General features: G+C 40.7%; 4 protein-coding genes and 1 pseudogene across 9 annotated transcripts in view; 4 read left to right on the top strand and 1 right to left on the bottom strand.

The window, feature by feature from the left end:
• Positions 1 to 714, top strand: part of LOC102099449 (acrosin-like) — a 2,487-nt gene extending 1,773 nt beyond the window's left edge. The window contains exons 5-6 of the mRNA XM_088052352.1: positions 295 to 489; positions 562 to 714. Coding sequence (XP_087908478.1) covers positions 295 to 489; positions 562 to 714 — 348 coding nt within the window. The remainder of the gene's footprint in view (positions 1 to 294; positions 490 to 561) is intronic.
• Positions 715 to 56,967: 56,253 nt separating this feature from the next.
• MARK1 (microtubule affinity regulating kinase 1) lies at positions 56,968 to 113,375 on the top strand. Of its 6 annotated transcripts, none has more exons than XM_088053857.1 (18): positions 56,969 to 57,115; positions 79,443 to 79,646; positions 80,255 to 80,308; positions 86,545 to 86,593; positions 87,713 to 87,778; positions 88,711 to 88,781; positions 89,790 to 89,846; positions 93,558 to 93,794; positions 93,885 to 94,004; positions 98,050 to 98,149; positions 98,667 to 98,779; positions 100,025 to 100,178; positions 101,257 to 101,450; positions 104,046 to 104,146; positions 106,294 to 106,452; positions 107,720 to 107,929; positions 110,618 to 110,662; positions 112,731 to 113,375. In XM_088053857.1, exons 1-18 carry the CDS (start codon positions 57,065 to 57,067, stop codon positions 113,083 to 113,085), a joined length of 2,340 nt encoding a protein of 779 aa, XP_087909983.1. In that variant the 5' UTR covers positions 56,969 to 57,064; the 3' UTR covers positions 113,086 to 113,375. The 6 variants fall into 6 exon arrangements, with proteins under 6 accessions (XP_014108348.1, XP_087909983.1, XP_014108347.1 ...); XM_014252872.2 differs by having other exon boundaries at positions 107,675 to 107,929; XM_005523315.3 differs by having other exon boundaries at positions 56,971 to 57,115; positions 107,678 to 107,929.
• Positions 113,376 to 117,289: 3,914 nt separating this feature from the next.
• C3H1orf115 (chromosome 3 C1orf115 homolog) lies at positions 117,290 to 121,639 on the top strand. Its single transcript, XM_014252842.2, has 2 exons — positions 117,290 to 117,816; positions 120,117 to 121,639. Exons 1-2 carry the CDS (start codon positions 117,511 to 117,513, stop codon positions 120,234 to 120,236), a joined length of 426 nt encoding a protein of 141 aa, XP_014108317.2. The 5' UTR covers positions 117,290 to 117,510; the 3' UTR covers positions 120,237 to 121,639.
• Positions 121,640 to 129,208: 7,569 nt separating this feature from the next.
• Positions 129,209 to 129,563, bottom strand: LOC106628191 (profilin-3-like; annotated as a pseudogene).
• Positions 129,564 to 130,910: 1,347 nt separating this feature from the next.
• LOC102099267 (mitochondrial amidoxime reducing component 2) lies at positions 130,911 to 140,151 on the top strand. Its single transcript, XM_005523415.3, has 7 exons — positions 130,911 to 131,158; positions 131,309 to 131,482; positions 134,534 to 134,696; positions 136,118 to 136,258; positions 136,917 to 136,978; positions 137,061 to 137,132; positions 137,658 to 140,151. The coding sequence occupies exons 1-7, from the start codon at positions 130,911 to 130,913 to the stop codon at positions 137,785 to 137,787; spliced, it is 990 nt and encodes a 329-aa protein (XP_005523472.2). The 3' UTR covers positions 137,788 to 140,151.
• Positions 140,152 to 144,179: the final 4,028 nt, after the last annotated feature.

Below are 144,179 nucleotides of genomic sequence, written 5' to 3'. Positions count from 1 at the left end.
CCCTTGTGCCTGAAAGCCCAGAAAGCCCAGCTAGTGCTCCTGGCAGCCCAGAGGTGCAGGTGCCAAATGTCCATCCTCTGCACCTGCAGGAGCCCTGTGCAGAGAGGACAGAGAGAGCCCTACCCTACAGGACCCCAAGCCATTCACAGCCAAGCCTCTGGAGGCTCCAGCTCCTGAGCAGAGCTTTCCTCTGCTGGGAATACAGCTCTGGCAGGGGCTGTGAGAGAGGAGGAGACAGCCCCAATGCTGGCAGGGGCCACCAACAGCACCTTAATCCTCTCTGCTCTGCTGCAGGGTGACAGTGGTGGTCCTCTCATGTGTCAAGAGAAAAACAGTGACTACTGGTGGGTCATTGGAGTGACCAGTTGGGGAAAAGGCTGTGCCAGAGCAAGGCGGCCTGGAGTCTACACATCCACTCTGTACTTCTCTGACTGGATCCTATTCCAGATGCGCCTGAGCCCAGATGGAAGTCCCTCTCCAACATCACGGGCATGTAGTCATTTTTTGACCACTTCGCATTCCTGGATTCATTATATTACCACCCCACAACCCCCTCGGAAGCCATGGCCAAGAGCAACCCCCTCTCCAAAACCAATGCCAGTACCAACAATGGGCAAAGTTAACTCCTGCCCATTTCCCATCAAGATTCTGGCGGAATTCTTTATTAGAGTGAAAGAACTCCTCCAACAAATCTTTGGGCAAAACACATCTTGAGCAGCAGGATGCCCACAGTCCAGGGAACATTGCAGTGCACAGCAACCATTTAGTCCTGGGGCAATGCCTGCTGGTCCAAAGACAGCCTCAGTGTCAAAAACCTGCTCTGTCCTGCTCACATTCCTCTGTTCAGGCAGACACTGCAGTTGACTTACATGAAGTAAAGTTGCCTATGGTCACAGGAAACCATCTTTTCGGTCCAATTTCTACTCCTGGGCAGGGCAAGGATTGCCATGATCAGCACCTGCATCTGTGGAATGAGCCTGAGGGCAGACCTGCCAAACACAAAGGGACAGAGTGGATCCAAAGAGCCCCAAAGTCCCTGGTCAGAGAGAAGAGTGCTCTGAACCACCAAGGGTTGGAGGAATCTGGTCCATCAAACCCAGGAAGGGAATAGGAAAAAAGCAGACACTTTTGGGGTGGTGCTCAAAGGCCCATGGGCTGCTCATTAGGGCTTGGTGTGAGCCTGGGCTAAGGGAACAGATCTGGAAAAGTCCCAAGCATGACAAGGGAAACTCCTGGCTCCTGACTGGAGTGCCAGTGCCCCAAGGCAGAGCCAGATTTCACTGGTACTAAGCAGGGATTGATGTACCAGGAGGTCACACTTCCCAGATACTCAAAGGAAGAGCTGGGGTCATTCTGGGGAGAGGAACCTGGCAGGAACAGTAGGAGAGCACACCATGGGAGGCCAAGCTGAGTGGGCCAAGAGCAGCTGCAACACCAAGGCTGTTCACAGGCAGGGCCAGCCTGGGAGGCAGGGGGAAAAGATTCCTGGGCTTGGCTCTGTATTTGGGAGGAGGTGAGGGCAGAGAGAGGGAGGAGCTGAGGAAGATGAGAGGGCTGTATAAGCCTGGCAAATGGAGAGATGGAGCAATCAAAGAGCCAGCTGCACATACACAAAACGAATCTTGCTGTGCTCATTTGCTTGAGTGCTGCACATAATCACCACAGGATGCAGAAAAAACTCTTTTGTCCTTAATTTCCCACGGCTGAATAGCATGGACAACAGCAGGTGGCTTAGAGCAGGGGCATCTTCCTCTGTCTACAGCATTCAATTGCTGTATGTCACTGGCTAAACTGGCATGAGTGCGCCACAAGCTCCTTCATTATTTAGAGCTCAGAACTTCAATAGAACTCTCCCGCAGCAAGGGCATGGAGCCTGCCAGAGGGCATTTCTTTGGCTGATGTGGCCAGCACAGAATGTGCTAAACCTACATTTCACTGCATCTTCTGCAGGAAGGGTGGTGCAGTTTGGGCAGTTCACTGCTCATCCACTGTGGCTGTGACTGGATTGGCTCCTGACCCAAGCACACATGTGCTTCCTGCAGGAGCCCTGTTCCAGAGTGATTCTGTTTTGGGAAGAATCTTGTAGAGAAAAGGCTGCAGAGAGCAGGATACTGGTGAAATTCCTCAGGGCCAGTGCAGCCTCATCCTGCAAGAAGAGTGGCCCAAAGAAAGCTGCCAAGAGCCTTCTTACAAGGGCAGGTCCTGATAGGACGAGGGGCAATGCCTTTACAGTGACAGAGGGTAGCTTTAGATGCCATCATAGGAAGGAATTCTTGATTGTGACAGGGGCTGAGGCACTGGCATGTGTTGGAGTCTGAGACACAGAGTGTGTGGCCTTGTCTCTGATGCCTGGCTCTGAGATCCAGGAGAACACTGAATTTCATATAACATGAAATTTATGGGCATGTTTTCATGGTGATACATGAAAACAACGGTTGAAGTTAGAAAAGCTAAAAGTGTGAGTGTGTAGATTAGAGACTTTTCTTAAGTCACTGAGTGAAAAAGTTAGTTTAGGGTATAAACTAGTTTAGAAAACAGAAGACAAGATGGAGGATTTAGGGTGTTGTCTCTTTTCCTTCTTTCTTCTTCATTTTCTTCTTCTATAGGTTTTTGGGTAATAGTAGGTGATTGGATAGAAAATGCCACAGTGACACAGGTGATGGGTTATTGGGTCATTAAGAAAAATAATATACGTGTCTATTGTGAATTGGATAAAGGTAAGTATAAAGTTAAAAAGGCTGCTCCATTCAAGGCCATTTTGTGCCATCAGAGCCAAAATGTGCCAGGTTGTAGTGATTTGAACTTGTGCAGAAAGTCTGGAGAGACCTGCCAAGTTTTGTGATAACATACTAATAAACATGAGAAACAAGATCCTAACGAGCTTTGGAGTTTTCTTCCTGACCCGGAGAACTGAGATAAACAGAACTTCCTGTGGGGGAGTATTCTGAAGGAGCTCGGCTCAGAAGAGACTGAGAAATCCAGATGTAAGAAATGCAAGCAGAATCAGAAAAACAGATTAAAAAGTTACAGCATGAGTTCCCCAGAGTAGCTGTGGATGCCCCATCCCTGGAAGAATTCAATGACAGGTTTGAGCCAGGCTCTGAGTAACTGGGTCTAGAGCAAGGTGTTCCTGCCCATAAGAACTAGATGATCCTTAAGATGCCTTCCAATCCAAACCATCCTATGATTCTAATATCTGTGGAGTACATTGAGTAAAACTCTGCCTTCTTCAGCAGCACTGTTGATCTCCAGTTGTCATTCATTAATTAGCATAAATGAGTGTCAATATACTGTCATATGCAGAATTCCACATTTGGTCTTTGATAATAAATGAAAATGAATCCAGCAATTTAGTAATAGTTACAACAGATACATCTATACCATAATATCAAATTGATACAAACAATCACTTTATTAAATACATGCATTAGTGCCTTCTAAATAATGTGGCTAGTACTCATGGGGAGAGAGCAAGTACTGTATACAAAGTATAAATATATATCTGAAAATATAAAAATATAAAAACGGCTGTCATAAAGTATTCTGTCTTGGAGTATCTGTGACAGACAGCTGGCAAGGCATTGAACTCTTTGTTGTGAGCTCTTCACTTCTTGCATATAGAAGAAGAATTCTAAGCCTTTCTTTTGGAGAAAAAAACAACATACTGTAGAAATTCCTTCCATTTTGTACCTAGACTGGGTGTTCTGACTCACAGCAAAGGCAGGATTGGGTGAAGATGGAATAGACCAGACAGCATGCCTCATTTGATCATTCTGAGTTGGATTGAGTCAGGATTTAAGCAACCTTTTCTCCTCTCTACATAGGGCTACTTCAGGCATCTCCAGCTGAAATTAATCTACAGCAGCCTGTAAGGCTTAACAAAATTCTGGCTGTGTCTTGTTCCAAATTTATTCTTTGCAACTTGAGGTAATGTGGAAGGCATGAAGACTACTGTCTCAATCTGATTATTCTTGAGATTTTTACAAAGCCTACTGGAGTGTTTACTATCCTGGCCTTCAATTACAAGAATATTTTGACCCAATCTCTAGCTAACCTGAATCTTAAAGTCATCTTACAGGTTTATGTTTTTGAAGTAATAAGATTTTTAAGGTAACCTGGATCTTTTTAAAACATTGACTATTTGTTATTAATACTGTACACTCAGAGCCCTACCATTTGCATTTCTTGATTTTCACCCAAGGATGTGATGCAAACAGAGTTTTAACAGAGAGACAAGGTACATTCCCACATACACATACTTATAGAAGATGGTAAAAGACAGCATTTTTACTTCCCACAGTTTTGTCTGCATTTTTGGAAGTCTGTCTGGGGAGAGATCTACACCATAAATCACTCATATCTATCTTGAAAGTGCCAGACCTCCTGTTTTGAGATTGCAACACTTAGTCCCCCAAATTCTGTGCAATAAAGCTCCCCACATTCCTCCTTGGTACATTTCAGGCTTATGTGAAGTTGTCAGTATTGGGATTTGAGTAATTGTAAACCATGCCTAATGCTTCATAAAGGAATGGTTTAGGTCACCCATACACGCATCCAGAACATACCGGAGTTGTGCGTATTTGATTCCTTTCATGTGCTGAGACAGGATTTTTTATTTGAAAAGCCATTTCTGGTAATGAAAGCAAACCCTGCCCCTCTGACATTTCTGCCAGTGTGTAGCAGTAGGATGTGCAGCACTAAAGCCCAGAGGGAGACAATCTGTCTTGTTCCTGTTTTTTCTCACCTTGATAGATCAGAATTCCAGGCTGGCATCCCTGCCTGCCTTTATCCCTGCACACAGAGGGGAGCTGTTGCTAAGCAGCTGTGGACCATGCACCACAGCCTGGTTTGAAAATGAAGAATTAACTAGATTAGTTTTGATGAAGACAAGGTACAGCTGAAGAACAGGCAGGAGAAAGGAAAAAAGTATAATAAAAGGCAGCTAGTTGTGATTTGCACCAGAGAAAAGTAAGTGTTCAAACAGAAGAGGGAATTTTGGAAGCAAAGAGAAAATTATGTGTGTGGCCTACATGGAAGAAATACATAGAGGATGAGGTGTTCTTCAGGGCAAGTACTATCTCCATGCTTATATATCATCTAATACTGCAAAGCTCCAATTCAGAGGTCTTCAAGGAAAATTTCATAATAGAAACAAGTGAACAAAAAGTGCTGCCACAAAACTGTTCTCTTCAGCTTCTTACTGCTCCCGACTTAAACACAGCCTCACGGCCACCTTTAGTGGGAGATAAAGAACATGGAAGGAAAAGGACTGGAAATTAATAGTTAAATTTTTTGTCCTGGGAAATTTTTACCTCCATTAATTCCTCAAGCCATGCTGATTTGAGGGACATCAAGGTTGCAGCCACTCAGGTGACTGTGTAGTGACTGGGGAATATTTTTTGTTACTCTAACAATGTCACTCAGCATTCATGCATAGCTCATAGAGAATTTTTCTTCCAATAAGACCTTCTGTGCTAATTAAGCATGGCCAAATCCCACTCTTTTGTATTGCCTGAATTCCCAGGCTTGAGAATCTGAATCATAGCATTCCATGACAAAGCACGTTGGCTATTTGGCTTGATATCTTACATTATTATTCTAGAGATATGAAGGCCAAGCAAAAGCTATGCAAGTTTTTCTGAGCATATTATTTTTTTTGTCCTCAGTTCATTGCAATAGTATTTATTCCCATCTATGTTCACTTTTCATTAATATTTCATAAACCTGTTTCACAGGCTGAAGCAGTCTCAGTAAAAAAAAACATGCAAATATTGAAGAACATTGTCCAAAAAATGCCCTGCAATATAAATGGGATTCTACTAGTTATGGCCCCACCAGTCATGTAGCATATGTGTACCCCACTGAACTTTTGGTCTAGTTATCACAAATCAATATAAATGAGAATTCAAATATCGTATATTTAGACTGGAAAATGTACAGGCCAAGAACTGTTTGTTGCAATTAAAATGTGAGTGAATCTGAACAAACATATCACTGTCTCCTGTTGTTCATTGCAGTGAAACAAAAGCTGAGAGAAATAAGTAAGGGTGATTGCTTTGCAATAGTGCAGCTTTGCTTGTAGTGGGTATCAGTCAATCATTTGTTCTGTTTTTTCCCTGCTTTTAGAGGCCTGCAATAGATTTCTAGAAATCTTAATTCACCTTCAGAATATACCTTCAGACAACTCTCAGATACTAACTAGAGTGTTAAATAATGCAAAGTATATAAATCTCATAGGCTTATTTGGTGACAGTCAAACTGGATGATTTCTTTCATAACTCATATCTCTGAAGTACTTTTTTGAAAAATAAGTGTTTGTTTCAATAAATATGGATTTTCAGCATGTAAGCTAGACCTCTCTAGAGAGGTGCTTAAAATTTAGGGTCCTCTCTTTTGGTTTTGCTTAGGAATGAAGTTGACATATCCATGGATGCAGTATCACTCCTGCTTTGCTACCATGCTACCAATCAGGCAAAATAATACTAATTTTCTGTATTTGAAGTTCATCTTTTCAAATTCTTTATTCATTTCAGTAAGACTTTGATGTCCCAGATCTGAGAGAAATATCAGGGAGAGTTATGGAAAAGAAAGGATGCCTGATCTTCATGATCCTTAATGAGAGAAAACCTAATTGTCAGCAGAGCAAATCTGCTATCTCAGAGAATGAGTTCAGACTGCCATCTGGGGGATTAGGGCTGAAAAAATCAGCATATATAGTGGATCTAATGGGATACCTTCCAGTAGTCAAAGCATTCCCTGCAAAAAAATCTTATCCAGTTAAATTTTTATTTAGTTGTTCAGTTAACAAATTATTTGCAAACCTGGCCTCATTTCTGAGTACTTGCAGAATTGTTTGTATGAATAATTTTTGACCTAGTATTTTTCTTCTAACATCTCTTCAATCTCTTCTGATCTGTGACTAGTTACTTAACATGGGAGTTTTGCTCAGTTTTGATTGGGTGGGGTTTTTCCCCTTGGCTTCTTTTTAAAGAGGGAAGTAATACTGCATAATAAAGAGTGGTTAATTAACAAAAATGCAGTCATAGTTAATATGGTCATATAGGTCATATCACCTGTCTGTGATGGTCACCACAAAAAAAGAGGACCAGTCTCTACCCAATCTCTACCCAGACATTCAGAAGTTGGGGAAATGCTTCCCTAAAGTTTGTGTGTACAATATCAGCTTTGTGCAAAAGTTTTATGACCAATGTAACAAAAAACATCTAATGTAACAGCTGGCTAGAGTGAGAATTTCCACCCACAAAGGCTTGCAGGGAAATCTACACTCGAGTGCAAAGCAGCAAGGGGGCCAGAGCTGCCAAACCACAGTTTGACATGTCTGGTTTTCTGTGGCCATGAAAAAAAAATGGAATTCCCTGTCAACTATTAGCCTAAAAGGTGACTCTAGTTAAAGACCTGTAAGAGCTGAATATAGTTATTTTCTGCAGTAACTTTCACATAAACTGAACAGTATATGAAAATACTTGTGATTGCAGATCCACTCTTACAGAGGTAAGTAGCTTGTGACAGAGTAAAAAGCAGATCCTGCTCAAATACTTTTATATAGTGCCTTTTCACATTTTTGGCTGAAATAAATTTTCAGCAGTCATTGGACAAGTTTTTGTACGCACAGAGAGAAATCCCCATTTCATCTGTGCTGCACAGCCAGGCATTCTCTTTGGTTTTTGTCCATAGCTTAAGAACAGAAGACCTCAGCACTGCCCCTCAGCAGGGCACCTTGGTGGTTTTTTGAGAACCATGAAATTTGTTGTTTGCAAGCCATGCTGCCCTTTCCAGCTGAGGAAAGTGGTAGTACCTGAAACCTTTGTACAAAACTACAGCTTGTGAACTACTATTCTTTCCTTGGCACATTCAATTTATTATTTCACACATTGAGGAGCAGGAAAGGAGAGGAGGTCAGAAGTAAAACTAAGAGAAGTAAATCCTAGAGATAGACACGGATACAGAGGGTTGTCTGTAATTTGTCTTTCATGTTTCTGCGTCAATCTCTAAATTATTTCATTTTTTTCATATGAAGGAAAAAAACCCATAGAAGGAAACAACTCATTTTCTCAGAGTCAGAAGAGGTTTTATTCCTAACAGTTATTCAGGTAGCAAGAAGCTTATCCACACATGCAGAGAAAGTTACAAATCTGGAGCTCCTGGAAAATTATGAAGGATTTCATGGAAGGAAATGAAATATCAAAAATTGAAATGGAATTAAATGAACTCTCAAGATTTCATTTCCTTTCATGAAGTGATGGATATTTTAGAAAGGAAAAGGTTTTCCTAGTCCTCTTGGCTCTATAATCCATGGCAGTGATTATTCATGGCCAGAGCAGAAATGCAATTGGCACTACCTATTATTTTAAATATTGTGGATGTGGTCAGTGTGACTGGACTTGTAAACTGGATTAAGCTTTCAGGCATAATATTTCTCCTAAAGTGCTTTCTCTATCACCTTCACACCTAACCATGGTAATGAATCATATCAAAATCAGAGTGCCATTTATTAAGGTGTACTTAAAGATCTGTGAATGTGTGTTTTTCTCAAATGCTGAGCAAATAGTAATTTCTCTTTTAGATCCCAAATTATAATAATGGAGAATTAATGTCAGTTAAGATATTACTCATCTGTACATTTCTGCAGGATTTTACTAACTTTTATTATTTCTATGTATAACTCCAGCGAAGCAGAGACCAGAGTCATTCTCTCATTGTTAGAAGACATAAGAAAAGGGAACATCCATAAATGCCTCTGAGATGATGCCCTGCATGCACAAAGCAAGCAGCTGTGTACTGCTGAGGTGGATGACATGGTTAGGGGTCCAGATCTCAGCTATAACTGTGAAAATGGCATGATTTTTTCTCCTGAGAGGAATAAACAATGTCTAGATAAAGAAGGAGGACAGAGCAGCTGCTAGCTTTAAGCTCTATGTAATTTATTTACCTTCATAGTGCCATGGGCTCATTAGATTGGCCAGTGTCACAATCACCAAGTGTGCCAGTGGGCTAACAGTTAATCCCATTAGCGTTAGCTGCTTAGTTTCTAAAACTGGAACCAAAATACTGGATGACAGTCTTGCTCAGCTTCATTATTTTAGCTAGACTTCTCCTTCAGATTTGGAGAACTACACAGCATGAAAAATAAATTCTCAAAAGAAATTAGGTTGGCAGGGAAAGAGTTTCTCTTCACCCTTTCAAACTGCCTGCACAGAACAGCACATGTTTACCATGAAGAACAAGAGTGCAATTACAGTACTTACATAAATGGCTTTCAAATTGGCGTTTTAAACAAACATTTCAAGAGTGTCCTGCTTGGATACACCTGTTATATTAGTTTCAAACCATAAAAAAATACTAACCCCCTTTTTATGCTACTGTATTTGTATAAGTTTCAGGAAGAAAACTTTGTTTCCTCTGTTTCTGTTTATGCTCCCGCCCTTTCAAGAGTCAATCCGAGTATTGCAATCATAAAGTGGAAGAAAAATGAGTAGCTAACACATCCCCCTCTTCACAAGCTCATCACAGAAATGGTATAAATTCTTTTCATACATCGTTCACAGGGTTCTAGGGAGAAGCTATCCTGAGTTCTGTAGCACAGACATCAGCTACAGCTGATGTACAGCTACCTTAGCCTCTACACTGTTTTTTTCACAGCTTCAGGAAGATAACATGCCTTTGAATTTTAGTTTGGAGGGATTTTTTTTTAACAAATGCAACTACAAATCACTCAGTAGCAGTCAGGCTTCACGCGCAGGAGCCAGAGCTACTGAGGGAGGGGGTATAAAAAGCCAATCCAGAAGACCCTTTGCTCTCTGCAATGGCTGGTTTTGGTTTAAAATGTGGTGTTGGGGAGAAGACTCCATGCTGTGCATCTACATATAGTCCTTTTATCTTCCTGAGGGCTGATTAAAATCAGAGGAGTATGTGTGGCAGGCAAAAGCCATGTACAGGTTGTCACTAAAGCTGTAGTGAAACAGAGGCAGCACACACTTCTGCAGGTACAGGGCACAGGATGGGGTGCAGATCAGAGCAGGAGCTGGTCCTGTGTTTTCCAGTTCACTAGCAAAAACAATTTGTGATTCCTATATTTTGCTGTTAGAGGGCAGCAGATATCCTAAGTTAGGTCTGCAGACATCATGACCTAGTTCTGCCAGGGTTCTGTGGCACCTGCAATGGCCAAGAGATGTTGCCAACACTCCTTTCAATCTCTGGGCCTGGCCAGCTCAGAACATTCGAAGTTCTCATTTTTCAGGTTAGTATTTTCCATGCCCTGTCTTTCTCAACTAAGGCTTTTGTCAGAATTCGAACGGTTTTACAACCATTCACAATTAATCTAAAATGTATCACTCTGCTAATGTCAGCAATAGTCCTAGCAAGCATGTCTTCAGACCACCTGATGTTTCTAACACTTGGAAGTGAGATTTTTAGAAAAATGTAGTGCTGGACTCTAGACCTATTTTAATTTTTGGAAACATACTGAATTCACAGAATCACAGAATCCTTAGGGTTGGAAGGGACTTCTGGAGATCGCCCAGTCCAATCCCCATCTCGAGGCAGGGGGGCAAACCACCTGGAGGAGATGGCACAGAAATGGAGTCTGAATGTCCCCAGAGAGGGAGACTCCACAATCCCCTCAGGCAGCCTGTTTCAGTGCTCTGCCACTATCAATGTAAAGAAGTTCTACCTTCATGCTGAGGTAGGACTTCTTGTGCTTTAGGTTATGACCACTGCTCCTTGTCCTGTCACTGGGCATCACTGAATTCTATGACAAAATTCTGATAAAACTACTTAAGCTTACTGAATATGTGTTTTTAAAACTTGCAGTATTCCATCAATACTGTGCTTTTTCTCTCTTTAGCAGGATACCACCATGACCTTCTCCTCCTTCAGCTCTCATCATACATCCATTACCTTAGGAGTGGAGAGAAAGGGAGAAAACAAGAAAAAAAATAGGCTAAGGTTTCTGGAAACCTTTTAAATTTCAACTCTTTCAATGGTGGTAATTTAACAGTTAATAGAAATATTAATCAAACCTGCATACCCTGACCTAGGATCCCATGGCAGCTAAGTCCTGCAGATTCAGTTCTACAGTATAGGAAATTTATCTTCAATTTAATTTTTGTCCATTTGACTATGGTGATTTCCAAAGGAAAACTGTCTGTATGCTTAACTCTGATACCTATAAATATTGCTCTAGAAAAATAGCATTTAATTGGTTCCTCTGGATTTTTAGTATAAGCAGCAGAAAGTTAAGACCCAAGTCTTCAAAACAGAAACTCTCTGGGGAAGTGTAAGCTCTCCCTCTAAAGGTGGCATGCAAAAAAAAGGGAACAGCTTAATTGTATACTGACTGCTTGAACTCAACAGCCCAAGAAATCTAATAAATGAATCTAAGAGTCACTGCTGTCATTCAACACCAGCATCATAGGGGCAAATGTGCTTTCAAAAAATTATGCAGGCAACAGCATCAAGATCAATCTGAGTTTATTTGTTATTACTTTATCTAAATAGCCAGACATGAGATACCTGGAAATTACACAATTAAGATCATAGCCAAGACCTGCAAGCACATTTCTCCCCATAGCTCATGACTGATCCTCTGCCAACCAACCTTTATGTGTGAGGTAAGAAAGATTCTATAGAAACCAGGTAATCCCAAACACATTTCTGCCATATTCTCCATCTGTCCTGTACATCTCTGGAGAAAGCAGAACATCAGTCTATAGGCCATATTGCAATGCACACATGTAAAGGAGAATGGAAGCTGTGTGTAGAGCTTTAATTTTGACATTTCTGAATCCAGTTGTTTAACTTTTAAAGTGCTGGAGTTTTACATTGCTTTGAAAAGTACATCACTTCACCTTGTTGAACCTGAATCAGGACCTCATAGGTCCTGATTCCTTTTCAATAGACTTCAGAAATTCCCACTGATTTGAGGAGAAGCAGGACCAAGCCTGGTATAAAGATATCAGAGATACAAAGAAAACAGACATAAAGATAACAGAGATAAAGATAACAGAGTGCCTGGGCCACTTTGGAAGGAGCTTCTCAAAGCTGGTGGGGAAGTCACAGTCCCCATAGATTCTCCTTTGGCCACAGCAGTACTTTGATGGCAAGGCCAGCAGCATCTCCCTTGTCTTAAAAAATGGAAAGCATTACTGGTATTGCAGCCAAAATCATGCATATAAAAACCACAGATGTTTTATTCCCTTCTGGCTTCTTGTCCTCTAGAAAGTATCACTAAACAGCTTACAGTGAGAGTTTAAACAAGTCTGAGTTGTATTAAAAACTCAAGGGATTTGTTACTGCACAATAACTTCTTAGTGGTGAACACTCAACATAAAATAGCAGAAAAGTCAAGCTCTAACTTGCTATTTTAATAAATTAATTTTTTTTCATCCAGACAATGAAGACAAAAGCCCTTTTAGCAATGCAGAGATGTAAAAGTTTAGGTCTCATTAAAATTTTGAAAGACATGCATAAATAAATCTAACCAAGTTGATTGATGAAATAAAATGTCTTGCTTCAGTGTAGTTCCTTTAGAAATTTCAGTTTTCAGCTAAAGGAGAACATTTCTCATCAGAAGGACTTTACCTACCACCCCTCATTATCCATTGCTGGATTTATTTATATAAATAAATTAGTACCTCTTGTGGGATATGGGGCATCTGGCTGATGAAAAAGTTATATAAAAGGGGTGCGTTGGACTACTTTTCCTTGTTTTTGTGAAGAGAAAGAAAATTCAGCAACGAACTGATAAAAAACTTTGCTTTATTCAGGCCATGTTTTAGTTTGGAGAAAGCAGATGCAAATCCTTTGAAAATCTGTGCCCAGCAGGATTGATTAGGCAAAGCAACTATGGCAAAGGAGTAACCCATTTTGGTACAGGTGGGTATTTGGTAACCTCACCTGGGCACTTGCCACCTGAGGCCAAGGGGAGTAGTTCCAGCACCTCAGCTGATCTTGCTGCGCCCCACAGGTTATTCCTGCTCAGGGGCTTTCACACAAAAGGTATTGAGGAGAGAGCTTCTGCTGATCTGCACAGCCAGGCCAGTGTAAAGAACTAAGATAAGGTAATGAACGCCTTCATTATTCCATATGTAGCCCTTTAAGTTCAGAATGTTACCTCATCAGATTTTAGGGGTATTTATATTTGTCTTATTAATGCAAACACTGCCTACAAGTTGAGCATCATCATTAAATATCCAATAGAATTGTGCGTGTTCAGGAGTAATTTCTTCTTACTCCTCTTTCCTGGTGAGTATATTTTGAACACAGGTATTGCTTCTTTCTGTGATTTTGCACTTCATAGATTGCTATTGCTTTGGAGGAACTATTCAGAAGCTTTATGCTATACAAATAATTAGTGATCTGCCCAAAAAAGAAACCTTCTACAGTTGCCTTGTTTTGGACTGCTTCTCTTGGAAATCCTGCCCAAACATATCAGCCTGATTAAACATACTGAATATAAATGTTTCCTTATAAATAAATAAAGAAAATGAAGAAAGTCAGAGGTGCAACATCCACACACAAATCCAATATTTAATAAAATCCTCTCACGAGGGATGTTACTGAAGTGTAGTCAGCAGAGAGGACTGACTATCCCTTGAGAAATTTTTCATTTGGACTATGAGTGGGGGCCCTTCTTGCAGGCTCAGCTTAAGTAAAAATGAGGTTTGGGCTTGAGGGAAAGAGAGAGCCTGGAGAGCTGCAGCTGCAATGGGGCTGGAAGTGTGGAGAGACATGGGTTATAAAAGCCTTGTTCCTTGGTAATGACTAGTTGCCATTACCATTGCCATGTGTGGAAGGATAATCCTCAGATTATGGTTATTTTTAGTGGTAGGATTCAGGTTTGGGTTGAGTGTAAGCCTACAGCTGCCGTTGGAGTGGGTCTGCAAAGGGGCTGCCAAAGGCTGTAAAGAGAACAGGCTGGGAGAAGTTATCTAATGGAAAAAGTAACATGGGTGAACATCGGCCAGGACAGTGAAATTGTCTGCTCTCCTGCTGAATGAAGATAATGCTTAGGCTCAGTGAATAGTAACCTAGCACTGTCCTCATTCCTTTTCTGACATTTCTCTAGATGGTTAATAAGAATATCATATCATATGGTTAAATATGCCAACATCCTGAAGACCCAGGCCCTTGTACCAGTTTTATTCTAACCAGTTAAAAGAATTATTGATTACTTCACTAAGTATCTTACTTTTCTCTTAAGTATTTCTGCCTGACCTGCTAATTCAAGAACTCATTCCATTTTCCTAGTCTCCTATTTTTCAAGTCCTTTCCTAATCCACTTTTTTTTTTTCCTGATGCACAGGTGTTACACCAAGGTCAGTGACAGCAACAACTGAGCTGTATTTTTGGTATGTATAGAGTGTTATTAAAGAAATTAGTTCAAAACTGCAGAAACAACATTTTTACTAATAGCAGGAGTAATTTGTTTCATCTGCAAGCAGAAGAGAAAATGTCAGTGTGCTGACTGGTTTGGATTTTGGGTTTTGTTTGTTTGATTGGTTTGTTTTGGCTTTGTTTAAACTGTAAGAACCAGGTAGTTCTAGAAAAGAAACAAAAAGGTTTCTTTAAACCAGTTTCTCTTTAGAGTCTGAGATTGTCCTGGAATAATTCTATAGTACCAGCCAGCAGGTGGGGAATTAACAGCGATGCTTTCTCAAATAAAAGCTTCAACTTGTGATACAGATATAAATACCCTTGGATTTTCATAGTGCATAGAGCTACACCTAGATGTGAATATCACTGTTGGTACTTACCTCCTGTGAAAATAAAGCTTAAATCTGAATACAGTAGATAGCAATAATTTACTTTCATGCTTTTTAGGCAGTGGACACACAAACAGAAAGCTTTGGAGACATGTGCAGGTGCCTGTGGCCATTTGTAGAACACAGCAGACCTTCAGGAAGCAGAATCATACAAAGCAGCAGCACGGGCACTTCATTTTCAGAATGATAGGAATTAAAGAATAATATGAAATAAACAGAAAAGAAAGAAACATCCGTTGCTTTGTGACAGATCCTCCTCCAGAGGAGTCCTTTCTCCATGCAGTCTAAGCTTCCACACACCTGCTGTTGCCAGCATAAGGGGCTGCAGCAGACACAGGGCTGATTCTTCCCTGGGCAAAACTTACTGTGAAGTGTTTTAGGCTTGGTTGTGCGTCGCAGATAGCATAGAATGAAAGCCTGGAACATGCAACTGCTCTTGGGGTATGCAGGGACACATTGGTTCAGAAGGAGTGGGTCCTGGCCTGAGGCTGCTCCCCGGAGGTGTCCACCTACACCTCTCACCATAAAAAATGTGCTCAAGTAATTTCTGAAAAGTGGATGCAGTGAGGATAAATGAGCAGTTCATCATGACTTTTAGAAGGTATTTTTATTGTTTGGATACCCTGACCTAGCTGAATGCCGAAATATAATTTGAGCAGACAGCCAAAATAACCGCTAATTAACTTTAACTTCCTCCAGTGTCACCCTAGGAGCAGGCTGTAGCTGGAGATAATTAGTTACAGGAGACCTCTAAAACTTCAGTTTCATTTTGTAACTACTTTGCCCTAGTTGACTACAGTCTGGAGCCGAGGGAATGAGCCTGTTTGCACTTAGCTGCTAACACTGGCCTGCCAGGAAAAGCCTTCTACAGCTGCAGATGGGAGGAATGTGACTCAAATGTCAAGTCATTACACCAGATTAAAATGAGAGACACGGAGTTTTACAGACCACCAGCAGAATAAAAGCCTACAGCACACAAATGTAAACCAGTAGATGAAGAACATTCCCTCAACCCAGGGAGCAGACGCTGAACCCCTGCAAGCAAAAGCTGGAAAACACTTTTCATCTGGAGTCAGAAAAGGAGCAGAGATGGCAATGCTCTTTCACCTCTGTACAAGGCTGTTCCACGTACCCCATAATCCCTCCAGAAATCAAGGACAGTTTTACTAATGAACCTTAGAGGTGGCAAGCTGGGCTTTTATTTTCACAAGGGGAAGATTAAAAGATTCAATACAGGTGTTCTAAGATCACACAGCTGCACTTATTCTCCTTCCCAGGGACACAGGAGCTCCCCAGACTGCCAGCTCCTACAGGGGACATTTCCTTTCTCTGTTTCTTTTGGTGGCTGAACAAAAGGGAAAAGAAACCCAGGGCAAATAGACTAACTTAGGTAAACCAGAGGTGTCCTGGCCAAGCAGGGAAGTAAACTTGCACCAGTATTCCAATTGAGAAGAGTGTCATTCTTCAGAGTCCAGACCATGTCCATTGAACTAACTGCACTTTTCTTATGATTTGGGGCTTTTAATTGTTCTAAATGTCTAATTCTGCACATTCTCCATACACTCACATAGCCCATGTCCCAGCTACCTGCAAAGACTGCAAACATATGAGTTTTCTAGAGCTGTCAATGCCTCCCATGCCTCTTAACAATCGAGCTGCTGCCAACAGGCACTTCAACCACAAGGGAACGTGGCACATAACTGTGCAACCCCCTTAGCTTTGGACATGTTTTACTGTTTCTCTTACTGCCACATGGAAGAAAGTCCTGCTCAAGCAACTCCTAAATGCATAAGATATTTTTCATTTTACTAGCCTGTATATGCATTTCTCTTCATGAAGCAAACTCCTCAGCATGGTTATAGTGTTTTACACTGTCCTGGCTCCAGATCAGGTCACTGTGCAAAGGGACTGGGCAGCTGGCTCAGCAGGCCTTGGACTGACAAACATGTCTCTACTGTTTTCTAAACATTAATTTTCAGTCCACCTGAACTTGTTTGAACCATAAACCTCACCTCCCCTGTAGAGGAGACAGCCCTTATCCTTTCTTTCTTACCACCTCTACAACTGCACTGCCCTCCTAAAGAGGAGGCAAGCCTCAAGTGTTGTTCTTTTATTACCTAAACCACATCCCTATCCCTCCCAAAAGCACAGCTTCCCTCTTCCAAAGAGAATTCCCTTCTTGATTGTAACGTTTTCCACTCCCACTTTCAAGCCCCCACCTTTCTCTCAGGTGGGTGTAATTTAGATTTAACACCAGCTTTGTTTGATTTCTTTTGGGTTTAGGTGAGATTTTCTTTGAACTTTGAGTCTCCATTATTCAAAAGTAAATTAGTAGGCAAGGCATTGCTGTAAAACCCTCCTCCGTGAAAAGTAGGTTTTATTTCATTTTCACTACAAAGCTGACAGTTGTGTTGCCTTTCCTCTTCTTTAATTAAGTCTAGAGTCTTCCTGAACTTTATTTAATTATATCATAACAACACTATAGGATGTGATATTTTTTTTTTATAATTTAGAGTGACCTCTCTTGAAATTATCTTCAATATGTTTTGAAATTCTCCCTTGAAATAAAGTTAAACAGTGCCACTGTATCCAAATCTACTCCATACAGAGTTCATTGTCTGTTTAATAGAAGTTATGTCATGGAAACAGGTTTTTCCTCAAACTGGGGAAACACTTCAGCTCCACGGGGCCTTTCTCAGCCCTGGCAGAAGGGGCTGCAGCAGACAGCTTTGCTTCACCTCTCTTCACTTTTGGAGAAGAACCTTCATTAGCTCTCCCCTCCTCTGCACTGCACAAGAAACCTAAGGTCTACTCACGTCCTCTGCACTGTACCCACAGGATTCTGGTTCCCACAAACTCATGCCAAACCGTTGTTGTACTCTCCAATGTTGCACATCAAAATAAATCCAGAAGTCCTTCAGCAGTGGTGTTCCACCATCAACAAACATGAAAACTCCCACAGAAGCCCTCCACCACCAACAAACTCCTACAAGAAAAATGCCACAACAGAATTACCCCATCAGCAAATTCTACTTGAAGATTTCCACAGGAATACTCCACCATCAGCAAGGTCCTACATGAGAACATTTATGTTACCACTAAGATTTCCATGAGATACTATCAAGAAATTATTCTGTAGCACCCCAAGTACAAGAGTGCCACCTTGCTCAGACTGCCAGGAGGTGCTGAGAGTCCTCTCCTGCTCTCAGGGAGCAGGGTCTGGAGAGCTCAAGTCCCCTCACTTGTGAGAAGAAAGTAGCTTTCACCTTCCTTACATCACCTCAAGCAGCCACCTGGTAGATCAGGGGTATGAAAACCAAAAGAAAAGCACCTTAAAACAGTTTTTTCCCCCCAGGCTAAGGAAATGAAACTGGCTGCAACCTGCCATGGCCAGCCCTGTGAGCCACACCAGTTCTGTGCCCAGTGAAGGCAGGAGCTGTCCCATCCTGCTGGGGGAATGTCCTGCAGAAGTGTGAGCATGCCACACACTGTGGTTACTGATGCTGAAAATTGTTTAAGGCACAGAGGGCAGCGACAGAATAATTTCTGGAGTGAACTGTCAGTGCTCACATGGCTGTTTTGCTTGCCCAGTGGATTAATAGGAGGGGGTAGGATTCAATCTCAGCTGTTAATCCTTTCAATGTCACAGGAAGCAAACATATCTATTTTCTATTAAGACTGGTTGTAAGGTCGTGTGGGCCTACCCTTTTTCAAATTATACATAATACCCTGTTCCCAAAGTACCCTGGGACAAGCATTGATCCCAGGAGGAGCAGAGAGGCATCGCTGCCCCACAGAAAAGGTGCATTCCTATTCTCAGAGAAAAGATCCTCTTCCCTTATTGCACAATTGCAGGCTCAGGCAGTTGATGGATATGAAGCAGCATTACAGAAATGTGTTGTCTAAGCCAATACTATGTCTTTATTGTCATTTATAAAGGCAAATGTTGCTGCTCTGTAGCACTATACAAAAAAAAAAAAAATAAAATTTCAGTAATCCTGCATTTAAAAGTCAAGACTTCACTCATCAGATTTCCAGATAGGTGACGGTGAGAGAAATTCTCTCTTCAAAAACATGCTCAAAGCATTCAGAGGCATTTCTGTCAATGATTGACTAATGAAGTACCTTTCTCTAACATTTTTGCAAATAAAATAATTACTTTTAATTACTTTTTTCTTCTTTCTACTTTTTTTCACTTACGTTATCCATCACTATTACATTTTAATTCATAGTTTAAGCATTTTTTCCTGAGTATGAATTTATTTGGTTGCCATGTATAAATCAATAAAGCCACAATCTGCTCTCTTAGCCCAAAACAGTTCATTGTTTTTGTCCATGCTGAATTTTGATAATATTTCCTTATTTTTCCATGCACATCAATGTATTCCATTGCTGTAATTTGTGGTACTTTATTACTGACAGATTGAAATTCCATTTGACAAATACCAAAACTAAACAACCCACCCATCAACTTACACATTAAGTCCATTTATTGATGTGCATCAAGTTTGACATATTACCTATGATTCACTAAGCTGCAGTTAGGAGGACAAATCTGCTATTTATTCTGTAATCCCTTCAGCTGGAGATCAGACATCTGTTTGTTAAGCAATTTTTTACAGAAGCATGGAGAAGCCTTCCTGGCACCCATGTGGTTAAAATATATTCCCAGCTAAATTTTCCTTTTTCTGGTAAAGTAATTTATCCCCTTGCTCTGTGACTTAAAATACTTTGCAGTGGTCACTGACAACAAATCATGCGTCACACGTGTCATATTTCAGAGCTCTGCTTTGCCTGATTTATTGTGAAAGGCAAGGAAGGAATTATTGTAGCTATGGGCTTGAATAAAGTGCAGCCTTGTCTCACTTAAATAGCTAGTGAACTGAGGGCTCAAGTAAATATCAACTATATCTAAGATTCAATAGCTATTAACTTTGTTTTATAAAAAAAAAAAAGTTTTGTGCATTTATCTTTGGTCAACAATTTGGCTTATCTCAATTTTTAATTTTTTTGTTTTGAAGAATCAGCTGCAGAAGACAAGTGCCAACATTGCTGAGATGAACCTTGAGAACTTTGTGTGTTTGGATCCTGCTTGAAAGGGCTGTTACAATAAAACATTACCCTAGACCTGAATTATCAAACCTCCAGGTGGCTTTTTAGGTATCTAACCAGTATCTACCAGTGCCATGACAGGAACAGAAGTCACAGTGAGTTCTTAAGCAGGCTCCCTGACCCCCATGTTCCCAGGCTCTGGGGACAGCATCCTCTGCACCCCTGAATGGGGTCTGAGAGGGGAGAAGGACACTGTTAGCAGTAGCTGACTATAAACTGTTTTAATTCCCTTGGAAATTGGTGTCCTGGTTTTTGGAGGAAGAGCACACCAAGGAGTGAAGCAACTGACTGCAGGGACAGTCCCTGTGGCCAGGGGTTAATGTGAGCAGGGAGTTTTTATAAGAAAAAACTTGATCTTCATCATTTTAATTCAAGGCATGATCATGACATTCTGATTAACTAGTAATTACAGAACTGAAGAATGTACTATATCCTTTTGCCTTCGTGGTTTATGGGTTTTGGGGATTTTTTTGTTGGTTGTTTTCTTCTTGTTGTTCTTGTTTGTTTGGGTTTTTGCATTTGTTTGGGGATTTTTTATTGGTTGTTAGTTTTTTTGGGTTTTCCACTTAAGGTTTCACAAAAATTAATTGCATAAGCTTTAAAATTTAAAGCTTAAACTTTCAAAAATACATGGCTACTTATAAAAAATACTTATACACATGTGCCTTATGCATTAGCATATTTGCAGCAGAGCTATGACCCCTACTAAAAAATACTGGCCAGATCCTCAAGAGGTTTTATGTGTGTGGAGCTACACCTGTGTACATTGCTTTTGGGTGGAGACCAAAGAATCCAATGACTTCTGAAATTAATCTAGTGATGATACTGCAACCATATGAAAAATAAACAAACAGCTCCCCTGCCAGGTGCTGTTTAATCTTGGAATGTTTTATCAGTCTCAGCAGAGGCCAAAGAATGAGTGAACTAAAACCTTATTCCTAAGTAAAGGCTTGTAAATTCCAGGCTAAGAAGCACTAGAAGAGACAGAGAAACTTCAGCTTGTGAGAAATGATAAGATGAGCTTTCAGAATTTCTTCTCAATTGGATAAAATCTTATCTGTGAACCAAGCACTTCACAGAGGAATTTAATTCACACACAGATGTGAACAACACAAGGCAATTCAGCTGGGTTGTTTTGTTGTTTGAGCAAAGACAAAGAAGTGTCAGTCCAGAAAACTGCAGACTTCCTGAAAATTACTCTTTCCATTTTTTGGCCCAATTTAACTCAGGACTGAAGCTGTGAAGCTGTATGGGAGTATTTCTATAAACTTATCTGAGAGCATGATGTGGGTTTCTACATACAATTATGCAGAACATCTTGCATAGTTCTCTACAAACAATGACTTAGATCATGCACTAGCTATGTAAGCAAATGTGGCAGCAGCTCTATTTCAGCAATAGCTGGCACCAAGTTCATCTCAGCTAATGGAGAAAGGAATGTTGGCCAGGCCATCAGAAGGAGAATTATTCCCCAGCCTGTTTCTAGTCACAGAGTCATGGAATAGTTTGGGTTGGATGGGACCTTCAAACGTCATCCTAAAATGAGCAGGGATGTGTTCAAATAGAACAGGTTGCCCAGATCCCTGTCCCGCCTGGCCTTGAATGTGTCCAGGGCATCTACCACCTCTCTGGGCAACTTGATCCAATGTTTTAGCACTCATTATAAAAAAAAAATTCTTCCTTATAGGTAACCTTAATCACCCCTCCTTCAATTTAACACTGTTACCTCCTGTGCTATCACAACTGGTCCCACTAAAAGTTTGTCCCCAGCTTTCTTGCAGCCTCCCTTAGGTACTGGAAGGTGCTCTAAGGTCTCCCCAGAGCCTTCTCTTCTCCAAGCTGAACAACCCCAACTCTCTTGACCTGTCTTCATAGGAGACATGCTCCAGCCCACTGTGCATTTTTGTAATTTCCTCTGAAACCACTCCAACAGGTCCATGTCCATAGGCTTTTTTTGTCAGCAAAGTTGTGTCCGTACTCTTGTTTTATTGTGATCAGTCTCCTCAGGTGAGAAAGGCAAAAGACTTACAAAGTTTCCACAGTAGAAAAGACCAATTGGTTTAATTAATGGTAATGCCACAAGATGGTGCTGGACATTTCATTGATGCAGGTCCTTGAAGCTTTTCCTTTATTGCCTTTGTATACTCCCTGACTAAACCTTTCCCCAGATGGAAGTTTACTCTGAAAATCAAGGATGGCTGGCTGCATGGGGATACACAAACAGGCTGGCATCTCACACATGCTGGATAAGAGGCATGGGTGTTTTATATAATTCCTGGTTTATACTTTTCTGAAAACATTGCTGGTGTTGCTTTGCAGTTGTGGTGCATCCCAAGATGCTTTCATGGCAGGTCAGGAAAGCTTTTATCCTTCCGTGGGAAAGCCTTCCAGATTAATAGCGTTTTCCAAAACCCTCTGTTGGTCACAGCAGCCCAGGATGGTGACCTGACAGCACAATGCAATTTTTATGGCAATTATGGTGCATTTTTGTTTTGAAAGAGAAAAAAATTATACAAGCAGGACCTATATAATTTCATACAACTTTATAAAAAGCTCTAGAAAAAAGGCATCTTGGTAAAAAGATTACCTGTCTGTTACAGATTATAATACACTTATGAATGGAGCAATATGGTCATTATTTTTTTCCACTAATGCATTTCTAAAATGGAATCTTTGGCATTGGGAGGTTTAATGAACCATTTCTGACATTTCCAATCCAGTGACGATGCTGCTAATATTTTGTTTAGGAAAAAATAGAGAGAATGTTAAAACTTTTAGATCAGATTCTCAGTGAGATTAATGGGCCTACAAAGATTTAACTTGACTGCAGATTACACCCTGAAGTACAAATAGCATTTAATTCATACTCCTGTGAACTTGATGGAGTTTGGATTTGGATTCTGAAAAAACACTCTGTATTTTATAATGGAAATAATCCAAATCTGGAGTCTTGAAGACAGAGTGTTTATATTACTGCCTGAGTTTGAGGAGCACAGCCTATCTTTAATCTGTGGTGCCTCTGTGCTCCACAGAATTTTCAGTCTCCTTTCCCACAGACAATACCTCCTACAGGTTCTATTTCAGCTGCTCTCCCAATTTTATAACCAGTTGACCCAGGACAACACAACAGACACAGACTTTTAATATCCAGCTTCACCCCTTGTTGTATATTTTTTTTTTTAATAATGGAGATGAGTGGCTTCAGTGGCAAAAAATGATCCAGTTCCACTTTCACCTCCACTTTGGAATACGGTACTCATCTCTTCCCCTACTTCAGTTTTACATCTCTTCACTGTCACAGGGCCTTTTCCCCAAACTCCATGCCATCCACTAAGGTGTATGATGGAAGCAGAAAGGGTGTGACCTCTTGTTTATAGTCATCAGTGCTCCCAGGACAGTGCTAGTGATGTTACAGGGGGAAGATTAAAACCCAGTGGTCAGTGTTCAATGCAAATATCATCTTTTCTATCTAAAATATTGTATTTTCTATCTGTGAAGCTACAATGGTTTGTATTTATGAATAAAATTGTATATGACAGCCTCAGAATGTTTTAGTAAGATAAAAACACATTATATTCTCAGACGGAAAGAGAAATTAGGACATAGAAAATTTAAGAAAATCATAAAAAACTGAACTGGGCCCACTGTCACACCTAAATTTCTGGATTTCTAATTGTCTGTCTATTCCTTTCACAATTTGCACACACTGCATAGTATCAAATGAAATTACTTAGTGTTTAAAATTCCATTTTAAACAATTCAGTCAACAGAAAAATCAGCAGCTCCCAAACTAGTAATTCCAGATCTATTTTCAATACAACCATTGAAATATTTTGCCATAGCTACTTATTACTGATTTATGACTACTTGGTAATTTTTCACTAGTTAATGCAACATTTTTTTTTTGTTTTAAAAATCTGTTAGGTAAATGCAGTATCAGTTAGACTTACTGCAACCAGAAATACTGGTAAGAATACAAATGTTCCTAAAATGGCATAAATAAATGGTAAATGGTAAATGGCAAATAAATAGTATGTTTTCCCAGGCATTCTGCTGTGCATGTGTTGCAGGGTGTGAGGTTGGTTTTCCTCCCTTTACTCCTCAGTGTGGATGGCAGAATGCATTACTCGGTTTCCTACGGTTATTCTAAAAGACAATGGAAACATGGCAGATTGCTACACAAATAAAACTAAATTTCTAATCTTAAGATTTATGTGTTTTCCTAAGAACATTCAAGTTGAAAGCATTACGTGGATTGTAACAGATTCTTAATGGGAGTGAGAAGCTTGGTGTTTGCATAATGTCTTCTGTACCAACTGTCTGGCTTCTGGAAAATGTGGTGGAATATTCATACTCCCCACCCTCTGTGAGTGATATAGTTATTGTAGCCTTCTGACTAGTGTAAATTACAGAATAAAATCTGCATTCAAAGTCATTCACAGCACACTCACACTGTCTGTCACTGCTGGAATATCTGCTTGGTTTAGGATTTCTTGGCTCTACAGGAGCCTAAGGTGGCCTTAATGAAAATTAAACTCTTGGCCTGATGCTTTGATCATCTCACCAGCGTCTCCACTACATCATCCTTCCAATTACCTAACCAAAGCCAATGGGAGGGGAAAAATCTAGGGTTTAGCACGCTAATGAATTTATCATGACACTTGTCACAAAGCTATTGTTACGATACTTCCTAAATAGACCTGGCTATAAGTGAGGAAATAATCAGGAAATAAAGCTGTGACACTTCCTGCCTCATCCTTGGGTTGTTTAGAAATATGGAGAAGCCACATCTCCTTGTGATTTCCATGGGAATGACCAAACCAGACACCATCCTGCCTGCCCAGGTCTGTGGCATCAGGCAAGGGAGTGCTAAGAGATGTAGAACAGAATCCATGTTCTGGGCTGGATTTTCTGTTGTACTCAAACATATAAATTTCTCATACCTAAGCAAAACAGGTAAAAACCCTGTACGTATCGGTGAGGTGCAGAATCACTTTCTGTTGGCTTGATCCTTCCTTGGCTGGCTGTCCTTGTGTGATTTTTTTGTGTCCCTGCGAGTTTGCTCATGGACCATTACGTACCATAATGTACCATTCTCAGGGAGCACACTCAGTGAAAAAGCATGCTGAGAACGAGGTTTGGGTCTACAAGGGAACATTCACAGAATTTTGGGGAGGGTTTATTAGACCCTGTTCATAATTAGGTGCAACCACCACTGAGGCTGTATAAATTCTGGTGTGTTTGTATGTGCGCTAAAGGAATAAGGGTAATACTTTATACGGCTGGGGTTATTGTTGTTACACCAGATAATGTGCACCATCACAAGACTTAAAACTTGTCTTAGCAGAGTGTAATATATGACTTGGATCAGTCATTGAAAACTCTTTGTGAATACTGTGGCAAAGGCTAATGTAAATAAAGGAAGATCAAAGTAAACTTTGAAGTAGGAATGGAGCCTGACATAGCTTAGCAAGACGTACTGTACTTAGGCATAACCCAACAAACTGGAAAGATTTCATTTTCAATTTCCTGTCCAAGATACAAGTCTTAATTTTTTAAAAAAATCATTATTTTTATGGTCCATTTTGGTTCTCACTGCCATTCAGTACAAGCTGTGCTGGCAAATTCTTTTGCAAGTTTTCCATAAACATATGGACTATATTTTTTTTTTGTAAACACTGTTGAAAGTGCTTTATCATACAGCAGAACAGTGCAGCTAACCAGCTCCTCTACACATGGAGAATACTGTCATTCCCCCCACCGAACCATGGTGCAACAAACAGCTGAATAAAGGCCCAAGAGATGGTGGTGGGATGTAAGTGAATCAGCATTCTCATCTCCTCTCATCCATCCCTATTTCCATCTTTCTGTAGCACCTCTCTTGCAAGCTACACTGCTGTAAGCAGCTCTGCCAAGTCCCATTCTCCAGACCTGTCAGATATTCTCAGCTGGGGCTTATACCATGTTTCCAGCCATATATGTTGACTCAGGCTCTTGAGGGAAGCAATACGTTTGAGTCTGACCCACACAGGTCTTCCTAATTCTCAGTCTCCAGTGCTGGAGGCTCCGTGGGACATTCCTTCTGCCACTATAGCTATTCAATGCCTATGGATTAGATTGGGTATTTTTTCCTGCTTTTCAGTCTGCAGGGGAAGGTGAATGAGGGTCATCTGCAAGTGCCTACCATCCTTACACACAGTCCCAGACCCAAAGGCATGTTCCAGCCCAGGTGACTTCTCACTAACCCGTGCGGCACAGCCTGCTGACCACTGAGCTATAGCAATGAGGTAGAGGAAAGGCGGAGTCACTCAGGGGGAAACAATGTCTGCTATGTCTGCTGGAGACAATTCTGAGCAGGCAACTCCAAATACTAACCTGGGTTTCTCCAGGACCTTCCTGTATCACATCTGACAGGGCAATGGGCACCTTTTATTGTTGCACAATAGAGAAAATACAAGTGACTTTGATTTATTGCTTATTGGGCTGTTAAAAATTACTTCTGATAATTTTATCCTTTGCACAGAGAGTGCTGGCTCCACTCTCCTTCTCCTCTGGCAGTGTGAAAGTGGCAGAGGTGTCCTGCTCTGTCCATTCCTGGAGCCCTTGAAGGATGTGGGAGAGTGGCATGGCTGCCCTGGACTGAGGAAGATGATAAAAACCAGCCTGGCAGCCACTTGCTTCCCGCTCTCCTGCCTGCCCTCCCAGCTGAAAGCAGAAGCCACAAGGTAACAGAAAACTCCTTTACGTTCCCAACACCTCACTCAGTTGCAGCTGGCAAAACACCTGGAAATGGAGACCCCATTTTGAATAGTTCCTGAGCATAACATGAGAGCAACCACCACAAAAAAGCTCTGGGTCTAAGTGATTGACCCAGTAGATCAGCTATAGCATACACACTGACATTTCCAAACAGACCTAGTCTCTTGTGGAGATTAAAGTAAATCCCACAGTATTTCATTCTAGCTATAATCCTAAATAACAACAAATCTGGATCTGCTGTATAATATTAAATAACTCCCCCCCTACTTTTTGTCTTCCCTGTGTCAAAGAACATCATAAGCTTTGACAGTCAAGTGCTCAGGAATAAGGAAATACTAGAATGCCAGCTGTTCTGTTCATACAGAAGAATGGCCAGCCCCTAACACACTGTACCAGTAGCTGGATTAATTGCATTACGTGCTTTCATCTAGAGAGAGAAACTACACCCAGCTGAGCAATCTCAGGGCCTGCACACAAAATGCTGATTGCTGGGTCAGTGCTTTCATTATTAGGGGTTCATGGAGGAAACACAAACCACGAGAGCAGAGAGCTCTAGTGGTTTGTACAGCTCAGCAGAACATACAAACCGTTCAGTTGGAATGTATTTTATTAACATTGATCATCCACTTCACGCACAGATAGCTTTGGCAGTGTTGGCACTTAAGCAACAATAAAGCCCCTGTTATCTAGTGGGTTTTTTTTTGGTTTTTAAAGTGTTTTTCAAAGGCATCTCCCTTTGCAATGTGAGGTGTTTCTGTATCATCTCTCTGCCTTAAGGGATGTGGTCTGGTTGGTGAATCACTGCTCGAAGGAAGCCTGGCTCTGGGGATGCAGCTGTGTTGCCAGAAAGTCTGCACACCGTAGACAGATCTTTTGAGCATTGCCAGTAACTTGTGGCTGTGACTGTCCCCAAGGGGTCCCAGAAGGTTTGGAACTGTAGGTGTATCTCTGTGCTGCCAGAAAGAATGTGGTTGTGGGTGTCTTTGTCTATAGGGATGAAAAGTTGTGGGTTGCTGATATATCAGTATGTGCTATAATAAAGCCTCTGCACAGAAGGTATATCCCTCTCTTCTGCTAGAGGTCTTCAGGCAATTACAGAGCTGTTTGTCTCCACAGCATCTGAGGCATTCACTGCTCTATTTGCCCTGGCATATCCACATGGCAATAAAGTTGTAGGTGTGATAATACATTTGTGCCAAATTACTCACTGTATCAGCATATGCGCCATCCCTCTGAGGAGCTCAAGATAACTTGAAATTCCTAATTAATCTTCCTACACTGGAGACAATTAAGGATTATGATGCCCATTTTATAGACATTGTTGCCATGTTCCCTGGAAGGCCTGTGTGCTGCCTGCCAGGGGTGCACGTAAAACGCACTGTGCCCATTCTGGGTACCCAATTCGCTCTTTACCACGACACCGAAATTGACAGCCATCACAACTAGCACTCTGCACCAGGAACAAACCTTGAGGCTCAGGGCACAGGGAGCTTAGCTGGCCTATATACAGCAAACAGAAAATATCTCATGCATTCATTTTCTTGCCTTCAGGAACAGCAACTTTTGCCTCAAGGACAAACCCCGAGAGACTGCCCAGACTCTTGCAGAGCCTGGGTAGTCTCAACACACCAAAATATCAACTTCGGTGTGACTTTGTAGCACAGGATAGCAATCTGTACTTAGACATATCCCCAAAGGAAAGAATTATCCAGCAGGATACAGTGTGCAAACATATAGCAATGTTCCCATCAGAGCCTTTGTATCTGTGCCTGCTGTGTATTTCCCCTTGAACAGTTAATCATCTATAGGGATAAGTCTAGACAACACTTTCTCCTTCTTTCCCAAGCTAAAAATAAAAAAGTGTGAAAAAGTTCTGAATCCAGACAGACATATAACAGACTAAAATTTTCAGAAGATTGTGAGGATTCCACTTATTGTTCAGTCACTACAGTTCCACCTTATTTTATCCTCAGCATGAGAAGAAACACTGATCACATTCAGTAGTAACACAAAGCTGACTGTATTTTTCTCTGAATACACAAACAATAGATATATAGAAATGTGCTTAGTCAGAAAAGGCATCTGATCATATATCCAGATGAAAAAACAGGCCCCAAATACCCATCTGGATTCAGAAATAAACTCAGCACCTCAGGCCCATCACTAATGGAAAAAATGACACACACAGGCATAACTTCATGGTCTTAAGGCCTTGAAAATTTACATCCAAAATGTATATTGGAGCACTATATATTTTATCACTTTTGGAAGCTGCTAAAAAAGAAAGAGCCAAATGATTGAAGCAATGTAGCCTATCTGCAGGGAAAAGATTCTTTGTGCCAGTAAGTCAGGGATATTACATTTGGCTCATGAATCTGCATTATTTTTTTGGCCATACATTCAGACTTGTCTCGTGCAGACCCTACAAAAAAGTAAGAGAAGCAGAAGATGTCACTTGCTTCCTTAGGTTCAACCCCCACATTTTAAAAACTATATTGAACATTACACACAATAGGGTTTTCTACCTGGTTTTGTTCCCTTGTAATAAATACAGAAAAATGGCCCTGGAATTGTGTGAATATGGCAAGAAGTTTTTTGCATAAATATTTCCCAGTTTGAATGTTTAAGTGAACATGCTCCAGGCACAGCTTCTGAGCATGCACCTGCACCAAACTTGACAAGCTAGAGAGGCCCAGGAGGTGAGTTGTGAAGGAAGAGTGAGCAATGGCTTTTGCACCACTCATAGCTGAGCATGGGCTCTCCTCTATTTCCACCACCAAAGGTCCAGATGAACCACTAGTTTGCTTTGCTTTGGATGTGTTTCTACACATTTTGTAACTTTGTAATTCCACTTTGTAAAGACTCCAGTAAAATAATTTACTGGTGATGGTGTGTAGTAATAATGGTAATGTAAGGATTTGTCAAAGGTTTGGTTTTTGAAGCTGCTCTCTGAGGATTTACATTGCAAAGGTATTTCCAAGAGCTGCCTTTCTCCTGTCAAAGAGCAGAGCAGCACCTTGTGAGCTGTGTGTGAAGGCAGCTTGAGATGGGAGATGCAAACATCCCAGTGAGCTGTGCATACCCCTTATCACAGACACTTGCTCAGCCCAGTGGAGGGGACCCTCAGCTCCACCTTCAGCTGCTTCAACAAACATGGCTATTTCCAGCTCCACCTATTTGGGAAAGCTGGCACCAGTCCCAAACCTATCCTAGCTCTCTCCCAAGGCTGCTGTGGGTGACCTGCTGGCTGGGCTGACAGCCAGGATAAGTGGTAAGTGCCAGATTGCAATGCTTTTCCTTCAGGCAACAACCAGTCAACCCAGAGTAAAATGGGTGAGATGCTTGGGGCTGGGCTGGAGGTGGTTGTGGTTTTGGGATTTTTTTACTCATAGAATAGGCTAGAATATCTAAAAAAGTATAAGGACATGCTACCAGGAAGGAAAGTCTGCAGCTTGTAGGATATACCAAGCAGAACCGTATTCCAGGTCACCCAAGGGATGTGGTAAGGAATAAAGTGGGGAGAGGATGGGGGAGGAAATAGCTTGGAGGATCCTGTGTGTCTTTCAGTTAGGGAACACCACTAGGTGATGGCCAGAGAAGCTTGGACTTGCTGCTGCTTCCCAGACCTGCTGCTCCATCTGCTCCAGCAGTTTCCAAGCACTGCCAGTGCCACACTGCCTTTTACAGCTGCCCTTGGTGGTAAGTGAATCCCTCTCTTAAGAATATTTGCAACCAGCCACAATGTGATGTGGTGCCAATACTTTTTCTTTCAGCAGTTCCTCCAGGAGTGGGGAAATGGTAAATGTTCAATCATTTCTATTATGGCAACACCTGAAGAGAAATTCACAGAAGAAAAATGAGGTCTTTTCTGTGCTGATCACTTGCTTTCTGCCAGATTTCAAAGCTGCCAGAATTTTATTCTCAGCATGAAAAAAATTACTGAAAGAATGAGGGTGAAACAATTAACAAACATGAAACAATAAACAATTAATAAAGGTGCTAGAACTTCTCAAAAGAGATGGTAGGAACATTTCACTGTGTGAAGTGCCAGTGAAAAGCATCTCAGTGCATTGTCTAGCTCTATAAACTGGCAGGTGAATTCGGACCATGTGGATTATACAGACTCACCGACGGTGATAAAGGAAATTCAACCCTAGATAAACAACATAAATATGCAAATCTCTCAAAATCAAACTCCCTTTTGTGAGAAAAAATCACCTACCACAATGGTAATCTCAGTCTTCCCCTCCTCCCCCTGCCCCAGGGAGGTGTCTGTGGCAAGAGCAGGGGAGCTGCTCTGTTTCTGTGACACCCTCTCACCTACAGATAAAGCTCACGGGAGCTGACAGCGCATCAGAATTTTATTTGCAATTTTCCATTGCATCACACCAGGCAACTACAAACACAATACCCAATGTTAGCTGAGCTGGTGTGACATTGTTCTAACTCAAAAGTGTGTCTAAACCCGTTCCATCAACACTTTTTGTCGGGTATGAGGCATGCAATGATTAATGGAGTGAGACTTCACCAAGAAAGGCCATTCCACGCCCTCATCCAGGTATTACCAATTCCCACCTATAGAAAACATGCCTGGGCAAGACTCCACTGTATTCGCTAGGTGAGATGCTTTCTCAGGAAAATAATGGGATTATTCATCCAGAGATTAGGGAGCTTGATTTAACCTTTCCTTTGAAGGAGCAGACTCCTTAATGACACAGCGCTCTCCTGGCAATACCACAGAGCTGTATTTTACATGTTGGACTTAGACCTGACTTGGGTGTATGGGTTGTGCTAACTGTGTCATAACTCCTAAGAACTGCATAACTTGGAGTCCTGGGCTTTTTTTTAATTTTTTTTTTTCCTTAAACTGAATAATTAGGTATAATCACTGCTGCAGATGCTTCTTACCAGGGAACAAGCCATATGCTGTGGAAATGCTTGAGTACTACAGTTGTTTTTTATTGGTTTGTTTGTTCTACTCTATCAGTTTTACCAAAGTAGTTCAAGCATTTTCATAGGGACAAAGGTTTTAGGATTTGATGGCTAGTTCACTGAAGCTGCTATCACATGTTTATAAATTATGGTTCAGACATTTGTAAACATTTATTTCCCAGTTGCCATCAGTTAACTCAGCCCAGACTCTAGCAGGGAGATATTTTTACAGCGAGAATGTAACTATTTTCACTATATGTGTTTATTCTGACAATTCTTCATGTGCCCTTGCCCAACTCCTCACTTGGGGGCACCTTCACAAGCATTTCTGTGCAAGTGGTTGAAATCCAAGTACAAAAAGCAGAGCAGTATGCTTTCAGTTGGAATTTTACAAAAACAAGCACATATTTGTCAATTGTTTTCCACCTTAATTTTCTATAATTTGTAGTTTTGTTTAGCTTTTTTTTTTTGAGGATTGTTACTAGAGAACAGCAAACAAATAAAATGTAGTATGGCTTGAAGCAGATTGACTGCCAACTAGATTTTTAAAAAAGGCTGTAAAAAAATCAGTGAGTCATCTGACATCCACAGGAAAAATGTGGGATGAGCAGTAGGAAGGGAAAGTATAGAATGGAAAGGGTTGCTGTGGCTTGCCCTGTTCTCCTGCCGTGCCTGTGTTACCGACTGCCGGAGACTGGATTTTAACCAGCACGGCCGTTCCATATCAGAGAGAACCTGCCTCACAAGCACTTCACAGGAGCAAGGGTTGAGTTCATACCTTGCATCAAGGGAATGGCCAGAAAGAAAAGGTCAAGGAAGAAAAAAAAATACAAATTACATCAGGATATTTTTAAGCATGGGGTAGGTTGATGGAGAGCAGAAAACCTTTCAGAAAGCCAAGTGAAAGTCATTAGTGCCTGGGACTATGGGGAGATTGTAGGTCAGGAAGAAAAAAATGTATTCTGTATTAATTACACTGTAGACTTTTTCCCTTGGGTTCTCTCCCAGTTGCTGTATTAATGCTTTGTAGTTAATTAGCTCTTTCTTCCTTCAAAATGATTTTGTAATATTAATTAATATGGTATTGTAAACCAATTATTCCTGCCAATTGGCTTGAGGTATTGCACAAATGGTTAAAAACAAACAGCAACTAAAACAGAGATGTTATTAATCAAAGTTTGGGGTTTTTTTAACTTGACATGGGCTGCTCAGCCCTATAATGCAGAGACTCCAGGATCTCTGCCTGTAGGAAATTTTACACAAAAGGCCATATAGAGACACAGGTGCCAATTCTGAGATACCATCCCAGGTCAAACCACAATTCCTGACCCAAGAAGACTTTTCTAGTCATACTTAGATGTAAAGATGTGAACAGTCTAACAGAAATTAAAAAAAATTCAAAGAACTAAGTGGTGCATTAAACCCCAGTGGAGCTGGTCCCCACTGTCAAGATTCATTTCAGGGAGAGTTTCACAGGGGTGTGGAGCTGCAGCATGAAGACCACGTACAGCAGCAGATGCCAAAACACTTACAAATTTTTGAAGCCAAGCTGCAGAGGTAATTATAAATGTCTTTAGGGAAGATGTGAGAGAGAGTAAAGAAGGAGGAAGGGTTGCTTTTGAGACGAGCAGTAATTTAATGTCTTGTAAAGGGGTCATCGGTGAAATATGGTGAGTACTGAGGTTGAGTTTAGACAGCACTTGTACTGAGCTATACTCATGGTATAACACACTGGCACCTCTCATGAACTGCTAATTTATTCTCCAGAATTCCAAGTTTATTTAAAAGAAATAGAGAAAGGTAGGAAAAAAGTGGGTATAAATAAAAATGCATAGAGGCAGGGTGGAGAGCAGAGCAGAGACTCCACAGAGCTTGGAACCCAGCCAGAGAGAGGTCAGAGGAGTTAAATCATCATGAATATCAATATCTCAGTTGCTGGGTTTGCTTGTGTAGTAGCTGGATGAATGGGCTGGGCGCACCCTGCAATCACGCCGCCGGCTGACAGGGAACAAAACATCTCCCGTAGCTTTTGACCAGGCGCACACAGTGGCAAAGCTCTCCTTTTTATAGCAAAATCCAGGAGAGAGGGGTAGCTGTGGCCATGGCATCAGCACATTTTCATCACACTAAAGAGGGGGCACAGGGTCACAGGTCTACCCTCTCACTGCAATTTGCCATTACGTAGAAATGTGCTTTGGGGTTTTTTCCTTCCTGTAAAGATGTGACCATTCCTTCAACATCTATTAAAGTTCCCAGATGTATTTGATATATGATGCAAAAGCATAATTCTCCCTTCCTAAGCCTTCCTTCCTCCCAGGTGAGGATAAACCAGGGAAAATTGTGGGAGTTACTTGGATGGGTCGGTTCCAGGTGGAATTTTATTTGGAAGAAAAGCACAATTCACACAGAATACTGGCAGCACTACTTCTTGTATTATTAGACAATAAACTATAATGCATTGCATCCCAGTTTTAACAGAGAAGCTTCACAGTCATATCATAAACAGGAACATTAGGAGTTTTATCATCTTGTTCCAGGTAATCATCTTGTTCCATATAATTATTTAGCTTTTGCTTCTTGGATGAAGCAATCTTTGAAAATCTGTTCGTATTTAATTAGGCACATTCCCTACTGACTGCCACAGGCATCTCCTGTGCAGGTGTAGTCTTGAAGCTGTAAATTCATTTTCAGGAGTGATTCCAGGAAGGAGCTGCTCAGGGTGGAATCTGCAGCAAAAACCTTCTTCAGCATTGGTCTTACCATATAAGACAAGAAGACAACCTGCTCTGAGGATCGCTTCTGAGCAAGGACACAATCAAGCAATGAAACCTGTTATGGGGTAGGTTTTCTTGTTCTTTTGTGCTCAGTGCTTGGAAACCTCGGTTTTAGCTTCCTTGAATTTACCTGGAGTTTAGATGTACTCAGAATCATCCTAAAGTAGGTCCTAATTAACTGATCCAAAGGCAGGACATTGAATGAATAATGGCCTGGGGATGGGCTTTGTGTTCCCACTGAGAGAGGGATAAGTCCTGTGATTGCACATGCACGTTCATACCCTGCCCTCAGTCTGTGATGATCAGCTCCACGTGATCCCAAGCTTTAATGGCAGTGAAAAGGATGTGCACTAAAGCTGACAGCAGCATGTGGCCACTCCCAGATCTCAGTCTGCTTCATGACTGGCTGGGGATTTCTCTTTAGGCAAGGAATAGTGGCAGCTCTGATTGTTGTGGAAAGAAGAGGCTGGGAAAATTAATAAAGGGGGAGAAGAAAATGGGGCTTCAGTGTATTCCACAGTAAATCACTGATTTCACAGCAATCAGTGAGCACCTCTGTCACACTATAGGGCATAATCAAAACAGGGTGATTGTGCCATAGCCTAGTGACTAACAACAGCAAAGAATGAAAATTTCTGTCCTTCTTTCACTTGCAAACACAACTCTGTCAACCTGCCTGGGACACAAAGATTGTACAAGCTTTGAACATCTCCATTAGAAACCAAAAAAGGCATGTACTGAGTTCTACCAGCCTGGGGGATCCAGCAGTCTCCAGCATTTAATGAAATGAGGGAATGGAGAGAAAAAAGGACTAGTGACACTATTGAGGCTGGACCCCCTGAAGAGGTCCTGATGGCACTGGTAGTGTCCCCATATGGAACACCATCCTGAGGAATTTACCATTTGTTGCCTCAATACAACTGCACATACTCTGGAGCACCCATAACTTCATTTTAGACAGAAGAAAGTTTAACTCTCCTGCCTGATCTTGAGATGATGTCTGATTTAGGGAAAGTAATAACCATCTGCCAAAAAAATAGAAATAATTTTTAAAAAGGAAGGCTGGGACTTTCAAAAGAGTGGATGGGGTATCTGCCTCAGACCAGAGATTTCAGAGAAACAAAATAAAAATCCCCTTTTTAACTTCTCAGTTTATCTGTTAAGTTCTTAAAAACAGATCTCCCTAGTCTTGTCTCAGAGTTTCACATGACGCTTTGAAAATCAGTTCCTGGCTTCTCTATCCTGGTCCAGCTCCTAAAGGAGCACAAATTCCCTCTGACATTGGCCCATCCTTTTCCCTTTACAGTGTTAATACAATGTGCTTTGGGTAGTGGCAAATTCAACTCTAATCTTTTCATCTCCAGAAGCAGCTGATTTTCTTTAGGTGCTGTAAGAAGAGACTTTGGGGACCCTCTGGAGGGGACAGACTAGTAAGTCCAATTCTGCACTGTGTTCACAGTATAGAACAAATAGCCTGAGGTAAAGGGAATCCTCCTCTGCTTCAGAAGGCTTATTCCCCTGGCCTCAGGCCATAGCAATAAAGAAGTCCTTTGAAATTATTCCCCAGTCCATGATAACCTTTGTAAATCCCACATCAGGGTGGGATTTGGCAGAGTTATAGCTGCTGGTGTTGCCATTATTCTTTTCTTTGCCCATCATCCAAAGCATGCTTGTGTTGCAGAAGACAGTGAGTTTTTTCTTGAGTGCCTGTGCAGAGCATGAACAGGGGAAATCTAAGGGTCTTTGTCTCCTCTATCCTTTCTTTTCGCCATGCTGCTGTGCTGGGCTCTGGTAAGGGTAAAAGCCAGCCTTCATGTGATAGTATCATAGTTATTATTAGTCTTGGATAATATCCCAAAGTGACATCAAACTCACTAGAATATATAATAAGTGATTAAGAGGATTAAAATGAATTTAAGCTCTTTCTTGCTGTCAGTATGTATTGCCTACCTAACAGCACCTGAAACTGAGGAGTCTCAGTCAGAGCCCATTTTTCATTTCCACCGAAGGAATTTCACAGAGGCAAATCCATCAGTTTTAGAAGAGATGCTCTTGGTTTAAATGAGCATAAAAAAAAGAAGAGAATCAGGCTCCTATTATTAATATATTAACCTTTTGCTCAGCTAACCCACCATCATTCCTTATTCCTGCTGCAAAGAAATAGATGCTGGTGTGATTTCTGGATATATTTAAACAGGACCCTACTGAAGAGACTTTTTGGGGGAGTGGGAAGTTGATAGCTCTGTGCCTGCAGTCAGCACTACTGAAGGCTCATCAGTGCCCTGCTCTGTTTATTCCATATATTGTCTTTGATGGAGACCAGAGAGTCTCTGAGCACTTCCAAAGCCTCACAGTGGCCTGGTGTGATGGGACAACATCCCAATTCACAGGGGATTACATATTCACTCTGCCAACCTTTAAGCTTTTGGCTTGGCAGATAGGAGCCTTAGGCTCCTTACAGAGCCAGTTAAGTCCCCTGCCACCTAAAAGTAGGTATTCTGAGTTATCACAAGAGATTAAAAACCTGACTTTCAAGCATGGCTTCTAATTTGGGAATATGCCACTCCCAGTTGTTCTGGGAGCACCTTGACCTTGATTAACACATGGCAAAAACTGCAGGTCCCACAGATTTCTCATTGAGCTGGTGGCATTAAAGGCCTCCAACTGGACAAGCAAAACCAAACAAAACAAAAATCAGGAGCCAGTTTTGAAAACAAGACCTTTAGCTCTCTGCCAAAGGAGGACTGGAATAACTTTTAGGGGATTGTTTCCCTACATTTTGAGTCCAAATGCAATACCTTAACCACAGTACCATTCTTTACACTTAATTATAAAAATTACAGAAAAGTCTAGAAGCTACAGGTCAAGCCAAAGCATTTCTTTTGGGTTTTTTTAAGCAGTAATGCAAACCTCAGAAAAAGAATGTATGGGAAGGTACTAGCTCTTTAAAGAGGGGAAAAAGAATTCATTGCGAGGAGGGGATGATGTTTTACCCACGATCTGCCTTGTTTATTCAGAATACAAGAAAAACAGGGCCCAGAGAATAAAATTCCACATAACTTCGGTGGTCAATACCGCTGGGCCAATAGGCAGAAATGAGCCCTAACTAGAAATGCAGATGAAATAGCATAAAAAGTGAGAAATGAAAACCTATGTAATGTGCTCAGACAAAGTTAAGAGAAATGATCCTATTTTGCTATTGCTCTACTCCCTCTCTGTGACTTTATTCCCAGGCCATGCTACATAAAGCAAAAACAAAAGCAGTGGGGAAATCTGAAGTTGCAGCCAGAATTACTTGATAGTGCAGAAACAAATGTCTTTTGAAAAGACTTCTACAAATCCTCAGTAAGTCCCTATATCTTAGGCAATCCACAGTTGACTGACTGAATGATAAAAATGCAAACTTTCATATTTGGGGTCAAAGATAAAGAAGGCTCCAAATGAGCCTCAAGTTCTCTTGTAAATCAGGTCCAATTTTCTTAATCTCTGCTTCCTGACCAAGCAGAAGACTACAAAGGTTACATAAAAATCTATGAACAGATTTCACAAGCCCCAAACCAGCAGGTTTCTTCTCTGTATTTTTAAGGTTATCTGCCTTGGAAGAAATACTTTTAAACTGAGTTGTTGTTCTTCTCTGTCTTGTCCTCTCTATGATGTTGAAAATCATCCTGAGTGCTAAAATTCTCCCTAAAAAAACATTACCTTGCTTTCCTTTCACCTCGTATCATCTGGATTGCTTGTTCTGGCTCTTCACTACTTTTGCATGAACATCTGCTGGCATCCTGTAAGGATGTGTGTCAATACGTCTCAGGCGCTGGTTAAAATCACCAGGAGGTGGTGAAGTGAGGGGAAAGACACTCCGTACTGGGTAGCTTTGGAACAGAAGTTTCCTTCTTCCAGCACATTAATTCATCTAAAATCCAAACAGCCAAGTGCTTTTTAGGAGAATGTGTGGATGGAAGCACAGAGCTATCATTTCCTGACTCCTTGTAAGGTACCACTGGTGGGTGAATGATATCTTGTCATGAGAGGATGCCAGGGCAAACCCAGTCACTTTCTTTATTTTGGGGCTATATCCAGCCCTGGATTAGGACAAAATGTTAGAGAGCAAATTTTGGTAAACACAAATCAGAAATCTATCTCTTAAAGTTTGTTTTTGTTTCTATGTGGCAGGTCATTTTCAGCTGTTATTCCATGAGGAGCACAGTAACCTGTCCTGCGTGCTCACCTTTAGGCATATTTGGACTTTCTGAAGAAGGCTGTGCTGCTTGTGTCTGTCATCACCTGTTGGTGCAACTTTTTAATTAAAAACTGACAAGACCAAAGACTGACTGTGCAGTTGTCAGTGATTGATTTACGAGAAGTTTCTTGAAAGATCCCTTTATGAGTGGAGGTTCTTTGTTATTCAACCCAAAGAGGAGCATGCAGACCGTGGACGTGTTCTTGGAATCTGAGAAGGCATTTGTCATGACTGAATGAGAGCATTCATTTGAAGTTCTTAGGAAATTTGGCACGATAGGTCCCATTTAAAATCAATCCATTTTCTCAGCCTTGGGGGCACAAAGTGAGACACAGAGGAGAAATCTGACATCATCCAGTTGTCTGACAAATCAGATGACTGGTAGAGTTGTTGTTCTAACAAAACATTGGGATGGGCAAATGATTCACCACACTATCCAGGGAATGATCTGTGTGGACTCTCTGGAATGTGAAGTCAGCCAGTGGTGTATTTAAAAGACTGATCTGTTGCTCACCTCTATCAGTGACAGCTTATATTGGTTTTCATTTCTTAGGCTGCAGTCCTGCAATGGTACTGAGGAGCAAAACTCAATTGTGTCATGATGTCTTTGAAATTGAAATCTATTTTCAGATGTAAAATGAAAACCAGTAGAGTAGCAAGCAGATGTAGCATGCAAGGTTTCTAAGAAGGTTACTGTCAGAAATAACTTTGCAAAAGAAAGGAAATCTTAATGGTCTTGCAGAATTTCAGTACTTAGAACCATATTCTCCATATCTCTGCTTCCTACAGCTGTTGCTGCAGCTTGAGGGCTCAAGTACAGACCAGGGCCACTGCCACTTTATGCCATGCAGCTCTGGGCTGGGCAAGTGTTGGCAAGCTGAGTTTACTGCTGGGACTTGCCAAGTTTCCCAGGCTAGGCTTAGACTAGGAGCCAGCAGGTTTGGGGCCAGCACTTCATATGAGGCTAGTTTTGGGGTCTATGCAGACCCCAGGCTGGAATATTATGTGTGAACTTGTTACTACTCAAAATTTTAAAGAGTTGCTACCTGCACTCTGTGGTTTTTCTGAGAGATGAACTTTCACTGGCACTCCTACAGACTTTGTAGTCTCTCCCAGAAGAAACACCAGAATGCAGACACCTTTAGAGAACACTTTTAAGACAAATAGGGAATAACAAACACACCACACAGGCCCCCTACCAAGGCAAAGCTGGAGAGCTCCAGGTGACTTAATTAGCAAAAGACCAGCTGGACCACCTTATTGCAGGTATTGCAGACAGAGGCTCTGAATGTTCCAGGTGTACTTGCAAAGTGCCCAAGGCTGCAACACAGGCACTGAAGACAACCAAGCAAACAGCAGAAACCCCTCTGCAAGCTCCTTTGATCTTGTGTATGAATTAGGACTCAGTCAGGAGATTTATGAGAGCAGCCAGTGCTGCACAAACCAACAGGGCTGAAAATTGCACAAGAACCCAGCACAGAGAGGAACACTGAAGAACCCACAGGGCCACTATTGTGACAAAGTCCTTTCTCTTGCACAGGATTCTTACAAAGCTCTTTCTGGTCCCCAAGGCTGTAACAACCTCCTGTGCAAACTGAACTGGGGGTACAGTGGGATTGCCAACCTCCTAATTGATGTGCACTATTTATATGTGCCACCACAGCCCCCCACCTCCTCCAGCTAATTTCCCCATCTTGCCATGCTCCAGAGCATTCATGATTGCTACATGAACGCTGACAAGGAGCAAAAGCAATTTGGATTGCACTCTGCTGCCTTGCCTAGACTCCAGAGCATGAACTGAAATGGGGCAGTGTTAAGGGAGCAGTTTTGTTTCAGTTAGCATGAGGATTGATTTTAAGAAAGTGTAACTTTAAACCCTTTCCTCTTTTCTAAAATTTGTTTTAGGCTTTCTGATGCCATAACTCCCCTGAAGAGTAAGTAGTGCATACAGACAGAATGACCACCATGTAGTTCAAAGAGAAAAAGGAGCAAGAGAGAGATCTGCTCCAGCAACTACTGGAGCTAATCCAAGAGAAGGCCCTAAAGCATTTCCTGGAGAATCCTCAGAGGACTGAAATGGAGCTCATTGCCCTGGAAAGAGCCCTGACACAGGCATTGCAGGGAGGAATGTCATGGATTAACTTCCTTGGTGATTGGCTCTAATGACTGCACCCCGGAGCACTGCACTCTGGAGAAGTTACAAATTTGGGGTGGCTGGAGGGGCCACCCCACAGCATGGAGTGCACAATCCCACCACCAGAAGATGGATGAGAACAAAGGCGTTACTTACGCTGGTCATTCTTAAGTTGTGGCGTGTGCTTTGCAGAACCCTAGCGCTTTTCCAGTGGAGGTCCTGATTTATATCCAATTAACTTCCAGTCTGCTTGCCTTGTTACTTACCTGCCTCATTACCAAAAGGTCAGTTCACTGGGGGCTTGCTATTCAAGAAAAAATCTGATACCTCTGTTTTTGCATTTATTTTCTGTTATTGCTTATTACAAAATAAACTTATTCTGATGCCACTCGGCTGCCAAATTTCATTGGAGTACCACCTTTTGAAAGCATAATATCCTTCCATGCTGTTAACTCCAAGTGTGAGTAAATGCTAACACATATTTTTGGTTTCACGACATTCCTTCCCTCCAACTATTTTCTGGTCTCTAAATGGGAACATAATGCCTCCCTGATCCTGTTTCCCTGACCACACGAGGCAGCCTGCCAGCATATCCTCTTTGGCTTACACATGTCCAGAGGATCTCTTGACCTCCTGATCCCCACAGTCCTTCAGCGTCTTTCTCGTACACTCACAAATGTGCAAAAGCCATCAGACAGCATGAAAAACTCACCATGCTAAGAACCATCAGCTTTTACACAGGCATTGCTACTGAGTTCAGCTGTTCTGGAGAATATTCATAGCACTCTGCAAATCCATAGTTCAGAATTAGATGACTATTTTCTTCTGTACCACCAACATGATGAAAGGTTTTAGAAAGCAGAGAAGCATCAGTGAAGGTGTTCTTTTCTATAATGGTATGAAGCACTGAACTGACATATGTCAAAATCCACTCACAATAACTGTTCTCACTGGTGATGTCCTTGCATGAAGGGCATGAAAGGAATTTGGGTTTGCATAAATTACCTCTGCACCAAAGCAGGAACCTGTGACCTGGGGCATGTGACTTAATTTTGCGTGTTCATCTAATTTTTTATGTTATTATAAGTAATCAAAGCATTAATGTGTCAGCTGGTACAGATACCTGAGAAAGCCAGTTTGTCAGAAGGGACCTTTTCTAAACTGTTTGAAATGCAGTGCAACTAATAAACCCCTTTGCATTGCTGTGTCGTATTAAGTGATACAGCAGCATCGCAGAAATCACAAATGCCTGCGCACAGCAACCTCCACAACTGAACAGTCATTGCAAAACTGGATCTGGAGAGAAGCTCTGTGTGTTTGCTGATGCAAACAGGACTGGAACCTCTGGTAACAGAGATTGGTGGCCCTGGGATGGCATCAGTTTCCTGCTGCACCCAAAGTGCTGCTGTGCTGAGCAGAGCTGTGACAGATAAATGTTCTGCTGAAGTACTCACTCAGTTTCCTCATCATCATCATCATCAATACCTCAGGAAGAAGCAGGGGCACTGATTTCCAAGCCCCCTTTACTTCATGGCAGCCATCCCAAGGTGTGCTGCCAGAGAAACCACCAGGTGCAGAATGAAGGGGCACAGCATCACTAGAGGGACTCTCTTCCCAAAATACCACACCATCCCACCAGACAAGGTCATAGCTACATCAACACAGCGGTCAACAAGGAGGGTACTATAAACCAGCATGGTTGGTGTATTTAAATGCCACACAGTTTGATGGTGTTTTGGCAAACAAAGTAACAAAAGACAATATCTGTGTGTGAGCTCACAGCTGTCACAGAAAATAATACAGTGTTAGTTCTGCAGAGGGGATGTCTCTGCCTTATGTGCTTCCCGAGGGGACTGTGAGCCAGCCCAGCAGCTCTCCCGCAAGTCATCCTCCCATTAGAAAGAGCTGTGTGAATGCACAGGCAACATACATTAGAACATGGCCCAAGGAAATGGCTCAGGGCTCAGGAACCTTTTGGCTGAGGTCCAGCCTCGAGTCAGCTGAGCATCTGCGGGAATGCTGAGCTCCTCACTGCAGGCATTGTCTCCGGGCTGACAGCAGCACAGCTGTGAGAAAGCACACCGAGGAGCCTTGGCAGGGCTCTCCACTCAGTGCAAAATATTGGTGTAACATACTGTGTTTGGAGTAACTATAGGAGCTATCGTTAAAACCGTATAAATGTGATGATGTTCTTCCAGTGTCTCAGGCTCACAGAGCCATCAGCTTATCAGATATGAATGCAAGACACTGGATCACTCTAGAAATTTCTTATGTTTTCCCAGTATAGGCTGCCCTTTAAAAAAAAAAAAAAAAAGAGAGAGAAATTGAAAAGGAAATTCCTGAATAAAGGCAAAAAATTCATACCATATATGGCTAGGAACATTTGAGGAAGATGTCCTGATTATAAAAAAAAAAACAATAAATATTATAGCTAAACAGAAGATTATTGCCAATTTGTTCTGACAAACACTTTTGGCATATCTCATCTGATGGTGTCCAGTACTTCTCAGGCACTAAAAAGAACTGATGTAGAAACAATTAAAATAAATGGAATCTGGTTTTTTATCCCATTGGGAACTGGAATTGAAGTGCCAGAAAGCTATCAGTATTTTATGCTTATGCACTTCCTAGGGGTCTTTCTGTCTCTTAGATATGAAGATCACACCCCTTGGCAAGATCACAAAACTCCAGAAAGGCAAGCAGGGAAGCATTTATAAATATTTAGTGAGGAAAATGGATAGATGCAGTAGACTAAAAACATGACAAGCATGCGCATGAATAAAGAGGATAAAATTACTGTATGGTCAGAATCAGAGCTGTTGTGGGGTGTTTTTTTCTGCAGGTGACCTCTAGAATACAAGGGGTGACATTCTTACCCCTCTGAAACCAGTGGGGCTTGTGCCATTGACTTCAAGACAGCTAGGATTTTCCCCCATGTAATGAGCTATGTAACCAAGCCAAAAGAATCCCAAGTGTTCTTTGAACTCTGATGAACTGGAAATCCAGTTTCAAACTGCAGAGCTCATGTTCAGCTCTGTATGTAACAGATGCAAAGCAGAAACTGTCATCTTCAGAAATACATCTGCAGGGGAGCTAGTCCCACAGACAATTTTTGTGAAAAAAGAAAACCAAGCCCCCAAAAAATCTGCTTTTCATGTTGGTCTAGCTACTGCAGCTATGTTCCAGTCAGTGTGTCTCTCCAGTCCAGGATTTTTTTTCCCATTTCTTTTGAAGGAAAGCATTTGAAGCATGAAAAGCTACTGCTGAAATTTTTCCTGTTAATGTCCTGATCTAAACAGGTGAACTACTACTAACAAAACGGAAAATATTATTTATTACTCTGTTTAGAAGATAACCAGGTTCATTATCATTTTATGGCATATGGTAGTTATTTATGGCATATGGGAGCTCCCCATAGAAAATTTTCCCATATCCAGGTCCCTGTACAACAGAAGAAAGATTCCTCTGTTGGTGATTCTAGAACACAGAAGAACTTGGGGTTTAAAGATCACATTTACAATATGCCATGTGTGGCTTTATCTGCCAGGGTACATGAAGAAAGGGCTGCATTGCCTCACTGGCAATACACAATAAATTATTGACAGAAAGAGTATGTGCCCAGTGGCTGCAAATTCCTTTCCAGAGGGAGCCTGGAAGGACCTCAGTTTCTGGAGGCAAATCCCCAAGTGCAGTAGTTAATAGGCTGTTTTCACTGTCCCCTCCCTTTGCTATCATGAATGTGTCCTCTCATGGCCGCATTCGTTGGATATTGATCTCGGTGGACTTCAAACTCAAAGAGCTGAGAGTGGCATGATGACACTCTGCCATGGGAAAAGGAGAAAAATATGCTGCAATCAGAAACTAATATCTGATTTGGTGGCTTGCCTTGCTCTATTTCTTTCCCCTGCCTCCTGTACAAGGGAGATTTTATGTCTCCCCTGAGCAGATATTAGCAGCATGGAGATTATCTGCCTCAGAGCATCCGACGTGTGGAAAAATAAGACAGAGCTGGCCCTGAGGGTGGTTGAGGTGGCATGAGGTGGCTGTCCCCTGCACAGACTTGTCCACCTCTCTAAGTGACTAACTGAAGAACTGACAGCACAAGGAACAGTCTGAAATTTGGGATGCATCCTGGATGCCCTCCTGACTGAGAATGTTGAGAAATGCAGGCAGCCAGGGAGAAGAAGACTTGCAGAAGGCTCCTCACCTAGATTGCTGACTGAAGTTAGGAAACCTTACTACAGTCAGGCCTCAACAGCAACATCCTGTAAACACTGAACAAAAACATCTCCATTTTATTCACAATATATTCTAAGACAGCTATCCACAGACTGTTGGCCATTAGGAGCATAAGATTATTAATATCCTTTCCCACGAGAGCACAGACAAGAGCAGAGACAGCAACTTCCACCTAAATGCCAGTCCTGTAGGTTTTAGCAGCTAGATGTTTCTGTTCAGCCTTTCTTTGTATTTTATTAAAATCACAGTGGTAAAAGAGGTCAGTGAAATTTATATTCTGTATTATACAGCTTGACAAAGTGTTTCACAAGCAGGAAAATACAAGTGAGATTTTAATGGAAGCAAAAAGCTGTATCCTGGATACTGTATGGTCCATTTACCTGTATCAAGGAGAAATGTCACAGTGCAATGTGTGTGTGTGTGCTACCATGAGATAACACATGCCTTCTGGGAATTAGGAAACACTTTGCCTTGCTTGAGCCTTCAGCAGAATGGCAGGAATTATCTCATGGTAATAAGTAACCCAAAATGTTTAATTCTTGCAAGAAAATGGCAAGGAGAAACAAACAATTACTTCATTGTTATGAAAGATCAAGTTCCTTTCCAATTACAAAGAAGGCAGTGATTGAAGATGCCTTGGGAATGTATCTGAGCTCCCTATATGCCTCTACTTAATGAATCTATGGGTCTGCAGTTTATTATGCATAGAGGTATAAACATATGTAGGGATAGACACCATTTTCAGATGTACATAGACATTTGAAAAAACCTTTATGCCTATACTTAATAAATTATGCACATATATTTAACTTTATAGCTATTTAACATGATGTTACTCTTTAATTGGGATTTGGAATTGCTTTGAGCATGTGGCACTATCACACCTTTTTAAACGCTCTAAATGCTAATGCTACAAGATGAAAATGGAGCTTTTAATACAAGAATTTATGTACAGGTTCATAAGTCAGTTTTAGAAACATCTAACTAGATTTAATTTTGAAAAGAATGAAATGTGCATATTTAAAAGTATTATTTTTTAGCAATTAGTTTTTAATATACTTTTAATAAGAAGCAGCTGCAATCCAGAAAAGAATACTTTTTGTCCCCAAAATTTATTGTTTTATAGGTATCGAAGCTTCTCTTGATTAGAGCTAACTGCAAGATTATGACACATTATAAAGCACTTCTCTGCATACTTAACTTTTGATACTACTGCAGACTTACATGCCTGAAATCTGCCACAGGCAGGCAGGCACATGGCTGTCTCATTATTTTCATCATCTCTGGGCAAAATTCTACCACTCTCAGCCTTGGGTTCTTTAGGAATTTGCCAGAAGCCAAAGAAAAAAAAAAAAAAAGAAGAAAAGAAAAAAAAAGAAGAAAATAAAATGTAAGGGAGGATGTTAATATTTGACTTTAGGATTAGAAGGGGTTTATGTTAATTATTGATATGTCTCCTTTAATGTATATGACATGTCCCTTGAGACTGATGAGATAGCTACAGAATATTAACGACCTTTCCCTAGACTAACGTTAAGCAAAATATTAACAACAAAAATTGCATTCCTTTAGCCTTATTATTGGGAAGAGATCAAAGAACAAATTTGTAGCTCCATAAACATGGGCCTCAAGACACATTCCTCATACCAAGGTGAGAGAGTCAGCCCCATTCATTCATTTGCAGAATCTGCTCTTCAGTGCTCATTATTATTTGATACGTGACCAACACCAACATATTGCAGCCAATGGCTTGTTCATGAACTATGCATTAGGACAACTGCTTAGCCCAGCTGCCTAAAGCTTGGCCTGGTTTTCTGGATGGCACCATTTCTGACCCCTGTCTGTGCAGCTCTCCAATGCATAGGAAGATTTCAGCATGGTTAATTCATGCACCTTGTGAACTAGGTGAACACTTCCACAAATATTTGCAAAACTTCCTTGCTAACTTTACCTTGAAAGGGAAATTCTGTTTATCAGCATTGTCAGAGGAAGCAAAACTGCATTATTATTGAATTCAGAAGACCCAAAAATATGAGAAAAAGGAGGGAAACATGTATTAACACATAAAAAATATCGTTCCACATAAAGAAATCAGCCAGGGTAACATACTGCATGTGAGAAGATTAACTTTGGGGGGGGTCTCTTCCAGCTGCAGACTTTCTAGATAGAATGGTTTATTCTTCCATGCTTCTGCTGCCATTAGTATGAAGGGCATAAGATTCCCCAAGAATCCCAAGATAGATGGGTAAAAGTGAATTTTGTAGTTACACTGAACAAGTCTGAAGGGAGGAAGACGGGTAAGATCCATGAAATACAGATGGAGACAGGAAGAGTAATAATTTACTTTTTTTCCCTCTCCCAAAAGCAACAGCTCTCTCTTTTTTTTTCTGAGAAGCAGTAGTCCCAGCCTTCTCTCAGCCTTGTCTCACAGGCTGCTGGGAATAGAGGGAAAGAAGATTGACATAGTGGCACAGTCATGCTGCAAGAAACTAAGAACTGCAGGAAACCAAGAGCAAGGGTGAAGAGAAGGATGGGATGGGATAGGGAAGGCTTGGAGAGCTACTGCTAGGTGGTGATGCCAGCAGCTGTGCCATCAGCAGGTAGGGCTCAGGTTCTCAGGCTAGGACAACCTATGCTGGCTGTGCCATCCCTGGAAGCCTGCCACCCTCCCAGGGATGCCAGCTGCTGAGGGCCTGCTCCAAAGCTTCCCAGTTGCAGGTGATATGAGGACTGTAACGAGAAAGATGAACAGGTGCCACAGTAAAACAGGTTTTATTAGTAACAGAGATAGAAATATCAAAAAATCATAGAATGTTTTAGGTTGGAAGGGACCTTAAAGATCATCTCATTCCAACCCCTCTGCCGTGGGCAGGGACACCTTCCACTAGACCAGGCTCCTCAGAGTCCCATCCAACCTACCTTGCCAGGACCCAAGACCCTCACAGTCAAGAATTTCTTCCTAATATCATCTAAACCTACTCTCTGTTAGTTTGAATACATTCCCCCTTGTCCCATCACTACACACCCTTGTGAAAAGTCGCTCTTCAACTTTCTAGCAGACTCCCTTTAGGTACTGGAAGGTGCTCTAAGGTATCCTCAGAGCCTTCTCTTCTCCAGGCTGAACAGCCTCAATTCACAGCCTGTCTTTTTGTCTTGTCCCATTTTCATTGATGGCATTGGTTTAGATGTATATTAAGTGTCCCAACCTGTACATTTCTGTAGTCATTCATTAGTGATTTTCTTATTGCTGTTACAACAAATTACAGTGAGCATATGATTGTTAAATATTAGTTAATTTTGTTGGATCACCTTCCCTAAATGGAACAATATTTTATTGATATTCCATTCTGACCCTGCTATTTACTATGCTCATTTATTGCTTAATTTGAATTTTAGTCTGCTCTGCCATTTGTCCTCCACATCTCAGCATGTTATGTACTGGCAATAATAATAACCAAGATCCATATTATGAGCTTATTACCAGAAGAATAAATTTGAAACTTCTGTGTAGACTTCACCAGAGGTCTAGAGAGCTTACAAGCACCATGATCTTTACACTGAAATTGCACATATATGCACTGCTTTTGGCACAGATCAAGGCTTTTGTATGAAGCCTTACATTCACTAACATCGTGATTTCTCTCAGAATACTAAAACAAATGAGTCTTACAAACAGTCTTACAAAGAGTAACTAGCACTTGTAATTAGTAGCACAATTACAATGAGAGTGGAATCTATCACCATGCACTATTTTGATATAATTATTAAGCATTAACATTTGCTTTGGCCCACAAGATGAGTCACTGTCTGCATTAATGATGATGGGGACCAGCTTGTCTGCTGGTATATACTGGGATAGCCCCAGCGAGGTCACCAGAGAGGAGCTGTTTTACAGCCCTGGGGATTATGGTCCTTGCAGCTCCACCACGAGCCTCACTGGAAGTCAGATCCAGTCTCTAGTGCATTTTCTCTAGGAGGTAAATAAAATGAAACTAACTAGGAATGAAAATGAGGGAAAGAAAAAATACTCACACAAATGTGTGGCTCCCTTTCAGTGATCCAAGTTTACTGTACATGCTACATCAAAACAAATCTTTGAAATTACATTTTTCTTGGGGGAAGGGAGGTGGTTTTTTTTTTCTGAACTCCTACACCCTGGTTAAAAGCTTAAAGCAGGCTGAGTTGTGCAAGGCTGTGTTGAGACTGATTAGACAGGAAAGGGAGCTGTGACACTCCCATCCGTGTGAAAGAAGAATGAAGCATCTCCTGAAGTCCGTCCTTGCCGGAGCTTGATCTTCCTCCCACTTGTTCATGTCAGCAGTCCTAAAGCGGGAGCAGGAGATGCATCCAGTTCTTACTCAGCAACAACTGCTATGGAAATCAGAGGGAAGGGTGTGGGCTCAGCTGTTTTTTATCCATCAGGATTTGAACTACCACAAGTTCTTTTCTAGTAAAAAATAAAAAATAAAAAACTGACCAGAAGACTTTAAGATTTGTTCCAGTGGATTTCTATACACTTCTTCAGGGTAAATAGTGGCAATACAGGAGCAGTGCCAAAAGTAAGGCTTGAGACACAAATCTAAACTAAAGAATATATATATATATATATATATATATATATATATATATATATGTATGCATGTATGTCTCTATGTATGTATTTAGTTTTGCAATGGAATAAACTTTGTTGTTGTCAAGACATCTTGCAAACCACACTGGAAAGTGTTCTGGGACCCCAGTGACATCTTCTGTCCTGTACTTTATTGCAACCACATCACACCCATGTGAAAAATGATACTGTTCTCTTAAGCAAACCATTAGCTTATTAAACCTGTTCTCAGATCTTTTACTTAGATTTTTAGTACTCCTGAAAGACTCTGGACTTCAGTGTTTCAGCTAAATGTCCTTAATTCATTTTACATCACTATCAACAACACTGTGTAGCTGAGTTATGAATATCCTGGAATAAAGTCTGGCATTTTCTTCCATCCCTGTAAGTGCTGGCACTGTCACAGAGCATTTTTGCTAACTTTAAACAAAGCTGATGCGTTACAGAGGGGAACAACTTTCCCTGTAGGAGCAGAGGGCCAGATAGCAACGACTGGCCACAGTTAACCCCTGACAGATTTGAACAGTGACCTAGATACCAGAAGCAGCAGAACACCTAACAACATGAAACAGAAACAAAATCCATAACCTTTATTAAATATAGTGTTGCATTTCATCCCACTGCAGAGACGTCATTATCATGCTGTTGGGAAAGATGAGAATAGCATGCCTGATTACTATGCATTTATATAATGCATAAGAATGCTTAGCAGACATAGACCACTGTTCATTCTCAAAACACTTACAATCATTTAAACCTCAATAAAACTGTGAGCTGGAGCAGTGTGTTGCTTCTTTTTATTTTTTTATCATTATTTTCCCCCTAAAACCTATTCAGTAAGTGCATCACATCAAGGAACAATAGATCTATGGCTGAAATCTGATCAAATTACTTTGGTGAAACTACTAATAATCTTTGAAGCCAATGGAAAACTTCCAGAAATATAACCAAAATCAGAATCTGGATCCTATCTGTACATGCCGTAAAGATGAATTGTTATTGGATAGCTTGGTACATCTAAAAATAACCCCTTTGGTTTATTTTTATCTCATTTTGGAAATCAGGTTTGCATTTTTTCTTACTTCTCTGGCAAACTTAAAAAGTAGAATCTGACAATGTGCCTCTTTTCTCGTTTGCTGTGTTCTCCTATGTGTTTCCAGGCACCCTCCTTTCCCAGCTAGGAGAGCAAGATGATGTGGTTTTGCAAGGGCATGGTTCTGGTGGCAGACTAAGGCCCCGTGTAGTCAGTTATCCCACCTCAGGCATGGCCAGGTAATTCAGAGTAAGGTTCCCTTCCCTCTCCCTGCACCTGACTTTGGGGTGCTGGTTTTGTGCAGAGATTTAGTCAATTCAAAGTGAACCCTGCTGCCTATAATCCTCATCTGGTTGTTTTACACCCTCTTGGGATCTTTAAAGGAGACTTCTAGATTCCGTCCACTGTTAAATCCATGGCTGAAGCTACTGCAGTCAAGGTTACTGCCAGCTCTGGCTCAGCAGCTGTTACAGGAGGCCCAGATGGCCTTCCTTTGCTCCTGATAACCTTGGAGAAGGTGGGGTGGATTTCAGCTTAGCCTTCAGTCCACTGTAAGATGTGGACAACTCATGGCAGTCAGCAGCTGTTGGCCATTTTGTTCCTCATGCAAATTCTGGGAGGGATAAAATTTACTTTCTCTTGTGGAAGTAATGAATTCATTTGAACAGGCCATTGTGGTTGAACTGTTAAAAAGTTCAGGAATGCCTGTGTCAGTTTTTTCCTTCCAACATTTTATTCTATCCTGTCATTTTGTCAATTAAGGCTATTCTGCCAGTTCAGTGCAGTCAGCAGAAAACAAAACAAGGCAACTGCATTTTTGGGGGGGGATGTGGAGGAGGGGCTAGGGGAAAGATGGGAAAAAAAGTACCACACAACCCAAGTCATTTTAAGCCTCTAAAGTGGTAGAGTGACTCAATAAAAAATGAAACCTAGTACACCAAATAAGGCATTACAAAAATAAGTCCTAAATAAGTAAAAAAATACACAGAGAGACATACACAGGCATGCTTAAACTCTGTAGTCAGGAGTTTAGCTCAAATCTTTCTTCCCTTGGTCACCTTAAAATGGGCAGAGGAAAGATTTCAAACTGACCCCATGCTCCCTGAGGATTACATAGAGTTTTTGCCACAGTTAGAGACCTTCCTTTTACAGAATCATTTATTGGATCAGCTCATAACAAATCCCGCAGTTGTTCCTGGATCAAAAGCTGTTCTTCCTTGGATCAGAATATGCAATACTGCTGCAGGATAGCTCTGCACCTTTCTGCATCAAGGAGTGCTTGTTGCGCTACTGTAGAATACGTCTTCGGGAAAATTAAATCCTGCCAGGGATAGCAGCTCCATTTAGCACAGTTTCTGTTTCCACAGAAACCAACACCACTGAACTCTGCAGAGGGCAGATGTGGAGTGAGAACATCTGTGACCACTTAGGTTAATTGCCTTTCCCAACTCTTCCCCCACTTCTGGTCTCTGGTGGCCCTCTGAAGATCAATGGCAGATCACCAGGAGTCTTGTTGCAGGCTTTCTACCATCCGCCCCATCTCCTGGGGTTATCTAAAGCTGGTTTTAAAACTGTATCCAGAAGGTCCCTGAGGACTGCTTCTAGTGAGTCTGCTGTCTCCTCTCCTTTGTCCCTGGTTATCTCTCTGCTCCTGGACAGACCATTTAGACCCTCTGCTCCTCAGATCTACAGCTTAGCAGCAGCTCAGGAAGCTTCCCAGCTCAAATGTAGAGGTGCATTATGTTTCATGTGATAGCTCAGATACGACTATGATAGGAGATCATGAAGATTTAAATAGTTATTTTACTCTTTAACATGCTTACATAACAAATATTTTCAGATAAAAGGAATACCAAGATATTGCATATTCATTACAGATATTTCCAACATACTACATTGTTTTCATTATTACTCTCTGCTAGTCTTTTCTAAGAATGTTAGTTTCTCAAAAAATGAATAGCAAAAATTATATTGTCAGTGCTGATGCATGAAAATGATTCAAGCCTTACCTCCTCTGCCAAGACACTAATCTAAATTCAGCCTACAAAAAAAAAAAAAAAAAAAAGGAAAGAAAGAAAATTAAACTTTTTTTAAAAGTAAGTTTGAAACCACTACTAAAAGCCACAACAGTCAAAAAATGCTGCAGCAAAAGAAAACAAGGGGTGAAATTCACAGAGTTGCTATTGCCCCAGGTTTCATTGTGGTTCTACCTCAGTGCTATGGCGGCTTGCTAGTTTCCTTTTGAATCTCTTCAGATGTGGGAAGAAGTTGGCTGTATGGCTGAAGAGATTGCGGGCATCAAAAGAAATACGAGATATCAAAGCTGAAGGAAACAATCAAAACTAGCTATTTTTAGCTATGATTATTAAGAGACAGTGCAGAGATCTTTGATATAGTGGGACCAGTTTACAAGACCCTTCTGTTTTTTTAGAGACATGCCCAGGGACAGAGCAACTGCCCTTACAAGCTTCTTCAGACCACTGGCAACCCATGTGTTTAAGAGATAATTCTCTCTTCTCTGAAGTAAATTTTCTGATACCATTTTAGAGGCCTTGGGGATGTGCAACAAATTTCTGCAACTATAAAGTTGTACTGTGATTTTATTATCCTTCTTCCAGATGTCCAGGCTAATCAGTGACAAATGCTGCTTTTATTTACCATTTTCATACAAAGTTCTTACATGGATATCCTTAGGGCAGTTCTTTGTAATGAAACAATAAAAACCTTCAGTTACCCAAAGAAAGTGAAGACACAAACTTAACTACTAAATTTAAGTACAACTGACCTTGAGACAATTTCTGGCCTGTTAAATGTATTTAAACATTTTGGGGAGGTTTTTGCACACACATGATAAGAGTATTCCCAAAAGGTATGGCTTGGTATTAAAATCCCCCCTCATTTGCTTGCAGGTTTAAAGTATTAGGGCAAATTATAAGTTACTTAACTTTTCACTAAGACTTCCTAATGATTCTTAAACAAAATCAGAATCTTGATTGTAACTATTAACATATTTGCCAAGTCTACACATATTCAGAGTATATGTCATTTTTTCCGGTGTCCCTCATGAAAGTAAACAATCCATGGAGCCCTGTACCTGTAGTTTGTAATGACCTCAGGACTCTTTCATGCTATTGAAGCCTTATTGCATGCAGCTGGAGGTATTTTACTCTTTCATATTTGCCAGGTCTTTCATTTAGTTTTCCACACTACTGTAGATGTCTTGGTGTAATGAAAGGCAATAAAGAGCATGATTTTGCTCTGTTTTATTCACATCTTAGTGGTGACCTGTTCCTGTGTTACTTCTGAGCCTCTTACCTTTCTGCTGTTGAGAACTGAGTTTGAAAATTGTAGGAGAAGGTTTCATTCAACCCAGGGTCTGAAATCACTACTACAGTACTGGATGGGATCTGTGTCCTGGTAAGGTAGTGGAATATCCAGGTTTTCAGTGCCAAAGCTGAAGCCACTCACTAAACATACACTGTTCCTGCTGGGCACTAAGCAGACCTTAATGCTACTTGAAGCAGCAATAACTTTTGGCATATTTTAGTTGCAGGTCTCAGCTAGTTTAAAGCTTTCTCCTTCCAGGCCATTTTTATGCTCAGCCCACTGCCCTTCTTCTGCTTTGTCTCTTTGGAGAGTGACTGAATTATGACAGGACCATCTCTGTGGTCACCTTCTCTTCCATGCAGCTCTTCAGTAATTGTCCCTGCATTTTCCCACCTGGGGGAAACATGAAGCCTGTAGTAATAACACAACAAAATTAAATAGAGCTATTAAATGAAGACTGACCTTGGTAACATGAAAGAAGATAACAGTAACAACCATGGCAAAAACAACTGCAAAGCAGATCTTCAGATAACAAGAATTATTACATTATTACACTTTCAATTTCTGATTAAATTTTCCTACGAAATACTGACCAATGCTTATCCAAATTGTAAGGCAGGAAGTCACTCTAAGCTTTGCCTTAGTTAATGGGGCCATTAAACACATTTAGAAGACATTGGAGCTTACACTTCTTTCTGCTCTGACCACAGGTGCATACACAAATCCATACCTGGATGAGTTTGCACCAGTGGGAGCTTTGACCAAGTAAGGATTGCAGACTCAGGCCCCACACAGAGCCCTAGACACAGTCTTGTTCTTGGGATAAAAGTGAGTGCATTTTAATGAGCTAAGCAACTAAACTGGGTTAATATCCAGTTTGTCGACAAACTTGTTTTGACATGCTGGCTAGACCATGGCTGCTTACCTCGAATAAACCCAATCTTGGATTATTTCGTTCCCAGAAAAATGAAGGACCCTAAATTTTCCTTTGCAGTTGGTAGTTCCAGCTATGTGGGGAGAGAGCTAGGAATTCACAGAAGCCCCTGCCATGGTTTGGGAGGCTTTGGTTCAAGGATGAGCTGGGAACCTATATCATTTCCAGACTGACAAATGATGCATGCTCAGAGCAACAGGTTGCTGAATGTGCAAACATCAGGTCCAGTTACACTGCTCCTACAACATGGGGGTGTTCTCTGCCTGTGCATGCATCAGCTGTTTTCCCAAATACGTAGGAAACTCCACTGTGGGCTGACCAGTGTTGAGGAGCTGGGGGTAGCTCTTGAATGACACCAGAATTAGTATAGCCAGAATTAAACATACACTACTAATGTGTTTACCTATACATACAGATGCATATGTATGTGTTATTTATAAGTAATGTATAACAGTGCTCTTTCACGAGCACAGAAGAGCTTCCTGAAGATAGATACACAACTCATGAAGTGCCTTCCCAGGTGTTTTCCTAAGGAAGGTTTTCCAGAACAAGGATTGTGTTTACAGAATTTATGAAGATGTTTACAGCCTCAGCTACACAAATCTGTCAAAATATTGCAATGGAAATTCAGACCCACTGTTTTGCTTCTGGTGCAGGGGAAGTTGGGGGGTTTCTTGCATTTTTTGCAGATTATTTTTAGAATTTGGTGAAGGGTTTGGCTGGTTTTCCAGCAAAAGCTGCTGTTGTGTAAACACTAGTAACTTCTCAGAGACAAAAATGTGTATGGTTCTAATTTTAAGCACATGAGGTCACTGGTTAAGTGTTCAAGGACTGTGAGCTCGTCGGACATGAGCGGAGGGATGCACTGAACAGTCTTGTTGATCCCATTTCAGCTTCAAGCAGGTAAAGGAGGCTAGCGGGCTGGCTGAGGTGCACAAATAAACAATTTGATTTACACAGACGCTCTGATGCCGCCACAGGGCTTCACAAACCTCCAGAGAATCCATGTAATGCAGACTTGAAGCCGTGCAAGAGGCAGAAGGGCGGGCCCCCTGCCCTTCCTCAGGCTCCTGGTTACCAGAGTCAACGGAGAGCCAAGGAGGGACAGCTGCTGGCAAGCCACTAGCCAACATCAGCGGCCCCAGCACGCCATGGGCTCTGTTCCACAGCACACTCGCAGGGGGTTTGGGGTTCCCCAGGCCACCGACTCGCCGAGCTCCGCTGGCTTTCCCCGAGACCTCTCCATCCTGCCAGGCTGAGGAACACGCCGGGTCCCCCGGCGGGCCCTGAGCACTGCGACACGCCATCCCCTCGGCCGAGCATCGTACCTGGCTCCCACAGAGGCACAGGCTATCCCGAGCTGGCCCTGCACAGGACAGTCCTAAGAATCACACCATGTGCCTGAAAGCGTTGTCCTAAAACCTTTTGAACTCTGTCAGGCTGGTGCTGTGACCACTTCCCTGGGGAGCCCGTTCCACTGCCCAACCACCTCGGGGTGGCGAACCGTGTCCTGATATTCAACCTAAACCTCCCCTGACTGAGCTCCAGGCCATTCTCTCGGGTCCTGTCACTGGTCACCACACAGAAGAGATTAGTCCTGCCTCTTGTTGACTATGAGGTCTCACTACACTTCAGCCCCGGGCCCGGGGCGCGCTCCATCCAGGCCCCCACCCAAGCTGCGCCCGTGACGGAGCCGCGGCTACAGCGGCGCTGGCGATACCGCAGCGCCCGCCCGCCCGCGTTTGCCGCGCCCGCCCGCACCGCCCGGCGCTTCCTGCGGCGGGGCCGGCGCGGCGGGGGCGGGCAGGGGGAGGAGGCGGAGGCGGAGGAGGAGGGGAGAAACGGGGAGGGGAGCGAGGCGGAGTTGGTGGTGCTGCCGCCGGATGCTGTGAGGAGGCGCCGCGGCCCTCCTGCGCTGCCGGTCGCTCACCTGAGCGGGCAGGAGGGCGGGGGAGGAGGAGGAGCCGGCCGCCGAGCTGTGCGGAGCCCGGCGGCGGCGAGGCGGGCGGAGGGGCAGCCAGGCGGGCGGTCGGGAGAGGCGATGGCGCCGGGCGCGTAGCGGGCAGGAGGCCCCGCGTCCCGCCGTGTGCGCCCGGTTGCCGGCGGGGGCAGCCGGCGGGCTCCGCCGAGGCCTAGGAGCGGCCTCTTCCCTCGGAGCGCCGGGCGCGGCGCCGCCGCGGCCCGCACGATGTCCACTCGCACACCGCTGCCCACCGTCAATGAGCGGGACACGGAGAACGTGAGTGCCACGCCGGGACCCCCTTCCCTCCCTGCCTCCCTCCGCCTCTCGCCGGTACCCGGTGGCGGCCCGGCCCGTCGTGCCGCCTAGGCCGACTGCCCCAGGGGGGGGCGGGCCGCGGCCGTGCCGGCACCGCCGCCTGCCCGCGCCCCGGGCTCCTCCATGCGGCGCTGCCGGGGCGGGTCCGGCCCGCCGCGCTCCACGTCGCCCCTGCCCGCCCGTGGCCCTGGGCCTCCCGCGGGGAGCCCTTCCGCAGCCCCTTCCAGAGGTGTTGGGGCGAGACGGGCCGGGCTGGGCTGCCCTTATATGTCCTCGGCTGTCGGCACATCGGGCTGCTGGCTGCGAGCCCCCGCCGGCGAGAGGCCTGTAGCCCCTGCGGGCGGCAGCCGGGGTGCCCCGCCTTAGGGCGGCCCTCACACACGGCACCTCCGCGCCTGCCTTGGGATATCCACTTGTGGGCTGTCTGACAGCCTGGCACTTGGCCTTGCTTCACCTTTTGGGGTTCAGCGGTACTTGCTCTTTGTTCGGTTTGCACCTCCAAGACGGTCCCTGGTTGTTGTATTCCTTCTTCTGCTTTGCTTTGTGTTGCCTCTGAGAGAGACTGTGGTCGTGTCCTTGGGTCTTCCCGAGTTCATTTTATCTTCCTTTGTGCTCTGTTTAAATATCTTTGAGGTCTTCTCTGTTCTGCCCGGACTCAATGGAGTTAGGAGCACAGTGGTGTTCTCTGCTGTGGTGGTCCATAGAAAATAACCAGTCTTGGCTATGACGGACGGTGTACCGGAGGAATGCTGGACCGTGTCTGGTCCTGTCCACCAGTGATGATCATTTACGTAGGTGGTAGTGTAGAGGGTGTGAAATTTTCCTCTTGGGTGAGGGGACCAGCGTTAAAAGCAATGTTGTTTGCAATGTGTATCCTTAATTGCCTTTGGGAAGGTGGCAGAAGGAGGGGGGAAAGGAGTCATAGGAAATATAACACATGCAGTAATCCCCACCTTCTATATATGTGGAAAGTGATTGGTAAGAAACGAAGGAAGATGGCCTAGTGGGCTAAAACGGGTTGAAGAAGATGTTTGTTTGTATTGCGTCAATCTGTTCTATAGACGTTCTGGCTAGTAGCAGGAGCTCCTGAGGTTTGGTACTGGTACTGTTTGTGTAAGCCCAAACAGTAGTGCTTTCTGAATAGGTTACTGACTGATATGAAATGGAAAGTCAATGTAAGATGATTTGGAAGACAAAGGTAACAGAAAGAGGTAATATATCTAGAGAATCTAGGTAATATATCTAGAGAAGTGAAACCCTAATGTGGTGAATTATTATAATGAGCTTTTAGTATCAGTGGAAGTTTATTTGATACAGCAATATCAGAATTATTACTAGTTAAAGCAAATAGATGCATTTGGTCTGTCCTTACTCTTCATGGACTGATGAGTTCTGTGTTGTTGTAAGAGTAAAAGCAAGTCCTTGGGATGAAACCTTCAATTTGATTAAATTATAAAGTCCAAGTTTGCATGATACATGTTACTCATGAGTATCTATTTCAAATGTAGAATGTAGATAAGAGATAGATGACAGGAAAGGATAAGAAATATTTATGTATATATCTGGTAATACAGTCCATAAGACTTGCAAAATTTACACAAGGCAAACGGAAATACTTTCAAATATCATCATCTCTTGTGGAATGAAAACTTCAAAGTGTTGGTCATTAATTTAGAAAATATTATGCTACTCGTGAGCGCTCAATTTTGACACCTAAGGAATAGTAAGTGTTATTTTTTTACTATTGTAATTTCAGGGAATGCCTCAGGCGTCTGAAACACCCAGGTTTGTAGAGTGTATCAGAATACTCAGAATTGCGCATTTATTTCTGAAAATCTTGGTGTAAGTCTGAAACCTTACACTAATGAATATAATCTTCTAGCCAGATAAGCAGCAAACATCTGTGCAGTTGTAAGTTCCCCAATCTGCACAGAGTTACTCCAGTGCTGTCATTAGTGGGTGTCTGCAAGATTTTGGACCAGAGACCTTGAGCTCTGCCTGTTGGGCAGCCTCAGGAACTGTCCTTGCTGCCCGTGGTGTCTCTTACATTAGACCTTTGGAAGAAGTGGCAAATGTAGGCTGGAGGAGGAGTAGGTGGTCCATTGCTGACTTCCTGATCAGCAGCATTCCTTGATTTAAAATGGATTCTATGAGGGTGAGGTGAGACTCTTAAATTACTTTTAATGTGCTTCCTTTTGCTAATAAACACTAATGGACTGGGGAACTGTTTATGCTGGTGGCTCATGATGGAAAAAGTCGAGCAAGTAAGCTCTGGGTAACAGAGGTGGTGAGAAGTAATTAGAAAGAGTGAAGAATTAAGGAGCAGGTTTGGGCCTGGTAAAAAGTCCAGCTCTGTAGTGCGTATTTCCAGTTTTCCAGTATGTATATTAGCAGAGCTCTCCTGAGCAGCTAATGGTGATCTTCAGGAGACGCTCTTCTCTTCTGTCTGGTGCGCGTGGGCATCTTGCAGTGTTGCTCCATTGTGTGACTCCCAAGGGACATACTGGAGCTCTGTATCCCGGAGAGAGCTGATTGGTGCTTCTAAGTACAACCCTATGTGTGTGTCCAGCTGTGCTCTGTGCATGGGGCGAGGTTGTTGCACAAAATCATGGAGAGCTACCCTGCCACCACCACCCCCCTCTCTTGGCTTTCAGTTCTTTGAAATAGAAAATAATGTTACGGTGTGCTTTTCTTGGTGACTGTGTAAGTATTTGTGTTATCATTTGAAAAAAATAAATTATAATATTGGATATAGCACCTATCATAAGAATATACCTTCCTTGAGGAATTTCAGGAGTTCCTGATGGGATGGGTGAAAAACTTGCTTGTTTCCATAATGCCTTGTGCCTTTTGTCCCACACTGCCCTTTGAAAATATTTCAGAAGGGATAAGATCAGGCAGCATATTACTTGATAAAGTCTTATCAGAAAGCTGGAGTGAAAAGAACAGGAAGCAGCAGCAAGAGACAGACAACAGGTGGAAGGAGCAAGGGCCTGGGAATCATCAGTGTGTGTGTAAGTGATTGGTCTGCCCTGTGGAGCTTCACACTCTTTTTCTTTCCTTTGCCTTTTTGCTATTCCTGACATCTCCTAGTACTATGTTTAGCTTCCCTAGCATATGTCCATAAGTACTTTTCACTGGAAACATTATTTCTCCTTCACAAAAGCTGTGTTTAAGGAAGCAAAGTAGATTATGATTATCAAACACTTATTCTTACTAACAGTTTATTGGGAATCTTGGGGAAATTAATGGATGGAGGCAGTACTTTATTTTCATGTGTATTACTGGATTTCAAGTGAGGGGTAAGAGTGGTATTCAAAATAATAATTTCTCTGTGTTTGGATTTTGTACGTGTAACTACAGCCTCCTCTTGATACATTTTTCATAGGCTGTGACAGGTAGTGTATCACTGCATTCGAACAATTGCACTTGGGGTTAGTTTGGGTGAACCGAGCTTCACATCTCTGCTGTTGCTGGAAGAAAAGGACAGGAATCAAAAGCTTTGAGCTAGAGTATCTCTTCTGTTTTCATTGAGTTGGTATTAATTGATGAAAGAGGGGCTTTTGTGTTTTTCCTTTCATAATGTGTTGCCTTGTATCATTAAATTGAGGAATGGTTTTCCTGAATTAAGGCAAAAGAGAAGAAATACATAGGTGGTATATTTTCTTAGATGTTTTTGGGAAGCTCTGTGTAAGAAAAGACACAGAGATTCAACAGTTGGCTCTATACTACTTGCTGTATAGTACTTTTAGTAAAGTTAATGAGAATGCTGAAAGTAGTTTGCTTTTTCTGACATAAGGACCTCTTAGTATGGCATAAGAATACATGGATTTTTTCTTCTATAGTAAGTGTAATTTAATCTTTTGAAGGTATTACTATTATTTAAGAAGGTATTGCTGTTTAATTGTGCTGTGGTCTCACCTATCTAGATAAGTTTTAAGGTTTTATTTTGTTTTGTACTTTTCGAATGCCTCAAAGCTGATTAATTCTGCTGGAGCAATCTGGCATGTTTACAGTGGAAGAAGGAACAAACAAGGCAGGAGTGCTGGATGATAACTCTGGGCAGAGTCAAGGAGGAATGTGGGAATTGTGGTTTGTCTTACATAGCCAGTGCTATATGAGAATGATTGAGATGTCATGGCAGGGGAAGTTCTAAGAAGGATAAATCCAGTGACCTGTGATCACGTGATTTGCTTCATTATCATAGAAATAATTATAGCTTTGACACATGCACACTGGTTTGTGGGTTAGCTATGGGAGGGTGACATCTTGGGTGCCAGCTCAAGTGGATGTGGCTAAGGATGCCTTTCTGACTGGGGAGCCTATGAGACAGCTGCATTTTAAAGAGGAAAGAAGTTAAACAGGGCAAGAGATAAGAGGATACAATGAAATGGTCAAGTTGGGATGATAATGATTACACCATGTTTAATTTCTTTCTGGGCTTTTTTTTTTTTCTGGATTTGCTTTTGCACAATAAGAACACATGGTTTTGATTTGGACAGAGGGGGCGTGGGAGAAAGTATCTCACAAGAATTCTTTCCTTCAGTGCCTTAAGCAGAAGAATGGCCTAATTTCCAAGCCTTATGGGTTCAAGAGTACAGCTGTATCTTTCTTATCCACAGGAGATGGACTTGAGCTAAGTGAAGAATGCCTGTGTTTTTTCCTTGCAAGTTTATTTTTCTTGATCATAAATACACCATTAGGTTCTATGTTTGTTTGAATGGTAAGAAGAGAGGGTATGTGCTCCTAATCTTATTTTGAAGGTTTGTGTTTTCTTGTTGTTATTTTGCTTCACATCTGGACCAAGCTCCTATGTTGTGGGGGGGAAAACACGCACTGAGTTAGAGCACTATGTGTAGAGAGAGCAAGGTTCATTTTGAAGTTAACCTTCTCTGTGGATCAGAGAGAGTAATGATACACAGGTGATACACATTTAGTTTCATTTTCTTCATGTAAAGGGGAATACTTCGAAATATTGAGAATGTTCATGGTTCAGTGTTCTTTCTAGGCAACATGAATGAGTGTAAAGTGTTAAAGTTCAAAAAGAGTTAATGCAGTTGTCTTGTAGTATTTGTTTCATTTCATACTTCCCGTGGTTTTGAGATTCATAGGTAAACACAAAGTTGGATTGTTTGTGGTTGATGTTCTGAAAACGGTACTTACATGGTCAGTGGACTTAAACACTGAACTAGGACAAGGAGAATATGTTCTAGGAAAACTGACCAGTGGAGTCTTGACTATTGCATATTTCTGATCCTATGGACTTTCTGTTTATATTAAGAGAGATTTAATTTTTATTTTTTTTACCTTGACACTTGAAACGTTCCAATTATTAATAAAGGCAGGATATTTTTTTCCCCAAGACACCTGATTACATCTGCAAACTAATGTTTCTACTCTAAATGTGTTAAGTTTCTACCATCACAATTGCTGTTGCTCAGCAGAGGAATCTCCTGCTAGCTTCTAATTGATATCAGTAGTTTAAACACAGAAAAAGTAGTCACTTAATTTTTAATTGCAGATAATGTGATTTCTCTAAACTTACATTCTCAATCAGTGATTTGTAGTTGTACTTGCGGAGTTTTTCTTCTTGTTCTCAGGATTTAGATAGACCTGGCCTTATTGTCTTGCTGATGCTTGAGAGAACTTTAAACAGTGTTCCAATAGAGCAGATTAATTGAGAAGCTATCTCCTGTAAGGAGATGACTTTACTGTTGATGCGGAGCTAGAAGACAATAGTGCAACTCAAACCCTAAGACAGGTTTCTCACAGATTGGCCTACTCACAACTTGGGAGTTTAAGCAAACTTTTCATATGTTGCAATATCCAAGAGAAAGCATTTTATCACTTCTTTTTAGATTTTTCTTTTAGTAACTTTAGCCTGTCCTTTATTTTACAATACATGTTTACAGTCTGTGCTGCCCTCCAGGTTAAACATACTACTTGTAAGCTGCTGCAGTGACAAGTTTCAAATTTAGCTTATTTATGTTGTGGTTATGACACCATCTATTTTTTTGTTGTTGTTGGAAACACAATGCTTGCTTTTTGTGGTTGGATTTGTTGTTGTGTTTTTTTAATCTTTCTGGAATTTCAGAATAGGCAAAAAAAATTTTGTTAGGATTTCACAATTTTTTTCTGGGTTTTGATTCTCAACTGTTTACTCTGCTCTAGATAGTGGTAAATCAGAAAAAAATGTTTTCCACAGTTGACTGTTTGTGAAAACAGCCATAAAAACAGGAAAGTTTATTGAAACATTCACATTGTTCAGTGTAATGAATATAATGCAACTCAATCTGAGTTTTAATAAGAAGCTCTTTCTCTACATCAGCTACCAAGCCTGATTAATTGTTAGCATTTCTCTAATTCTTTCACATTGTCAATTAGCTTTTCTTTGGTGTGTTCTCTGTGTTCAGTGCTAAACTGAGCTTTAAATTGGCCCAGTTGTATTTCATGTAAGAATGAATCATCTTTGTTTTTCTGTGAATAACTTAGTAAAACAGCAAAATCAAAGGCTTGTTGAGATATCAAGGTCAGTTTGAGACTTCATAGCTGAATGTGATGATTCAGGCTTAAATTGTTTTGGTGACCATCCTAGTGAATCTAAGGTTAAAAATTCCAAGATGATAAGAGGGCCCTTGTTTTTAAAGTACATTTCCCTGTGACTATTTCAACTTTTAGTTCCTAAGTAGTTACCAAACATGCTATAGCTATTGTGAGAAGAAAAATTGAAGGCAAGAGTGTTTGAAACCACACTCTGCTTGTCATAATCCTGCTTCTTTTTTTCTTTTTTTGAAAAAAAGTTCAATTGGTTGGTTTTGGTGGTGGGGTTTTGTTCATTGGAGATTTTTGTTTTCTATTTGTTTTAACATAAATATTTTTTTCAGGCATGGCTTGCTTTTCTTTGCTTTCTTTTCTTGCTTTCGATGAAAACAGCAACTTCTGCTAAAAGATGTATGTTCACAGTTGTAGTAGAGTGCTTGCACAGTTAAATTCAGCTGGGCTAAAATTAACCTTAAAAGTAATGAACCAGACATGCTCATGGAACACTTCCACAGCTTAGTGTCTAATGATTGATCAATAGTTGTATTTATGTGAAACCCAAAAGCATGGGTTTATTTGGATTCACTGCAGAGTGAAAGATCATTATGTTATTCCAAAATTCTCCATCTTATCAGTACAGCTGATGAACAGTCACTTCCCTTTGCTTAAATCCTTGTGGAAAGCACGTTCTCTTGCTGGAATGAGTGTCTGTAGGTTTTCAAGGTCTCTTGTTATGCTGTTTGTTGTATATGGTTTCAGGAAAAAGGAATATAAAAAAATATAAAATACTTCTCCTTTTTCCCCTCTTGCTGTTCCTAACCTTGTGGGATACCTTAGGTAAAGGCTGTGATGTCAGAATGAGAAGTGGTCTGCACTCCACTTACTTGGTTGGCATGAATGTACCTTACAATTAAGATGATTTTGTAAAGAATCCTTCATGGCTGTTCAAGATTTAAGTGCTCAGTACCAATGACTTCTGTCCCTTTGTGTGCAAAATATTTCAGTTAGCAAAGTTTTATAAAAGTATATGATTGCTATAGAGACCTAAATATAAAATACAGCAATGCAATATGTGTTGAATAAAAGGGTTCTTTTTCTTCACACTTGGCTTCTTCAAAAGCCTGATGGTATCTCAGAAAGAGGACTCTTGGTTACAGTAAGCTTTAGCTGGAGTAGTTTATATTTCCAAGATGTATACCCAATCTCAAAGAGCATTGAATGGCCACACACTGATATGTGTAATGATTTCTGAAGTAAGGGTTGTTACACATAATGAAGTTTTACTGAGGTCACAATGAGTCAGATTTGTGACTTTGGAGCAGCCTCTGCCTTGATCACTTGTTCACCCTACTGATGTGCTGGGAAGAAGCAGAATAATTATCCTCTTTTTTGTTTAAATAGCTGTAGAATTCACAAAAGTAGCAGAATGTTAAATAAAGCAGAGAATGATGTCCAAACTTAGTATGTATTTCAAGTGATCAAACATAAGGAGTTTTGTCCAGCTGAGCTGCAGAACTGTATTTTAAACATACACAGTGGTGGTATGTTGAATAAGGGGACAGAACTTCACTTCTGGTGGAAGCACTTGTGTAGTACATCGGTGTTTGTGTAGCTGAACATACAGAGTTACTGGATAGCCCATGGCAGTTTTTTGCAAGAGCAGATAATGATAATATTACTGGTGACAAAATCTAATTGCTTCTGTATTATAAAGTAAAGTAGTGCATGGTAACTTTTAAAATCTCAAGCAGATGCAGAATTAGGCAAGGTTGTTAGAGAGAAGTGATATCTTTCATTAGACAGATGTGGTTGAAGAAAACTGATGAGATTTGGATAGTAGCAGGGCTTGCTGGAAAAGCTCTTGCCTAAGGTGAGACTCCTGGTAAAACCTGTAGTACCTCTGCTATGCTTCTGTAGGAGGGCACACACCTCACTCACACTGCAGTAAAACACCACCTCCTTTTAAGCAGAGGCTCAGCCTTAATCACTGGGGTAGAGTACTATTTTAAGCTCTCCTGGAAGGTTTCCTCCTGGATTCCTCCCTTCCCCACTGTTGGTTCTTATCTTTTGCATCTTAACCCAGTGCTGAAGAAGAAAGTAATAGAAAAATAAAGTAAAACATCTTTTGCTTGTCTTCATGCAGCCTTTTTTTTTCAGAAGGGAAATGACCATTTATTTGTAATCTTAAGGTTGTCACATAGACAATTTCTGTTGTTTAGTCCCTCAAAAATTTGACCAATGTAATTTTAAACCCAGTGCTAGTATATAGATTGCCATCACATCAACTTTATCCTTACATATCCAATATCTGTTTTTCTAAGATTCCAACTGACTCTGTTGGTAAATTTGCTGGCCATTGAACCCCTGCAATTTGCTATAATCTCACATTCTCCCCCACCCCCCTTGTTTTCTCCCCCATTTTGCTTACTAACGTGCTTTTGTGCTGGAGCTTGGCATACTCATTGCCAGCTTCCTTATGCTTCTCACTCTTTCTGGGACCTTTTCCAGTTTTGCTCATTTAATGACATAAGCAAACCCAATACAAAGCTTTATAAAAGCCATGTAGTTGTAGCTCCTGTTTATCCTTCAAGTAATACCCTTCTATATGAATCCCAAGGAGCATTTTAATGTGGGAATAATCTGAATTGTAAAGCTAAAGGGAGTGCAAAAATTCTTTGCTGTGGGTGGGGTGGGAAGACCTGTTTCTGTGTTGGGGGCTCTTTAAAATATTAGCAAAAAGTATTATTACTACTTGAAATATTCATCTGTTAGACCATATTTTCCTCATTCTACCTTTCCTTCCCTCCACCTTGGTAAAGTTACTGGGCTTTCTTCTCTCAGATAACAGCAGGGAGTAACCAAAGCTTCATAGTGATTACTTAGGACATAACTTTTATCATGTTCTTTTAGAGATTTTCTCCATATGCTCAGATACATGAGGAATTTAATGGGTGAGAGTTGCAGAGCTGGAGAATGGGAGGGTAGGGTATACTGCAGGCTGTGTAGCAGCAGTGTAAATTACTTGTGCTTAAACACTAAATATCTGAAATTCCTTTTGAGAGTGCATGCTTGGCTTCAGTCATACATAAGTATCTTTCTACTTCTTAGATGTTTGTCTTCACTTAAAATAGGTAGAGGCATAGCTCAGAAATTCAGAGAATCTTATGTGTTAAGAGGAGTCCTGTTCTTGCAATGGAAATTACCTTAGTCTGTGAAATGCTACATTGAGCTCTTACAGAGGATATGGTTGTTTTCCACAAATGGATTACATGTATAATGTATTTACTCATATCTCATTCCAGATAACATTATTGATTTGAGGTAATATAATTCTTTAAAGCATTTGGGGTTTTATTTAGTAATTTTTTCTAACAGTAATCTGATTTTCTTCTCCCTGCCATTATAGTAAGGACAGTGTACTGGTGGTTAAAAAGAAAATCAAAGAATATGTCTTTACTTGTTGGAGGACTAAAATATTATTTTTTTCCTCAAGATCAGATGTTTTCCTTAAGATCAGACTCCCAAAAGAATAGCATTTTTAATCATTCAATACAATGAAATGTTTACAGAAATATTAATAATACTGTTCTGAGTAGTCTTTAGCAGAGATACTTATGTATAATAGCTTTTCAAATTTGTTTTTCTTAATTTGATATTAAATGAAAAAGACTGGCTGCTTTTTAGACTTCTTTCTTCCAGTGATAGACATAAAATGCACATGAACAAAGAAAATTTATGAAAGCCCTTTACAGTGTAACTCTTGCTCCATCTACTGCAGAGTCCAGTGAAATCTTATCCTCAAACCTGGTATGAGCAATGAGGGTTGAGCTAATATAGATGTTGGAATTAGTCAGTGGAAGACATAATTATTATCAGAGAATGTATGCCTCCAGCAGTGTTTGTAGTCAGGCTAAGGGAAATCTAATCCCATGGACTGTGCAAAGCAGACTGATAAAATTGCATTTAAAGGTTCTTTTAAAGAAAGCTAAAATACAGCGCTCATATAAAAGTCAAGTTTGATGTTTCCTAAATACTACAAGATAACATACTATTATTGCTGCTGCTGTTAGTATTAGTTTTTGTGTGACCTTTGGTATTGGCTGCAAGCTTTTTCCCTGTTACTCATTGCATTAATTGTGGTGTGTAACATTGTTTCAATAGAATAATTTTCAAGTGGAGGTGTCGTGGGTTCTGGAGTGGTGCAGAAGAGACAAACTCTGGACTCCTCTATCCCTCTGTTTCCATTACTTTCGCAAAATAATTACTAACCAGAAGAAGCTGAAGTAAATACAGCACTTGACTATTAGATTGGAGTTATGATCAAGTGAAGTGTTAATGGCACATCAGCCATTTTCCTAATATTGTCTTGATTTAATTGAAGATTAAACTCTGGGAGTGACAGAGGAAAAGAAGAATGCAGACTGGGGGACTGTCAAGTTTATTGCCTGGTAGAACAGTTACATGTTGGAGTTAAGGATACCTCCAGATGTTTTCCTACACTTTCTCCAAAACTGTCTGATTTCAGGTCACCTGTTGGATCATAGGAAGGCAGTAGAAAATGAACATTCTTTAACTGATACAAAGAGAAAAATATTTAACCCAATAGCTGTCATCCCAAGAGGCTGTGAGCATTCTAGTTAGTTTGGTAAATTAAGGGAAAAAATAAAGTTCCCAGCAAGCCTGTGATAGTTCAGGGATTGCAATGCTTCCTAAAGGGATATGTGATTATCTCTTCTTCCATATTGTGGCTTCCCTCATCTTTTAAGAGGGAAGGAGCATTTTAGCAATGTGGGTTGGAGAAAGACCCTTGGCATATTGGTGGTGGAAGAGAGAACAGAACATTGCTGGCTGCTCATCATAACACTTGGAAAAATTTGATGTGTCCATTTGAAATCTGCTTAGGGATGACTTTCTTTTAAGGGTTGGGGATTGTAGATAATTCCCAGTTTCCACTAGGGAGGTTGGTATAATCCCTGTTACCTGTGACATTGCCATCAGGTCCCCATGACTTCCTTTGCTTTTTTGACTTGTCCTTCCTTGAGACTGAACCAGATTAATTCCTGTTTTCATATGAGATAGCGTCTGATTCAGTAAAGCACTTCAGATGGGGATTTCCAGACATGCTGCTGTAGAATTATCCAAACTGTTTTGATGTCCAGCTCGGGACAGAATCAAGAGGTGCCCCTGCTAATGGTGGGCTGGAGGCTGCTGCTACTGATTATTTGATGTGTCTCACCATCTAGATAAAGAAGTCTGAAATGCCCAGTTTTTACAATCTGCAGGCTGGGCTGCTGTGTAAAGCCCATAGCTGGGAATCTGGGATTCCTCACCCGCAGATTGTCAAGGACTCTAAAGAAGGTCATACATCTTTTTTCTTGCTGTTGGATTGGCTACTTATTTAATGACTGTATTCATTTTGAATACATACTAGATTTGGTCAAACCTCTAATCACAGATTATCTGGCTTGTCTTATTAAGATTTACCTATATATATGTGTGTGTTATTTCTTCCACATTTTCCTAACTTGTTATTTTCATGGTCTGAGTAAATGAAGTATCTGATGGTTTTAATGTTTTCTTTGCATCCTGTGATTTATTTTTTTTTCTTTTACCTCCTTAGCTAAATTATGTTATGTGGTCTATTAAATTTGTTCATGTTTTTTTGTGCTTGGTTTTTACATCTCAGTTACACTCGTGTGATTTCTGTCCATGGTTTGAATTCAGCACATTGGCATCTATCTCCTGTGTGTTTGGTTGTCAGTATTCATTATCTACTGTATTACTGCATCTTCCAGTTTAAGAAAGCTAAAGAAATGTATTGGTTTTTTTTCTAGCTATAGTACATATTTATTACATATATTTGCAAAATCTTTGAGGAATATTACTGCTGTTTGCTTTTTTCCATGTATCAATTTAGCTTCCTAGTTCCATGTATTTCTGGAGTGCTACATTGCAGTAGCACTGCAATTGAATAATCGAAGTCCAAAGGTTAAAACAGGGTGGTTGCATGAGTTTAGGAACAAGGGGCTCTGTGGATGTTGTAGGCTGAGTTTTGTGGAAAATGCACTCTTTGGTCATATGATAGGATCTGGTCCAAGGGCCAGACACTGTTTGGACAGCTTAATGTTAAGCATAAATCTGCACAAGGCTGGGAATATATTTGCTAAGTTGAAATGTGGTATAGCATTATCCAGATAAAGGTAAATAATTGCTACAGCTCAACTGAGGACATTTTATTTGATCTGTTAATTAACACTTACGTGAAAAACAAGGTAGAGAGCACTCGGCAGAAGACTCTCTTCGTTTTGCTGTTTGTTTTGTTTGGGTTCACCATGTCCCATCCAGTTGACTCGGATACGTTTTCATAATCTCCCTGTGCTGTAAAGCATAGTTGGTCTTCTTGAAAGCATAAACTAGGTTTAGTGGTGTCCTTATAACTTTATCTGCGTCTCCCACCATCAGGTCATGCTCTGCTAGCCTGTTCTCAGGAGACAAAACTCTTGCAAATGAATGCTGCTGGAGTGCAGACATGTTGGTAGAAATGTCCGTGCCAGCTGAGGTGCTTCTTCCTCTTAGGAAGGTGTTCTGGTTTTCCTGTGTGAAAGTATGTGTTACTCTTCAGTCATCCTTATGTTTATGAATGACCCTTACTGTTATGAAAAACAAAAAAAAAAGTCTGCAGAAGGCTGGTTCTGATGAGATTCTGTCTTAAACATGAAAACCACATGTCTTTGACAGATGAGGTCCGTTAGGCCCTCTGCAGCTCAGTCTTCTGAGATAAGGCTTGTTACTGATACCAGAAGTCCTTGGCTGCAAAGCAGTAGACCAGCAAATCTCATCAAACTTTGAAGGTGGAGGAGCTAAACTGGTTCTAAATGCTCTAGTGCAGTAGGCCATGAGAGTGCTCTTCAGGTCAGGAAGGATTCCCTGCCACTCCCTTGAAGGCTCTGTGGAAGGGCTTGAGATAGGCCTTGTTAATCTGCTGTAGATCCATGCTTTCTATTCACCTCTTCTGTCTAGGCAACAAGTTAATTTTGAGAATTACTTCTAGTTACATTTATTTTGTATGTACTCTATTGTATGAAGGTAATTATTAAGATGAGTCTCTATATTCTTCAGATTAGACTTCCAAGACCCAAAAAGGAGCATGTCAAGAGAATATGGAGAAATCATGCTGAACGCTGGGTAATGGCATTTGAAACAAAGCTGGATGTGGTCCTCAAACATTGCAGTCCTGCATTGCCCAAGACAGTTTCTTTTCTAGGACATGTGTACATCAATTAGTATGTACTACTATCAGGTTGGATATTTTAATTGGCCATCTCATCACTTTTTAGAAGCTGGCTTTACTTCAGGAAGTTAATAAGACCTTGAGGTAATATAGTCTTCAAAATGAGATGGTGATCTGTCTTGATGAATTCATCATTGGATCCACTGGATGATTTCAGTAATGGGCACGTAAAGATTTCAGAAATACTGTCCAGCTTGCCTGGAGGAGGAACTTCCTCTTTTGTGTGGCAGTGTTGGGGTGTTTTGCTGACTCATGTCATCCCTAAAGGGGAGCTTCTTAAGCTCACATAGTGTGCTCTTCTGAGGGTAAGCAACATGAGTAAGCAAGCCTGTTTAGTTGTTTGTGGGATTGTTTTTGTTGGTTTGGGGCTTTTTGTGTTCTGGGGTGGGTTTGTTGTGTTGGTTTTGGTTTTTTTCTGAGTCCTTGTGTGTTTTTACCTTGTTGTGGAATTGGAATAAGTATCTCCTAGGTAAAGTTTCACTACTGGTGTCAATTTGCCTTTGGATTATCAAGAAAAGTAGTGTGATCAATTTTCTTTTCCATGTTGTTCCTGTCCTGATAGCGCAGTTCCACAAGAGTTTAACATAGAGCTGATCCCATCTTCCCAGTGCTGGGTGTTGCCTTTTGTCCTTGTGCCTGTGCTTCTGCTGGGGAGCTGTCAGGGGGTGCTTGTGCTCAGGGAGCTGGAGGTGACCCTGGCAGCAGAGTTGGGTTTGTCTGGCTCAACTGCCTGTGCTATCTGTCTGTCCTGCTGCCCCAGCAGTAGTGGGGTTGTAGGTGTGTGTATGGGCATGAGAGCAGTGTTTGGATCAGCTTCAGCAGCCATCGTGCCACATGGGGACTCATCCAGAGTTGTTGTAGGTATGTGGTAGATAAGGAAAAAATGCCCATTTCATAAACTTTGAGAGGAAGAATGAGTTGCAATTCAGAGCCTGGACCCAATTAGTTGTTGTATCCTTTCCTTCTGTAGGAAAACCTCAGCTGGCCCAGAAGAGTGGCTGTTTGGTCCTGAGTGTCAGACATGCTTCACACACTAATCTGGTTGCTCTTTTGTGAGTAAACCTTGCCTCCTGCTGCTGTGTTCCTGTCTGGAGGCAAGCCTCAGGTTTCAGGATTGCAGTCTCCAGGCTGTAGAAATAGCCCTTTCCCCTCAGTTTTGAAATTTGATATTAAAGTATTTTCTACTTCTTGAGCCCTGCAAATGCTTGAGAGGCTCCATGTGCTTGACATGATCCTGAACTGTGAGTTGTTTCATGTCTCCCTTCTTCTGCCTTTCATCAGGCCAATTGAAAAATGACCTGGCTGCATCATTTATAAGTGCAATAAAAACGCCTGCCAGTTTCCTTTGCCAGAAGTTTCCCTTTCTGGGTGTGTTCCTGTTCTTGTTTGGTTGGTTCAATTAACAATCAACATTTGCATTTAGTTTTCTTTTTGTTTCACAGGAGATTTTTGAGCAAACCGTGGGTGCTGTGGCATTCAGAATCAGTAGTGCCCTGCAGCTGCTTGTGCCTCCAAGTGCTGGCAGGATGTTCTGGGAGAGATGGGAATGCTCACTGGTCTCTCTGTGGTGGCAGGTTTGAAGATGTCATGAAAAAGTCAAAAAAGATTGGCGAGGTTAAACTGTTCACCTCCTGAGGAAAGAGTAATGGCAGGCAAGGAATGTTGAAAGGACTCTTGTCTGTGAAGAACTGTGTTTAGGTGTGTCCAGGAGGCTGCAGGAATAGTCTTGTTCCTTCCTTCACCCTCCCATAAGTACTTTCCTTCAAAAAAATACTTTTGTGTTAGGTTTCATGGGTGAGGGACATTTGACATTTCATTTTTACAAGATAGGAAATGTTTTACTCTTTTCCTTGATAGGGCTGATGGTAATTCCTAGTACTGTACCAAATGACAAAAATGAGTAAACGAGGATTTTACCAAAACTTTTTTTTTTTCCCCTCTCATGCTGGTTCCACCTATGGATTACTGAAGCAGCTTTTAGCTGGCTTGTTTCAGTTTTCATGGGGCTACAGGGAAGGTTCAGTTTTTTCCTAGCAATTAATGGAGATGATATGGGATGGCTGTCCTGAATTAGCCCTGGAAAATCTTGTTTGTGTGTTTGGGATGAGTCAGGAAGGAAAGTGCCAGGTTGAAATAACTGTGCCAGTTCTGAGTGAAATGGAACAAAGGCAGGAAGGTCCTGTTCTGCTGCACCTGCACGCCTGGCCAGGCTGAGGGCTTCAGGCCCAGGGAGAGGAGGAAACATGTTAGCTGAGTTCGGGTTACAAGACCTGATTTCATGCTATGGAGGTATTTGTTTTTCTGAAATGCTTTGGCTGTCATCTTGGGGGTGGACCGGCACATTTTTAAGGTTTTTTTTTATCCATCAAATAAAAAGGATCTGTAATTCCATGTGATAATGAACTCCACCCTTCCATATGATATTACTGCAGTGTTTAAAAAAAAAATAGGGAATGACCATGCTATATCATGCACAGGATTAATACAGGTTGGTGTAACCGTATGAAAATTAGAAATTGAGAATTATTCTAATGATCCTTTAGTGTGAAATCTTATTAGCTGTGTCTGGTTCTGCACTGCTAGATCATGGGATCTTTTCTTTCCTAGATGGCTTCAAGTACGGAGCTGTAAGCATTGCATCCTGTGTAACTGGAGATGAGAAAAACAATTCTGTCTCAAAGTTGACAGACTTATTTCTGTATGTCTCACATGGATCAACATATGTTGAGTACTTAAAAGACAAACAAGAAAACCCCAAACAAAACAAAAACCAGCAAAACTTCCATGGGGCTTAGATCTCATAGTAGTGAGCACAGATTAAGATTTACTCAGTGCTCAGCAGAAGTTTACCTGTCACCTTGTACATGTCTGCTTTTAGAAAGGGAACACTATTTTTCTATTGACATTGGGGGATTTTATTTCACCTTGTAGTAGAACTGTTTTTCTGCTACCACTGAAGTTGTCTTTGTGAGATGCACAATATTACTACTGGGAAGAAAAGGGAAGAGACCCAAAATTAAAATGAGGAAGTTACTTTGTTTAGTATCTCTCTTGGTGCTGTATGGTTTGGAGTTTTTAGAAAAGTTTTATAAAATGCTTTGCAGAGTTGCAGTGTCAGTTAATGAAATGTTTGGGTATGCTTGACTCAGGCCAGCTTTATTCAAATCGTTGTATCGTATAGTTGGTAGATTCAAGCTATTCTAAAAGATCATGTCTGGCATTTTTACAAATTAAGTAAGTGATCTAAAGAGAAAGATGCACATGCACATGTTCGATTGTTTTCTTATTGCACTTTTGGAAAGTGTGCATGAGCAGGAGATAGGTACATTCCCCATTTTGTCACAGTTTTGACTGATTCTCTTCTTTGTCTGCCATGCACTTATCTTGGTATCTTATTTAAAAACTAATTCTTTCCTCACTCCATCATTGTTGCTTTGTTTTTTCTGAGCTTAGTCCTGCATATTATCCCTTCTTTCAGTGGGGAAGGTTGGTTGCTTTGCATTTTGGTGGTGTTTTTAATAGCAAAGTTTATCATGCATTCACAATCTAGTATGAATTTAATTGCTGTGAAGAAATTATGAAAAAAAATCATGTGTACATATATTCAGTCTCTTAAATTGCCCCTTCAAAAGCACACCTTCACATATCTGAGAGGAAAAATTAGATAGTGCTCTATTAGAGCAGAGGTGCTTTAGGAATTGCAGTATGTGATAGGTACGTGTGGCAGGAGTAAGGTGTGGTTTTGTGCAGATGTGAGGCTTACCTGGAAGGGGAGAGAATCCCCTTCTCCTGCCTCTAACTGGGGGATCAGGTACTCTAATTGTGTGCAGTTTACATCATTCCTGTACCACCTGGATGCTCTTGACACATGATGCAGAACAAGCTCATCTGAACATCTTTGATGGCTTCGACGTTGAGGTTTACCAAGAGCTTTCAAAAAATTGGCCTCTTTCAGTTTAGTTTGATTGTTGCTTCAGCAGAAATCTTGCTTGAGGTGGCTTGCTAGAAGCTCTTAGGTCCTAAGGAATAATGACAGGCAGCAGCATGACAGCAGCTGGACATCCAGGACAATATTTCACATCTCTGTCCCCTTTCCTTTCCTGACATTGTATTTTAAGAAACATCTAATTTTATGTGTTTATTTCTAGAGACTTTATTTTATGCCGACATAAACTGAGTATATCAGGAGTCATGTTTATGGTGTACTAGTAAAGGAATGTTTCCCACTACATTATACATATATTCAAAGCAAAGCTTTTGCAGATCAGAGCTATTTAGAACCCTTCAGATTCCCTCTGTCTGGGCTAGCTATTTTGAAAAATATTTGCTTATTTGCAAAATATGACAGCTGTTACAAATGCTCATGTGTACAGCACATGCTTGTAAATGGTAGGAGTTGCAAATATAAAAATTGGCTGCAAGATACATACTTATGTCCAGGGCAGGATAGATAATACCAAGAGAGAGAAGTGTGATGATTTGCCTTTTCTAGAACTGCATGTGCAGACTTTTTCTCCATGGGCTGACTTTACCAAGGAATTTACCTTTTGATAAATCAAGATGGGGAAAATTCAGGACTAAGAGGTTTGTTTAATCAAGTGAGGTGTGTTTGTAGGCAGACTGATGTGTGGAAATTACCCTCTTACTATGAAGGACTATGGAGGCCTTCAGTGTTGTTTGAGAAAGGCTGTGTGGATTGGTGACTGGAATGGTTTGGGGGAATTTTTAAGACCAAGCTGTAGCAGTTAATATAGGTGATGTTGTAAGTTTGATTACAGTGTATAATCCCTGAGAGTACCACTCCAGTGGCTAGTAAGTGGCTAAAGGATGCTGAATATGTAAAGTAGTGAAACCCACACATTGTACCTACTTGGTGGGGTTAGTTCTTCTGCACTTTGTTTGAGCCGATGTGTCTGGCCATCAGGTCATCTTGCTTTGGCAAAGGTACCTTGGGTAAACAAAGAAAAGGATAGCTTTGAGAAGCAAGGGGTTAGGTTAACTCTCTTGTGGTCTTACTGCCCTTGGCTTTCTGTAACAACCCTGAATGTTTGATGAAACACGTCAGAAACAGAAATAGTATGGAGCAGTAAGTGTTAATAGAGCTCTCTTCTTTTGTGATTTAAAATTGAATGCTAGAAATACTTTTTTGAGGTTCCTGAAAAGGTGGATTTTTTTTGCACAGGTCATTTTCTTATTTTAAAATACTTGACTAATGTGCAAAATACCAAAATGCTCTAATAAACTGTTTCAGCTCTAAACTTGTTATTGCTTCACCCTACTTTTGTTTAAAATTGCATTTTATTTTAAGAAACCTTTAATTTTATGTGGTTATTTCTAGAGACTTTATTTTACGCTGACATAAATTGAATATATTGGGTCATGTTTATGATGTACTAGTAAGGTAGTGTTTCCTACTATGTTTTGTGTGTGTGTACATATATATTTCTTTATATATATAAAACAGGGTATCTAGTGAAATAACAATCTCTAATTAAAGCCCTGTGTGGGAAATGCAGCTTGTTGGCTGGAATTGTTTTTAGATGACAGTGAACTTTAAGGAGAGTGTTGGTTTTTACAGCCCTCTTGTTTCCAGCACCCTGAAAATTTTCTCAGAATTTTGAGATTGTTCTACTGAAATGGCATTTTAAGTAGCCACATAGTAGCTGATGCATAATGAATGAACATATTGTAATGGACAAGAAGGATCTGAAAACTATGTAGCCTGGCCTTCTAGACAGTGTGGATGTTGCATACTTGTGTGAAATTCAGCTTCAGTATTCTTTGGAAATAATCTTTGACATACTGTTATTTGACTTTGATTTTTTATTTTTTTTTTTACTTCTTAATCTTCTGTTTCAATTTCACTGGATGTTGATTTCTAGAAGTTGATAAGTTTCTACTTGAAATTTATCTTTACCTTCCAACAATAGCAAGTTGTTCATGTGCAGAAAAGAGGCCTATTGCAAGAATAGTTTGAATTTCATTCAGTGATGTTCTGATTCAGAAATTGTATGTATTTATTTGTGTGGCTCACAAACTAGGAAATTTGACCTTCTTTATGCATGATTTCTGTCATCCTTGGGCATAGCTGGAAAGAATGGTTGGTTAACTCTGAAGAGAATCTGTTTGTGAAGAAATAATTAGGAGCCATCCAAAGTGGCTTAGTTTTTCTGTCAGAAAAAGACCAAAATCCAGAACCATCATGACCGTGAACCTTATTACTTTTTTTCCCCTCTTCAGGTTTTGTACTGTTATAGTGTCATTTTGATTCAATAATGCTTTCTTTGTTTAATCTGTATTTAAATGATGTATCCTGTGAAGGCATCTTCCTTTTTGCCCATGGCATTGGTTGAGTCTGTTCAGCTGTTTCTCTAAGAGATCCCTTCAGGTATCTGCTGGGAGTAGGCTAATCCTGTGAAGCATATGAAATTGGCAACTGATATTAGGATTGCTAATGCTTCTGGTAGGCATTGTATTTCCTGTAGTAAAGATGTAATTCACTGAGCAAAGAGGCTCAAAGACTTCTAAACCTTACTTGTGTAGCACAGTGCTGTAGCCCTGGATTGGGTTCTAAGTACAACTGAAATATTCATTGTTAGCACCATAGAGGTACTGATTTTGCAGGGTGTATTTTTAGGGGAGACTTTCCTTTGGGCTGTGGTTTATCATGTGTGGGACTGGTGGCCGATGCTGAAGGAATGATTCAAAGCCTGTTTGCCTGGAGCTGCTTTTCTGATCTTCTCTTTCAGAGTCCACAGAAAACATTTTAATGATATGCTTCTAAAGAGTAAATACTATTACTAGTGTGTTATTTCATAACTGAATAAATTTGTCTGATATACAGAATCTAAACATGCCTGGCTTGCTTGGTTCTCCAGTAATTTGGAAAACAGTTTAGCAGTGGGAGTTACAGTAGTACTTTGCAGAAGGACTCATGCAATGAAAAGACAAACAAAATTATATTTAGGGCTGTTCTCTTGGCCATAGTGAATAATTAATAATGCTGAAGGTGATGTAAGCAGGGTTGTGCTACATTTGGGAAGAACATTCTGGTTGTGGTATACTCCTTGTTTTTTCCGGTTGTGTTGCAGCTGTTTGCTGCTTTACCCGATTCCACTACTGCTCATGTCCTTAAATAATCTTGCCCGGTTCAGTGGGACTGTCTGTAAAGCCAGAGTGCTTAAAGGTGGGGATTGATCCACACTGGATTCAGTCTCTCAACAAATGCACACTGAAGCTGGAAGTACTGCTTTAAATTCTGGTTGTATGTGGAAATAATTCCATTAGGAATGATGGATGAGATCAGCACAGCCCAGTGTTAGGTTGGATACTGGGAGAAGCAGTAAAACTCCAGCTGCCCTCAGATTCTGCTTTCAGCTTAAGGTCAAAGATCTAGGAACAGGCTTGTTAGTGCTCTGTACAAAGGCATCTACTTTTTAATTGAGGCAATCAGTAATGGGAAAATATTCAGGTGTCTGTTGGTGCTTTATGCTTAGCTGGGAGTAAGCATGCCTTTCTGCTACAAATCTAAAATCTGCTCTGGGAAGACACTCTTTCTACCTCCAGTATTTGCCAGCCTTCAAAGTCTGTAACTTAAAAGATTAGAAGCTAAATTTTACCTGTTAAACATTTGTACCCATCTGCCACTCTTAGAAAGTATTTGAAATACTGAAACACTTAGCACTCCTTTGACATTTTTCATTACTTTGGTTTCTCCTTGGAACAATTCCAAGCCCCATCTGTAACTTGCCCCTTATATACTTGGAAGTTAGAGTACAGAAGCACTGCAGACTTCAGTGACTAACATTTAATGTGGGATGATGTGTTGGCATGCATTAAAAATAACTTCCTTTTAGTTCTTCTGACTTCTGAGATTTAAAATATTTTATGTCATCTTATGGAGTTTTAAAGAATAGTTATTTTTAAATAAAGATGTAGATAGTTTGCTACTTGAATAAGAATTTAAAAGATGCAAACATGTTTGGGGAACAAAGCTTACTTGAAAAAAAATATGGTGATGTCATTTGACTGAAGAAAGTTAACAAAAAACAGAGTGAAACCTTATTTCCAAATATGCCAAGGTACAAGTATATTTTGTACAGTGTTATTTTTAAAAGACTAACTTTGATTATGATTAGACAAATTTATCTGCAACATAGTGCTATACTGTGTGGTTTAGCATGTTTAAAAAAGCCTGTAATGGTTTGTAGATTACTGCCTAGATACCTAGTTTTGCTTTTGGAGCTGGTAAAATCTTTCTGCAGCCTTCTTCGTGAGACATGTATCGAACTCTGCCTGAAGCATTTTTTCCTTAGGCTGCCATCCAGAGTTATCAGTTATATTGTAAAAATTAAATAAATGACTCCCCTTTACACCTTTTTATGATTGTGGTCTATTCTGTTGCAATTGTCTAAAATCCAAGTAGCTAAATTCCCAACTGTTTTGTCTGCTTTGCAGCACACCTCTGTTGATGGATACACCGAACCACACATCCAGCCTATCAAGTCAAGTAGCAGACAAAATATCCCACGATGTAGGAACTCCATCACATCCACAAATGAGGAGCATCCTCACATTGGAAATTATCGCTTGCTGAAAACAATAGGAAAAGGAAATTTTGCCAAAGTGAAGCTGGCAAGGCATGTGCTTACTGGAAGAGAGGTAAGACTTGGAAAAAAAAAAAAAGGCTGATAGTCTGATTTTTCTTTGGCTATGTTTATAATAAGTATTTCTTCTAGAGGCTGTTTCAGGATGTAGAAGAAGTTACCTGACATGCCTGAGTTTCCACCTAACCTCCCACCCACCCCCTTTTTAAAATATAGCTTCTTGGTGAAAGGATCAAAATGTTTGTTGTGCATCCAGTGGTATTTTGGGGCTGGGAAGGTGTCTGTTCATCCCCAAGCATTTCTAAAACTGAAGAGAAATGTATTGAGGTGCAGATATCATTGATATTGGTGATATGTTAATAGATAAATCTTGTGTTTGGAGGGCCTGGACAAGATAACAGTGGACAAGATAACATTGTTCAGTCCAAACACAGACAGAAGTATAAAACTGATGCTTTGGTGGCAAAGTTCCAAACTCCTGCTGGTAAATTTTAATAGGTTAGAGAATTTTGTTTGATTAAATGTATAGAAGTATATATATATACATGCACGTTTTAGAGATGCATCTATGCTCTTGCTCACAGAGGTGCAATATATTTTTTTTCAACACATTTTGTTCAAACCTTTTTCTGAGTTTAGTAATTGTTTATTTTTTTTCCCAAGGTTGCTGTGAAAATAATAGATAAAACCCAGCTAAATCCTACTAGCCTGCAAAAGGTAAGAATAGACCATAACATCTGAAATTCTGTAAACAGTTGAACTGTGATCCTTTATTTACTTGACAAAAATATTTGATCCCCTTATCTTGCTAAACAACATTTTTGTGTGTGACCTTGGGGGGAGAGTGTTGTCTCCCTGCTATAATGTTCACATACATTTGTCTGAGGGCAGTGATTCCATGTGGTTCCTATCTGAGCTTTGTTGTTTTGCTCTTCCTTCCTCCTCTAGCTTTCCTCTTTGCCAGCAGTAGCATTTCTTTCCAATTCAGTATACAAACAGTTTGTCTACATGCTAAACCAAGATTTAATGCTGTAATGGATGGTATTTTTCTTGGATTTTTTTCTTTAATGTAGTAATTGTTTTTTGTGGACTTACAGTACCAACTTCTATTGTTTTAATGGGTTTTTCTACATTTATCTTTATAATCTTTCAACTTCAATAAAATATTTGCTGAACTCAGGGGACCTGTGGCAATTACTTTTCATGCACAGAATTGACAAAATGAGTGAATATAATCAAAACAGTGTTGTTTATGCCTGTAGATAGAAATTCAGAAGTCTTCCATAGTCATTGTGATAAGGGTTTTTATCAAAACCCTAGGGATTTTTGTTTCTTTTGGATTTTTATTATTTAACTCTGCATATGTTTTGTTGTGGCTGAAGCACAGAAATGTTGTATCGTTTTACTGGAGGATGCCCATTATAAAGATTTGTGGTAGTTCTTGCTTACAAATAGTAGACTGCTGCTGTCTGTAGCTGTAGAAATGAGAGACAGAGACCAGGGCTTATTGCTGCTTCTTTTATCTCTGGCTGCTGTTAGAATTTATTTTATTGTGTAACTTAGGTTGTGAAGAGTTCTAAACAGCTTTGCTTTAATTTCTTTTTTTCCTTTTATCACTTTTATACTTTATTTGCTTTAATGCCTCCTTAGTAGTATCTGAGTGTGAGTTCTTCTGGATTTTTATTTTTTTTTAATTCAACCTGCTGTGCAGTCCGTGCAGAAGCTTTGCTGTTACATCCAATATTAAGCAAATCTCTTTGCTAATATTTGAGCTAGAGAAGAGGGACCCACAGAGGCAGTGTGTGACAGAGCATATTGTGGAAACCTGTGCTGCTCACATAGCTTGTTTCCTACCTAGCTTGGTATTCACAGTTGAAGAGCTGGGTTTGTCTCATTGTTGAGCCATGAGAAGCTAAAATATGTTAAAACTTTCTGGAAAACTAAGCAAAAAAAAACCTCATCTTTGGGACAATAGTTTTAAACAAAAATACTCAATAATAATTCAATAAACCATTCCAAGTATAAATAAGACTTTCATAGCATACAAAAGATTCTGTCACACTGCACAAATAGTACATAAAATACTCGCACAATAGGACATTGCTGCTGTTACTTGTTTTTTCTGAGTGGGAAGCTGGCAACAAGAGAATCAGTGTTAGGTACTGTTAGAAGCAGCTGATAGTAGCACTAAGGATGATAGATATTTGCATTTATTGATTTAATTGCAATTCCATTTTTCAGTAACTTCTAAATATGTTGATCCCATGCATCATCTGCTCACACTAAAAAATGGGGTAATTTGTTCGTTTCATGTTTTCATCTGTAAAATATTATGATTTTCATAAAAATAATTTTGTTTTGAAGCTTTATATGTCTTCAGCTGTGGCTGAGTGAATGAATATTGATTGCCTGAAAGCTCTTGAGTAAACTTCAGCACAATTTTTGCAGTGTCACTGAAGCAACTGTGCATATAAAGTAAATAAGGGTGAGAGGGTGGTTTATTAGCATGCTTAAGATAATTTCTGTTAATATTTTAATGGGTCATTTGTGAATTTCAAGTAAAATAATAGAAATTCCTTTGCTGTTCTATGAAATAAGTCACCTTTTTTTTTTTTCTTTCTGCACTTTGCTATTACATTATGTTTCTGATTCTTTATGTAATATTTAGTATCATAGCAACGTGAAGTTTTATAATTTTGTCATCAGACTTATACTGTACAAAGGGCTGTTAAGTGGTTGGGCATTTTTCTTGGATAGGTAGTGTTGGGAATCGGAAGCAGTGATAGTTTTGTGTTAATAGGAACAGACACTCAGCTAATGAAGGTTTATAGAGGACACTGAAGTAATGCTACTCGTGCAAAAATACCACTCCTAAGTCTGAACCGATCTAAATTCTCATGGTTGAGAATTTGACTGTCTCTTGAACTTCAAAGGTGATAAATTGTATGCAGTGCAGCAAAACTTTTAGACCTTCAGTCACTACTGATTATTATTAATCAAACAAGATAAATTTGTGCTTATCTTGGGCATGGGGTCATTCATGAAACCATCTCCTTTCCATTCATCAAAGTATGAAAGATACCAAGTGTGAGTCGGTTTTGCTACAGTGCTTGCTACTGACCTAAATAAGTTAAATGAGTCATCATGGCTTCACATGCACCATTCTGTTTTGTAAACAGAAATATTTGAGCACATACTTCACTTGCTGGAAGTGTTATACAAGCTGTGTCTGTAGTTGGTCACGGGTATGAAAGCAAAGAGTGTTTCATTTCTTCTTAGCTGCTCACCAATGGTTTTCATGCCCTGTAGTATGGACAGGGTACTTCAGACAGTTACTTTAGCTTGTGTCATGGCCTAACATTAAGCTTAAGTAAGCTGATATTGTGAATTTTTAGTTTTGCTTTCTTGACTATGCAGTGTGATAGTCTTAACTTACATTATATTTCCCACTCCAGGACCTCCACCTCTTTAAACAGGAAACCCAGTTCAGTTTAATTAAGGGTCCTACCTTTCTGTTTTGTTTTCAGTTTGTCCAGTATATGGTTACCACCATACTCAGCAAGAATCTGTTTCAAACAGAGCAGGCTTTATTGTTGACTTGCTGTCTTGACAATAGCATCCTGTACTGACTTAGCTTTTTCCATTGTCACTATTGTAATTTGTTCCCAAATGTAAGTATTCAGGTTTTGTCGTAACACAAAATTCATATCAAAATAGCAGATTTTTGCTTATCTGCTATATTGAAAGTTTTGTACCAGCTTCACCAGGGATGTTTCTGAAATAGCATTCTGTTGCTCTTCTGCAAACTTCTAGTGGTGCAGGTGGTTTTTTTTTTCATTAATAGGTTTAATTAGCAAATGGTTATTTCAGATATGCACCTGGTAGTGGTCAGCAAGCTTTTTATTTTTTAAACATACTTGGAGCTTCTAACTTAAGTTCCCTCTGTTAAGAAAAGTGGAACAGAAGTAAAGTAGTAGAAGAAGTTTTGGAACAATTTCAATATGTTACCTATTGAAGGCAGTGCTTCTTTTGCCATATCCCTTCTCAGTAACAGTGTACAAAGCAGAGCAATTTTTAAGCACGTTTTTCAAAGCAAGGCAAAGCCTTGGTGAACTGAAAATTTTCAGTTTGACTGCAGTGACGTAAAGCATAAACTTTAAAGTATACCTTAAACATAGGTGTCAGTCTGACAGCAGGTAGAAATGTTGTTAATGGTGTGGCAGATCTTTGTTTTCTGCAGTTTGTACCTTGGAAAATTAAGCTGGAACCACAGGAAACCATTTTTCAAGTCCTGTCGACAGTCCTAACTACAAATTATAGGAACTGAGTGTGATGCTGGTTCTCCCTTTCTATAAGTGAAGCTTATGAGGCTACAGCACCTTTCCAACAAGGAGATGCTTATTCAAGGGCTTTTTTGAATGGTGGCACTTTTTAAGAATGAAGAGTGGTCCTATAAATCTGTGGTGGGGTGAGGAGAGAGAAGTCAGGGAGTACTTATAGCTTCTGAGAGAGAAGAACAGTGCTGCTCAGGAAAATACAGTGTTTCTGAATTCTGGAAATGCTATTTTTTTGTCAGTAAAATAGATGATAATCCTGCAGCAGGTTGCCTTGTCCTCAGAGAAGAGCAAATATCACTGTTCTGTCCAGATTTTTATAAATTTAACAAACTTGGCTTTGTAGGAAATAACTATGGTCTTTTTGCTTAAATACCTCTATATGCAAATGAAAAGATGTATCCTGAGTGTTACTGAGGGGTGTAGTGGTTATTGTTTAAAGGTGTTTATATTTGTAAATAGATAGTTATTGACATTGCAGGTGTTAATAACCAGCATGCTTCTGCATGGGGGAGGGGATTTATCGCAAAATAGTGCTTCATGGAATGCAGAGTTGCAATGTAAAATAATGTCCTCAAGTACTGTTAAGGCTTTTATTCGGAAATACTTGTGGAACAAAATTTCATGTCACTGTAAAATCAATTTGAATCTTAAACCAATTAGTAAACTTGTAAATCTTGTGAAAATATTGAATGTGATAATGCGCAACTTGTTTTTTTTTTCAATGCCCATGTGCTTTGTATTAAATATAAAACTGAGGGTTGAAATTTTCTGTAGAATTCTCATATTTTAATTGTGCTTATGAAGGTATGTGTATGAACACATATGCTGTACCTCTTATACCAGCGTTAATAGTGTTAAGTTTTGAAATAGGTTTCCAGTCTTTTGGGAGGAACTGATTTTCCACATACCTGCTTAGGAGCTCTTCTGATGCTGTACCACCCATTGAAGCAGATTTGTTAGCTTCTGATTAGTCTATATTGATTTAGCTAAGAAATTTATTCTTGTGCAACGAATTCCAATACTTAGAAAAAGAACAAATTCACAAAGAACATGTTGGTGTGATGTTTTTTTCTCAGCAATAACCAATTTCATGAGGAAAATATATTTGCTGAAGTTAATTCTGATGTATAATGTTATATACCCTTGTTTTGTGTTTTAGACATAAGTAAACTGCATCTGTTCATATTTACTCAGAGAAATGTTTCTGTAGTCTTTGCTTCTCTCTGAAATTGTTTTAATGGCAGTTATGAGGCAAGTGCCTAGTAACTAGCATGCAGTACTTAAATAACACAAATCTAAAACTGTAATATTATTTATTACCTGAGCTGTAGTAATCATACTGTATCAAAAGCTGAGTGTCAGTAAGATATTGTTCTGTAATCTTAACTTGTAGAATAAATGCAGAATTTTAGAAACACAGAATACATAGTGCTACTCTTTGGGGAGCTGTTTGGTCTCTGGTTTGCTTCACTGTACCCTTTTGCAAGGGTTGCATCTGATCAAATGGGACTAATCTTAAAAATGGAGGGTGAGATGTCTCTGAGATAAGAGAGAAACAAAAGAGCAACAACACGATGTGTTGAGCCCAGTTTCTCTGTAAGGAGGACTGTGGTGCCAAGATGTTTCTAAAATGTCTTAGCATTACACTGAGGAGTGAGCATTTCTTCATTTATTTTGGCATCCTATGTTAGCCCAATAAGGGACCAAAGAGTGTGCAGCACAGTAAACAGGGGCTATGCTGTTCAGTTAAACAGTGCAAGCCCATCAGTATTGCCAGCCTCAAGTACACAGCACCAAACTACATAGGCATTTTTGATTTCTTTCATTGTTGTCTTTCCTTTGAGCCTCTTGATCCACCTCTAATTGATAAAGCCATGAATATTGAAATGTAGGAGCAATAACCTCTTTTTTTCTGTTTTGAGAAAAAAAAAAAAAAATCTGTGTGAAGAATATATACTTAGGGCTTTCAGTTTGTCCAGTTGTTTATAGTTATGTGACTCAGTGCCATACAGCAGACTTTCAGCAATGATAAATCTTCAGGACTTGCAGGGGGAGAGAGTGGGATTGCTGCTACTTGTGACCAATGTAAAATTTGGTAGCTGTGGGAAAAGCAAACTTGCCTACTTCACCTCTGTGGAGCAGCAGCACTTGTAGGATTTCAGAATTCCTGGTATCTGATTCCATTTGAACATCTGTGTGTGACTTTTCTCTAATGCTTCACTTTGTACTTGCACCCGCAGGTTTGATGTGGTCAGGATAGTTGGCTGAGCTTGCTAGTCACCAAAGAAATCAGAGAGAGTGAATACTTGTGTGAATAATCTGTGGGGTTTGGTCAATGTGAAACTCCAGAAAGGGCTATACAATTTAGTGTGTCTGTTTGCATAAAACCTGAAAATTAGTCTGGTTTTGGTATGTAGTTATTTGTAGTGGCTATATTTATTTAATGCATAAGATGTAGATTGTTTTCTGGAGTTCACTGCACTATATTTACCTATATTTTATGCTAATGCTGCTTTCTGTGGCCTTTTCTGTCTTTTTGGCATTTAAAATTGCATATTTTGTTTAATTTTTCCTTAATAAACCCTTTCTAAGGAAATTGTTCTGCTTCCTTGACAGTTGTTTCGAGAAGTACGAATAATGAAGATTCTGAATCATCCCAATATTGGTAGGAGCCCTGCATTTCTGCAGACTTTTTTTCTATTATACTGTTTACATTTTACTCTTTTTGGCTGTATTTGAATGTACTGCTATTAAACTTTCTTTGGAGCTAATAGGATAGTAAGCATCTGGTAAATGCTTCGTTGTATCACCTCTTTTATTGACTCTGCTTGCATCAAGGATTTTGCTCAGAGCAGGTAAACTGCTCAGTTCAGAAAAGCCTTACACAGAGTAGGAGATGTGAGCTCTCTGGTCTATCAGTACCCCAACTCCCCTCTTCTATTGAAATTATTCTTGAGACCCAAAAGCATGAGTTTCTTTGGAGAGAGTAGCAGAACTCCATTAGTTCAGTCTAGGAAAGAGTCCTGCTGACTGATATTTCCAGAAAATTAGAATTACCAAGTATGTAATTTTCCCTTTCTGCTTTAGTTCTTTCACCTACCCCACAGCTTCAGGGCCCTACTTTGTGATGACAATTCTTCTGGCTGAGGAGGGCTGGACAGTCTTGTTCCAGAGACAGTTAATGGTCCTGAATCGGCCAGAGGGCTTGTTGCATACAAGGTATGGACGAGGTGTACAAGTTATTACATGCTAGGCACTCCCTTCTCATCCCTTAAATTGTTTGTTGCTTTTTCAGCGTTCATAGCTTCTGCTGTTTTTTGTTTTCTTGGGGGTGGTGGTGGGGGTGTGTTTGTTTTAAATGACTGGTTATATTGCAATCTGAGGCAAGTCAGACTTAACATTTCTGGTATCCACTTGGTTTTTAGTTGGTCAGAATCTCAGATTTCTGACTGTGAGCAGTTTGCTAGAAAAACAAGGGAGGTTTGTATGTTCTTAAATTAAGTCTGTGTCAAATTAAACACTAATTTCAGCATGAACTCGTTTGTACAGTGTGCATAAACTTCTGAGAAAATTGTGAATTAATATGCTTTATTATCAACTGTGATTTAGAAATTAATTTTTGGTCTTTTTCCCCCTCAAAAGAATGCTAACCTAAAGGATATAAAGTTTCTGTATGATTTAGCATTATCACTGGCCATAAATTATACTCATTCCATGAGTATAATTGTTTGTTTGTGCTCTGCTTTTACTCCTGGCTGCAATCTCTCATTCATTTTTCTTGCAGTAAAATTATTTGAAGTTATTGAGACTGAAAAGACGTTGTATTTGGTAATGGAATATGCCAGTGGGGGTAAGTGGATTCTGAAATGTGCGTTAAGGATAAACTGAAACGCCAGTTACATGCCTCGAAACGCTCTAAGGATTTAATGGGTTATTCCAATCTGGCCTTGAGAGTAGTCCCAGCAGACCTCTCAGGGCAGGATTTCTTGATTCTGTTAAGTAGCCTCTTAGGTTTGTGCTCAAGGGTAGTTCCCATTCTGAGGTTCATGCTGCAGTATCAGGAGATAATCTGGCACAGATTCTGGTAAAAACTCTGGACTCATATTTATTTGCTATATTTAGGTTTATTTTATCTTGCAAATGTGTGCCAAAGCACTTGAAGAGGCAGATCCGAGGATGGGAATCAGTAACACAGGAAGGGGAACCAGCAGGCTCATAGTGAGAGGGATAGTGAGTGCTTGCTTGAGAAGCTGCTTAGCATCTGAATGGGAAATGTTTGAATGTGGGAAGAGAATCCAGCACAGTGTCAGTGATCAGCTAGGAAAGGCTGCTGTCAGACAGTGCAAAAATGGGGATCTGAAAGGCATTTGAGCAGCTTTATTAGGAAAAGAGCAAAAGGGAATAAGCAGAAATAATATAAATAATGTTAAGTGAAGCCACTAGAGATGTGCAAAACAAATCTGGGGCATAAGTTGCCTGATTCCCAATGTGTTGTACACATGATATGAATATTTTTAATGATTGATTCTGTTTGCTTCACAGTGATTTATTTTAAAAACTAGAGAAATCTCAGTATTAAGCGTTCCATTTTTACTACTTAGTTCTATTATTTGTCTGAATGAAATCCAATGAGAAGTCAAAAGGAATTTTTCTTGGCTGCTTCTATTTCCTTTCCCTTCAAGTAGGGGAGCAGTGTGAGGTGTGTGTTGTTTTCAAGCATGTTTTGATTGTGTGTGATAGTAAAAAAAATTAATGTTGATGTTTTGTCCTTGTCATGATCAGGAGAAGTGTTTGACTATCTAGTTGCACATGGAAGAATGAAAGAGAAAGAGGCTCGTTCAAAATTCAGGCAGGTATGAAATTAATGTGTTCATTCTTTTTTTTATTTTGATTTACGTTGTTTTCAGACAGACATGAGCATGAGCAAACTTGTTCTACTTAACAAGAAATTGTTTTGATAATAATTATTAAAGCTGCAGTGGAAAAAAATCCAGAAGAGAAAAGTATCTGCTTCCTAGATACTGTCTAAAAATAGTAAAATTGTTTTACATTTTCTTTTAGTCAGTGTTCCTAAGAGTCACTTTTTTTATTGTGACTCACTTGAGGTTTAAATCTTTTTCTGAATATTTTAGAATTTTACAGCTGTTATATCTGGAGATGTTGATGTCATGACAGCCATGTCACACTGTTCTGTATGAAGGCTATTCTGTAATAGGCTTTTATATTCTTATTACAACTTTCTCATAATTCTTTTCTTACCCTGGTTTTAGTGATTGTTTTGGAAAAGCTTTAATCAGATAAATATATCAAGCTTGTTTTTCAGGATTAAGTTATATAATTTAGATATATATATAATAATATATGTTAAGTTACATAATTAACATTTAAAGAAACTGCTCTTAACTTGCTGTTTCAGACTTCATTTTTGTTGTGTATGTGGAAGACGTGAAAATGTTGAATTAATTGTTCTGCTAGGGATGAATTGCAATGATACACAGTTGATGTTTTACAAGATAAAATCTGAGATGATGTATCTGGCCACTGGCTTGAAGGGTGGATTAATTTCCTTTCAATAGTTATTGCTATTGGTTGATTTGCATTTTAAAAAAATATTTCTCCAATTGTCTTGAGTGGTATGTACTATTCCTTTTACTAGGAAAATTAGCTACTTATACAGACTTTATAGTTTTGGTATCTAAACTTTAATGAAAGAAATTTGGATGACTATTTTAAGATAAACACTTTATTTATTAATTTCTTACATTCTAGTGAATCATATCAGGAAACAAAATTACTAAATTATATGCAAAAACTTAATTTTTAATTTGAAATAAAGTATTTCACTGATCTTGGTGTTTCAGATTGTATCTGCTGTACAGTATTGTCATCAAAAATGCATAGTTCATCGTGATCTTAAGGTAGGTTGTTGCTTATTTTACTTTTTGCTGCTTATCATACAGACTTAATTTCATTCTATATATTGGATCTTGCCACTGCCTGTGAATGCCTCAAATATATGAATGAGGGAACTCTCACTTGTATTTTATTCTCAATTTCCTGAAGCACAAAAATAATATAACTTGCCTGTTGGAACAGGGGGGAGACAAGAATAGAACATGTGTTAGTTTCATTCCAGTTTTGGATTTAAGAAAAAGACAGGCTCTCCAAAGAATTATACCTGCTGTCATGCTGGTATCTACACAGTGAAGCTGCAGAAGATCAATTGATACCAGCCATCACAACTTAATTAAAATATTTTCAGTTAAAGTATATTGCAAAGATATATAAAACAGTGTTTCCTTAGTGATTTACAAGTAGTATGTTAGGTTTTTAATCCGAGAGTTTATGGTTTATATTTTAGTGTTTAATTTGGGCAGGAAAAAACAATTAAGGGTAAACAGAAATTAGCTGATTTGTTTTTGGTTTTTTTATCCTTTTAAATAATCTATCTGTGTAAACCACCAGACTATATTAAGAGTTCAGCACATGCAGGTACAACCTAAGCCTTGCCTGAAGTTGTCTTCGTGCCAAGTTTAGGTATCATGGGACTCGGACATCATCCTCACCCACTTAAAAGCTGTCTTGTGCTGTTGCTTTGATGTCTTTGAACATTTACAAAGAAAACACTGGTGTAGGTTCTTTCTTACTTATCTATCTGAATACTTGTGAAAAGCTGAGGTTGAGTAATTCCTAAGGACTTTTTTTCACCAGTATCTTTTGTCTTATAATGCACTGCAGCATTCTTTCAACCTCATTCTTACAAATCTGTTCCCTGATACCTGTCAATCTGCCAGCTCCTGCATGCATACATGAGGATGGATAATAAATACATCCTTTTCTACTCAGTTGTCCCTGCCCCAGGAGTGTTGTCATCTGATGGTGGAGATGACTGTCCAGCACTCTGAAGTCAGAATGCAAGGAAGGAAAAGGGTTGGATCTCACCAAAATCTTGATTAAAAAAAATTCCTCCATGTCTTGCCTGACAGTTTGGAGCCTGTGAATGTTTTGTCAAACTCCCTGGATCTTACTGCAGCCACTGCTTTTGAGCTTTGCAGAAGGCTGCACCCTGGCCAGCCAGGTCAAGCCCTTCACTGGTTCTCTTGGTTCCACACTCAGCTGGGAGTAGGGAGCCGGCCACCTCCTCATGCTTATCTAGATCTGGCTCCTTCAGCCCAGCTATTTGACTGAATCTTGCTGCATTAACCCCTGCAGTTACTCAGCATCCTGTATCTTGCTTTTTCTTCAAGAGCCCCTTAGAGTCTCCACCTCTCTCCCATTTCTTAGTTCCATAGCGCACACAGCTCACAGGCCGCGCTCTCGAGCCTATGCGTAACAGCTTTGCAGCATTAACACAGGAACTACCTTCCACGAGGAGTCTGCTGCTGATCTCCTGCCTATTTGCAAGACAGCCAGGCAGGCTCCAAAATAACTTCATTTGATTTTTTCTCTCTGTCTTTTGGCTGGAATTATGCTAGACTCATTTGAAAAGTTCATAGTAAAGTGTGGTTGAGAGCCAGTCAGCCTAGCCGATGAAAAATACATTTTCCAAAGGAAAAAAAGGCTAAATGTGTGTCTTTGAGGAGGTGTTCTTGCTTCATCTCTTCTTTCCAAGTGATATGACATCTCTGTCTCGTTTAAAACTCTTCTCATGGAGCTGCAGAGATGGAAAAAGCAACTTTAAAGTGGTGTCTGCATTCTCATTTGCTTCTGTTGACTCTCCATGGTATCAGCACATTGAGCAATTGATACTGCAGCACAACAAGGCAGAGGTCTAGCACCACTTTGGATATTTTTGATAAGACTTTTGGCTTTAATAACAGGGTAAACTCTATTATTTACAAATTATTTCAGACTAAACTGGGGCGATGTGTAAGAAAATACACAAGTTTGTCCAGGCTATTCTGGTAGAAGAATTGCCTCCTTTTTACTTTGTAATTATAAACAAGTTGTGTAGAAAGGGCTGCAGTCAATTCCATCTTTGCTCATCCTGTGATGGACAGAACTTATTTTTTCAGTTTATACTTTTTTTCTCTGAACGTGCAATCAACAAGAGCATCATCTTTCTATTTGCCATATTAAAAAGGTCTTTTGGTGTTCTTGTCTGAAGTAAGGAACCTGAAAGCATGGGGCACTTGGGTAGCAGAATACTGTTGAACTAGGAGGACTGTTGTAATCACAGAGCAGCTGCACTGACAGTACTGTTTTCACCACAAGGAGAATGAAGTCTTTGTGAAGTAGTGTAGAAGGCTGTCAGCTCTGGAAAACAGCTCTGAGAGTCTGTCTGCAGGCACATCAGCTGGAGCCAGCTGGAATTACAGGTCATGAATTGGAAAAATAAAATATTTTCCAGGACAGAGTTTGTAAAAATGGGCTGTATTTTACTCCTGATAAAGGCTAAATTCTGTTGTGCAGCTATTGGCTTGATATACTGGTAGTTAATTGTCTCCTGTTCACTGAGTGTAAGAAAAAATATTAAAAATTAACTCAAACAAACCCAGACAAAATCATGTTTACGCTTTTAAACAGCTGACAATTAGATTGCTGCTTCTCTGATTGTGAGCTGAAACATTTTTATGTTTTCTGGACTCAATTCTGAGTATAGCATCTGATTAGAGATGTCTCTTTGCTATAAAACTGTTGTTTGGCAATAAGGGGAACCCTCTACTCTGGTTAATATCTGGCCTCCTATTGAAAAAGTAGGATTACAGCACTGCTTGGTGCTGTCTTGTGTTGCTGACATGCAGGTCAGGAGCTCGGACCCAGTTAGATAAACATTGCCCAGTTCTGCTGCACTCCTTGCACAGCATCCTTGTATTTTGAGAAATCACTTTATTCCCCCAATAATTTATTAGTATTTCTGCAATTTCACCCTTTTAATCTTTTTACCTACCTGTGATACTAAATATAATACACTGTTTATTGACTCTCCAGGTACCTGTACACTTGCATCTATGTATATGTGATGCATTGCATTCACATGATTGCTACACAGGCATTAATCTTAGATGTACAGAGTACATTCTGTGTGAAAAGAATTAAATACTTGAGTGCTGACACCTTGGTGTTACTGCTGCTGAAGCAAACACTAATAATAAAAGGGAGAGGATTTTTTGGTACAGAATGCTAAGGTCCAGCATGTAGCTTGAAGTGTTTCATCTTAGAAGAGGAAGGTAACTTCGTAAGTCTTAAATTCCTTCTAACATTTACTCTGCCATAATGGTAGATGATGTCTAGGATTAGATTTACTCTCCTTGGCACCAGAAATTGGCATGAACCTGTCAAAAGCTTCAACAGCTATTCTGAGATGTCTAGATACTTCACTCTAAAGCTGAACTACGTTATTTCTTCCAGAAAATAAAATGTACAGTTGATTCACTTAGCTGACTTTTAAGTTTGTTTAGCTGCTTTTAATAGTTATATTTTCTTGAGTAAACATTGCTGATTTTAGTCCTTGTAACATACTAGGAGGGGATTACTTTCTTTTATTCTGCAAGAAAGAGGCAGATGGTGAACTGTTTTAGAAGAAACATTTTTGTATTTATTGATAAATTATTCACTGTACTATATATATGTATTCATACTTACTCTAATACAAAAATTGTCCTCTTCCTCTTTTATTTTCCTCTTAGGCAGAAAACCTTCTGCTTGATTCAGATATGAATATAAAAATTGCAGACTTTGGGTTTAGTAATGAGTTCACGGTTGGTAATAAACTGGACACGTTTTGTGGCAGCCCGCCTTACGCCGCTCCTGAACTTTTCCAAGGAAAGAAATACGATGGCCCTGAAGTGGATGTGTGGAGTCTTGGGGTGATTTTGTACACACTAGTGAGTGGATCACTGCCATTTGATGGTCAGAACCTAAAGGTACAGTAACAACATGAAAGCTTGGCTTCTGCTGGCTGTTAAATCTTCTGTGTCATGAGGAGCTCATCTTTTAAAACTCTTATTTGACAGGAACTGAGGGAGCGAGTACTGAGGGGGAAGTACCGCATTCCATTCTATATGTCCACAGACTGTGAAAATCTACTGAAGAAGCTACTAGTACTGAATCCAATAAAACGAGGCAGCTTGGAAGTAAGTAATTTTGTCTTGGAAAAAAGGGGGGTTCAAATTATGAAAGCATAAAATACAGCAGTTGCTTGAGGATTCTTGATTTTTCAGGATAGATGCTTTCTTCCCGTTTTGAGAGCCCAAAAGTCTTAAAAAAAAAAAAAAAAAAAGGGAATGCCCCAGAAACAGTGCAGGTTGAAAATAGAAAGTGTTAATCAATGAAAATCTATCCTTAATTGCAGCTGACTAACGACTAAATTAAGAGCATTTCAAAGTGCAAACTGTTCCCACTTGTTTCAGTCAGATAATGGAGCTGGTTTAAAATCTGTGGAAAGCAGGACAAGATTGTAAATATCTTCCTGGAGTTTTTCAGAAAAACAAGTACCATAAGCTTTTTTGACTTCCATTTTCATGACCTCTTGAAAAAGATAGGTGCAAGAACAGCTAGCTGATGGAAAAGAGTGTGGCCTTTTTTGTTTGTTTTAGTGCCATAATACATGTAAACTCTTAAGAGCTCTGTGAATGATATGCTAATAATGGCTAGTTATTTCTGTTCAAGCCTTTCTTCTCCTTCTTCTGGTAGCTTTGTTTCTGAGTAGCTGGAAAATTTATAATAATTTCTGCTGTGTCCCTCAGGTAAAATCCATTTTGGGGATTTCTAATAAGTTATGATTGTTGTTGTTGTTAGTAAACTAGGTTTTCTTTTCTTGGGATGCAGAGATTATCTGTGCACAACTTGTAAGGTGTCTAAAAGGTTCAGTGTTTTTAAGGGGCTGTTTTGTTCAAGATTGATGTATTGGATAGTACTTGTGCATAGCTGAGACTTAACAAATAATTGGTGTACAGTTCACTCTAAAAGCTGCCTGGTTCTATTGTGTGAATTCTTTAATAGGGAGAGATTTTTTTAAAATAACATCTACTTACCATAGAGATGAAAATAGAGCAGAAAATAAATAGAATACTTCTTAAATAGTATTTGCATGAGTTAATCACTGGTGACTTTTGTTTCATCTTTCTACACGTACTTGTGCAGCAGTGGATGTGTTCCAGTGAATAAATCTCATTTAAGCAGCTTTTTATTTGTTGTGGCATAACTTATGCTTCCTGGCATAGATGCTACCTGTGCAAGGAAGCATGCACTCACTGAGCTCTGTCTGCAGGCAACTCATTCTGAGCTGATGCTGGTTTATGGCTTTTTCTAAATAGTTTTAAGTTGAATAAAGTCTGTGCCAAAGAGAGTAGTGAATGGTGGCTTCTACATTACTGATACGTGCTCATTTTGTTCTGTGATTCCTGTCTAAAGGACATAATGTTAAGAGTGTGTAGTCAAAGATCACTGATTCAAAGATCACTATTTACCTGTGTCACGTTTAGGTGTTAGGAAAGTAGCTTTTCCTTTATTGAATTTTCCTCTGGATTTTCAGCAGTTTCTCTTCAAATCTAATTTCACTTTTATTCTAGGTATTGTAGTGTTATCCAGTTCTTGTAAAATTCCTTCCTGTCCCTGGAGAGAGGTGTTGGATAGCAGCCTCACTGAAAGGCTGAGGTTGTCAGATTGTGTGAAAGAGAACGAGTAAATGTTGTGTGTGACCGAGAGTCTTGAGCCAGTTCCAAAATACTGATAACAGACATTGATCTGTATGCTAACCTGAGAGGGAGAAGAGAGAAGTCATCACAACCTTTTTTTTTTTAAAAGGAATATTGCTGAAATCACACTTGCTGAATTAAAAAGTGTGGTTTGAAAAGAAATTTCTGTCTGAGCACTTCTAAAAATACATGTTTAGAATGAAAGTATACTTTAGTTGGAAAGACAATGTCATCTTAGGTGGGGAGAATTTTTTGTGCTTTGCCTTTTGATTATTTGCTTAGTCCCAGCCATATATCTTCACAGTTCCCATGCATGTTTTTGGCAGACCATCCAAAAGGATGTTTGTCAGTGACATCAGCATTAAAGCTGAGATCCATACAGGATCAGTACTGTGTGGGTTAGGCTTAGCACTTATCCTCTAGTCAGGACCAGGCAAATCTTTATTAAAATGATTCCTCTAGACTTTTTCATTGTTGCAGCTGAGAAGAAGCATTTTAGAAACAAGAGAATGTTGATATAAACAAGTAAATCTACTCAGGAAGAGACGGGAAAAATATACTGTCAGAAAATATCTCTTAACTGTCAGGATTTCAAAAAATTCCTCTTTCCTTCTCCCCCAGTCTTTAATTCTTTTGCATGGTGTTGCTCTGAAATTCCTCCAGAGCAAATTTCTAATTAGAGTGTAATAAAGCAAAATTATTTTGGCACAGACAGGACTTGAGCCAGACCAGATTTTTACTAGATAGTTTTCCTGAAAATTGAGGAAAATCTCATCAATAATATCTAGCTGGTTGAAATTTAGTTTGGGTTGATGTTTAAGTACAGTTTGGGTCAGATTTCTAAATATTCTGACCAAGGCTGTTGCTCTTTAATCAGCTGACTGAAAGCCCAGCAGAACTTGCACAAATGTAGTATTGATCCTGGAACTGGATTGTTTGTGTCACTTCAAAATGCTTGATTGTAAGAGCCTGTTTAAGAGTTGTACAATAACTCAGTGTGCCTCTGAGATCATGTATTTCAAAGACAGAAGCCAGCAGAAATGTAGATACTTAACAGATGGAAACAGAGTGGATTACATTGAACTCTAGATCCACCTGCTGAAGAGACATGAAAAACTAAGTGGGAATTTTCAGGCTTGTCTGTTAATTCAAGAAGGATCGAGAAAGGGACGTAGAATTCGAGCAGTGATTCGTCATCCACTTCATTGTGCTTAAATTTCAGATTTACTTAACTGTATCTTTAAAAAATTGTGATTGCAGAGACTGCATAGTACTCTTTGGGGAGGCTCTCTGCTGCATGGCTACAAATACATAACCCAATTCTGTTGTCAAGTAGACTCATGTTCTGTGTGTCAGAAATGCCATATAGCAGTATGTGTTCACAATCCCTCTTTATCCCCTCAAAAGCCAAAAAAATCAGTTCCATGATAGAACAAATCTTTAAGTGTTATTGTCAGCAAAATGTTAATTGGCGCAAAGTTCTGTATTGTTCTTGTAAGGGTAGACCTATTGGGGTCTGTAATTGGGCAGCAGTCTTACACACAAAGAATTTGGTTATATCAATGGAAAATTGAGTTTTTGGCTCTTCATGAGAAATAACTTAATACAGTGTTTGTAAGGCATATTTAGAGCCTGTGGGAAACTTGATTTGCTGGCACTTGTTTCATTCTTGTGTCCATGTAGTGAGCAGTATTAGCATCTGTCCCTGAAGAGATATGTGCCTGTTGCTGTAGGAGGGAAAATTATTTTAGCTGTTTAAAGATGAATATGCCCTTAAGGAGAAATTGTGATGTTAGGGATTCCAGACAATCAGTCTTGAAGGCCTACAAAAAGATCCGGGTCACAACAGAAGGAAATTTTCCAAAGAAGGCAAGAGAAATTTTTGAAGTAAATAACTGCATGGCAGAGAGAGTGTTAAGAATTATTTCTCCCTCCAGCAAAACTTGGAAACATATTTAGGTCAAGTGCAGTGAGAAGATCCCTAGGAAAAAATGACCAGGTGGTATCATGATCTTGAAAGTAATGACTGTAGGAAGCATCAGCATATTCCTGAATTATTCCTTAGTTTCTAAAGACTTCCTTTGCTATTATTTAAAGGAGCTCTTTATCATGACAGAGCTAGTATTGCATTAGCATCTTAGGATGTTAACCAAGAGGAGCACATGAGTGTCAGTCAGTGGGCAAAATGAGATAAGAAGACAGTAGAAGTGAAGGGTACAAAATGAAAGACTTCGTTTTTCAGTGTTTTTTCTGATATTTTAGGCAGGGTGATTGTGTAGGGAATGGTAAATAGGAGGAATGAACTTAGGGGAATATAAAGATGTGAAAGATTTTAAATAAGATATCAGGAGAAAAAGTATGAGGGAAAGAGCAGCATTCAGATTATTATGAACTTCAAATAGCTTTTCAGCAGACAAGCTAGCACAGGTGTAATGGGGTATGGTAAAGGGCCTGTTGACCTAAAGCTCTTTTCGTTCCTTAGCAAATCATGAAGGATCGGTGGATGAATGTTGGTCATGAAGAAGAAGAACTAAAGCCATATACTGAGCCTGAACCAGATTTCAATGACACCAAAAGAATAGGTAAGACTTTCAGAAAGGTGTTGCATCTGGTAGACACAGGCAGTTTTATCTTGGAACGCAAACTAAACCCTTAAGAATTTGACCTACAATCTCATCATACAAGTAAAATACGTTCTTTTTATCTAAATGAGAAATGCTATTACAGTGGCCTCCTTATAATTACTGTTGTGACTTCACTGAGCTGACATCAATCTTACAAGCACAGCAAAAGACCAATAAGACTACAGAATTTAACGGAATGAAGGAGACAGATTTTGAGGGCAACCCTACTTGCCTGCTGCGGTTAGAGAAAGTTACTGTATTAGCCCAGTAGCTGTTTATAGTTTCTATTTGCCAGTGCTTTATTTTTTGTTGAATAACACTGAATGTTGTATAAATTAGTTAAGAGTTGTATAATATAGTTGGGAGTTTTCAAGATGAAAATAACAGTGAAAGAGAGGAGTTTCTGTTTTCACTTAGGTTGTCAGTAAACCCAAACACTTATTCTGCTGATATATCTGACTCTTTTTACTTTTAGACATTATGGTCACAATGGGCTTTTCAAGAGAAGAAATCCATGAATCTTTAGTAAATCAAAAGTACGATGAAGTCATGGCTACTTACCTGCTTCTAGGTAGAAAACCACCTGAAGTAAGTGCTGTTTACACTTTCTGGTTTGGCCTTTATATGTTGCTGGGTTGAATGATTTTTTATTAATTATTTTGTAACTTTTTAAAAAAAATTGTGATTGATAACTTATGAATGTTTTTACTTCTTCCTGTCCTCCTGGATATCTTGTTAGTTCCCATACGAAGAAATAAATTAAATCTCCAGTATGTTCATATTTGCTTGTAAACATGTTGAACTGCTTTTTTAAAAAGCTGTCTGTTCATCTGAAGTTATCTGCCATGACTTCCAAGTGCCGAGTTTTCTTCTTGTCATGTGTGTTTTCAGTTTAAAATCTGAAATAATAGGATTTATTTTTCTGACTACTCAGATGTGACATCCTTTATGTCTCAGAAATGTGTTCATCCTTTCTCATTCATATACTGTTCTAGAGTATATGAAATTATTCAATATGTTATTGCATTGCAGTCATTAATAAATTTGTGGCAAAAAATCTTGTGATTGTTTTGGAACTAGAAGGATCTGCACATCTTTTGGGACCACATGGATTTTTCAAGAAATCAGAGACCAAGTTTTTCTTTTTGAAGGAATTTTTTCCCTGCTGTTTCGTTGGCCTTCCTTCAATTCCAAGAAAGTGTAAATCTGATATGTGCATCCTTGAGTGCATTTTCTCACATCTCTGAGCCAGAATTCCCGTGTGATGGCGGAGGATGGGGGGAATGTGTCTAAAATCATTTTGGCTCAAATTGCTTGGAAGAGGATATTTGTCTTTTCCTCTGCTCTTACATAGAACTTGCGCTTCTTAGATATGAACAAATCAGTGACTGAGTTACAGACCTTATAAAGATGTTTTGAAAGCCATAAGGAATCCTTTAGTCACTACTTGCTTTTTTAGTCCTTCTGACTCAGTCCAATGCATTTTAAAATTGTTCCGGAGCTATGAATGCTCTTAGGCTTTGAAATAAAATTTAAAAAGGCAGGGAAAGCCATTCTGTGGCTTCGGTTTCAAAACAGCGCTGTTTTTGTTTCTGTCAAGATTCTTGTAATTTTGTTTTGAGCATTCATTAACTATGTATCTTTAGCTACCTGTTTTTAAAGCTCATTAAACACAGATGAAGTGACAAAATTAATCTGGAAGAATATTCAGCTCTGGATACAATGTTAAATTTTTTAAAAACACCTTTGATTGGAGCTTTTTGCTTTATAATGGTATAAAAGTACTGGTAGTGTTGAATTTTGTTTATGGTTTGAAAACTGTTTTCCTTGTAGTTTGAAGCAGGTGATTCCTTGTCCAGCAGCAACTTGGGTCAAAGGTCTCGTCCCAGCAGCGACCTCAACAACAGCTCGGTGCAGTCCCCCGCTCACTTGAAGGTCCAGCGGAGCATCTCCACCAACCAGAAACAGCGGCGCTTCAGCGACCATGGTGGGGATGACGTTACAGCAAGTCAAGTTACAGACACAGCTTAGTGGGAATGGGCAGGGTTTTGTGAGCCTGGCAGGGCCCCCACTCTGTGCATTTGTGGTGTAGCTCACTGTGACGTGTCTCTGTACAAAGATTTCCATGGTAAATCTGGATCCATGCACCTTGCAGATTTAATTCTTTGGGCTTGATACTTGGTTAACTCACTAAATGAGATGCTGAGGGTGTTTTCTGTTTAGGAACTAATGGCAGCCGTTGCCCTGGATAGCCCCGAGGGCAGCAAGCCAATTATGTTATCATTACACTTGGCTGTGGGGCCAAATTGTTTCCTTCCAAGAGACAGCAATTTTACCAAGTATTCAGGAAATGTTTTCAGGTGAAAATGCCTCTATCAAAAAGGAATATATATTTAAAACATATTTAAAACATTAAATTAAAGATAATATTTTTTTTCCTCATCTGTCAAATTGCTATAAATATTTCTAAAATGCTTGATCCTTTTTTCTGCCTAATTTACATAATTATTTTCTGCTATTTTGTTAGCTCATGTGATTTTATTTCAAAGGAATTTAAAAGTCTACTGATGGAGGAGTTTTCCCAAAACATTTAAAAAAAGGATGAGGGGAAAAGAATTGTGATATTTTCTAAGTATAAACATGCTTGTAAATAAAGTAGGCCTGGGGTTTTCAGGGTAAAATAATCTTTATAGTATTTAGAGGGAAAGGTATACAGCAAAAAATACTAAAAAAAATTTTTGAAAAATATAATTTAATTCCTTTTTTCATAATATTGTACAAATTGCATGGATTTACAGTGAGAACTAAAATGCTCTTCTAGGTTTTACATATTGATGTGAAATGGGAAGTAATTCTGAACTGCAAATTGGTGGTGAAGAGAGAGTGGGTAAAAAGAACACAGGCTGTCACAGCTCAATTTAGTAGGCTGGTCTGTGTGCTGAGTTTGCCGTCAGAGTTGTTCAAATGCTTTTTTTGGACTCAGGGAATTATATTTAGGCTACTTTGGCCAAGAAAAATGCGGTGATTATTTTTAGTTCTTTATTAATTCTATTTTTATTTGGCAGTTGGCCCCTCGATTCCTCCTGCTGTGTCATACACAAAAAGGTCTCAGGCAAACAGTGTGGAAAGTGAACAGAAAGAAGACTGGGACAAGGATGTCTCACGCAAACTCGGCAGCACTACAGTGGGATCCAAGGGAGAGATGGCTGCAAGTCCACTTGTGGGTCCAGAAAGAAAGAAGTCAAGTGCAGTTACCAGTGTGAGTTGGGTGTGCTTTCAGCTTGTTATATTTGTTTATTCCTATTTAAGCAAAATGTGCAGCACAAGATTACTATAGACATAATGGGTACTGAATAGCCACTAAGTCTATTTCTGGTAACTTTTCCTGGCAGACAGAAATAGGCTACAGTAGATGCCTTTTAAAATAAACCTTTCCCTTCCCCCCCAACTTTACTTTTTCTAACACTGACATAACAGTAAACATGAATGTCTGCACTTGGGCAAACTTCAGTTTCTGTTAAGAAAAATACTGGATATTTAAGGAAAGAACATAAGAATGGATCCAATATGGAGTGCCCTTTATCTGGTTTCTAATGCTTGTCTATCTACAAGAAACTTAAGGGATTTTTGATTCAGAGATTTCATTTGATTAATCCTACATAATATCTCTCATGAACTTTCTCAGTAAATTTGGCTGTTTGGTTCTCTGAAACCACTTCATTCTCACTCCATTTTGGAAATGGAGTGAGATGAGGGGGAGCAACCCACTTGTTCTGTGATACGTATACCTGCTGATATGATTTACGACCTGATTGTTGTATTAAGGAACTGGACTACCAAATGAATAATTTCTTAATGTTTCTGTTGTGATATTCAGAGTTCTGTATACTGTTATCCTATTACTGCCTCAAACACCTCTGTTCCAAATCAGAGAGTCTTTCTTCTAATGTGAAAGCATCTACTTTGCCTTTTGGTAATTCCTGTGCAGTAGGATTGGTGTTTAGGATTCACAGTGAAAAAATACTGCATTATGTTTAAACAGCTACTTAGGAGCAAGAGCTCATGTGGGAGAAAAAAGTGTGCATGAATCATGATTTAAGATTCAAGTATACTTTGTGCTATTTAGGAGACATTGTTAAATACAAAAACTCTTGCTATCTTTTAGTACAGTAGACTGGCAGCAGGAATTCTCATTATCCTTTGGGATTCTACGTGCTCCCATCTTGGATATTCTGGAAAGATGATGTGCATTTCTATTAGAATTTTCTGAAAGTAAAATAAATGCTGAAGTTCATTTAACTCCTAGTGTTCTGCAGGCTGTGTCTGCAATGCATCTGCACATGCTTTAATTTTTGTTTTTTAAATTTTAAATAGGGTTGTTGTCTCCCCACCCCCTCAAAAGTCTTTGAAATTATGGCTGTGTGGATTGCATGCAGGAACTTTGAGTCTTCTAAGATTAGATTTCCTATCTGAGCTTTCTCAAAACTATATTGCCCCAAAGCTGATTAGAGTCATGTGTGGTACAAGCTGATATGTCACAAGCATTTCTCTGCTTTGTGAGAACTAATTAAATGGAGTATCTTTGCTATGAAGAATGAGAAATTGATTTACTGGCTAATGGCAACTTCAATATTTGTGCATTTTTAGCTCTGTGACTATTCTGGGGACTTTGAAGGGCTTTGTGATGGGCATGATTAGGGAATATTGGTGTCTGATATTACAGTAGTTCAAGGTTGAGCAGCTTACACTGATGGTGAATATTTTTGTTTAAAACTCAAACATTTAAAGTGAAAAAAGCTAATTTAATGTGGATAATTTAAAAATATTTTTGTGTAACTTTGGGGGTAACATGATGTTCAGAAAGGCAGAATTTCTTGAAAACGTATTTATCACCTTCAGTCATGTAACTCGGGAGAGTTTAATTTCAGAAACTATTATTGCAGTTGTTAATCTTCCTTACAGTTTGGTCTTAAAACAGTTTATTAAGTGGTCTCTGTGGGGTCATATTAATGCTGAAAAACTGTAGATGAGGAAGACCTAAACATAGTAAATCTTGCAGAGTTCATGATGTCCTGTAGTAGCTGAATCTAGGATATTTGAAATCTTTTGCCAGCAGGCATCAGAATGTTATGTGTAATGTTAGCACAGTGCAACCTCTCCCACCCCAAATTCAGTATGTAGTGTATTACAAAGTGAGAATTATATGTCCTGTATTAAAGCTAAGCCTTCAGCAGCTAGCCTGTGCTTGGTAGGGATGGAGACTATGCACTTATTTTATGAAGTCTATCCAAACTGAAATTAATAACAGAAAGAAATACCATCAGTGGTTTTGCAACAAGATGTATTTGCCATATTACTGCATCACAGTTTCTGGGTTTACTGACATAGATTGACAGTATTTCCGTTTTCCTCTTGAAAGCCCTTTTGACAGGGGCAACAAACTGGAGCCCTTGTTGGAAAATTATGCTGTGCAGGAAAGCCTTTCAGCCAGCCATAGGTGTGTTCTCTGGGATCCTGGTTTGTTTGATCTCAGGGACAAATAAATACAGGAGCACAGTATGTGGGTATTGCAGAATAATACTTAGTAAAGCGTGTGTCAGCAAAATTAAACTTCCTTGTGTTCTCTCAGTGTATTCTCAATGGTGCAGTAATGAGATGGTGAATGAGCTATTGGAAAAAACAGCTGATGATATAAATGATTTGTGTTGACAGATTGACTTAGTACATTTGAAAGCATTAACAATATACATAAGTGGCTGAAACGCTGTTTTGATTTGCTTATTCCAGTGCTTAGATTTTTGTACAACATGATATACAGTAGAAAGTATTTAATTTAGTCTTAATTCTCTTCTAGAATAATGTGTTTTCTGGTAGTGGAATGACAAGAAGGAACACTTACGTTTGTGAACGTTCTTCAGATCGCTATTCTGCAATACAGAATGGGAAGGACAACAGGTATTGTTCAACTTCCTTTGTTTATTAGTTTGGGTACAAGAACTGAGGCACAGAAGAAGCAGGTTTTGCAAAATACCATTTTGAATCACCGTATGAAACACATAAAGACCAAGTGTATGTTTTCATCTTCCACTGCTTCTTCTTTTTGATCAATTTTTGAAGCTAAATGTGCCAGTTGGCATTTGCTTCTTTTCATGGGATCACATTGATTACTGAGGGTTGTCTTCCAACACAGGATGAAGTAACTGTGCTAACAACTAATTGCTAAGTGGGCAGTTGTGCTATGGAGAGCTTCAGATGGATTACTCTGGCAGTGTAGCCTAATCACTCAAAGAGCTGAAATGGTTAAAATTTTTTAACTGTTTTCAATATACATTTTTGGCCTAAATAGTATTTTTATAGTGATTTTAACCAGTTTGTGTCTATTTGTGCGATGACAATGAAGTTTAGTATGTTTTGTAAAGCAGTGTTGTATTTAACACTGCCAGTTAGTCTTTTTAAAAATCTTTTGTTCATCCCTGGTGTTATTTAATCCCTGTACTTGACTGAAAAATAAAGTACTGGCTTGAATGGAGAGTAATAAAAACCGGATTTTTTTTTTTTTTTTTTTAATTTAGATTCAAATAACAGCTCTTACTGTGATGCTTTTCAAGCTATTCAAATACAGCAGTTACTGTCAAATGAATGAAAAAAATTATAGCACAAAATAGCATAATCTAGTAAACTAGTTTTCTTTTGTTTTCTGTCCTAGTGTTTGAATTTTTTAATGATGCATAAAATTTTAGAAATAAGAGAAGTGCAGGGCTGTTCATTTACAGTAAAATGATGAGCTGTGGAACACATAAAAGACAACTATTTAATTAAACACTTAAAATTAGTTTTCTGCTTTTTAATGTACTTCCTTAAAGCATTTTAATTTCAAATTATTAGATGGGTGCTTTCAAAAGTGTTTTCCCAAATTTTTGCATATAGTTTCAAATATTTGAACAAAGATAGTAACAATCCTTTTACTGTAAAAAAGCAGATATCAGATTTTTTTAGATAGAGGGTTATAATACACATATTACAATATTTTTTCTGATCTGACAAAGATATTTTTCTTTCAAGAGATTTAATACGTAAAACAGGATTTTGCAAGGAAAAGGGATTTTTTTGAAGTTTTTCATTTTAAAGTTGATTTTTTCTATAGTATTGAAAGATTCTTAATCCCTGTTCCTTTCATGAGTGTAGTAATTATTGTGCTCAGTTCTTTGAGCATATTCTGAAAAATTCGGAAGAATTTTCTTTTGAGTTGAATTATTTGCTTTTCCTACAAGATGTTTTGTTGCTGTTGAATTTGGATTTGGTGCAGCTGAATGTCTTGTCATCGACTTATTCATCTGATGTCTTTACCTCTTTGCTACAGATATTATTTAGCTGTGGGATTCCAATTGCTAATACATTATTAATGCAATTTCACTTACCCTTGTAGAGGCAAAGCTGTATTTTGCCTTAATTCATTTGACTTTTGTTTTAAAAATTAATGGCACAATAGTTTTGTCACTACTTTCATCTTTCTTGCCACTTAAGGAAGGAGAAATAAAAGTACTGATAGAAGAAACTGTACTTTGAAAGGGTTGACTCAACCTAACAATGTCTGGAGAACACTGTCCAGAGGAGGACAAATTGGTCCTTTAAAAACGAGTGACTTCTAAGTGATAATATGACAGCAGTTCTAAATGCTTCATGTTCTAGTTGTTTGTTTTAACTACAAGTAAGGGTATTCATGAATGGAGAGTCTATTTTAATAAATCTATTTAAGTCTTTGGGAATTTCTTTTTCAGTATTTTTTTGTCCTTGTATTCGTTGTAGTCTTTCTTTATTACTTTGAATAACGCGTGTGTAAGCTTTAATCTTGGCAGGAATGAAAAGGCCTAACTTAACATATATGGAGAATTCATTTATGGATGAACAAAATTTTCTTAGAATTCTGTATTCTTTAGCTGACTAAGGCAGCCTGGTCACTCAGTCTTCTATTTAATTAAGCAGCACTGCTGAGTTCTTTTAAAATAAGAAATGAGTTATTTCTTTTTTATAAGGGGTTTTACACTACACTTTCTTTTCTCTTGTCATTTGTCCATCCCTGCTGCCTTTCTACCATGGAAAAGCCTGACGGAAATGTCTGCAAGCAGCACATCCTCTGCAGGCTCTGCAGTGGCCTCTGTATCCACACGCCCTCGGCATCAAAAGTCTATGTCTGCCTCTGGTCACCCTATCAAAGTCACACTGCCAACCATCAAAGATGGTACTGAAGCTTACCGACCAAGGTAACAGATTGATGGGTGTTTCTTTATTGCTGTGTGTCGCTCTATTTAGGAAAGGCTGGATAGAGACGACATAGACTCTCATGGAGTCAGAACAGGAGAATTCCCTAGTTTATTGCTTTAGCCTTGTTTTATAGACTAGTTCGTGGAAAGTACAGAAAGGAAACTCTTATTGGTTAGTAAACTGCTACATCGCCATCATTGGTCAGTGGTGTACACCACCTCCTGACTTTCTCCTGCAAGGAAAACAAGAGGCAGATAAACAACACCTGCAAGGGCTGTTTTCTGTCTTTGAGGATTGTTTTTAAATCCTCCCATAAATTTCTCAGGCTAGCTCTCAGGCAGGACTGAGCTCTGTGGCCTGTAATAGCTACAGGCACTCTGGTTCAGATTTAGCATCCATAGCTGTGCACTTCAGAAATGCTCTTGTTCAGATTGTGACAGACCTCAAAGTGTTTGTAATCCAGTCAAAACTGCCACATTGCATTCTGGTTTTAAACAGTAGCTTGCTCGAGTGTTGTGGGTATTACAGATGATTTAAACCTGATTTTGTTCATGGCACTCGTTTACATACAGTTAAAGAAGTTCCATGACTACCTCCTTCTGGAAACTTCTAGAAAACTTAGGTAGTTAAAAATTTAACTATTTAGATGGGACTGTACAACACAGGCCACCATACATTGAAATTAAATACTGGAATGTTAACCTCTCTGATTTGTAGGTTGCTAAGCTTATTGGTGTCTAGAAGCACCATGGTATAGTTCTTCTTACTATTAACTGCCTGAATAGCTTTATACACTTATTTCTGTCAGGTTATGACTTAAGAAATATCCATTAAGTTTTTTGGGAGGGCTTATGTTAAGGGTAACGTGTTAGTAAGGGTAAAAGTGTTAATGAACACATTTTTCCAGAAAAGAGCTGGGGACACTTTCAGATCTCACTACAGACTTTTCTACCTTTTTCCCTTTTGTCCTATTGTGTGTGTATACTTTTTTTAACAGCTCTAGAGATAAATTAAAATTTATGCATCATTGAGATAGAAATAATCAAGATATATTTTCATTGTAAAATCAAAGAGTATGAATACTAAAAGCAAATCAGTGGTACATTCAGTTTTTGAAAAGAATTAAGAGCAGGGTTTCTTTCCCCTCTTTTCAGAAGCAGTTGTCATGTAGGAGGGCTTGTAGCCCGGTCTTTCTCGTTATTTATGCTTCTGTTTTCCCAGCAGTGCAACTCAAAGAGTGCCTGCTGCCTCCCCATCTGCTCATAGCATTAGCACCACCACTCCAGACCGGACCCGCTTTCCCCGGGGCAGCTCCAGCCGCAGCACTTTCCACGGGGAGCAGCTGCGGGAGCGGCGCAACGCCACCTACAACGGCCCGCCCGCCTCGCCCTCCCACGAGACCGGGGCGTTCGCACACGCCAGGAGAGGGACGTCCACAGGCATCATCAGCAAGATCACCTCCAAGTTTGTTCGCAGGTTGGTACCTCGAGTTTCAAGAGAAAACAATTAGAAAAGCCCAGCCTGTGACTGGGACTTTAATTGTGAAGTCTATCTGAAGTAAATACAAATTCAGTTAGAACGCTGCTTGGGTTGTGTATTCCTTCCAGGATCTGCCTTGTTTCACTTCTGTGCATATATTGTAACCATTGTTTGACCAGCTATTCTGCTTCCTTATTTTCAAGGAGCAAGAGAACACAGCTTGAAAGTCTTTTCCTCCTGTTTCCTAGCTGTGATACAATTAAAATAAAATCAAATTCATTAAAATGCTGAAAAGAGTGACTTCAAAATGAGTCATTATTTAACGTTAACAATATTTTACTTTTTTAATTGAATGCAGTTGTTGCAAGGGCTATATTTACACTCATTTTATTGCTGTACTTAAAAATAATAGGTATTCACAAGTTATTTCAGGTAATTCTAAAATCTGTGAATAAATGAGAAGTTAGAAGCAGGCAGAAGTCTGGAAGTGTGGAAATAATAGTATTTCAGTATCATACAGCCTGTTTTATTATGTCACCAGCTTCTTCAAATTGTAAGTTCAGGTTTCTGAAAGAAGAAAACCCACACATCCTGGATCTGCATTCATTCCTGTGATGATGCTATCAGTAATAATCCTGTGAGGAAAGATGCTGAGAAAGGTTTTCAAGTACACTGTTCAAGATCAAGTGACTGTAGACTTAGCAGTCACAAGAGCTTTTGCAAAAGGGGACTTAATTTTCAGTTTGTCTCTTTCTACCAGTGATTTATCTGTTAATTCCCAAGCCTGTTTATGGATGTGTCCATAATGCATTCTTCTCAGTTATACCCCACAATTACATCCTGGAAATTTCTCTTTGCTTTGCTGAATCAGGCTGTTGCGCACTGAATTCTACCATTTATGTGCAGGGAAAAAAAGATAAATTGAAAGTTAGGTTGCAGATTTGTAAGTAAAATATGAATTACATAAGGTGATACTTAAAAGGGAAGAGAAGGAAGCTGGAAATGCAGTAATGTTCCTCACAAAATTGATCTCACCTGGTGAGCTGATACTGCATCAGTATGTGCCTAAGTAATACCTCCTTTGAAGACCTAAAACAGAAGAAGTGTATGAATTATTTTCTTTTTCCAGAAACCTGAACATACAGGACTGTAATCCTCCATTATTGTTATCTCCAGCACTTACATAGTTGTAAGGAAATAATTGTTCTCTGATTTTAAAAAGAAAAAAAGTATTACAGCAAAGCTAGTAAACTGCATAGATTTGTAAATGGGAAGAAAGATATTTTCTGTTGAATAACTAGTTGATTTCAAGAGTACAGGCTGATTTTTTGTGCAATGGCTCCTTGTTTTTTACAAGGAATGGTATCTTGACTTTGTTTTTAAGAGTTAGATCGAAGAAATAATATTTTCATTATCTTAAAATATTAAAATAATATTTTAGACTATGTTTAGAATTAAGATATGCTAAATTCATGTATTTTAGATTTATCCTTTATTATAGAAGATTTTTTTACAATTTCCTAGTATGTTTTATAATGTTAAAAGTATATTTTGTCAGCCCTGCAGGGTGTGTTTATTTTGTTACTGGTGATGGTGGGGTGTTCTGTTTTTATTTTTTTAAAAAAATTTGGGTTGTTTAAGACTTAATATCTGGGATTACATGGGTGGAGGTCCAGGGGATTATTTTTTTGCTGTTCTTTGAGTTGGATCACATAACTTTGAACTTCTGTACTGTTCAGGAAATAATAGTTTAAAGTATACTTTGACTAGAAGGTGTCATGAAAGACTTTTTACTAACTTTCGATAAGGGTAAATGCCTCTTCTGGTAAGTATATAAAATAAATGCATTATTAGAATGCTTAGTGAATAGGGTATTGAAGTGTTTTTAATCAATGGTTTATGTCAAATGATACTTCCCTGGTGTTAGTTACTAAAGTATTTGTGTTTTGAATGTATTACATTAATCAGGTAATTGAAATTGGGTCCTAAGTACTGGTACAGCAGCACTAGGAACATCCCTAGGTGGCTTACACAATCTGGGGATATATTTCAAGTTGCTTCATGCTAAAAAGACATAATATAAACCAGTTCCTTGCAAAGCACAGCTCTAATGCAACAAGTTAAAGATACACTGACTCCAGTGAGATTGAATGTAACAGCTGATTTGCTTAAAAGTGAAGCAGATGTTGAAGTAACCTTCCTGAGCTGGTCTTCAAGCATTTGGTCTCACAAACTCTTAGGCACATCTTACTGTTAATTGCTTGAGTGTGCTTAAGCATGGGCTTGTCTCAAAGTGCTTTCAGGAATACACAAAGGCCTGACCCACAAGGGCGCAGAGTGGAGCTCCCCTGGACCACCTTGACCAACTGCTCCTCTGTGCTTGCTGGAATTACATGTGGCCATTGCTCTGTCTGCAGTAGGTTCAGAAGAACTTGTTAATTTTACCATCAATTGGGGAAAAAAATTAAACAATTACACATCAGAGCTGGAAAAAATTAAGGTGTCATAAAGGGAAACTAAAATTACAGCTGTGAAAAAATTATATTAAACAGTATTAGGCTTGACATTATTTATACTGATTTTTTTTTTTCATCAGTAGCTATTTAACATTGTTCTAGGTGTAGGTTTTCTTAACTTTTATTTTTCACCTTTATCATTGAATCTCAACCTTAACTTTGTTTTGAGGGATCCAAGTGAAGGCGAAGCCAGTGGCAGAACTGACACCTCAAGGTGAGGAGTCACTATTAATACTTCGCTCCTAGGTCTTTCGAATCAAGTGATTTCTTAAAGCCTTTTAAGTCAAAATGTAAAAGAGAATAGTGGTTAAGTATTCTGTATTTCAAAAATGTTTTCTGTTTGGGGGGAGGGGGTCTTGGCAAGGTCCTTTATATCCCTCATTTCTGCTTTCTTGCGAAGTATTTAATACAAAACTTTATGTAAGCATATTCCTTTGAATAATAAAGCCCCCTGTAGGAGTTAACCAATCCTTTAGGCACTTAAAATCATGTTTTGACTTTACAAATATTTAATGGTGTTTACTTTTGGTTTCAGTGGACAGTGTAAATACTTCGTGTGTCTGTGTGTATATATGTATCTATTAAATTTTTACTATAGTTGCATACTGTGCTCATTAGTAAAGCTGCTGCTTGCCATAAGTAAACACCTTATAGTCCCTGAGAAATGAATGTCACTTGTTCTGAGAAATAAAGCAAGTGACATTCAGACAAAAGGAGTGGTGACTGCCAAATATTGAATTTCTGTGGCAACCACTGTACACAAATCTATATATGCTTTGTTAGCAATAAAACATTCCTTCATATGCTCATTTTCCAGTATATCTGCTCTTTCGCCATGTTTCAGCTTTTGGTGTGCTTAAGCACAGTGCATACCTCTTTATTTTTCTGCTCTCTAATGAACAGGCATTGTAGTTTGCATTCATTCTAAACCGGTCACTTACAGAAAGTATTGATTTAGTTTTCAAAACAGCCTCTATTTTAAAAAAAATAAACAGCACATTCTTACACTGTATATAATACACAATGCATTTATCTAAGTTAGCCCTTTTCAACTCAGAGTCTCTTAGCTGTCAAATTCTTGGATGTAGAAAAGGAAAAGAGACTGAGTGTTCAAATGAAGTGTGAAGTTGCTTTCAGCTCTTGCTTTCATTCTTTAGCTTTCTCTGCTTTTTGTCATCCTACAGTGTCTGTTTTGGGCTAAAAAAGTCATTTGAGATCTTATCCCTGCTCCATCCTTTAATATCAATGCGGTTCTCTGGGGGTCACACAAAGTTGAATTAAAAGTGCTTGTTTTGACTCCTCTCTGAATAATAATGACAGTTTATAGACTTGAAATGAGAGCAGCGCCTTTCCCCAGTGGTGGATGTGGAGGCATCAGCATCAAAAATACCTGGGGCAAGAGCAGATACAGCTGACTGTGGAATTACTTTAAAGTAATTTGTGCTGGTTCTCAAAATGTTTTCTGCAATGGAACAAGTAATCTATTTGATAATGAAGCATCAGACTAAGAGCATTAATTGGAAATTGCTCCCTTGCAATTTTGTCCTTTATCAAATAAAATAGTTTGTGTCTGTATTTGTAAAACACAAGTCGCTGTTTCTTACTTGTAAAAGCTGCTGGCTCTGTACTCAAATGGTGACCAATAGGCTGTTCACAGCCAAATTACAGTCCAAAATTCTGCCTCATCAATATCATTGTATGTTAAAATAAAACACATTATTATAAGGTCTTTTGGCACAGAGAGAGGTCAAAAATTAAATACAAAAGGGGAGGAAGGCAGAAAAGAGGGGGAGGGAATTAACTAAAGACTTGTGAGTTGCAGGGTGGGATTTCTTCCTCTGCTGCTTTTACAGTATGATTTCTGCTTCAGGATTGTGTCCCTCAACTTCAGTTTTGTTGGTGTATGGCATGCTCCAGATCATGAAATCAGCAGAACTTCAGTCATGCTTTTACATAGATTCCACTTTGGAGCAGTATGGAGTAACGTGTGTCTGCTGCAGTTCCCATTGCACATGTTGTCATTAGAACATTGTAGAGCAGGGGTTTCCAAACTTGCTTTGCTGTGTGCCACTACTGTGGCACAGCGCTGTGCTGAGCACATGCGTGCGGCACGTGGGGCAGGGCTGTTCCAGCAGAGCCCATCCCAATCCCTGAATTAGCTTGCCCGTGACTCGTGGCATCTCAATGGCAGTTTAGAAACCCCTGTTCAAGAGCTGTATTTTTCTTCTCTCTCTCGGCTACACTGCTCTGGTTTTGACTTTGCTGTGTGTCACTTATTCCAGGAGTGTTTCTGGGGAGCCTAAAGACAGAGAGAAGGAGGATAGCAAAGATTCAAAGCCACGCTCCTTGCGCTTCACGTGGAGTATGAAGACCACGAGTTCTATGGACCCGAATGATATGATGAGAGAGATTCGGAAAGTGTTAGATGCCAATAACTGTGATTACGAACAAAAAGAGAGGTTTTTGCTTTTCTGTGTCCACGGTGATGCACGACAAGACAGCCTTGTTCAGTGGGAGATGGAAGTCTGCAAACTGCCACGATTGTCGCTCAATGGAGTTCGCTTCAAGAGAATATCTGGGACTTCTATCGCATTTAAGAACATTGCATCCAAGATAGCAAATGAGCTTAAGCTGTAAAGAGAACCTAAATTCTTTGGGATCAGGGAAGATTCATACATGATCTACACTTTGAATGTACTGGTTTCGCCTAATGTGATTGGCCTGTGAAACTCCCCATGTAGAAATTGCCCTTACTGCAATAAGGTTATACATAGTTATTCAGAATTGTAAAGTTAAATCCAGTATGACCTATATTAAATAACTGTAGCTAAAGAAGTTATGTTCACATGTACAGGTAAGTATATAGAGCATTCTGTTCATTTTATGTTCATAGAGTTGTATAATAAAAAGATGACTGCTTAAATTCAGATCTTGTATAGTTGTCTAGATTTCTGCACAGAAATGTATGTTTGATGCTTTGAGTTGGAAAAGTTCTTCCCTATCATTTACATTTTTGGTGGGTTTTATAAGTCTTACCTCTACCATGCGTTTTTTAAAAAACTTGTCCTGAGTCAAATGCACAAACTAGTTTTCACAACTGTAGCATGACCATTTTTAATTATTTAAAAATTGTTCATGAGTTGAACCAAAAGTCGATGAGTAATTGGCTTTTGTTCTACATGAGACTGTTCCTGCTTATCTTTGGCTCTTATCCTTGTTATTGGACAGTGTTTAGTTGAAAAAAAAAGAGACAAATATGTTTACAGTGTTGGCACTTACAGTTTAGAAACCTTGTTCTGCCTTTGGCCAGCTCAGAGCTGTGGGGGAACAGAAACCAGGCATAAGTGATTTCTGTCTGCAAATTCCAGTGCTTATTCCCATGGCCCATTAACAAATGTAGCACCAAAACGGAGAACCAGAATTATTTCATTTGAATATATTGGTGTAAAATATCACTTATTTGCTGCCTTCGGAATACTATAAATTCCATTTTATGGAAATCTATTAACATTGGGACTGTTTAATAGCACAAGATAATCTGAAGTGTTGACCAATTGTGTAAGTAAATAATACCACCTCAGGAATTAGCTTGGCTTTTGGAACATGTGCCCCCAAAGAGTACATGCAATTCCACGTAATATTTTACAGCTAAACATACATTGTTTATAATGATAAATTGTTGATTTATGCTTTTGTGGTTGTACAGTTTGTTCCCATGTAACCTGTTTGTGTTTAATATTTTACCAGATTTCTTGTATTTATTCCACATCATTATGCCTGTAATGTGCAGCTTTGTAATTAGGCACTTGCCTACAGAAAAGAAAAAAAAAACAGCCCCACATTTTTTTTCCTTCATAATTAATGATTATAAACTATGTAAAACCACTAGTACTGGTACATTTTAATACTTGTTCTTTTGTACTGAATTAACCATAGAGGTTGGTTGTGCAATGTTATTTAATGTTGTAATTACTGTAATATCAACATATGGGCCCCATCTGCACACTCTTGTGAAGAATAGAAAGTTCATTAAGGAATTGTCACTTTAAAAAATAAAAATGAAAAAAAAAGCTGTGGTAAACTCTGTAACCCTAAGTTAGAAAGCTGTAAGTGTAGTAAATGTGCCATTCTCTAATGGCTTCTTGACCGAGATGGACTTTACATACTGTACTGTGATGTAGCTTTCCTATGTAACAGTTATGTTCGGAAATGGACGTGTATTGTTGCCTTAGAAAAAGGGTGGTGTTTGGAAAGAAAGAACTGTAGCCCCTTTTCTTTTTTTTTTTTATCTGATGTTCATTGAACCAAATCTGATGCAAGTCATCTTGATTCACTGGTGCACTCTATTAAAACTTACTTGAACAGTTCTCATACTAAAATACTTGTTGTTTGCCCTTTATAAAAGCACAGGCTCCACCTTCAGCATGGTGTGAATTCAGGATTAGCATGGTATGGGTTCAGTGCTCCTGCACTGTTCAGAAACTATCAGTGGTTTAGCATTGCTTAGAAATGGATGTCCAGGAGCTTTTACAGGAATTCACCAAAAATCAGTCCGGGGAGGAGGGCGTTGTGTGTCTGCTCAATTTACCCATAAATGTCCATAAATACTCAATTGTTCTTAAAAATACACAACTGGAATATAACTGTGATGCTAATCTAAGGTCATGTATGAACTTGGTCATGAAAGAAAACCCTTTGCCTTTTCAGAAGGTTCAGTGGAAAAAATATAGGTCATGCTGTGAGACAGTAGATTAAGTACTTAGGAGAGCCTCCCGCTTTATAGGCGCTGTTTTTCCATGGCTAACTTTGCCCTAAATTGCCGCTGGTTTTCACCGCTCCATATAAACGGAGATGTAGCAAAACACACACAGCTTTTCCAGAGGACAGAGCTGACAAATTTTCATTCAGCTTACCCATGAAACATGTCATTGTCGATTCAAAGTTTATGTATCAGGGCAGCCTGCAAATGATGTTCTGTCCAGTGGCTGCCAGCAGTGTGAAATTGGCCTGATTCCTGACCTCTGTGCCCTCCTCCTCCTGCCTTGCTGGAAGATGAGCTGTGACCAACCTCATGCTCTCCATAGCAAATACACCTGGAGCTTCCCCAGAGACATAGTCTGAGTGCGAAAGGTGTAGGTGCACACAGCACTTGGCTTTCCAAATCTGCTGCCCCAGCAGGAGTAAGATGGGAAGATCAGAGAAAGCGGTTCTGAAAAAGGTCTCTGGTTTTATTGGCAAGCAGAGCCTTAGTCTGGGATCAGTGAGATGACCCAGTGCCTGGTTCTGGGCACCCTCAACAGCTGACTTGTGCTGGACCTCTTATGTCTCAGTTACTTCTTAGGCAAGAGGAATAAGCTGCATTTCGGATCCAAATGCTCCCAACTTGCGTGTGGGAGGGGACTGGCGTGGCATTTTGTCAGCACAGCTTTAACTTCAGAAATACACAAGAGTTTTTTAAATGCCACGTCATGTTTCCCAGTTCCAGGCTGGGAAGAGGGATGCCTCAAATCTTCAGAGGCCTCATTAAGTCAACTAATTTGTTGGCAGCATCTCTAGGGGATGTTTGGGACGGGTGGAGGGTGAGCAGTGGGGTTACTGCATGGTTTGGCTTGTCTGAGTTGGGGTGGTTTTTTGCATTATTTCTTTCTTTGGGGTATACCAGCATTTCCAAAACTAGTGCATCCCTTTTCACACAGTCCAGTTTAAAATCATTAAAATGTATATAAATCAGTGAAAATAAAATAGTCACTCCTGGTCCACTGAACGAATAACACTGCTGGGGAACCAAGTCGGGTTATTATGCCATATGGTAATGGGTGATGCTAAAATTCCATGAGATGTTGAGACGTGAGGTTTTGGTATCTGGTGTCATACGCCTCGGGGTACCTTGGACCTGTTCATGTCAGAACATGTTGTGATTCCCCTGCCGTCTTGTGCATGGAGACACTAAATCTCAGCTGAGAGATGTATTCTGATAGTTGAATTCTGGAAAAGTGAGGTACAAGCCAAGTCTGTGGGGAAAGGCCTCCCTCTCTTAGGATGACAGGGAAAAATTACCTACCTCAGAACTTCTCATTTATGGGATAGAGCACTTCTCCTGTAGTGGCAGTCTTGAGACTTCCACCATCCAGGGATGTGGCCCCACTGTTCTTTATAGAGCTTTCTGGAGCTGTAGAGGTGGTGAATCACCATCCTTGGGACAGATAAGAATGTGAAGTGCAGGATTTACTTTCCAAACGTTACTCACACATCTTGGGGAGATGCAGGTTTAAGGCTTTGTTTCTCAGTAGGAAGAATCCAGGGGAAAGGATTAGTCTGTCCCCATGTTGCATCTGCTTGCCCAAAGCATTCATGTGCGTATCAAACGTTGATAAATACACCAACTGGTTTAATAAATTGCATCTATCCTCCCTGTACAATTTTGCATTTCTTAATGTACCCCAGCTGAGGAACACTGCTTAGGAGAGGCAGCTGCTACACTGCAGCCGAGGTGTGGCTATCACAGCCTCTCCAGTATCTGGGCAAAAGCCACTGAGAAATTCCTCCACTTGCCCCTTTGCCAGGGGTAGCTGAGTGCAGCCCAGGAGGCAGAAGAGGCTGTTCACCCGTGGCTTTAGTAGGAACACCTGTAACTGAGGGATATCCAAGGAGCTTGTGGCCTTTTTGGCTGACGGGGAAAGAGCGTGACCTCCTGGAGCGGTGCTGCCGTGGGCCGGTGCAGAGCGTGCGGTGCCACGGAAGGATCTTCCAAGGCTCTCGCTGGCCCTGGCGAGCAGCCCGGGGGCGGTGCGGGCTGTGCCGCCCCGTCAGAGCTCACCTGTCCCCGCTGAGCTGACGGGCTTCAATCCCGGGCTCCCGCAGCAGCTCCCGACTGCCCGCACCACAGCGGTGGCGAGGCCGGGGTCCGGAGCCGAGGGCATCGCCTGCCCCGGGCCAGGGCGCCTCTTCCCGCAGCCGTCCCGCCCGGGGGAGGGGGCAGCGGCCGCCTCCGGCCACACCTGTGGCGCAGCGGCGGAGGAAGCGCCCGAGGTCGGCGCAGACGGGTCGGCGCCCGGCGGCACCATGACCGTGGGTGCGCGGCTGGGCGCCAAGGTGAGGGGCAGGTTCTCCCGCCGCGGGCCCGGCGACGACCAGGTCTCCATCCTGCCCGGCGAGGAGGAGGAGGCGGCGGGGGCCGGGGGCAGCGCGGGGGCCCCGCGGCCGGCGGCGCTGCAGCAGCAGCAGCAGAAGCAGGAGGAGGAGGAGGAGGAGGGCGCCGGGTGCAGGAAGGTGCGCTTCGCCGTCCTGCCCGGCTCCTACGAGCCGCTGCGCCCGCCGCGGGCCCCCGGCAAGCGGCCCTACGGGAAACGCCTGAAGAAATACGGAAAGGTGAGGGCGCAGGAGCGGGGACCCTCGGTACGGGGACCCCCGGCACGGTGTCTGCGGTGCCGGGAAGGCAGCGGGGCCTCGGCTCCGACAGTTCCGAGGGACTCCCGGGATGCCCCTTGTCCCGCAGGCACTTCCGAAGCCGCGCCCGGCTCCGAGGTGGGGTCAGGGCTTGCTCTGGATCTGCCCGGGAAGGAGCCGGTGCTGCCGGGGGAGAGGCGGACACCGACCCTCGCCTGGATCAAAGAGCACAAAATCTGTCTATTCGAAGTGAAAATGACACTAAGCTGATCCATGTGACGGGTGCTTTGCCTCGCTTGGTTCTGCGTTTCCCCCGGCATCATAATTTTAAAACTATTCCTTAAAACTTCCAGTTAATTGGCCTGCATTTTTTCCCTTCCACTGAAGTGCTCGAAAGAAACGGTAAACAGCCCTGCAGGACATTCCTTGGCCAAGGTGACCCTTAGAAATCACTGCTGTGAGTTACAGGGAAAAAAATGCAGCTTGTTCTTCATCTTTAGCGACAATTTTGGATCAAAATTGTTCTTTTGCTTTCTTGTGTGGGAAGTCACAAGTCCTACAGTCTGGTGGTTTGGTTTTCTTCCCACCGGAAGATGGGTGCCTTTGGTTACAAAACTGCCATGTGGAAGAATTCTATTGTTTTTCTCTTGTTCATGTCACTGAAGAACATCTCAGGTGTGTCTTGGATATTCGTAGCAAAAAGTAGTTTCTGTGTTAACAGGAGAAACCTCTCTGTTGTCAGGAATCCTTTCCAGCTGCTGAGATTACAGGTGTCATCATGAGACATGGTTTTCTACTGCATTCGATTTAAAAAACCATGGTTTTGGTAAAGCTATGCTTGCTATGTCTGACATGCAGAAAATGCTATTAGCTTGACAAAGTTACTTTTGAAATTGAGTTTACAGATGTCAGCATTGTCCTGAGCTGCCTCTCAAATCCCACTGCTTATAAAGTAATGAACAGAGTATTTAATTATTTCATGACAAATTTGATTCTTTGAGTTTCCAGCACTGTGTTTTCCAGGTCCCATGCTGTAGGAAGCTGTCTCAAGCCTGTATGATGCAGTTCTGTGAGAATGGTTGCAACAGGCCATCACTTTGCTGTTGGTGATGCTGTTGGTATATAAAGGTGCTTTTAATGGTGTTTAGAGCACAGGCCAGTTCTTGGGCACTGTGTATTCCCTTTTGTGTTGGTCAGATGACATTCCCAAGGGGAAGGGTTGCCAGTTTGGCTCTGGCACAAAGAACAGCTCATGAAAGAACAGGTGAGGTCTGGGTAGGTAAATGAAGGGCAGGAAGGGGGAAAGAATACTCCAGTGTGATATAATGAGGCAGGGGCAGATGTGGAAAGTCCCTAAATCTCCTCCTCCATCCTCAGGATCTGCCCCCTGGATTGAGCCACGTTTATATTTTGGCACCTCAACTCCTTTTGAGTAAGTCTCTATAGGAGTAAAACCAGCTAAGTTCAACTGTGTAGTAACATCAGGACAGCTGATGGTTTTTATGTGCCAGAACCTCGGTAATCCAGCTTTAAGAAATCATAAGAATATAATAAACATTGACTGGATTTCACTGATTTAAAAATATTTACTCAGATTTGATGTTTCCCATGTTACAAGAGTCATTTTAATCTAGTCTCACACAACTATAAAGAGTTACTAACAATTAATTCTGATATTCCTCTAAATCTGACCACATTGTATTAATTCCCCAGTTGTGAGCAGCCACATGAGCAAAAACTATCAAAAATTAAATTAAAGTTAGATTAAGGTTTTCAGTTATCCATGGCAAGTGTACCTCTAGTGCAGTACATAGATGAGCTCCTGAATGTGTACTGATGTGGATCAAAACTTTCTTATTTTGACAAAAAAGCAATTAAATTTCCATAGAAATATTTTTAGTGATTACTTCTTTCTTGTTCAGCTCCAGTTTTAGATCCTTATGAACTTCTAGGAATTACTAACATAGTTGGAACATGTAATGTGGGAATTATGTACTTCTACAAACTAGGGTGAATTTAAACTAATTTTATTCTTGAATAGAATCACATGTGAAAGCCTGGCTTCCTGTGGAGGCTGCATCCGTTCAGTTTAACTATACCCCGTGGGTGTGTATGCCTATATAAAAATAGATGGAAAATGTTTTTCCACTCTCCAGCCCTCGTTAGCTGTGGGAGAATTTCATTTTCTGGGGCCGCGGCACTGGCTGTCAGAATGATTTTAAGTGAAGGTATTTTCTATCACCTTGTCTTTTTTTATCCCTTTTTCTCATCTCTCTCCCCAGAATGTCGGAAAGGTTCTGCAGAAGGGTTGTCACTACCTGGTGGTCGGCCTGCAAGGATTAGCAGCAGCCTATTCTGCTCCCTTTGGAGTGTCAGCACACGTGGCATCCTTCGTCCGCTAGCACAGCTCCCTGTGCCCCACAGGAGAGGACACGAGGCCATTGCTGCTTTCTCAGGATTAAATTTGAGACCTGGATCTGAAAAAACTCTTGGACCAACAGCCCTGATCCCCTGTGCCCTTTCCAAGACTGAGTGCTCTTCTCTGAAAAAAATTCCAGTGCTTTGTAAAATCAGATTGGGTCAAAGAAGTGTAAGGATGAGAAAATAATCTTTGATTAATTTAACTTAAATTTGTTTTTGGGCATGAGTTGGTTTTCCAGAGCTTTGTGCTGTGTGGAAGGGAGCCAAGGATGGATGGAAAAGCAAGTAGATGAGGGAGAGAGACATGAAGGAAAACAGAGAATGGGACGGCAGCTGGGAAGGTGGAGATGAGTTTGGGTAGTGAGAGGAATTGTCAGAGCAGTGGAGGAAACAGATAACAGAGGACTAGGAGAAGATAATATTTGGTTTTCTGAGATTCTGATTATTGGTGGTGGTTTTCTAACTGAGAGGGTTAGGATTATGAGTGTACTTAAAAATATACTTGGACATAAATGGAACGTGCCCTGAGACACCGAGAGCTTTGCTGCATCATGGTTGTTCATTTCAAACACTGGACATAATGAGCCTTTAAATAATCATAAGAAAGATGTAAAAATCCAGAAAGAAAATTAGGTTTGTATTTGTGATCTTGAGGCATTAAAGGCTCACTGTGATTAACAGTTTAAACTTTTCCTCTGTTACTATGAAATCTGCATATATTCTTTTACTGAGAATGGAGTTTATATGTGATATACTTGATTCTGGAAGCTGGGGCATTTTACACCTAATCCTGTGGTGTTCACCAGGGGAAACAGAAATTGATTGCTGAGAAAAAAAAACAAAAACCCATGCAGCATTTGATGTGCACAAATGTGACGTATGATAACAGGCCCAAATAATCTGCCAGCTCCATCTTCATTTCTGCACCTGGAAGCTGTAAGCAGAGGATGTCAATATCAGCTCAGTGGCGCAGATGCAGCAGCTTCCATGTCACACCTCCAGGGACATAAATCATACATTGATGACACAGAAACAATGTACCTTAAAAATTTATGTACCTTAAAAATTTTGTGGGGTTGGTTTGTTTGTTTGTTTCTGACAGTCTTTTGTGGTAGTCATAAATTACTTCCCTGCTAGCACTTTCTCTGTATTATATATATTTCTAGTTTTGATGGTGTTTTTGTAATCAAGGAGTTGACTTAACTGGAAAAAAATGCTGTTCACTTGTTTTCTTTGCCTTTTCTGAACAAAGAAGTTTGTATGTCTTGGCAAACCACACTGTATTTCTTTTAAATGTAGCAAATGAATCAGATGGGGGGAGGGGGCTGGGGCAGGGTGTTATGCTCTTTTCTAACTGGACTGTAAATAAAAATCACAAGATCCATGTCTGTTTTTACCTACACACGTAAGTAAGAACACAAAGGAGGGGTTTCTCAGCTGCAGCCCAGCCAGCGAGGGGAAGCTGCAGTGTAAACTTCCCCACGTTGTTTTGCCTGTGGCCTCAGTGCCCTGGTAGGAGATGATTGTAGTCCAGACCGTGTGGAAATGCTCAGGAGCAGCAAGGTGTGGAGATGAGGCTGCAGAGGACCTAAGGTTGCAAAAGTTGGGGTAGGAATAACCACAAAGGGATTTTGCTCGTTGATTTCATGCCTTCTGTTGTTTCTCTTGAGCTTTTTTTGTGAGGACAGAGCTGTCCCTCTTATCTGCCCCACCAGCATGCCATAGGACTGCTGATAATGCAGTAAGAACAGGGCTGTCCTAAGACCCACATGCCACACCAGCCTGCAGAGTTTGGGATTAACTTCTGATTTTGTTACACCACTCCATGTTTTACAGTGCTCTTACAGCATAAATCATGAGACCTATTTTCTAAATTCCTAAAGCTGTGCAGGGAGAGATTTGTGTCTTCATTTTTTTCTGTGTGGAGTGAATGTCCCATCTATTTGTCTGTGTGTCCCCTGACTAGTAAGACTGTTCCCTTATTGCACCACACAGGGTCCATCCCTTCAGACCTTCCACAAAGGTAAACATGAACCTTAGCTCCTGAACTGCTCAGCTCAGTGGACTTTTGTCTGCTGACATTCAGCCTCCACTCACATGGTGCAATTTTAAGGGAATAACCTGGTTGCTATCCATACAGAACCTGAATGATATGTACATGGTGCTTCTGCCTGAGCCTGAGAAAAGAAAAGCCTCAGGCATACCGGTGAGTCAGCTTTGGCTGGCCAATGTTTCTAAAATAGACCAAAAACAAAGAAAGAGGAGAGAGAAAGAAAAAGTAAGCGAGTGACCTGTGCTGTTGCAATAAACCAGCTAATGATTCATTTTCCTCCCTCAAAATGAACTGATAGTTCTCACTGAGGTTACCAGTTAGTGCTGCTTATCAGTTCTCCTGATTCACTCCTCAGCTCCTGAAGGGAATTTGTGAGGCCAAGCCTTGTCCTGATGGTTTGCTACTCCGTTCATTAGCCCAGCTCACGCAGCAGTGTCTAGAAACTCTGAATCCAGAGGGTGAGGTTCGCTTGTCAGCTCGGGGGATGGCAGAGGGCTGTACTTCCTGTCAGTCATGGCAGTATCTCTGTTGGTCCAGGTCTGGCTTAGCTATGATGCAAACAGGTGGAACAGGGCAGGTCCTGCAGCTCTGTTGCTAAATGTTGTCTCGGTGACACAAGGGATGAGGAAATGTTCCCTGGCCGCCTTGGCACTGGCTGGCAGGTCATCTGCTCAGCCAACAAAATGGGCAGCCTCCATCTGAAGCAGAACTGCCGTGCTGGAAGTCTGCACGGGAAATGAGGGAGAGCAAGACGTTGGTGATGGGAGGAGGCTGGGACTGCTGAGGAGCCTGGGCTCCCAGCCCTGGCAGGTGCCAGGCCATGAGGGCAGTCTGGGACTGAATCTTGGCTTCTGCGCAGGTGTTAGGTATTCTTGGCAAGGTAATCCTTGGAGGAGCCACCCCAGCAGGGACAGCTTTCAACCACACAGGCTCTTTTATAAAAATGGGCTTGTCTGCAGCTGAACTCCTGGTGTCTTAGAGGAACGAAACAGATCTTTGACTTGCTCATATACAATGTGGGATGCGGTGGATACCATGGTGGGTATATGGGGAAGATTTGATTTGATGTTTCAGCTGAACAAAATAGTTCCTCCCATCAGCCCCTTCATGAAACCTCTACCCTTTTCTTCACTTGCCAGGTTTTGTCTTCAGTGGTGTGCTACTGTCTATCTGGTTCCCTTCAGATTCCCATTTCACTTGAGATTCCATTTCACTGTGCCTTATAACAAATGGCAGGATAAATAGGTTTGGGAAGCTGAATGCATGCAGGAGTGGCAAGAAGTACGTAATCAACTTGTCCATGCTTCTTTCAGCAGCAAACTCCACTAACCAGACAGCCTGGCAGTAACTTTTACTTTAAATCCCTGGCTATTCCTGGCAACTGCTCAATGAGTCACAGAGGAGAATAAAGCATACTTCTGCTGTTTTTGCCAGAGTATTTAATTACTCCTCTGGCTTACCGTAGGCTCTGAGGAAATGGCAGAGGACTCATAGCTATTGTCCTTTGTGCTGCAACATTAGCAGCAAGGAAGCACTCCTGAACAGCTTGCTTTGGAAGTGCAGTGACTGAGGAGAGTTGCACCACACCACAGCACTTTGGCACTTCCAGGTCTTTGCCACTCCCAGGTCACGGATCACTTCAGGTATGAATGCCCTTTCTAACCTCTCCCTGTCTGTAAGACTGGGAAAGGGGCAGGTTTTGTGTTGGGGTGTAGTAAAACCAGCTCTCTCTTTTTCTGTATCCTGAGCACCTTGTTAGCTGAACACTGGCCTCTTCTGAGACAAAACTGATCCTAAAATATGCACATAAAAGTTGCTGCAGTTACCTGTACAGAGTGTGCTTTGGAAATCCTTTTTTATTCAAGGAAGAATAGAGAGCCTGAAGAACTTGTAGATTAATGGAGATAACTAAATTAAGAGAAAGTAAAGGAATAAAATCCTTCCCTTCCTTCTTCTTTCAGGAAGTACTATTAGGCTGACAGGCCTGTTTTGGGGTGCAGTCTAAATTGGGCTCAGAGAGGGTGGTGCACTTTCCTGAATCCTGCAATGTGCATGAAGAGAGATGCAGGGCTCTGGACCTGTTCAGCTGGATAAGGGAAGACTTAGGAGAAACTCGACAGCAGCTTTTCAGTACGTAAGAAAGGGATTCCAACAAGATGGAGCCAGGCTCTTTAATGAAGTCTCCAGCTAGACAGCAATGGTCATAAATCCAAGCTGAGGAGTTTTCAGCCAGAAACAAGTCAGGGAAAGCAGTAATGTGATCATTAAGCATGAGAAGAGGTTACTTCAGAAGGCTGAGGTCTGTCTGTGGAGGGTCTCACAACACGACTGTACAAAGTGGGAAGCAACCCAGCACGAATGCAGCACTTACCCCTGTGAGCGGGAGGCTGGAGGAGAGATCTCCTGGGCTTCTTGTAGTCTGGATGAGGTGGGAGTGGGATCCTGCCACGATAAGCAGAAGGCTTTTAATTTACCTACTCTATGGAAATGTAGAAGACTGAGCTCCTCACCCTTGCTAGAAGCACTGACGCGAAGAACAAAGCTTTGCTCCTGGTACCAAGGAGCGACTGGCGAGGGTGGCAGTGCTGCCTGAGGAGCAGCTCGGCTTCCACTGCCCCGCTCTCCGCTGCCTGAAAGGCGATTGTCCTTTACTGCCATCTCCTGGGAAAAAAACCCCACAGATTTCCAGCCTGTCAGCCTGCCCAGTTGTTCTGCCTCATCTCCTGCAGGGATTTCCTGCCTTTCCCTAAGCTGGCCTCCCTGTTTTTCCAGATCCATCCTCAGGATGTGGGATCTCAGCGTAATGTGCATCTCCGTACACCAGTGTTTCCTACCCAGTGGAACCTTGACACTCCTCTATCCAAGTGTTTCAAATGTAAAGCCATAGGAACATTGTTCTTGTGTCAGGTTTTTTTCATTCAACTCCTGAAAATGCATTGCACTTTGCCTTGAAGTTCTTGCTGTGCCTCAGAAACATTCCTCAGGGAAGATTCACTGGAGGTGAGGGAAGAGCCACGGCCACTTCTTGTTTCTAAATCTCGCCTTTTTCTGGAGAGAGGACAGCTGCCTATGACAGAATGTGTAATTTTGAGTTGGAGGTTGGCAGACTGGAAAGACATCCCCCCAGGAATGCCCTGGACCCCAGCTCCAGCAAACCACACGTACTTGTCTCCTCATGCTTTCTGTATTCCTGTTTCTGCTGCCCATAAAGGAATCCTTGCTCCTTCCTTTCCTGGGACACTGAACTAGCATCAGGTTGTTTTTTCAGCTGTGTCTGAATTAGGGTGGAGACTTTCCTGTCTTTGGTGAATCCCATCCTGTCCCATGACTGCAGATAAACCAGAGCTGCAGAAGTGTTACTGTTTGTGCTGGAAAACAAATGCCCTGCTCCCCTGCAAAGCCTCTCCTTTGATCCTTACCTGCTCTCCCGGGTGATACACACCTCTGTCCTGACCCTTCAGACTCCTGAAGCTGCTGATGGATGTTATATTCACATGGAAAATGGCATTTACAGAACAATTGGAGAACTCATAACATCAACAGTCTCTGTTAATTAATACTGGGCCAAACATTTGCCTGGAACTACCATTTCTGTGTTGTCCTGGTATGTTTACAGAGACTGAAGTTTAGCTTTTGACTGGAAGAATAACCAAATTTTCAATTAATCTTTCTGTATGTCTGGAATGACAGCTGATAGCTACCAAAGCAGCCGATCAACCCACCCGGGTCTTGGGTATAAATAATACTCTGTATAGAAAAACCTTCACCAAAAAAGAGAGATCATTTTATTTCTTTGCTCTGGCTCCATTAAAAGGCATCTATCATTAATGTCTCTATTTATAACTCTTTCATCACCAATTACTCACCTGAGATTTTTCCACACATGAATTTCACTGAACTTATTTCTAGTGCATGACTCACTGAACTCTGATTTCCTTCAAGATTTTAAGAGGAAACAGCAATGCTTTTATCCTTCCCTCCTCGCTGTGAAGGAATTTTTTGAATTTATTGTTTGTTCTAACTTTGGAAAAAGGATATAATTTGTGTGAGTATAATATGATTTTTATCATATCTTGTTGAAATCAGCATACTTGGCCATGTTATCCCCTCATCCCTGCCTTTTGCTGAATTATCAGAGTCGCTGAAAAAATAACTGCCATATCCCCAGTGTGTGCATTTAATTCTTTCACTGAGACAAACACAGGCTACATTTAGCTCCATCCTGACACACTGACACCTGATTGAGGCCAGTATTTTGCTGTCCTTGTCACTGTTTTATTTTTCATAATCTCCATCCAAACCTCTCCCCTCAAAGTGGTAATTTATACCTTTCCAAAGTTCAGCGCTGTGTACATATTGAAGACTTAGAAGATCCCCAGCTGCTTTTTTTTTTAGTTGAAACAAGTAAAATTGTTCAACTCTCTCCTCATCATTCATCTTAGGCCTCTAATAGAGCTGCTGCTACAAGAGAGTCTGGGTTTGCCTCTAGAATTATCTCAAATTGCCAACCACATCTGAAGGCAGATATGCCTTTTACATTCTCCATTAATTTTTTTTCTACCTGCAAATTTGTCCTGCGCTACTGAGTTAACACCATGCTTTTTAAAGATATGTCAGCATCACCCACTTTCATGACTGAGGGAGCCTGGCCCCAGTTTGCTGCAAGATTGACACTGTGACTTTTTCATGTGATCAGACACATTTTCAATGAAGTTATCAGCAATTGAAAAAATGGTCATTTGCTTTTAAGGGCAGGAGTACCGTGCCTGCTCTGGCTACAACAAACACAGTTCTGTCACACAAGAGGCTGTGCTTGGATTGTAACAAAACCAGGACTTACATTTTGTCTGAGTGGCTCTATTCACATTGCTAGTGGCTGGTGGCTCCTAGGTATGTGTGTGCCTGGGATGGAGGATTAAACAAACCTGCTGGTCAGGATGTTTACTGGAGGCTGTTTGGGAGTTACCTGGTGCGTGGGTGAAGAGGCCTTTCCTCAAAGCCTGCAGAATTAGACCTGAAACATTTAGCCACAACTATGCTGTCCACAGCTATTTCTGATTTCATGTTCCTTGTTTCACAGCAGGAAAGGAGAGATTATACAGATGCTGCTGCCTTCTGTTATTACTTTAAGCACCTTCTCACCATACTCTCCAAGAAGAGTGAGAGCTGAATGTAACAGAAGGGCTGGTCTGAACAAAATCTCCTTAGGATCCTTAGGACAGCAAATCTAGGGAATGAAAGTTTAAGGTCCTTCTTGGATTTTGAAATATTTTTTTTCTCTAAATTAATACCCAATTGTTAGCAAAGGTGAGTTATTTCTGAATGCAGTTAACAAGTCCTTTGAACTAAAAGAATCTGGTTCTGTACATCACTGTGCTGCCAACAACATGTAGCAAGGAAGGAGCTGTAGCTTCTCACAACCATCGAGGTCTTTACTTCTACAAATTCTTATACTGGTAAAGAATATGTGTACTCCAGACCTATTTTCTCTGGCACCCAAAAGAAGCAAGCAAGCACGCAGTAAATCATCCAATTTTTTTTCATCTTATCTCAAATTCTGATATTTTGATGCCTCATAGAAGTTTGGAGAGCAAAATCATTCTGCACTTTTCAGTTTGAACTGTGCAGAAAGCTGCCAGTAATCAAGAAACCACCGGTGTTAAATAAGCATTAATGTTTGTCAGGAGTGGCCAGCATAAATAGTAGTTAGTTTGATTTTTTAAATCTTTTTATGTGATGCCTCACTTTCTTTCTGTTAGATTCTAAAACCAGTTTGTGTTTTTTTTATCTCTTTAGTACTTATGTCAATGTTTTGATTCAATAATTAATGATTAATAAGAAAGCACTAGCACATCAGACACTAGACAGTTGCAGCAGTTTTGTTGAACATTTACTAATACATAAGATGCCTGGTTCCCCTTATAGCATTTTTCTGCTCCTGTGGGTGCAGGTGCAGATTAAAGACCTCTGTGTGAATTCAATTAAATTCAACAAAATATAGACTCCATGTTAAATGAGAAGATTAATGGTTACCAAAGAGTGTGCAAGGGCTCTCAGTCTACTCAGCAGGGTTGGCTCCCCTCTCATGTCTGTGGTGGAGTCATAAAAGCAATCACAAGTAATTATTTTTGACTCAGTGGGCCAATGATTTGAAGGTGGTGGGACAGGTCTGGTCAAACCAGATCAAGCAGTTTAGCACCTAGGATTTACCTGGACCAATGTGGAGATCCCAGGGGTATGGAGGACAGGCTGTCTCAGTAAAGTAGCATAAGAAGGAGTTTCAAGTGATGTGGAAGGTGAGCAGGCAGCAGACTGTCTCTGCACATGCCCCCCACACAATCCAACAGCAGCACAAGGATCTGCTGATTAATAGTTAATCTCCAGAAGTGTTCTGGGCATGTTCAGGGGGGAAAATTCGAAATGAACAAGTTCTGTTTATCTTTCATATTGTGGTGCACTTTCAGAAGGAGAAAGGTCTCAAAACCCATGACTGGAATCAGGGCATGGTTTAAACAACAAAGTGGTGACCAAGAGGGCAAAGGCATTGCCCTCCGTCTTGCCTTTTCACAAAGCTAATGTTGCCAGAGACCTTTACCTCAGTATCAATTAGTAAAATGTGAATAACAAGGAGAAACCACCCAAAATGGCTGGGAGACCACAAAAGTAATACAGAGCATCCTGATGAGGAAGGTACATATTACTCCCTTCTGTACCACACCTGCTCAGGTGGACTGCTGCTGTTCCAGCACTGCTGCCTGCCCAGCACCCCTCATCTGGTAGAAGACAAAGACATCTGCAACAAAACCAGGTTTAATTCCCTTGTCTGTGCTTGGGCAGATGTCTGTCTCTTTGGCACTATTTGTGTCATACTTTCACGCTCACAGTCATATCCTGGTCCTTCTAATTAAGGACTCCTCTGTGGACTCTCTTCTTGCCTATGAGGAAGACCTGGGTTTTGGGGTCATGCCAGTAGGAATAGATCTGCTGTCACTGTTTCTGACATCCATCACATTGTCTTCACCCACCACCAGGTTTTCATAAATCCCACCATACTTTTTACAATCCATGGTGATTCCCACAGTCGGAACATTTTCTGATCCTGATCTGTGATCAAGTGATTCGTGAGGTGAATGCTAGGAACTCGCCTGGCTTGATTGCCCACATGTACCCATTATCAAAAAAGGCCCACAATAGCCACATCTTCAGTGTCCCTCTCCACCAGGATGCTGCTGATGGAGTACTTCCAGTAATCCATTGTGGCTGGGCTGTCTGAATCTCCCAGAAATGCCCAACACTGAGCTTCCCCATCTTCTACCTTCTGGAATTTTGCTCTCAGCACACTCATCATAAAAATAAACCAGTTTGTGAAATTTGGCCATCAGATCCCAAAGCTCTTGCTTTGCTTTGTGAGGACAGACCTGTGGCAACAGTGGCATTTGCCACTCCAGCCTATATTTGATGTCATATTTGCCTTGCAGCTGGGTATCTGTCACGATCCACAAGGTGGGATTTGTGATGTGGTTCATTTATTTAATCTTAGAGTACAAAAGGTTATCAGCAAACCAGGGACTCAAACAGTAAAACACACTTTATTGAGTGCTCATTAGCACTAATACGTGATAGAGGGAAAAGAAGAGAAAGCAAAGCATAAGAAAAAGAGAATAAGGGGATTATAGCTACCAACGTCAAAGTCTGCTCAGCTGTTAGTCAACACAGTCTTCTGTCCATTGGGGAGATCTCAAGGGAAGGTAAGTTTGGGGTGTACTTTTATAGTCTTTTACAAAGCAAGGGGCACAGGGCCAAAACCAGAGGAGATTGATGACCATTGTGATGAAACCCATTGCTCAGGGGTGCAGGTGTAGGGTACAGAGCAAACCACTTCTTACAAGTCTCTGCTCACCAGCAGGAACGAGGGCAGTGTACCGTGACAGCACAGCACCCACCTGCAAACAATCACTTGGCAAACATCCACCTCAACTGGACCAGAACCCCTGTACCGAGTCCCTTGTGATATTCAGGGTCTTTAGTGTCCTTGCAGCAGTCATGAGGCAGATGAGAGAATCTTCGGACCGTCTCTTACAGTGTCCCACAAAAGTACTTCCCTGAGACCCTGCCAACAAACAGGAAGCTCTCGGGAGGGGTCTCAGGAGTTCGGTACCAGGCAGCTGGGGTGTGCAGATGTCCCAAGGCAGCCGAACAGCACTGGACACCCCACTTGCTGCCCTCCACGCCTCCATCCAGCCACCTGTTCCTCTCTTCTCCGAGCCAAGCCAAACGCATGCATTTGACGCACTCGTGTATTCCCACACAGCCCACACTTCCTGTAGCACTGCTTTCACTAAATGCCCGGATATCAGACAGAAAACATCATCCGCCGGTACTTTGCCAAGCCGGGCGCTCGGCCGTGTATTTTCCCCGCTGCGCCGCCCCCTTTCTCGCACCGGGGGTCGGCGTTCGGCGGGGCTCCGGGCTCGCCGGGCGGGGCCGGTGTGAAGGACAGTGTGAAGCACGGTGTGAGGGGCGGTGTGAGGGGCGGTGTGAGGGGCCGGGCCGGGCCGCCCCGCCCACAGCCGCACCGGGCGCGCAGCGGGGCCCAGCCGCCATGAACGGCCCGGGGGGAGCGGCGGGCCCGGCCCGCCCGGGCTGGCTGTGGGGGGCGGCGGCGCGGCTGGCGCTGGGCGCCCTGCTCGGGGCCTGGCGCTGGGCCGGCCCGCGCCGCCGCCGCCGCCTGCAGCGGGTCGGGACGGTGCTCAGGCTCTTCGTGTACCCGGTGAAGTCGTGCCGGGGGGTGTCGGTGCGGCGGGCGCAGGTGACGCCGATGGGGCTGCGCAGCGGGGAGCTGCGGGACAGGTAGGCGGGCCGGGCCCTGGGGCACCCGCGTGGCTCCGCGGCTGTCGGGTGTTTGTTTTCCCGAGCGCTGGGAAGGAGCGCCTGCCGTGCGGGTGTTGCCGAGCCCCGAATTAACGCTGTTGGGCGCCCTTGTGCCCCGTCCCACCGCAGGTTCTGGCTCGTCATCAGGGAGGACGGACACATGGTGACAGCTCGCCAGGAGCCGCGGCTCGTCCTTGTTTCCACCAGCTGTGACAACGGGCACTTGGTCTTGGAGGCCGGGGACATGGAGAGGATAAGCGTGCCTGTAAAGCTCCCCGAGAAAAACCCCGTCCGAAACTGCAGGTACTGAAGAAGGCCTCTTTTTTTCACCCCCTTCCCTCTCAGCACTGTCTTTCTCATGTGCTTTTCAAGATTGTGTGAGGCTTCACATTTTCTTATGCAGAAATTGGAGTGTAAAAGTTCAGTACCTCTGTGTCTTTTCTCTGCGGGTATTTCTCACCGTCTGCTTAAGTGAGATAGACTTCAAACCAGAGCCTGTACTGACAAGACAAGGTGCAGTGGTGTTACTAGGTTTAGATGAGCTATTAGGAAGAAGTTCTTCACTGTGCGGGTGGTGAGGCACTGGCACAGTTTGCCTGGGGGAGATGTAGATGCCCCATCACTCGAAGTGTTCAAGGCCAGGTTGGATGGGGCTCTGAACACCTTGGAAGGTGCCCCAGTTTATGCTAGGGGAGTTGTCCTAGGTGGTCTTTAAGGTCGCTTCTAATCCAGACTGTTCTGTAATGTGAAATCCTCTGCCATGCGTTACACAGGAGGCCAGGAATGGTCATAACAAAAGCTCTGCTTTTATTCTGCTAAACACTGATGAAAACAAATCTTAGGAAAAGATGACACAATATCAAAGACTATGCATTACACATCTGGCAAATGAGCTGTGATTTTCTGTATTCATAGAATGTCATGTTTGCTCATTTGTTTTTACTTCTAGTGTTTTTGCTCTTGCTTGAGTGAGCAGCTGCATCTCAGAGCCTCAGTCATGCACTTTGGTGTTTCTTGATCACAACTACTGTATGCATCAGTATTTTTTATGCACGCTGCCCATTCAGAGCTGGTGAGATGTAGGAGTTTAGATTCCCTGACCCTTGTCTTTAGGCATTTAACTGAGGTACCTCAGTTAAAAACTTGTTAGTCAAAGGCTCATCCTGAGGTCACAAGGGAAACACTGGCATCCCAGAGACTTAGGGCATTCCCTATAGGTGCTACCCCAAAGGAGTTTCAGGTGGATGGGTTACAAAGAGTGATTTAGCTGTGTGCCTAGCATTTTGTTGTATGAATGCAGGCCTAATTATTTTATGTATGTATAGAAAGCCATGCTGGAAAACTGCCAACAGGAAGAGGAAGAGGAAAAATTTTACCATTTTTCTCTGGTAAAATGTCAATTCATATCTAAGTGTTCAGAAATTGTAAATGGTGTGAGGCCCTACAAAGATACTGTAAGTGTTTGTTCTTTGGATAGCAGAGATGGTTATGCACCAGCTACTGTAATTGTAATTAAAGGAGTACTGCCAAGGAACTGCATTTGCTTGCTTTTAGCATAAGTCTGTTGCTGTGGAAACCCTTGATCAGCATAGCTCAGTATCACTGTTTATACAAGGCAGGTGCAAGTTCCGAATGGTAGCATTTCTCCTGGAGAAGTGGAACGGACGTCTACAAACCTGTGCATAATGCCTATGAGTTAGCCAATGGCACGTGCACCGCAAAACCACGCAGTTTGTGAGATGTCATTTTTCTAAAATTTGTTGTGTCACTAGAAGAATATTTAAATAGCCTAATACATTGCAGTAATGAAAAGTTAGCTTGGATTTCTTGGATCTTCCAGTTTTAGAGCTCAGTGATTTGTTCTTCAAGTTAGTTTTTTTTTGTTTTTTCTTTCTTTGCCTTAATAAATTTGCCCTCAGTTGGGTGCTCATGGGAGCTCATGCCCCATAAGCTGGAGCTAAAGCAGTGCCTTAGTGCATCTGGCTGCATACAGCTGTGCATGTGCTGATATTGAAAACTGCTGAGTTCCCTTGCAAATTTTATGTAGGTATTTAAAAATCTTGTGCTTAGGAGGGTCAAATATAGGACCAAAGCCGTTGTATAGGTACATTTTCTGCTTGTGCAAATGCTAGAGTGTTTCCCTCTGGCTAGAAAACCTCATGCTCTTTATCTGTGCCCTTTGTCAGTGTGTGTTGCAACACTTAAATTGTGTGATCTATTCCCATGCATCCCTACAGCACTGAGTGCTTAGGATAGATCTGCTTCCTGAGTGGAAAGCAGTAGTATTGGAAGCTGTAAGAGCCTTGCCTCTGTTGTCCTGCCAGTCAGAAAGCATGGAGGAACTGTGGGATAGAGGGAGGAGAAAGGCAGTTGGATGCTGTCTGGAGTAATGACGCTTAATTCCTGCCTGTGTCACAGGGTGGACACAGGAATACCAGCAAATGGAGCAGGGATATTGATGGCAGCATCCTAATGATCACTCCTTCAGATGACTAAAGAAGGGCTCCTAGGGGCTGGGCTCACTCTAGAAGAGCTGCATGGGCATCTCGATACTTCAAGCTGCCCAGGATTAGATTGCACAAGGAAATTGCGGTGCATTTGCCTCAAAGTGGCTACTTTGAAAAATGTAACAAAACTACTCAAGACTGGTGTTAAAGTTCATTAGAACGTTGAGTTAAAGTTTTAGCTTTTCTTGCCAGGAAAATTTCCTTGCATAGACTTATTTGTATTCTACTGGCAGTAGCTTTTTATGCCCCATGGACTTTGTTTCCAGTACAAATCTTTAACCCCTGTTAAGATACTGAGCTATTTTGTATGTGAAGTCTGAGCTGAAAAGTGTCACTCATCTCTGGCTGAAGTTTGACGGCGCTAAAATCCGATGTTTCCTTAACAGTTAGGGACAGTTTTAATTAATAACATGTGTATGTATCAGGTGTGGTAACTAATCACATAATTTCAGACTATTGTTCACTTTCTGAAATTAGTTACCTTTCAGTTGATTTCTCAGTAGAAGTCATTTGGTGTAGCAGTCACATGCAAATGCAAGAGCAGGCCCTTTTTTTCCTCAAAGTAGGGCAAGTAGGTAGGTTTGTTACTGTCACTGATGGGGCAGTTAGCCCTGGGCACATTAACACTATTTCAGAGCTCATTTTTTCACCAGCTGGTATTGTCTGGTCATGTCCATGTTCCTCAGCTTTCAAAACACAGTTTGAAATCAAGGAGATTGCCCTTTTGGAATGATTTCTTTTCTATATATCGCTACCACTATTAAAACATGGTTTTTGCCTTCAGATAAGAAGCTTCCTTGAACCTTCATGTTACCAGATAACTTGCTGATGTGTTGTGACTCTCCAGGGTGTTTGGACAGGATATCCAAGGCAGGGATTGTGGTGATGAAGTGGCTCAGTGGATCACCACCTTCCTGAACTCAGAGCCCTGTCGACTGGTGCACTTTGAGTCCTTCATGGTGCCAAGAAAGTCAAAGGACACAATAGCCCTTTTCCGAAACACAGATGAGGTAAATGAATGCTCTTTTTCTCAGAAGTGTGTCCTTTTAACCATTTACACCCACCCACCAGAACCTGCCCCTTCCATCTTTGGTCATTGAGCTGAGTTTAGCAAGGTATTTAGTTGTGTACTAAAACCATGTGAGTATTATTTATTGTAAAGAGGTGACTTAATTTTTACTTAAAATTGGTTTTAAGCTACTGATTAGTCACAGCTAAAGAGTCTGAAACTGATACTTGAAGAGGATCTACTACACTGCAGAATTCAGTACCCTTTTGTGTCTCAGTGAATAAAAAAGAGTTACATTTTTAATGATGTTTTGAGGATGTAATCTGTCGAAAAATTCCACTCCCTATCCCTTGTTAGGTATGGGAGTGTACTGATACAAGTTGTGTTACTTTGTATTTTGTTTAAAGGGTTGATGTTTAAACAGGCTGGTTATAGTTGTGGCCCTAGGAATTAAACTTCAAAGGACTTTCCAGAGGTTTTACCTCTTTCTGTGAAAGATGTGTGAAGGTATGATATTAAAGAAGTATTATGGAAAGGAGATGCTGTGTTCAGACATCCTTATATCATTTTAGCCACTGCTGCCCTACTTTTTTATTTTAACAACTCTCTCAGGTGGAGATGCTTTGAATTGTATCAAATGTAAGGTTTTTAAACTAATTAAAATTGTGAGTACCTTGCTTTAGTGATGTTATTATCTATAGGGCATCAGTGTCTTGCTTGTTGTTGCACAAAGAGAAGAAGGTATATTCAATTATAGACTTTTATAGATATGCATTTGTTATGTAAGGTCACTGAGACCAGTATAAACACAATGTTTCAGCAAAAGGGACATCAGATTAGGAGGGGTGATGTTCTGGAATTGTAGCAAGAATGAAAAGGCAGAATTCTTTGGATACTTATTTCAATGCTCATCATCTTGTGGTTGAAAGGCATGTGCAAGAATAGTATAAGAGAAAGGCAGGAGGGTTATACACTAAAATTCTTACCAAAGTGTCTCTCTCTCTCTTCTTTTTTTTTTTTTTTTTTTTTTTTTTTAAATTGTCCTGCCCTTACTTCTGTGGAATTTCTCTTCTTGGAGGTTTAGAGGTTTTTAAATACTGCTCATTGGCCCTGTTTGCTAATATGGCTCTCCCACTTCCCAGGCATCCCAGACTGATGAATGGACAGCTGTAATTGTGTATGTGCTGTTCTGGATGTTGAACTCCCTCTGGTGTTGCAATTTGAGCACACAGAAATTACCATGATGACTGAAATAGGGGAGGGCATGTTGTTTTCCTTGTTAACCTACTTTCAGGAAAATCAAAACTTGAATGGAGCAGCCTAAAAGGCTGCTTGGTTCCAGTGCCTGTCTTTTGCCATGCAGTGACTTTCCTCCCATGCTCCTACAGCAACCTTAGGATTTGGTGGTGTTTGTTTCTGTAGGTTGCCTATCCTGACTGCAGCCCAGTCTTGATCATCTCTGAAGCTTCAATGGATGATTTAAATGCCAAGCTGGAAAAGAAAGTTAAGATACAGAACTTCAGGCCAAATATTCTTGTAACAGACTGCAGTGCTTTTGAGGAGGTAAAATAACTGTCTTAAATGTCTTTTTGAAGGCTTGGTTGTGTTTCTTTATAATTCAGTTGATCTGTGTGATGGTGCCAACACGGGTGAGGAAAGCTGCTATTCTGTGATTTTTACAACTCAGTTCCGGAGAGATAAACTGTCAGCTCGCATTAATGCATGCAAAACATTGATGGAGAACACAGGTCTATAAATGATTATTTCTCAAATTGAGGAAGTTCCTAAAGCAGGAAGAGATTTTTATCTCCCAGGAGGGTTTGCAATAGAAAGCTTGTATAGATGAGAAGCAAAAATTCACTTCCTCTGAAAATTTCTTTTCTGCAAAACTGTAGATTTACCAGAGGTCACAGATTATCACCCATACAGTAGGAATAAATTGCTTTACTTTCAGTGCTCAGACAAGTGTATGTTGCAGGACAGGACTCGTTACTCTTGTGTCTCTCTTTTCAGATAGAATTATTAGTGTGTCTTGAATTGGATAAATGCAGTGACAGTAGGGTTTTCATTATAGTACTGTAGTGTAACTATGCTCATTTTGAAGGTGGTAGTCAAGGTGATATCTGGAATGGTGCACCTTTTTGTGAGTGACCGTGCCACTTCTGAAAAAGTAATTGCATGTGCTTGTGTCTAATATGTGCCGAATGCTTACTTCCCTCAGGACACCTGGGAGGATATTCTTATTGGTGATGTGGAGATGAAAGGGACTGTGTGTTGTGGCAGGTAAACACTGGAGACCTTTATTTTACATAGGAACAGAGACATTTATGATAAGAAGCCCTGACTGATTTGTCTGTCATTGCAGGTGTATTTTAACAACCGTTAATCCAGACACAGGGGTCATCGACAGGAAGGAGCCTTTGGAAACATTGAAAAGGTTATAAAAATATCACTGTTTCTCTAGACTGTGGGAGAGGATTTAGGCTGGACCCCAACAGATGTTAGGCTAGTGTTTTAAAAGTGATTTGAAATATGTGTGGGACATAATAATGCAGTGTGAAGGTCTGTGTAATATTGGCTTCCAGTCTACTTCTTGCAATTCTATGTGATAAGAAAATTCAGCAAGTTCTTTCTTGCAAACTTCACATTCCCTATCTCTTTCATATCCACTACAGTGAAAGCTTGGGGTATTTAAGGTATCTAAAGGTCTAACTTTGCTTCTTTTACTTTTCTTTCTATAAAGATTTTTGTATGTATTAAACGTGAATGAGTGAATACAGTCAGGCTTTTTTCCCTCCATTTGAACTGCTCGGTTCTCTTAACTACAACATTTATTTAGTTTTCACCCTAGTATGGTGGCCAAAACAAGGCATCATTATTTGCATGTCCTCTCTTTCATCACTGATATTTTGATGTGTAGGTTTTGCTACACTTATTCTAAAGAAAGGCTTTCTCTCTGCAGTTACCGCTTATGTGACCCTTCTGAGAAACACATTTACAAAACCAGCCCTCTCTTTGGGAAATACTTCGCTGTTGACAGAACTGGAACGATTCAAGTTGGAGATCCTGTGTACAAGATGATCTGGGAATGAAGGAGACTTTGATCAGAAGATGCTTTTTTCCTTTGATATGCGGATTGTTTTTCCACGTACACAGTCACCAGCATAACCTTTTCTTCTTCCTTGCAATATTTGTTCTGCTTTTTAAGGTGCAGGAGGTTCTTTGAGGCTGTGAATTGTCAGTCATTTCAGATCATGTAATCTAATGGCATACCTGTAGTAACCACATCTTTGGTTTTCTTGGAGGCTGTGGTAGAAGCAACTGGCCCAAGAGAGACTTCACAGCAGTACTGTGAGCATCACACCTCCTAAAATTTCATGTTCAACTGCAATATTGGAATCCAAAATCATGTACAAGGGTTTGCATCATATGTTAGATACATTTAGTGCCAAGAAGAACCATAAAAACAGTCATGCCAAGCACAAAGTATGTTTGTCACAGAGCTGCCTTTACAAATGATCATGGAATGCAGATGACAGGGCTCTGCTTCCCTCCTTTGGTCATAATCATCTTTCCCTGTCTATGTCCAGAGGTAGTTTTTAGCAGTGTTTCTTTCTTTGAAGTTGTTTCTTGAAGATTTTTACTATCTCTTAAGATTGGAGCAATATCAGGGGGAGCTAAATGGATAATCAGGACTAGAGGTGGGGTTGCCAGGTAATGATGTGGCCTAGTTTAGTTTGTGACCTCTGCTGACAGTTTGAGCTGTCAGTTTTTTATCCAGTGAGGAATACTGTAACACTGAGTCTGTAGAGTAGTGATACATTTGCTAACATAGTGGTGGGATTTCCAGTTTGAAGGAACTGGGTGTTCACTGTGTCAGAGGCCTGTGTCAAAGCCGTAGGGCAGTGATCTGATGTTGAGCCTACCCTGTTCAAGCTGGTGTCCAATATTGTAGGGCTCATGCACAGCTCATCTCTGGCTCAGTGGATCCCTTTGTTTAGAAAGTTAGGCTGCTAAACAGATGTTTGGGATGCTGCAGTTTGAGTATGTTAACATCCTTACAGGTTATCCCCCTGTCATGCTCCAATCTAACCAAAAAGTCAGCTGTTTGTAGGAAGCTGATACTTATATTTTCTACTTCACAAAACAAATAAGGGAGAAAACTAGCTGAATTACAGCAGTGTTATATTTACTTTAAATATTACATGATTTTTAATTATTTTTTTAAAAAAGTAGCCTCCAGGACAAAAGCCAGCCATCTTTCGAATGCTTGTCTGCTTGTTTCTTTTTTATGGATTACTAAATTTGAAAAAAGTGTTGCCCTGTCCTAAAAGAGGAATCAAATTAAGTGTGAAGAAGGAAATATATGATCCAATCTGACGTTTAGATTCTTTATTTTCTGTTGTAAGTATGAAAAGGGAATTTTTGATGCATGTTCACAACTCAGACCTGTAAAATGGAGAGCTGTTGAGCTTTGAGAAAGTGCAGGTGGGTATATGTGGCAATCCTGAAGTAATCATGTCAGGGAGGTAGTTTTCTATTATTTGTGAACTCAGAGTTGCTCTGAATGCCATTTTGTCAGCAGGGTACTCTGTAAGTATTAAGTTTTCCTGGGATAGACAAGTTCCCAGTTTGAAGTGCATGTTGCATATTTGTGTATTTTTATGCCTGATGCAGCAACTAGTGGGAAGAAGTGAGTGAAAAAGAATCTTTCGAAAAGAAAAATAATTCTGGGGTTCACTCTTAAAAAGCACATGTTGGAAGTTCTTAGTGTTAGAAGCTGAAAGTTTCTGGAATTCCTAATGGTATCATTGAGCACAGGCAACCTGCTGGCCTGCCAAAGCAATTAGTTAAGAGTGTGTCTCTTCATTAAGTCAAAGAAGCAGAAGGAAAAAGAGCTGATTTTTTTTTTTTTTTTTTTGCTTCTGGCCAAACATATTTTTTCCACTGTTGTTCTAGCAGCATACAAGCATTTACATAACACAAATTGTGCGGTATAGATCCCACTGCCTCTCATTAGGCTGCTGATTGGGCTGATTTGGAAATGGGGCTGTTTTTGCAAGGAGAAACTGCCGTCTGGATTCGTGTTTGGGAGAGGCCATAGATCTAACCCCCTGATTTACTCCTGTAAAGCCTCTTAGCAGAATATGGCTGGAATCCTAAAACAGGTGTGCACACAAGTACAGCATGGTTCATAGATGGCACTTAAATTGACTATGTGGCCATTTTGTGAAGCTGAGAGAATGAGTTAGAACGCTGCACTGTAAATATCTTCATATGAATGTTGATTTGCTGTAACTGTAGGAATTGTGTTTGATTTTGCTTAAGCAATTTAGAAAATTTACTGAAAATGTGTCAGTCATAAGCCACTGTTTTTAAAATCGTGTACTTAAACAATTGTGAATTTTTTTTAACTAGAGGAAGAGAACAAAAGTATAAATTTCTAATGAATTCAACTTTCTTAAGGTGTAACATTTGTTTGTGGATTTTTTTTTTGGTTTCTCTTTCAGCATTTAATTTTCACCAGTTATCAGGATCTCATATATAGTTAATACTGATGATTCTTTTTAATCCTACCTCTGAATTCAGAAATATATGCACTTAACCAGAGGATATGTGTAAGAGAACAGAACCATCAGATATAAGTGGTCATTAGACTCCATTTTGCAACTGTTTTGATCTAGATAATGAGAAAGACGTTTACAGACTTTTTTTTTTTTCAGAGATGTATGAAAATAGGGGAAAATAGGTTTGATTTTACTCAAATCAATCCACGTCATGTCTCAGTATAATACTGAAGCTTTTTTTTTACAGCATTTATTGTACCAATAGTTCTTGCGGAAGACTATGTACAAGATTGCAGTTGTTAAAAGCAGAAATTTCTGGGTTGCTTAAGATTTGTGGTGGATACCTTTTCAGACAAGTCTGTTCTCCCCACAAAAAAACTGAGAAAGATTCTGTGCCTGCATCCTAAGGAGAAAAAAAGGCTTCCAAAGGCACCACTGCTGTTCTGTAAGAAGATGAGATTTCTGGATCTTGCCTCTACGAATGGCAAAAGTTTTAAAAAGGGCTTCCCCAGGGTGTTTGTTTCTGCTCTGTCCTAGCACCTGAAATTGCCTTTTTCTCATTCAAGATCCATAAGAACTTCCCTGTGCTGGGTAGCTGCAGGGCTGAGGATGGCACATGCAGTCTTTGTTTCTTTCGGACAGAAGATTCTAAAAAGTGATGCAGGCATAAGGCCCACGTGTGTATCAGTCTTCAGCTGGAAGAGAGGCAGCATTCAAATCTCAAGTGTTCATCTTTTTACACAATCTACATTGTGTTAATGTTAACAATCTCAAGATGTTACAGCATGTTACTGTTACTGGTAATTATTTGTATCTTATGTGAAGAAATTGGTAAACTCAGTAAGGGTTTCCCATACTGGGCCTTTTCTGTAACAAATCTGCTTCCTCATCATGACAATGGTTGGATTCTGAGCCAGAATCTTCACTTGTATCTGCTTTCCTGGTGTAGGACAAGGATTTTCACCTACAGATGTAAGCCTGCCAAAGTTCAGGAAGTGTTTGGACAATGCTGTCAGGCACATGGGGTGATTCTTGGGGCTGTCCTTGGCAGGGTCAGGAGACAGATTTTGACAATCTTTGTAGTCCCTTTCCAGCTCTGGATATCCTGTGATTTCAATTTTCTTCACTTTTACTTATTGTTGTTCTTTTTTCAAGTATCCTCAAATTGTGGATTGTCTCTGTGCTATCAGAGCTGCTTCTGGGATAGTGTGAAGAAGATGCCCCGGCTGAGAGAGCAGCACTGGCTACTGCAGTATGACTGCAGCATGTTTTGTGGGGGGCACACATCACTGCTCAGTGCAGGTGAAGCAGGGGTTAGCACCTCTTGGCTCCCCAGCTGCTAAATGCCTGGTTGGGATTGTTAGAACCAGGGTGTGAGCAGTCAAGCCTAGCAATGAAGCTTGGACTCAACTTGTGGTGCAGGTGCATGTCATTTGCTACAGCAGACTGGCATGAAAGCACGGAGCAAAAAGAGCTGAGGACATGCCAGGTACAGTGAAGGGAAGGATGGTGTCAGCATGGCAAGTGACAGTGTTCTTGGTCAGACAGGCCAGGGAACAGGAAGGGTTGGAAGGGGAAAGGAAATGAGCTAGGCCCAGAGTGTGTGTTAGGGCTGGAGCTGTATGAGATGGGACTGTGAATGAAGGCAAGTTACTGGGTGGTGCCATGTTCTCCAGGTGTTTCTGTGCAGATGGACTGAGAATGAGCCCTGATTGTGGAATGGCTTCAATTCCCAGTATTCAACAATAACCTGGCCTGAGGAATGCCATTCTCCCCAGTAGGCCACAGCTCATCACATTGATTTCAGGAAATCATGGAGTGAGTCAGGCTGGAAGAGGCCACACCAGATCATCTGGTCTAATCTCCCTGCTCAAGCAGGATCATCCCAGAGCACATGGCACAGGATTGTGTCCATATGATTCTTGAATATCCATAGTGAGGGAGGCTCCACATTCCCTCTGGTCAACCTGTTCCAGTGCATGGTCCCTGCAAGTTGTTCTTCATGTTCAGGTGGAACTTCTGTTTTGCCCATTGTCTCTTAGTCCCATTGCTTGGCACCACCAAGAAGAGCCTGGTCCATCTTTTTGATACCCACTTTTGGGTACTTACAGACACTGATAAACCACAGGTAATTGTAGACTGAGCTAAACATCAGGTAGACACTATCTTCCACCTGTGCAGAACAAGGACATGGAGCAGCCTGTGATCACATCACAGTGAAGAGTTTGGGTGGAAATCTCTCATTTTTGCCCTTGGATTGTTACGCACAAGACGCCTAGGGTGGGTTGAAATTCCCCTTTCCTCCAGAAGCAGTATTGTAGAGAACTGTATCTTCTCTATTGCACAAAATTGTTCTGACAGCTTATCATTGCTTATTTAACAGCTGACTGTTCTCATTTTCTTTAGGCACTAGACAATAAACACAGTGAAACAATTATTGTGCTTCACTCATGTGCTAACCCTCATAGCCTCTTTACTGTTGAGTTCCAAAAACCAGCTTCATTTACTGTTCATTGAGGTTTGAATTCAAGAGATTATGTAGGATGACAATTTCTCAGTCACAACAGCAAAAAATCAAAAGCCACAGTGATAGTTGGACTGCAAGAAGATCACAGGAGAGATCAAGAATACTAGTAATATCCTAGATATTTTCAAACATAAAGACTTTGCTCACTGAAAAATTATGTTCCACTGTGTTTACAGTTGTGCATTTTGGAGGTCCGTATTAACTCTCCATTCCTTGGGTTTATTTAAGGTAAAACAGAATATTGTCCTTGCAGCTACCTCAAGGAGCAGGTGGCATGAAGTTTAATTTCCCTTAGTTGTCCTTTATGTCTGTTTAATAGGTCTAAAGCTGTCTAATGATGGTTTGCCACATCCTGGGCTAGCAGAACTAGATCTCTTCCAGCTCATGTTCACATGCTCAGAAATGCGAGTCACAAGCATCCTAATTAGGGGTGCAGGTTACTGTGTAGTTCATCCTTGAAGGGAACCAGCAAGACAAAAAATCCAATACTCTAAAATTAGTTGTAAAAAAGTTTGGAAAAATACCTCATGGTTTTCATAGAATTCTGAAAGTATGTGCTTGGGCCCGGAAGTGGTTTTAAGGAAAGGTTGAGTTTACTTGACATGCAAAGGCACACACTGGAGTCCTTCAAAAGCTGATTCAAATAAGAGCAGATCTTGGGCACTGGGTCTGATGGAGCAGAAGGTCTGTGCTGCACCTTGCTTGCAGGCAACCCTGTGTGTTACTGCTCTCTAGCTGGAGAAACTACTGAGCTGTGCTACCCAGACATCTATCCAAGTGGTCAGCTGGGATCTCCATCAGAGCAGGACTCTTCTTATTTTAAGCAGAGTGGCAGTGTTGGCTGTGTGCTCTCAGAGGACCCATTCTGGGAGCAGCTGTGCTTCAGGAAGCTGCTGGGCCTTATCAGCCCCTGGGAGGATGCTGAGAGCAGATAAAATTGAAACAGCTTGCTGGGAGTTCTGTGGTACTGCTGATAACTTGGCTCAGTTTATCACCTGGGCTCAGATTGGCCTTGTGCAATCTCTCTTGGAAAGTGGTGGCAGCAGTGCTGGCATCAGTGGTGTGCAGCCACAAAGGGATAAGTGACATACATATTTATTTTAAGATTGCCAGTAGCAAAATCTATCTGATTTCTTTAGTTTGAACATACAGCTCAGCTGGAGCTGAGGGAAGCCAGGCAGTACAGCAGACAATGGAAACCTGACCTGCTGAAGTTTAAAAATGTGCGCTTTTCCCATTTTTTATTCTCTATGGAACACAGGATGGTTTGGGTTGGAATGGACTTAGAGGATGATCTAGTTCCAACCCCTTGCCATGGGCAGGGACACCTTCTACTAGAGCCAGTTACTCAGAGCCACATCCAACCTGGCCTTCCACACTTTCAGGGATG

The sequence above is a fragment of the Pseudopodoces humilis genome, chromosome 3 (genome assembly GCF_049639895.1).
Source record: "Pseudopodoces humilis isolate 2021_Gansu_Grassland_sample_001 chromosome 3, ASM4963989v1, whole genome shotgun sequence".
In the NCBI taxonomy this organism is placed as follows: Eukaryota; Metazoa; Chordata; class Aves; order Passeriformes; family Paridae; genus Pseudopodoces; species Pseudopodoces humilis.
The sequence above is the reverse complement of the archived record's forward strand: the minus strand, read 5'-3'. Positions and strand labels throughout refer to the sequence as shown.

Excerpts from the sequence above, each read along its gene's own strand:
- C3H1orf115 (XM_014252842.2), top strand. The coding sequence starts at position 117,511 with ATGACCGTGGGTGCGCGGCTGGGCGCCAAGGTGAGGGGCAGGTTCTCC. Across the intron at positions 117,817-120,116 it reads GCCTGAAGAAATACGGAAAG|AATGTCGGAAAGGTTCTGCA; the intron begins GTGAGGGCGCAG and ends CTCTCTCCCCAG.
- MARK1 (XM_014252872.2), top strand. The coding sequence starts at position 57,065 with ATGTCCACTCGCACACCGCTGCCCACCGTCAATGAGCGGGACACGGAG. Across the intron at positions 100,179-101,256 it reads GCGGCGCTTCAGCGACCATG|TTGGCCCCTCGATTCCTCCT; the intron begins GTGGGGATGACG and ends TTTATTTGGCAG. Across the intron at positions 110,663-112,730 it reads GGCAGAACTGACACCTCAAG|GAGTGTTTCTGGGGAGCCTA; the intron begins GTGAGGAGTCAC and ends CACTTATTCCAG.
- LOC102099267 (XM_005523415.3), top strand. The coding sequence starts at position 130,911 with ATGAACGGCCCGGGGGGAGCGGCGGGCCCGGCCCGCCCGGGCTGGCTG. Across the intron at positions 136,259-136,916 it reads ACTGCAGTGCTTTTGAGGAG|GACACCTGGGAGGATATTCT; the intron begins GTAAAATAACTG and ends TACTTCCCTCAG. Across the intron at positions 136,979-137,060 it reads GGGACTGTGTGTTGTGGCAG|GTGTATTTTAACAACCGTTA; the intron begins GTAAACACTGGA and ends CTGTCATTGCAG.